Source organism: Pectinophora gossypiella, unplaced genomic scaffold (genome assembly GCF_024362695.1).
Source record: "Pectinophora gossypiella unplaced genomic scaffold, ilPecGoss1.1 Pgos_75, whole genome shotgun sequence".
Lineage (NCBI taxonomy): Eukaryota > Metazoa > Arthropoda > Insecta > Lepidoptera > Gelechiidae > Pectinophora > Pectinophora gossypiella.
The window spans coordinates 7816-138119 of NW_026063285.1; the positions used below are offsets into that span (position 1 = coordinate 7816).

Below are 130304 nucleotides of genomic sequence, written 5' to 3' on the forward strand. Positions count from 1 at the left end.
AGAACTCTAAACAAAATACTACCTCTCGAACCAGGCAAATGTATAAATATCTTTTTGATTCAGTTCCGAGCTAATTTTGTTAGTCTTGTAATACTTATAATAATATGCTTAAGTATATAAAAATAAACATTAATATGATAAACAAATTCGACGCCTGTCATACAGTCATTAGCAGAAGTTGATCATGAACAAAAAGCTATAATAAAATGATCAGGCGTACATTACGATAATATTATTTCATACAAAAGACTTCAACGCGTGTAGTTACCCAAATTGTTATGATTACATAATACATCATAATACATCATTTATGTACATAAATATTATGCTTGTAATCTTTTTGGGGTGAGCACAGTCATCCATAGCCCATAACATAATATGCTCTATAAATATTCTGAAATAGCTGGAGATAGTATACAAGGTGGCGCAAAGGGTTGACGTTCGAAACGAAAAATTAGATAGAGTTGGTTATTGGCTACCAGAAACACCTGTATGTTTAGCGATTAATGACAGTTTAGGAGATATTCTCGTATTTCTAAAATAGCATTAAAGCTTAGGACACCATCAAATTACGCGCGACTGTCGCTCGGCAACATACGTCATGGTAAATCGGCTCAGTCGCGCTGCGGATTTATCTTGCAGCGTAACTGTTGTACTACTGCAGCACTGCATCCGTGCGAATGTCGTTCAGCAAGATAAATCCGTCAAGATAAGTCCGCTCATTCACGCTGTGGCTGAGGATTTATCATGCAGCGCGACAGTCGCGCGGTTGCAGCGCTGCAGGCTGCAGCCTTATGCATGTACCACCGCTGGGCACTAACCTACCTTAATTCAATTAATGGAGTAGGTAAGAACCATACTCCACTATCCTTCTCGAGTCAAAGGTAGCTATTATACCACCGGTAATTATCTTGCAAAAATATAAATATTTAATCCTTATTACTTCCAATCGTACCTAGAAAATTAATCCAATAAAAATACATGTATTATATAACATTAAGAGGGAAAAACAACAGTTTGTCGCTTACAACCTATTGCTTTTAAACCTGTACGCCATAGAGCACGGAATAAAATTATTCCCAATCGCTACTAGAGGTGAATGTCGTAATAAATCCTGGCTATCACGAATGGCGCTTCGGTAACACAAAATACAAAATACTCGGTCCAGTGGTTGAACGTTGGGCTCACGATTCGTAGGGCCCGGGTTCAATTCCCGGTGTGGACATATCACAATAAATTAATTCATGGTCCCTAGTTTGGTTAGGACATTACAGACTGATCACCTGATTGTCCGAAAGTAAGATGATCCGTGCTTCGGAAGGCACATTAAGCCGTTGTTCCCGGTTACTACTTACTGATGTAAGTAAGTAGTCGTTACATGAGCCATGTTAAGGGCCTTTGGCGACTCAATAGTAACCTTGACACCAGTGTGGATGAGGTTGGTACTCCACCTCACAACCCACACGATAGAAGAAGAACACAAAATACTTACCTAGTTTTGTTTTATACAGGGTGGCCCAGAAGTTCAGGTTCAAAATGAAAAATTAGATAGAGGGGCTCATTAGCTACCAGAAACACCCCCATGTATGTTCAGCAATTATTTACGGTTTAGGAGATATGACCCATTTTGTACCTTTTTCTAGATTTTCTACCTTACTTCAGAAATAATCATTTTGTCGCTATCCCTTTCTTAATAATTATTTTATTTTACTTCATAACTATGCCTAAGTCTGTGTATCGCTCAATCAAAGATAATCCAAAGTGAAATCAAAGATAAAAAAAAATTATCGGAAGTCAAAGTGAGAATTCGACCAAAATTGTTACAGTTGTTAAAACTTCGCCGAAGAATAATAAACACATGAGATTGTCATGGACACTGAAAGTATTTCTAAAAACTGCTCCATTTAATAAGCTTTTAGAAACATTCAAAAAAAGTACCCTTAATACGGGCAAAAAACTAAGTAATTAGCCCTCAAAGATTGCAAGACAGACATATTTGAAGGAAAATTTGACATTCTCATACAATTTAGCTGCTACTTTCTAACGTTGTTAAAGGTGCTCAAAGACACATTTTCAATTAAAAGTAAATAAAAATCACGCTTATAATCGCTAACAGGGTAAACATAGCAACAATCCGAAGACAAAACTTGCAGTCACTTTTGGTATTCGTGGTTTAATGAAGGTACATAGATGTCAAGGAAAAAGTTGTTCCCAAACACTGTTGGTGATTCATACTATTGGATACTAAAATAAAATCTATCATTGAGCACCTTTAACAACGTTAGAAAGAAGCAGCTACATTGTATGAGAATGTCAAATTTTCCTTCAAATCTGTCTGTCTTGCAATCTTTGAGGGTTAATTACTTAGTTTTATGCCCTTATTAAGGGTACTTTTTTTGATGTTTCTAAAAGCCTATTAAATGGAGCAGTTTTTAGAAATACTTTCATGGTCCATGACAATCTCATGTGTTTATTATTCTTCGGCGAAGTATTAACAACTGTAACAATTTTGGTCGAATTCTCACTTTGACTTCCGATAACTTTTTTTTTATACTTGATTTGACTTTGATTTATCTTTGATTGAGCGGTACACATCCTTAGGCATAGTTCTGAAGTAAAATAAAATAATTATTAAGAAAGGGATAGCGACAAAATGATTATTTCTGAAGTAAGGTAGAAAATCTAGAAAAAGGTACAAAATGGGTCATATCTCCTAAACCGTAAATAATTGCTGAACATACATGGGGGTGTTTCTGGTAGCTAATGAGCCCCTGTATCTAATTTTTCATTTTGATCCTGAACTTCTGGGCCACCCTGTATATTGTGTCTATTTTTGGGTACCGTCCCTTAGCGGAATGTTATGCTATTATTTATAAGAGAAGCTGATACCGATAAAGGCACTTCTAAAACATTTAAGGTGGATTCCATGCTCTGTGGCAATTATAATTAAGGAGTGTAAGGACAAAAAGGTCGTAACAGCCACAGGAAAAGTCATTCTGGTTAACTAGCGGACAGGTAATACGAGTCACTAAGGCTCATTGACTCACAAACTGTGCTGGCTTGCGCGTGCGCACGAGTGCTAGTTTCATACTGATTTCACATTAATTAGGTAAGAAAATTTTTCTTTATTTAGTAAAATATTTTCATTTTGTTGGGGACATTCAGAATACGGACGTAGTTTGTGTATTTTTTTTTAAATGTTTATTTTATAAGATTGTTTAGATTTTTCTTCTGAATTACTTAGGTAGAATTCTAGACTCTAATCCAGAACATAGATAACATACGTATCTAGGTCATCATCATCATCAATTTAAGAGTCACGCTCTTGTCGGTGCAGCATTTTCCATGCTACTTTTTTAGGGAAAAATAGGGCAGTGGTTTCCCTCTTGCCTTCCGCCCCGCAGTACTCTGTCTGACGCTAGTGGGATGGCGTCCAGAGTACTCTATTACAGAGCCATACTAGGACTTCTGTCCTCCGCCACTGAATAGTACTGACAGTATCTAGGTATATTGTATAAAATCTTTTTCGAATCCTGTTCAATTGGAGACATATTGTGTCTATACTTAAAGCCGGAAAACAAACGCGTGCTTTCTAGAGTAGGTGACTCAGACACAAAGTATTTTTCAGCGTCCCCACCGAGAATCGAACTTGGAACCTCCAGATGGACCTACCGACTATTGTACAATTCGTAATTTGTCTGTAACCTTGGTGTTTTCCAAATTGATCGCAATAATTCACTTCTGTGACAATGGAAAGTTGACTACACCAATCACTTAAAATAACCAATCAATAATAACTTTGACTCCAGGGTTGATAAGGTTGCTAATCCATCTCACAACCCATAGAAGAAGATGAGAAGAATCACTTATTTACCCGACTACGGAAAAGAGTTAGTTTAAGAAGTATTTTGCACTTTTTTTTGCGTACCTTCTTATAGGTTGCCTAAGTTGGCATTAACTACTTGGCCGGAGACACAGTGTCACACACTCACATACTCCTAATGTGAGTATGCGACACTGTGTCTCATATGATCTGATCTTAATAAGGTATCAATCAATTTCCATTCCATTTTCATTTTCCTTTTCCCGGCATTTTCTTGATTGAAAAAGGATACGGGATCCCGGTATTCATCATCCCCTAACGTTATCCCGTTTTCACAGGGTGAGTTACTTAACCTGACGATTTGACAAATCCGGTTTTTACAGAAGCGACTGCCTGTCTGACCTTCCATACCTCGAAGGGAAAACCAGCCCAATACAGGTTAGGTCACATACCTCCGAAAATGTATTTCTATGTTTTCCTTTACCGCTGAGCACGTGATAATAATTTATGATCTAAACTTGAATTCGAAAACAAATTCGACAATTATGGGTTTAGGCCTGTGCTGGATTCGAACCTGCGATCCGAACCTGCGAACCTGGGCTACCACGGCTTTCCGGCTTCACGACTTTACGGGATTCCGGTATTGATAACTCTATTTTCTCTTCAATTAAGGTTGCGAGATAGGATATCGTGCGATATAGTCCGATATCGCTCGACATCTCCGGCGATAAACAACCGGTCGACAAAATGTACCTTAGCGAGTACAAGGCTTAATGTTTTAACTTTTAATAGGCAATGTGTGCTACTGAGTGTATAAAACAATAGGTAAGTAATTAATTAAAAAATCTTGTTTAAACTAGTTATTCCAGTATCAACAAAAAAGTATATCTATTTTATATTCAAAAAATGATTTAAATTTATTGTTTGCGCGAATGTAAATAATAATAATTTAAATAATTGTGGATAATTCTTTTGTTATTAGGTACAGTAATGTTGTGATTGTCAAATATGATATGATTTTAAATTACTTCCGTTTTTGCAAGGTCATAATTATGGTGGCAATTTATTTTTTAAATAAGATAAATATATTATATATGTACATATATTAATAATATAATTAAACACTTTGCATTTTTTGCATACAAATTTACAAAACAGTTACAGGATAAACTTATTCTAAGGTGGGCAAAGGTGGCACATATTCCTAACATAGTAGACAAGGCGCGCTGAGAAAAACTGCTTAGGTACTAAATATAATTTCGTGTTTATCATTCCAATTTTGACGGTGTGAGAGCGCTCGCCATTTTTCCAGCTAAGTAGTTAATGCCATTTGCGGCAAATCTGCAATCGGGCACGTCAAGAAAAAAAAAAAACGTAAATGGGTTATATAAAAAGTTTTGACTTTATTTTCCCTTACAATTATGTAGATTGAAATCTTTCTCCTACATACGTAAACACTGCAACTGCAGTTGCGTGCATTACGACCTTGATTTGAGTCAAGTTACATGTAATTCACTTATATCATTTGCTTCATGCATCAGCGAATGCACTGCTAACTTGATTCTTCATGGTAATATAACGTTTATTTTTCTTGGAATCTTAAGAATTATTTGTTTTCAAGAATTTCTTTTAAGTTTAAGTATATTTATTTATCCCGATGGGGACACTGTCGAAATCACTTTGTGAGAATGTCCTTTGTTTGGTAAGGACTTTTCAGGCTTGAATCACCTGATTGTTCGAAAAAGTAAGATGATTCCGTGCTTCGGAGGGCACGTTAAGCCGTTGGTCCCGGCTATTAGCCGTAAAAACACCTCCACCAACCCGCATTGGAGCAGCGTGGTGGAGTATGCTCCATACCCCCTCCGGTTGATTGAGGGGAGGCCTGTGCCCAGCAGTGGGACGTATATAGGCTGTTTATGTATGTATGTATGTATTTATTTATCAATGAATTCAACTTTATGAGTTTGAATTCATGTTTGGATCTACGTAATTGTTATCCGTGATAGCCCTGTTCACAGAACGCGTGAATTACTTTTTAGTGTCACGGGTTCGAATCTCGGCTCGTGCTTTAAACCACTGAATTCGATTATCTGAGTTTGAATTCGTGTTTGGATCATATAAGTCAATTAATATCACGTTATTTGCAGGATATATGTGCCCGATTAATAGTAATATGTTCGCCCCCTATTATATGGGATTTAAATATAACTGGCGAGGAGCGGGTGTAGGTATATACTCTATACACCTCTGCTTATGTTAAATATATAAATCGCGCTTATACATCATCTCGTGGAACGATAGTCCCGCTCATCAAGTCTCGTAATTAATGAATAACTTATTAAAGGAGCAAATAGCTGTACTTTATAGTGTTCAACAAGTTTCATATTAATTTAAAACTATGGTGACCGAGCCAATTGCTGTATTTTATTATATCTTATTGCCTCACCAACTATCACGTTGGTCTAACAGAAAGCTCGGTAAGATATAGGTACGGTCACGAGCATTAATATTTATACACTTTGGTACCATAATGTCACATTAAATTTCATTTATTTATTTAATGTTCGGAGAAACAACAGCTATAATTAATTTAGTAGCAACTTATGGTAAACACAGAAAGCCAATTATAGTTCCTCGCAGATAGCAAATTGAAAAAAAAAAAACAAAAAGGTTTGCACTAATGCACATTACACAACACGCATAATAACAAAGTCAGCAGTTAACCATTACTGTCTCAAAAGCACAAAATGTACAAAAAGGCTACACTCACAATGCATGTGTCGTGTCGTGTCGTGTGTTTTTTGACAAATTGAACTGTAAGTCTCACTAAATGTCAAATATGTCAGTGCGACAGAGTCCTAAAGTGGGTACATTATATTGCTCATGACTGTACTTAGATCAACTTGCGATGGATGTATACGCACGTCTGCCTACCACAATTGGGATATAGTCGTGAGTTAACGTTATGTTATTTATTATGTCAAAACGCTAGTTTAATTCGTTGCACATATATGTTTCAGAACCATGTCGTCTCCAGTCCTGGTGAAGGAGATCCCCCTAGAGAAGGAGTACAAGAAGGCGACCCTTATCACCCCCGCTGACATCAGCAAGCTCAGACAGTGGCTCGACACGCAGCCGCATCTGCCTGCCGATCTAATTACTGGTACTCCCCACTCTCTCTACTATTTTTTTTAATTTATTTATAACACTTAACTATAAATTACACATAGATTGTTTTACAAACATCGCTAAACCTAAACAGGTTTGTCTCGATGCCTTCTTCTTCGGCATACGCCACGCTTTCTCATTATTACATTTAAAGAACTTACACAAAACAAATCTTTACCATTCACCGAGGTGCTTACTTAATTATAATAGAAACAGGTAGGTAGCAAACAGTACATTGACTGTCAGTAGGCATTCGCTGCTACATGCAGTCGCTGATCATATTACCTGGCTTGGATGAAATTGCGGGATGAATATGTTCTTTATAAAATATCTGCATCTGAGATATTGGTGCTGATTCCTGTACAGACCATCAAATTTTATTTTAAGTTATACCTGTCATTTTCTTATCCACCGAAAAGGAAAGGGACGGATAATCGACAGGCATAAAAATCGAACACACGTCAATTTTACGCAGGAATTTTTAAATCCCTCCCAAATTTATATATTGGCCAATAACTCGACAGAATTTAATTGACAGCACACGTCAAACGGGTTGCATACCAGCGAGATGCCTATGTTATGAGGCCGGTGTAGGTATTCATTCCTTTTAAAATTAACAGTTGTCAATCATTCGTCCTTTTCCTTTTCGGCGGACAAGAAAATTACGGGTATAGCTTAAAATAAAAGTAAGAGGTGTCTGCAGGAATAGTGGCGAATAAGCAGTTAATTTCCACACTATAAGAAAGATTTAAAGGAAACTAAAGTTGTAATCCAAATTACATCACTGATTAAAACCGATTTCATACAATAAAACAATTAAAGTGGTTATTATGGTTACAAAGCGGAAAACCAGAGGCTGATCGCCTTGTCATTAGCAGGTTAAAGTGTACATTGACCAGTACTGTTATTAAGTCCTACGACATTTTCCTAGCAATTATTATGCTACAATGTAGAAACCTAGACTGATGTTTTTTATGCGTTGCGTCTACGCAACGCCATGGTATATGTATTACCAGCGTAGGTACCTCATTTTTGCACGAGACTTTGGTTTAATCCCATTTAATTTTTATACAATTTGGCCTCTTCTTTCACTTAATTATTTCAAAATTCGTTTTTAATTTACACGTTTTTATACAGGTTTAAATTTTAATACTAGTTTGATATCCCGACCAAAATAAAAAAAGTAAATGTTCCAAATGCTATTCGCATCGGGTTCGGGTTCACCTTAATACTGTAATAATTAGTTAGTAGTTACACATAAATAAGTCAAAACCTAAATAACACAAAATAACCGTTTTATTATTAAAGTTTTTTGGAGATTTGCCTCAGATAAATGGTCAAAATTAGGAGCGTTGAGGACTTGGAGTAGGTTATTTAGGACGACATTCGTAAGGGTCAGTATACAATATATAATTCAGGTCACAGATGGAGGTCACAAATCTGTGACCAATCTGTATGAATATAATTAATATTACTTATCTGATACGTGTTCAAGAGAGAAGGCATCATAATGATTTTTTCACTCGTTTTCACCGTCTGTGAACAGCGCGACATTAGAGCTCGTGGACTACTGAGTGTGTCATCTGGATATGGTTTGAGTATAGAATAAACAATAACACTTACTACTCTGCTTAGTTTAGTCTTAAATGGCAGTAAGCGCCTAAGGAGTAAGAGGGTGAGCTGGTGAACGCTTGACTTGCAACTCTTGCGGCACGCGATAAGAATATTTTTTTTTGTTATGGAGAACGACGAATTTATTAAAAATATCATAGAAGAGCAGCTACAAGGAAAGAGATGAAGGGGAAGACCAAGAAGAGCTTACATGGAACAGATTAAAGAGAAGACGAACGAACCTTTGATAGGCAAGAAAGGAGAATGCTACTGTGACAAGAGCGTGGCTCTTAAATTAATGATGATGATGGAGTGTCCGGGCTATGTTAGAGGGTAGTATCGTGGTAGTCATCATGAGATTGAAGTTGTAAAGGGTCTAATTGCCACCAGTAGGATATTATTTGGGATTCATTTCCCAGCAACAATTTGGTTGCGCAACCAGGTTACTCCGTATACAACCGGTTTGTGGCGATACAGGGTGTGCAGTTCATTCATTCATAAATATGCCCAAGAAAATGACTTCACATTAATCTGTACCATTTCCAGAGTTGGAACTGATCTTAACGTACCACTGCTGCGAGCGCAGCGCCGAAGTATCCAAACAAGTGTTGGACCTCCACTTCACGTTGAAGACACTCTTCACCAGCTTCTTCAAGGACCGCGCCGTTGATGCCACTGTCCTTAACGCGGCAAATACTGTGTGAGAAGTTCATATCATACATACCTAACCACACGCCTCATTTCGCGATTATCTGGGCACCCTCATGCCTGTTGTCTTAAATTTTGTACTGGATGAGAACCCTCAGCGCTCCCCATTTTTCCGGCCAAGTAGTTAATGCCATTTGCAGCAAATCTACAATCATCATCATCATCTCCTATTATTAACCTGTTTTTCACAGTATCTGCTTACCTAACCTGAAGACTTCACAGGTCCGGTTTTTTACAAAAGCGACTGTCTGTCTGACCTTCTAAGGGAAGGGAAAACCAATTCAAGTTAAGTAACATAGCTCCGAAAATTCTTTTTTCGGGAATGTGAATTTCCTCACTATGTTTTCCTTCACCACTGAGCACGTGATAATCATTCATGATCCAAACATGAATTCGAAAACAAATTCGGCAATCACTTTGTGATCCCTGGTTTGATTAGGACATTGCAGGCAGATCACCCGATCTCTCAGCAACACGAGAGAAGTTAACCTTATCGCCTACATAATGGTCTGTCATGTATGAGGACTCAAGCGGCTGAACACGTTCTGTGCTTAAAACGCTCCCATTCCAGCATCTAGAAGTGCTTCAGTATGTCATTTATTTTAATTAATTTCTTTATTATTATAATTCCAGGTTGGCATTGCCGTTAGACATGCGCACAGCAGAGGGCTATGCCGCTTTCTACGCCAGACTCCTGGACACGGATGTCAAGAAGTTTATCTTTTCCGATTCCCTCAGGTCAGATATATTCTTATGTACATAGCCAAGACATTCACTTTAACACCATCGCTCGTTGGCACTCGCTTCGCAGGTCGTTAACGCAGACCGCTGAAATAAAAATGTAATGACTTGTCTCCAGAATGGTGCTCATGTTGCTAGACCTGTGGCATCTAGAGGATGGCACGTGGCCGGGACTGGTCATCGTTATCGACCTGGATGGGCTCACGCTCGGACACCTGGCGCGCCTGGAGCTGCTCGCCGTGCAGCAGTTCCTATACTACTTGCAGGTCTGAAGTTATTGGTAAACTGATGCTGCTTCATCTGTGACCGGGGCTGACGAAACAGGTTTTACTCAAGCTCGTGTGCAAAACGGCACTTTGACCTTTTTGATACAGACAGATGGAATGGGATTTAAATATCCCATATTAAAGAGACATAATCACTAGTCAGACTTCACCGTAGCAACCACACACATGCAATTGTACGTTCCGCTGCATGTAGTCGTGACTTCAATTTGGCGTGATCGGCAACGGTAGTTGTACACGACTACAGCTGAATGCGATGCAGTCCTTTTTTTTTGACAGAATAACCACGCTGTCGGTGTTTACATCATGCCCGGTAAATGCGTTCTATGGCTTTACTTTACTCTTAATCCAGTTAACAAAATCGTATTAGTCGGCCCGTTTTACCAATTGCTAATAAACTGTTCTGATAGCTGCTGCCACATAAGTATCTGATAGCAGTACACCATCTGACAGATACAAAATGTATCAGCTAGATATCAGTAACAAATGGTGACACAAAAACTAGTAAGTAGTAGTAATTTATTACGTTGAATTCTGATAATCAGGAAGCGATGCTGGTGAAACTCAAAAGCGTGCACTTCTTAAACGCGCCCCCGTTCATGGACAAGCTGATGATGATCCTGCGGCCGTTCATGAAGAAGAAACTGATGGACATGATCAACATCCACCAGGTCGGAGCCACTACCATCGAGAAGTTCGTGCCGAGGGAAGCCATGCCAAAAGACATCGGGGGAGAGTTCAAGACATTCCAGCAGGCTAAAGGTTTGTTGATAAGATTGACGTAACTCAAGCTTGTGATCCTCAACGGATAGACTTCCAAGTCATTAGAATTGCAGCCACAATTGGCATTGAAATTCTAAGATGGACATTATGAAACATATGATTAGGTTATCCCAGAGTGCATTCTATTTTTTTCTTGACCCTCTTGACGTATGACCTAACCTGTAGTGGACTGGTTTTCCCTTTGCGGGTTGGAAGACGAGACAGTCAGTTACTTCTGTAAAAAACCAGACCTGTCATACCTTCAGGTCAGGTAAGCGGACCCCGTGAAAATGGGAAATGTTTGATATAATATATGCGGAGAAGTAAAGTAGGTGTTGCTTATAATGTAAACATAAACAGACTTATGATTTTTCTAGTCAAGAGTCGCGAATAACCTCGCCAAGACAACCTAACCAGAATTGAACTGAAATTCTTCGTCCCTAAGCACCTACAGGCATGACGAAATCTACATACATTAAATACGATCACGCGTTTTTTTTATTAGAGCAGGCAAAGACCACGGAATTCCAGTACAGAATACAAATACCACAATTTATTTTCCAGATGACATAATAACAAGACTAAAATTGAATGCGGACTTCTTCGCTATAGAGAACAAGAAGCGAGTGACGGAGTCCTTAAGGCCGGGCAAGCCGAAGACCATCACCGACATCTTCGGAGGGATCGAGGGGTCCTTCAAGAAACTGGATATTGATTGATATTGAGGGTTATAGAAGGATTAGAGGGAGTTACTGTGAAAAATGTTAGTTGCTCATTAAGTATAATTTGTGTGAATCAGCTATACAGAGTGTTAGTGACATCGTAACGAAAACTTTGACATGACATGATTCTGAGTTGATATCAAGTGGAATTTTCCGTCGCATAAGTAAAGAATTGAAAATAATTTAAAAACAACATGAATTATGCGACTAAAAATTCCACTTGATATCACTAAAAATTCCACTTGGAATCACCCTCTTCAGTATTCGTTACGATGTCACTAACACCTTTAACTCTCTGGTATACAAGCGCTCTCCACGCAAGGTATCTAGTTAATTTACGCGGGTTATACTTGTAAGATAGTTACTACTAAGTATGTATAATAATAGCATTTAGCTTATGGTGCTCCCACACTTGCCGTTAGAAAATGTTTGTAAACATTTTATAACACCAAAACATTTACTAACAAATGTTAACAATTGTTGCATTTTGTTAGAAACTGTTACATGTTAAATTGATGGAAAATGTTTAAACATTTTATAACATCTAGTATTGGCTCGCAGTTTGGTTTCGCCTTCTGAGGGCCGAGGACGTCTACACGAAAATGGAAGAAGATTTGCTCATTGGAATAGCTTTTATTTTTTGTTTAAAAAAGAAGAAAAAGCGCTCTTATTGGATGCGCCAAACGCTAAAAGCTAGAGGAAAATATAGTGCCACAGACTATCTCAAGGATTTGGGTATTGACGGTTGCTTAAAAGATTTTATAAGAATGAACAGTTCCGAATTTGAATATCTACAAAATTTAATTGGGGCAAAAATAGGCAAACGAGACACCAAATTTAGAAAATCTGTAAGTGTGACGGAAAGACTTGCGGTAACGTTAAGATTTTTGGCAACTGGTAGCAGTTATAAAAGTCTTGGAAATGTGTTCAAGTTGTCAGACCAAGTGATATCTATTATCGTACCAGAAGTGTGCGAATCTCTCAATGTTTACTAACATTACTAAACATTTTCTAACATGAAAATTTATTTTAACATTTGTGATTAAATGTTTGCTAACAAATGTTTACTAAAGTTATTAAACATTTTCTAACGGCAGTGTGGGAGGACCATTACTTACATCTTTTTCATTTGCTGGGAGGGCCTGTGTGTTAAATGAGTTCCTCTAGTTATTAAATAACTTGTAATGTACACCTACATAGATTTTATGTTTTACTATTGCAGTTTCTTGTCATTTCTTCTCCTCACATTTCTTCAGCTATAACACCTTTCGGATCAACGTGAAGTCAAATATGTTTAAATTGACTTTCAACAAGTTTATATAAATGGTAATTATGTTGAATAAATGATTTTGATATCTGAATCAGCGTGACGTAGGTATATTGCCCGTCTGTGGGATAATAATATTGAATATATTTTTAGGTTATGTTTTTTTCTACGGTATCTACAAGAGGCGGTGGATCTTCGAACCGTCCAACTTCCTAGCATTACCCCGTTCACAGGATCCGTCGTCCGCTTACCTAAGAGATTTGACAGGTCCGGTTTTTTACAGAAGCGACTGCCTGTCTGATCTTCCAACCCGCGAAAGGAAAACCAGCCCAATACAGGTTTGGTCACATACCTCCGAAAATGCATTTCTTGGGAATGTTGGTTTTCTCAAATGTGTTCCTTCACCGCTGAACACGTGATAATTATTTATGATCCAAACATGAATTCGAAAACAAATTCGACTATCATTGGTTTGGTTTGGTAGAAGATTGGTTTAGGCCTGCGACCTCAAAGTTAGAGGCAAGCGTTCTAGTGGTGAATCTTCGAACACCGGTCGTTCAAATTCAAATTCGTTTATTGTAAAAAAAATGTAGTAAGTACATATATGTTAGTAAAAGTAATAAAATAGCAGAGATGTGTGCTGGCTAGCCTTGCGAGCCTTGATTAAGTATTTTTTTTAATATGTAGTCGTTAAATTTGCTGTGTCAGGGAGGATTCAGCGGCTCAATAATAACCCTGACACCAGGTTTCATAAAGCTAGTCATTGACCTAACACCTCAAAAGGACGTGTGATCTTTTCACGTGCACTATGTACATGGTACGTACATTAACCTATATCGTCTTCAACTGAATTGGAGGTGGTGACCCCGCAACAGAGCATCACACAAAAGGACAGAAGAAGAGGAATCCAATGCCTGGGATAAAAAGCAGCTGAATAATGTCCGCCGAATCACCGGGAGACGATAGGACAATAGGAAGAAAAGGCCATTTCAAGGCGTTGTCTGCTCTCCTATTCAATACATACCTACTACAGGAGATGATTCAGATCATGATTTTGAGTTAATATCAAGTGGAATTTTCCGTCGCAAAATTCACGATTTTTTAAATTGTTTTCAATTCTATACTTCTTCGATGGAAAATTACACTTAATATTAACTCTAAATAATCAGCTGAATCACCCCTCTCAGTATTTATTACGATGTCACTTACACACCCCACACAAGTACATACACGTAGCCATACAAGCACGTATGGGTGTTAGTGACACTGTAACGAATACTAAAGGGGGTGTTTCAGACCATGCTTCTGAGTCGATATCAAGTAGAATTTCCTGTCGGAAAAATCATGAAAATTTTAGTATCTTTTTAAATTATTTTCAGTTCTATACTTTTGCGACGGAAAATTCCACTTGATATCAACTCAGAATCATGGTCTGTAGTTTTTCCCTGTCTAACATAGTGTGAAAGAGACAAAATAATCAGGACAACGTACTTTTGTGTCCCCGACTATTCCCGAATACATGTGCCAGCAAATCGGAGCAGTAGCTTGCATGCCAGCTACTGGCACAGATCACTGTACATTATGCAAGTTAAACTTGTAAACAGCATGACCGAAAACCAAATGTAGTGCAATTTACTTCCATACCAAGTACAGTCATGAGCAATAGTATAATGTACCCAGTTTAGGACTCTGTCACACTCACATTATTGACTTTTAGTGAGACTTACAATTCATTTTGTCAATAAAGTTAATGTGACATGGTACTAAACTGTATACATATTATTGCTCGTGACCGTACAGGCAAGCCAGTTAACATATATACACATGTAAAAAATAGCACTTGCATGAAAGGATCACTCGATATAATGAGCCACTTTACAGGTTACGTTCACCAAAAACCATATAGATGGCGTTGTTCAGTTTAAACGGGAGTAGTATGTTATTGGGCATTCTAGACCATCGAAGTGAAGGGATTCGCGAAAATGTTCTTGGGCATTCTAGACCATCTTCGTTCAGTCGGATCGCTCGAGCGCCAACGCGCTATCGCGCGCGCTCTCGCGGATCCCTTCACTTCGATGGTCTAGAATGCCCAAGAACATTTTCGCGAATCCCTTCACTTCGATGGTCTAGAAATACCCAATAACATCGAGTGTGGTTCTTAATATTACGATCAATCGGTTAGCAACTACAACACTCACCACTATAGCACGAGTCGATTTCATATCACATTTTTTTGAGTCTAGATTTTTGTCCTGGCTTTCTAGACCACTTTATCGTTAAAACACAAAACTTCACTTCGTTCGCTTGCGTTCACTCCGTTCCGTGTGGGGTTTTAACAACCGCGTTGCCCCGCACATATGCGCCTTCTGATGTTACCGCACGTGCACACTCAAGAATCCCTTCACTTCGATGGTCTAGAAATACCCAATAACATCGAGTGTGGTTCTTAATATTACGATCAATCGGTTAGTAACTACAACACTCACCAGTATAGCACGAGTCGATTTCATATCACAATTTTTTGAGTCTAGATTTTTGTCCTGGCTTTCTAGACCACTTTATCGTTAAAACACAAAACTTCACTTCGTTCGCTTGCGCTCACTTCGTTCCGTGTGGGGTTTTAACAACCGCGTTGCCCCGCACATATGCGCCTTCTGATGTTACCGCACGTGCACACTCAAAATCGCTTAGGTTTTCATTGTCGCGTTGTATTTCACGTTAACAAGTTTAAACATGAAAAATGGAGACTAGCGATTATAATTAAAGGAAGTATTTATCTAAGTACTTATTTCATCACACTAATGTTATAAATGCGAAACCCCTAAAGAGCTGAACGGATGAAATTTGGTAGTTAGATATATCACATAGCTACCGCATTAACGCATAGGCTACTTTTTATCCTATAAGTTTTGAATCTAGGGTGATTAATTTCAATGATTGTGCAAGACAATATAGTATACTTAGGTATCCAACATGTCGGTACTCGTTGAAACAGTAAGACCTTCGCCACACTTGGCGGAAATTCCGACGCCGAACTTCCGTTGCGGTAAATAACCTGCCTGTGTGTGCCTGCTATTTGTAATTTTTATAAGTACAAATATTTGTATCGGCGTTCCGTTGCGGAAGATCCACGACTTAATTTCCATCAAGTGTGACGAAGGCCTAAGTTACCTGTCTGGTGGTTTGGTAGGTATGAATAAATGAAACTATTATGTATATCATATTCTTATTTATTTTCTCCACTGCTGCTAACTTTTTATATAACAATCGTCATCATCTTGTATTATATTTTTATGTTTATAGGTACCTACTTACAACATAAAGTACACTAACCTAAGTATTTACAAACAAAGAGTTTTACGGATGATTCTTTCAGGGGTAATTGTTACATAGGTATTTTTACTTTTCTCTCTTAAAAACGAGCTTGCAATCTTCGAATAGATTATGAATCTGCTACATAAACGACTGCAATTCCTCCCACTGCGAAGAACAATTGACCTTGAAAGAATCACCTTAAGCAGTACAGCCAAAAATTGATTTATGACCCCAAGCAAGGGTAGTCACTTTGTCAGATTCTAACAATCGCTTATCATCGTTGCTAGAAAGAGCTATTTTATTTACTTTTTGAGTGAAAATTTCATGTTTAATTGATTTAAATAGAACATTTTTTTTGTAAACAACATCACCATTGTATAACACATGTTTATAGTCTGATACGCTCAAACCATTAATTACATTTTTTTTGGTACCCTTCGCCTTTTTTATTGTTTTGTTTAAGGTTTTAATACAGTAAAGCTTTGACCTTAATCCTACAAACTCTCTAATTATTTGTCCACCCATTTCGTCCTTGAATAAACCAGGAATCTTTTTATTAACAATAGGTAAACCAAATTCATTTTTTGGGTTGTAATTGCTTGTGTCAAAATATTTTAAGAAGTTAGTCTTCAAATCTTGGTAAATGTCATCTGTATGCACATTATATACGAAGCTATCAGTATCGGTATAGCACAACTTAATGCGGTTTCCATAAAATGGTTTTATTTTTGAGTAATGGAAATCGTACATATGACTTTTTGAGAGTTCAAGTACAGCAAAACCAATATAAATTGGTTTGTCAAGCACAATCTGTGAATGTTTCATCTGTATAGCTACCAAATTCTCAGAGAAAATTGAAGCACTATGGAAATTGGGACTTGCTATTAAGGTCTCTGCGCCAGTATATTTTTTAGTTAGATTATTTTTGTCTGACCACTTATTAACCAATCGTACATCTACTCGTTGTTCTGTGTTCTCCAAAGTTTTTCCAAATATGCTGTTGTTTAATAATTTAAAAAAATCTTGTTCAAAAGTAGACTGTGCTTTCTGGCGAAGTTGGGTGTTGAGATCTATGTATTTTTTTAAAAAGTTACTTTGATTAAATGTTATAGCTCTATGAATCTTTTTCAACACCAAGCCATGTTCTAAGCATTTTTTTAGATGTACGTAATGAATAACATAATTGTATTTATCATACAAATTAGGTATTAATTTTTTCGATTTTCCTCTGGGTGAAATAATTTTTTCAGGACAAAATGGAAAATCATTATGTTCATCATGTAAATGTGAAGGGTACGATAAGTCCACCTCAAGAATAAAACCATTTTCAGAGTCATCCATAATATTTAAAATATTCGACTCTAAAGTTTTTAATTCAGAATCGTTCACAAATCTGAAGTTTGAATGTGGTAATGTTTGGCACATACTGTATCCATATAAATTGTTACAGTCAAAGTAAACAATATATGAACTTGGGTGAGATGGATCAAATGTTTCCAGATATTTATGATTTGCTTTAACATGTCGTTTAGAACACATGCAAACGCCACCGCGTATACCTTGCTGTATCATACGGTAAATTTCTAAATCAGTTACAAGTTCTAAACGAACGCCTGTTTTAAGGAGCATTGCATCAAATGATAGACTCGGAGCCGTAAGATAGAATGCAGGATCGAGTTGGTAATATTGTTTACATGTAAGTCGAAAATTTTCATAGATATCTGTCAACAAAAGTACATCTGTTATCAAGTACAAATCAGTATATTCACCCATATTGGTTAATGAAAATTTTAACCACACTGATTGAGCGTGCTCATAATCCTCATCTGAGATCGGTTCATTGGTAAGAGAATTGTAAAAACAGTCTTTGGGAGGCAAACACTTTTCTTTATATCGTTCCCAGTTACACATATAATCGTAAGGGTATACGCCCTTTCGAGTAAGCAAATTAAAGTGTTTTTCATCGGGATAGTAAGATTTTAAGTATCTAAATTCATCGTTTTTTAAAGTCGGGGTTAGTTTTTCTAAGCTAGTTCCCAAAAACTTAAAGGAATCTACAAATCGTATCTGAAAGCTATCGGTATCGGATATAGACACAAATTTCGTGAAAGAAATATAATTTTCTTTGGTTTTAGGTATGACCTTGATGGGTCCAGGAACTTTAGCAAGCTCCTTAATAAAAAGATGACAGTCATAACCTGAAAGATTATGAAAGAAAACAGGTAAGAATTTGGGCACTTGAAAGTTCAAATTACATTGACTGTGAGCCGCACCGCGGTATTTACCAGTTATGTGACAATGGTCTCTAACTTTATCCATAACCAATAAACGCTCGCATATGTGACAAGTTTCGGCATTTTCAAAGTTTAACGCATCACTTTCTGTAAAAACTATAGGTACACTATTACTTAATACTGCGCTTATCCTTTTTGCATCGTTGCAAATTGAATCAACAAATTTGTCAACACAATCTTGTCCTCGGTACGATGTAATGTGATTATATCGTTCATCTACAGTACAAACAAGATGATAAGCAAAAGCTACGGGCACGTGCTGCTGATGAGTCACTGTGCTTGACTTGATAGGATCATTTTCACAAGTCTCGTAGGGTACGAGCATTGACTCAAAATCTGCATAAACAACAAAAGGAACATTTTGTTTTCTGTTATAATTTTTGAACTCTATAAATGACCCTTTTGGGGGTAATTTAGTAGCTACACCTCCACAACTATGAGAACTTAACTGATCGGTCGAGTTGAAAAATAACAAACAATGTTCGCAAAAATACAATTTACCATGATGTTTAGAAATTTGACTTCTAACTAGTCGCGGTAAATCCTTGATTAAACAGTAATGTGACATATTACCTTCCTGTAGGTACAGTAGATGAATTACTTTTTTATTTAATGGTTCAGATTTGTAAAGAGGGCCGATAACTGTATTATTATCTTTTAAACCGTAAACAAAAATACATATTTGAGGGTTGTTAATTTCAAATTTAGCTATGTCTGAAAAAGTAACTGGAAACGATATATCCTCTACATTTAAAACGTCTTTGAAATTAGGATATGACGATACTCTATCAGGATGAGATTTAACTGGGTATAAAGCAGCTGTAACTGACCACAAAAAGCAAAAACTGTCTTCGTTTTTTATGTTTACACACGCTTTTCTGGCTTTGATTGGTGCAGGCAAATCAATGTGACCTGACCCTCTTAATGGTTGATATTTATTAATATTTAATTCTAAATGGGAATTATGTAAGAAGGTCCAACCACTATCACGTTCTTGAAATTCTCATTTTTTTCTCATCAAACTAATTTTCACTTTGTTCATTAAACTATCAAAGTCATAATTTTTATAGAGAGTATAATTTTTAGTTCCAAAAGACTTTATTTCCTGAGAATCATTTTTTACTAAAAGAAAAACAGCAAAATGTTCAAAATTGAGTTTTATACAGTCATTTTCCTTGAGAGACAAATCAATTAATGTTTTGATTTTATTTTTTATATCATCAAGAAACCGATCTAAAGAATTATGACCATCCAAATCTGGTGATAATATTCTGTATGAAGCTATTCGGTTGCGAAATGCGGACTCAATTAATTCAATCCCGTCGCTAAAAGGAGAAATATTTTTATTTTTATGGTTAGTGCTTCGTAAATGCCCCATCCAATGAACACGATCTACAGAGACTTTACAAACTGTACAAAACACCATTTTTGATAAGTATACTTTAAATATACAAAGAAAATGCCTCGCCTTTCATACGCTAACGACATAAAATTGCAATATACACAATGAATGTATGATTTACAATTATAATTTCATAGGTATTTGGTTGAAAATGCAGTGGAAAGTATCTTAAAGTGAAGTTATATCAATGAACAGCAGCAGTAAGAGAAAAGGTTGTAATAAGTACCTGAGTAGTAGGTACTTATTACTATTCGCTTATGAAGACGGGCTCACAATCTTCAAATAAATTATGAATCCGCTGCATAAACGATTGCATTTTCTCCCACTGCGGAGTCCCCCGATCTAACTTTACTTTAAGAGTAACTTCAGCCTCTTTCCACCGCTGATCTGGTTTAGAGGCAACAGCTTTCTCGGTGTTATACACCCGGAACTCTATATAGTACTCGCCAGACTGGTTGACGAGCTCCCGGCGCACTCGACCGTTGGGGACGCGGCTGGTCAAATAAGTCTGCAGCACTGCAGACTTCGACGTCCCCGAAGTTGCTCCCGTCTCAAACCCGAAGAGTCCTCCTGGGCCAGTACTGGAAACCGAAAAATACGAATAAGTAATAATTTATATAGGTTTAAAGGAACAAAGGAATAGCTGCACAAACGTCTTCGTCACCTTATTTTGAACTATGTTCATCATAATAATATTGTTCGTAATGTGTATAATGAATTATGGAGTGTAATAAAGATATCTACACAATTATTGAACCAGCTGTCCGCCCCGGCGTCGCACGGGTGCTCGGGTGGACAAAATACATACGAGTAGGTATACGAGTAGCCTATGTTCATCAGAAATAATGTAAGATTCTAATGGTGAAAGAATTTTTCAAATCGATCCAGTAAGTTTCGGAGTCTATTCGATCCAAATACACAATTTGACAATCAAATCTTTCCTATTTATAAAATTAATAATGTAGACAAAATATGTAGAAAATTAGGTTTTGTTACATACCTCGATGAATACGTTGCGGTCGCGCCTGCCTCGTCGTTGGCGTTCGACCGCGACTTCTTTTTAGAACTGTAACAATAATGTTTATATTGAAACGATGCAAGTGTTACCGCCGTGCGCTACGATTTCCAATTAGAACGCTCATTATACCCATTACATTATTTTATATTACTTTTGTTACTATTAATCAAGATACATAACATAACATATAATTCTGCATGTATCTCAAAAGGGTAGAGATAGGGGATATGTAAGTTGTATTTGCAAATAGCGTAAAATTATCTCGAATAAAATAAAAGTAAAGTGATAGATATTAAAGTACCTATTTAATGTTCCACTGATGGGCACGACTGTCTCACTATTAACTTCTCTCAAAAGCACACAAGATTAAAGATAATCATGTTAATCTTACCTAGTAGGCGTTGGGGTCGACTCCGCCGGCTTCCTCTTGCTCGCAGGCTTCTTTTTCAACACTTTCGGCGCAGGCGTAGGCGCCAGCGGCAGTTGGGAGTCCGAACCGGATGAATATTCGTAGTTAGACCTGAAAATTAAGAAATCGGTTAGGTATATGGTATTTAAAATGTTGTGTAAATTTATTATGTAAAAAACTCCAACACAATACATGAACTAAAAGTAAATGTAAATACTTACTAACATTTTAACAAACTTTCTTGAAGAAAAGCACTGAAGATGAAAATAACACGGATGAGGATACCACAATTGTGGACAATTGGGAATCGATCAAAGGAATGAGTAAAGTTTAATGATTTTTCCTATTTTATAAAAAAACAATACAAATCCGTGCAAAACTGAATTATGCAAAATAAAACCTTAAATGCAAGACAATAACGGATTATGCATTGCATATTTCAAATTTTAGCATTTTGGACGCGTAGTCATCGCTAAAATGCTTAGTTGCTATTCTCACGAACAAACGAGTTAGTCGCAACACTTTGTAAAATGATACACCGCATATTCATATTAATTAGGTATTTATTACACAGACGTAAACTTACACCTATTTCCGATGACACAGTACGACGATGGCTCAGTGGTTAAGAGTTTGATGTTCAATGTAGGTATATGTTACAAGTTCGATTCTCTACATACATTTTTTTTTTCTGACTACATTATGTACATTGAATATAAACGATAATCTTACGAAGAGGAATATCATGAATATACCTGCATATTGGTTGTGATGATTATGTAATCACGATCTAGTTGTACATTAGGTAGGTACCTAAGTTGTACTGAACAAGGAGTGCAACGTTTCAATACTGATATTTTAAATAATATTAACCTTATTTCAACCTGCTTTGAATCGAACAGTAAGTCGAACGTTATAATCACCATCATCATTACAGTTGAACAAAAACATAACAATATTTGAGTAAACGCAAAGCATTGATTCTGCATGATGAATCAAAAGTGAAAACTTGTTCACCTTCTTCATAATGTACGTATTGTAGGTAAACCTGTACCCTGCAATAAAAATAATTTATCAAGCGAAGTCAGTAACTGAAACTAGTTGTTTATAAAAAAGTTTCCCACGAGTCAGAGGATACCTGATTGATATAATATATGGTATAGTATAGCCCACATTCCTCAATGCATACGAGGCACAATCTGTGCAATGTGTAATGTAATTCAGTATAGATTCTTGCCTTGACCGGGCATGACAAGTGAGCTAGAGAGTGATTTTGATTCTTTTATAAATAGTTAAATTAATTGATCACACTATTACGAAAAAGCTTCCGCTATGGGAATTATATCATGTAAGTCAAATTCATTATGTTATTACAATTTGCTGTCCTTGAATCTAATTACGACTCACGCCAATTTGGACAGAATTTCTGACACCCATGTGGTAATTTTTGGGTCACACATTGTATCATCACTTTTATGTCTAATTCTAGAGATCGTTGAGCCAATCTGGCATTGAATGACAGAATCGAAGCTGTTCTTGAATTTAATGACGACTCGCGCCAATCTGGATAGAATTTCTAACACCCATGTGGTAATTTTTGGGTCACACATTGTATCGTCATTTTTATATCTAATTCTAGAGATCGTTGAGCCAATATGGCATTGAATGACAGGACCGAAGCTGTTCTTGAATTCAATGACGACTCGCGCCAATCTGGATAGAATTTCTGACATCCTTGTGGTAATTTTTGGATCGTACATTGTATCGTCACTTTATATCATAATTCTAGAGATCGTTGAGCCAATCTGGTATTGAATGACAGGACTGAAGCTGTTCTTGAATTCAATGACGACTCGCGCCAATCTGGATAGAATTTCTGATATTTTCGTATGGTACTTTGTGGGTCTCAAATTATATTATCACTTTATATCATAATTCTAGAGATCGTTGAGCCAATCTGGTATTGAATGACAGGACCGAAGCTGTTCCTGAATTCAATGACGACTCGCGCCAATCTGGATAGAATTTCTGATATTTTCGTATGGCACTTTGTGAGTCTCAATTATATTATCACTTTATGTCATAATTCTAGAGATCGTTGAGCCAATCTGGTATTAAATGATAGGACCGAAGCTGTTCTTGAATTCAATGACGACTCGCGCCAATCTGGATAGAATTTCTGATATTTTCGTATGGTACTTTGTGAGTCTCAAATTATATTATCACTTTATGTCATAATTCTGGAGATCGTTGAGCCAATCTGGTATTGGATGACAGGACAGCAAATTGTATAGAGACATGAAGCAATCTGCTAATGAATTTGACTTACAGGAAAAAACTTGATTCGAACACGGACAGACCAAAATAAGTGAGAAGTATATACGGCGCGTATGATAAAGAAGATCGAGTGCTGGCATCCGCGCTGTACTCGTGTTACCTGATGTCAAAGGAGCTGGGTGAACAAGTTGAAACTTGTAGCGTAAATAAGTATGAACAGGTAATATTCGTTTATTGTGTTATTGTGTGCATAAACTACCTATTACTTTATTTTATATGTGTTGAGGGGTATAGTCTAATCTGTCATTGTATTTTCAGTTACTCGTGGAGAAAGACGTAGACACCGTTGACGGTTAAAAATCATCATCATAATTTTGAAGGTGTAGCACTAAAAGCGATGCCTGCTAAGTACTTTGGTAAGTACTGTGGTTTATTTTATAAATAAAATCAAATGTTTGTATTTTTATTTTATACATAAATTAATGTGATACGTTTTATTGTTTCAGAACATGTCGAATAATTTAACAAACGTTAACGAAGATGATTTATTCTACCCTTACGCGCAAGATCCGCTTGCTGACTTCGATGAAAGGTATCCTGTTCAAGCGACTACCACAAAATCGACGGCGCCTCATGATAACAAGAGTCAAAAGCTGAAAAGTGATAAGAAGAGGAAGATAATTAAATCTAAAGTTAAATGCGGAAAATGGAAGCAGTCATCTTCATTTGTGCAAAATCGGAACGCGGAGAAAGCCACCAAGTTAATTAAAATCAGCATAGTGGATTTAGGTGCTTCAAATACAAGTGAAAATCAAGAAAAAAGTGATGTTTTAGTGAAAGCCCAATATGTGGTAAAAGATAGTTATGATGATATATTGGGACAGACTGAAAAATTAATTAACAATATTTCAAAGACATTGTGTAATTACAGTACTTGTATTTATATGTAACATGCGATTATTTCATAAATATGTTGGAATCGCATTTTCGTGTATTCACAACACAGTAAATTCCATCGCAAATAAAGTCTCTGACTAATGTCAGAGTACTACAAGCTATGGAAACATTTAATGTATATAGTAGAAATAGTTAATATGGTAACTGTTATTTCAAAATATATTTTTTTTATCTATTGTACTTTAAACAGTTTTATGAACTTAATAAATAAAATGTGTTTTTCAAATTTCGTTGTTTTACTAGAAAACCGTTAAATGAAACAAAATCATAAATCAATAACGCTATCATACTTGAGATAGACAACATAATTTTCAGTTTAGTCAAAAACTATAAATGTATCAAACATCTTCCTGTACCCCCTTCATTTTTTCCACAATCTTTATTTATAACTACATAATTATAGTTGTTACTCCATACCTTTGAACACAATTCTCTAAATTGTGCCCACGACATGTCTGTGCCTACATGTTCATCGTATACATGTTTTAGATTGATATCGTCCTGTTTAAATAATACTATCAAATTTGAATTATCTCTAACAAGTTGTTTAGGAATCTTAGTATGTTAGTAGGTCTGATTTAAATAAAAGCTATCTATATTTCTATGTCTCCCCATAGCAAAATAATCCCGCATGTTGCTTTGATTTTCACAGGCCACGTCGTCGAATATAATTTTAGAATTCGAACGAGCCTCCTGCGGGCTTAGAACTTCATCTTTTTCATGAAATTTATAAAATGATACACCCGGTACCATTTTAACACATTTTCTAAATATTCATACTTTGGTTGGCAAAGAGACTTGGAATATACATATAAATTTCTATAACGAAGACCATTTTTATGCAATAAAAGTCCAATCATTAAATTAGTTTTGCCGCAATTAGATGGCCCACAAATAATGCACCTTATTGTATTCGGCAATAGTTTTCCATGACGTCGAGTGTCGGAGCTCGATATAGGACAGATTTCAGGTAGTTTCAAAGCATGTTTCTGTTTCACAAATTTCATTATAAGTATAAAGGGATGACAATTTGTCTATTGCGTGTTATAGCTTTTACAGCAATGAAATGTATTTCTTGACGCAATGTTATTTAAACTTAAATATTGATGTGATATGCCGTCCCGTAGGTTATGAGCATTCTAATTCGAAATTGTGACAACCACAAACGGTGGTAATACAAGGATTAATAAATACTGTTTTGCGTTGTTGATTAGATAAATATTTTAAAACAGTTTATTGTTGTGTAAATATACCTGGTCTACTTTCAATTTGTAAATTTAACATTCTAGACGAGTTTATTGTTAAAACCCCACACGGAACGGAGTGAGCGCAAGCGAACGAAGTGAAGTTTTGTGTTTTAACGATAAAGTGGTCTAGAAAGCCAGGACAAAAATCTAGACTCAAAAAATTGTGATATGAAATCGACTCGTGCTATACTGGTGAGTGTTGTAGTTGCTAACCGATTGATCGTAATATTAAGAACCACACTCGATGTTATTGGGTATTTCTAGACCATCGAAGTGAAGGGATTCTTGAGTGTGCACGTGCGGTAACATCAGAAGGCGCATATGTGCGGGGCAACGCGGTTGTTAAAACCCCACACGGAACGGAGTGAACGCAAGCGAACGAAGTGAAGTTTTGTGTTTTAACGATAAAGTGGTCTAGAAAGCCAGGACAAAAATCTAGACTCAAAAAAATGTGATATGAAATCGACTCGTGCTATACTGGTGAGTGTTGTAGTTGCTAACCGATTGATCGTAATATTAAGAACCACACTCGATGTTATTGGGTATTTCTAGACCATCGAAGTGAAGGGATTCGCGAAAATGTTCTTGGGCATTCTAGACCATCGAAGTGAAGGGATCCGTGAGAGCGCGCGCGATAGCGCGTTGGCGCTCGAGCGATCCGACTGAACGAAGATGGTCTAGAATGCCCAAGAACATTTTCGCGAATCCCTTCACTTCGATGGTCTAGAATGCCCAATAACATACTACTAACGGGATAATTACCTATTTTCTCATTACTCGGGTACATAATTATTTTAAAATGCAATGTAATGGCAGTATAAAAATAATTGCTGCTTGATATTCAGTACTCAGGCCTCACAGAATACCAGCGTCGCGGCTCACGCCGCGGCATAAGCTGAGTGAGGACCTTTTATACGGGACACCATCCACTACACATGGGTAAGCCGACATGACGTCACATTTTAATTTAGGTATAAGTTTCTGTGTTCGTTTTCCATGTTTCTATATAAAAAATATTTCGTGTGTGCGTTAACTTCTAATGTGATGTCATTATAATGTATATATATGTAATCCGTGTCTGTGGTGTCCTAAATAATAAATGTTTCTTTCTTTCTTTCTTTCTTTCTTTCTTTCTTTCTTTCTTATATTCGAATCACAATATAGAAAGAAAGAAAGAAAAGAAAAAATATTTCTTCGACATACTTACTTAATGTTTTCACATCATCATCAGCCGTACGACGCCCACTGCTGGGCATAGGCCTCCCCCAAGGATCTCCACGACGATCGGTCCCGCGCTGCCCGCATCCAGCGGCTTCCCGCGACCTTCACCAGAAGGGGTGTTTTGGGGTGTTGTTTTCACATATTAAAATAAAATAATACAATTATGAATGTATGCCGAAACGGTTCTATGCTTACCTATATAGCTTCTCTTTATTTTGATCAGAATAATAATCGGTGGAAGATGTAATTGTGCCTGGGTGTAATAAAAAAATCAACATTTATACCCAAAAACATTTTTTTTTTGTTTTGGTTTTCCCCGAAGGGTAAGGCAAAGGGAACTATGCCCATCCAGCCATGTCTTACGTATTTTTTTTCTTGATGATTGATGAAATGATGAAAGATGATGATGATGAAACCTAAGCCCCCACCCTCGGAGTAGACTCCTACTCCGAACCCCAAACGAATTAACTCAAAAATCCGCATAAACTTTCGAGTTATGAAGCGGCTTCCTGCCACGAAGCGAAAACAGGTAGATACACTTTGTTCATTGAATACTCCGATATAATAACACTCGCGAATGTCTTCCGACTAACTTAATGCGATCATTAACCACAAAACACCACTTCGTATTAATTATTTACATTATTCAATGAAGAAAGCAACAGTCCCGTTCCCGTTTCCCGCCAAAAAGCCTATACCCAAAAACAAAGATGAAAGATGCATATATCTGTTATCTATGAAAAAGTTTAAATGAGGAAAAAGCTGTACAGCGCCATCTATATCAATTTTAAGTAACGTACCCTGCTAAGGTCTGGCATGTCCCCGGCTTTAATGACGGACAATTAGGTTGAATGAGTAAGTATACAATGACACTTGTCCTTGTGTGCATGGAATGCATAATCATACACCCGCAGTGATGTAGGCTGTATATATGTTGAGTTATTGTTTATTCTGTAAACAAGTCTTGACCTACAAGGACGCATAAATACGTGGTTTAATAAGTGCAAAAGTATTTATTTTATTTTATTATAAGTTAGTAATATTGGCGTAGTGAAGTTGTTATTTATCTAAGTACTGTTTTAAAGTAAGTAAGTATTTAAATTTTATTTCGAAAAAATGTGTTTTAGTTGTTAATTATCTTGATATTGGTACTGATTCCTGCAGACTGCATCTAATTTTATTATAAGTTATACCTGTCATTTTCTTATCCGTTGAAAAAGAAAGGGACAGATAATCGACAGGCATAAACTTCATGGAATACACGTCAATTTTAAGCAGAAATCTAAAACAACCGTCTAAAAATTTTACATCAGCCAATAACCCGACAGAGTTAAGTAGACAGCACGTGAAACGGATTGCATACCAGCGAGATGCCTATTTAATTCGCCCGGGTTATTCATTTATTTACTCATTCTTTCTAAAATTAAGAGCTGTCAATCATCCGTCCCTTTCCTTTTCGGCGGATAAGAAAATGACAGGTATGACTTAAAGTAAAATTAGGAGGTGTCTGCAGAATCCGGGGCTGTTGTAAAAGTATTATGGACTTGCAAGCTCGTAATCCTTGATTAGTATTTGTGCCCCGTTAATGACGATAGGTTCGCCCCCTATTGCATGAAATCAAACATAGCTGGCGAGCCTACTTTCTCTACTCCTTCGGGCTTACAGGTGTGATGCTATGTTAAGTACATAACATAAACAGCCTATATACGTCCCACTGCTGGGCACTCTGCTGAATCAACCGAAAGGATGAGGATATTGTCAAAATCACTTTGTGAGACTGTCCTTGTTTGTACAAAAAAAAATAGCTTGTATTTATTAACACAATTATATTTTATTATTTTGCAATATAATTTCTTTATTTAATTAATAATTTTAGTAATGGAATTCTATAATAAAATTGTTTTGTTTACGCGGTTATTATCATAATTTAAACACATAATAACGGGTTTTTACCGCGTTTAAATCAGGGATATGAGACTTCCGATATTTCGACACTTTTTCAAGTGCCATGATCACGGGATGACGGGAGTCTGATTTAAACGCTGTAAGAACCCGTTATTATGTGTTTTGTCCTTGTTTGGTAAGGATATTGTAGGCTTGAAATATTAGCCGTAAAAACACCTCCACTAACCCACAGTGGAGCAGCGTGGTGGAATATGCACCTCCGGTTAATTGAGAGGAGATCTATGCGCAGTATTGGGACGTAGGTATATAGGATGTTTATGTTACGTCTGTAGGTATTGACCTAGGACAGCCCAAAGATGAGTTGCCAAGTGGCGAAGCAGTTCCCTCTAGAAGAAGAATACAAGAAGAACACCGGAATCTCTCCAGCAGACATCGCCAAGTTGCGTGGCTGGCTCAAGACGCAGCCGCATCTGCCAGAGGAGCATATTACTGGTGAGATATTTTTTATAGAGTAAGAACAAGATAGAAGTATGTCGACCAAATTGGGGATGTTCTTAAAAAAAGGTACTCTGAACCTGCACGCGTACATGAAACCATGATGAACGTGGAGTAAAGTAGACACGTAATGGCAACGGCCTCCGTGGTCCAGTGGCTGAGCGTTGGGCTCACGATCCGGAGGTCCCAGGTTCGAATCCCGGTGGGGATTTATCACAAAAATCACTTTGCGATCCCTAGTTTGGTTAGGACATTACAGGCTGATCACCTGATTGTCCAAAAAGTAAAATGATCCGTGCTTCGGAAGGTACGTTAAGATAGATAGATAGATAAAATACTTTATTGAGCACAATGGACACAAAATACAGAGATAAGGACAACATAAACAGAAAAGCACAACAGGCGGCCTAAGCCGCGCCGCGCCACGCGAGCGTACTGATGTAAGTAAGTAGTCGTTACATAAGCCATGTCAGGGGCATTTGGCGGCTCAATAATAGCCCTAACACCAGGGTTGATGAGGTTAGTAATTCACCTTACAACCCACACGATAGAAGAAGAACGTAGGACAGAAAAGTATGTCAAAATCGGAGCAAATGAAATTCCATGGGGTCTGCTTCCCCGGTGGGTTGTTTTTGGGAAACGTAGCCTGGAAATTAACTCGTTACGAACATTGTTATTACTCTAGCCATAGAGGCAGCCAATCAGCTCGCGACACCAAACACTTTAGGACCCCGATACCGATCCCGCCGGCGTGGTCGACGATATCCCTCATTCAACGCTTATCGCTATCGACCCCCTAGGGTCGATTAATTCATTCAAATATTTTTCCTCTCAGATGACGCCCTGAGCCGAGGTTGGCGCACAACTGGGCACCCTCAGGCTGTTGTCTTAAACGTTGTACCGGGTGAGAGCCTTCAGCGCTCCCCATTTGTACGGCCAAGTAGTTAATGCCATCTGCGGCAAATCTACGATAAGTCACGTCAAAAAAAAAGAACATTGTTTTTGAATTATATTATTGTAATGCGGTCGACAAAGAGTCTAACTTCCGCGTGACGCATCAATTATCCTCTACTTGTATAATAACAGCTAATGCATCATCAGACCATCTGTTTAATGTGTTCATAACAGAGTTGACACGAACTAGCTGTAACTGCCTACAATCTCGGCTACTCTAATTGAATGTAAATACTTAATAACACGTCTGAATAGACAATTTATTTCTCGATTATATTTTCATGTTTGTTAACCGACTGCTGAGGAGCAAAAAGGAGGTTTAACCTGAGGAGTCAATAGATAATACAACTTCCATCTACACTTGGCTCCAATACCCAAAGCTTTAAGTGATCTCTAAATATTTTTGAGATTCGGCTCTGCATCACCCAAATCTCAATACAATACAATACAATACAATACAATACAATACAATACAAATAAACTTTATTGCACCAAAATAAAAAGAAATAATTACAAAAAGACTCTTAACTAAGTACATGGCAAATGGCGGCCTTATCGCTTAAAGCGATTTCTTCCAGACAACCATAAGGTGAGGAAAATTTTTAACAAAAAGTTGAAAGATTGAAATCTCCTGATAGTTGTGGCCGAATACATCCCGTTTGGGTACTTTCCTGACGACTCGATTACGCTAGCCACAGAGGCGCAGGCGATCAATCAGCTCGCGACAACAAACACTTCAGACCGTCGATACCGACCGTAGGTATACAACTGCAGTTGACAACTCTTTGTGTTAGAAAGGACACAGCCTCTCTGTCGGTTTTTACTCTTCTATCGTGTGTGTTGTGAGGTGGATGACCAACTTCATCAACCCTGGTGTCAAGGTTATTATTGAGCCGCCAAAGGCCCCTGACGTAACTCAAGCAACGACTACGTATTTACATCAGTAAGTAATAACCGAGACCAACGGCTTAACGTGCCTTTCGAAGCGCAGGTTATTTATTTTCGGACAATCTAAATCAAACTAGGGATCCCAAGGTGATTTTTGTGATACATGTGTACCCACTGGGCTCCCAATCCACCATGGAAACAAAATAATCGAGCTTTATTCCTCTACTGTCCAGACCTGGACCTGATCCTAGTGTACCACTGCTGCGGACGCAGCTCGGAAGTCTCCAAGCAGCTGATAGACCTTCACTTCACTCTGAGGACGCTCTTCACCAGCTTCTTCAAGGACCGCTTCTACGATGACAAAATGAAGTTCGTACATCAACATGTCGCGTGAGTACTCTATACGTTCGCTATAGTAGTGGCATAACTCATAAACTGCCTATATACGTCCCACTGCTGGGCACAGGCCTCCCCTCAATCAACCGGAGGGGGTATGGAGCATACTCCACCACGCTGCTCCAGTGCGGGTTGGTGGAGGTGTTTTTACGGCGAATAGCCGGGACCAACAGCTTAACGTGTCCTCCGAAGTACGGAATCATCTTACTTTTTCGGACAATCAGGTGATTCAAGCCTGAAAAGTCCTTACCAAACAAAGGACAGTCTCACAAAGTGATTTCGACAATGTCCCCATCGGGAATCGAACCCGAACCTCCAGAACGTGGGCCTAACGCTCTAAGCACTAGACCACGGAGGCTGTTAAGTAGTGGCTTATACTATACATGCAATAAACAACCTATATACGTCCCACTGCTAGGCACAGGCCGCCCCTCAATCAACCGGAGGAGTAATGCACAATACACAATCACAGAAGTCACAACAACAAAATATTACAAGATGTAGGAAGGTGCAGGTGTACGCATGTCCCAGGAAGACAGATAAGCAGCAAAATACGGAGCGTTAGTGACATCATAACGAAAATTTTGAGGGATGATTCAGACTATGATTCTGAGTTGATATCAAGGGGTATTTTCCATCGCCAAAGTATCGAAATGAAAATAATAATAAAAGAAATAAAAATACTAATATTTTCATGACTTTTCCGACAGTAAATTCCACTTGAAATCGACTCAGAATCATGGTCTGAATTATCCCCTTCAGTATTCGTTACGGTGTCACTAACACTCACACGTACATGTATGGGGTAACAAATACTGAGAGGGGAACGAAACGAAACGAAAAATTCCACTTGATTTTAACTCTGAGTCATGGTCTGAATCATCCCCCTCAGTATTCGTTACGATGTCACTAACACCCCGTATATATACATACTTAACGAAAACTTCGAGGTATAATTCCTGGTCGGAATTGTACCTCGTGATTCTGGGTTTATATCAAGTGAAATTTTGCGTCGCAAAAGTATGGTGATTTGTGATATTCCCAGGTTGATGGCCCCACTGCCAACCCACACCTCTGAAGGATACACCGTGTTCTACGCCGGCTTTACGAGTAAGGACCCAAAGGTCTTCGTCTTGAATGACTGTTACAGGTAAAATACCCACCCTATAATACCCACCACGCAGTGTTGGCTGGAAGAAATCTCTTATAGAGGTAAAATCAAATCAAAAATCATACCAAATACACTTTATTGCATATAACTTAATTTATCTCACCTTTAGTTATAGGTACTTTTTCATTGTTTTTTTTTAATAACTCTAATTTTGACTTGTTATTTATGTAGGTACAATATAGATTTATATTAGAGGTAACCCCTTTGTAACATCTTGTATTTTTATGTTATTTTTTAAAATTCAATTAAATAATCATTTAATTTTATTAGCAAGGCATACACCAATAAAACATTTAGTTATATTTCAATGCAAATAATTTTGATTAAAATATTTTGATATGTAAATAAATACAAATCATAAATAATATTAAATTTTAAAGTGTAAAATAAAAATAAAATAAAGAATACAGGAAATAAATTAAATTAATAAAATAAAAATGATTATGTACCTATTAGATTTTCGAGAAATACATTTCGGAGGTACGTACGTAAGGTTACCTGTATTGGGCTGGTTTTCCCTTTGCGGGTTCGGACTTTGGAAGGTCAAACAGACAGTCGCTTTTGTATAAGAACTCGACCAGTCAAATCTTCAGGTTTGATAAGTGGACCCTGTGAGAAATGGGATTATAATGTTTTAGAAACAGCTACAGTTTATTTTTTCAAAAAACATCTCCTATGATCATTTACTTATAAAAAATATCTAAGTACGTAATTTTTATGTATTTAATTTTATAGTATTTTTAAGGTTAGGTTAGGTTAGATTAATGACGGTATTATCTTATAGATATTAAATGTCCGAAATAAAATATACCAAATACATTTTTTGCTATTTAATCTGCGCGTGCGCTTATTGTCTGTAGAGCAACGTTGATGCGGCTGGACCTGTGGCAGTATGAGGAGGGGTCGTGGCCGGGGTGGATGCTGGTGATTGACCTAGACGGCATGACGCTCGGTCACCTCGCCAAGATAGACGTGTATTCCGTGCAGCAGTTCTTGTACTATTTGCAGGTGAGACATTATTATTGGTGGTTTAGCGTAGGTAGGTTACTACCAAACCTACCTACTGTGTTCTTTGATTCTGTGGTTCACTCAAACGGAGAGCGCCTATTCGAACTCCGGTACTGGACTTGCACCAATGAGTTATGAATTTACTAACACACACGGTACATTATAGACGGCGATACGGCTCACCACCTATCACATTGGTCTAACAGAAAGCTTAATGAGGTGTGGGTACTTAGTTCATCGATGGATTTACCTCTGACTACCCCAATTGGGATATAATCCTGAGTTAATGTTATGTTATGTGGTAGGTAGTTCTTCTTCTTATCGGTATCTTGGCACCCGGACAGCGTTCTGAGCAGTATCCTTGAAGTCTTCAAATAACCAGGTGTCAAGACAACGACAAGACGTGGGCAAGACGTTAGGTGGTCTGGAGCGCCACATCACACTCGCAGCTCAGGTCCAATCAGGTTATCTACTTCGGCCAACCAGGGTTCGGAGTGTATTTAAAGATTCCATTTCAGCCTTGTCAGTTCTAGCGAGATCAATGACCAACTCCATCAACCCTGGTGTGATGTCAGGGTTATTATTGAGCTGCCAAAGGCCCTTGACAAGGCAGTAATCACTACATACTTATTACTTTTTAAAGTAAATAGTAACCAAGATCGACTGTTTTACGAGCCCTTCCAAAACTCGGTATCAACTTATTCTTATTAATTCAAAAAGAATTGTTTGCTGAAAAAAGTTTTAAACACTTATATGCAGAATGCTTTCTATACTTTTATACGGTTATCTATCATCAATTACAGGAAGCAATCCTGGTGAACCTCAAAGGTCTGCACTTCCTGAACGCTCCATCATTCATGGACAGACTGATGATGCTCATTCGACCTTTCATGAAGAAGTCTCTTATGGACATGATGGGCATCCACCAGGTCGGGTCCACCACCTTTGATAAGATCTATCCCATTGAGCAGTTGCCAAGTGGAGTATGTGGCGGGAATGGCATCAGTAAGGAGCAATTGTTGAGTAAGTCTTATTTTGCCCTTTTTTATAGGTGCTACAAATATCCTTTAGATGAGGCACAACTGGGACACTTCATACAAAAAACCTCGTTTGACACAGATACTACACATTGGTGTTATCGTACACGCGTGTGTGTGTGTGACGTCTGATGGCTGCCATGTGCAATACTCAATTTAACCTGCATTACTTAGGTTAGGTAGATTAAATTAGGTTACTTAGGCTGGTATCCGCATACGGAAATGACAGTGGATTGGTCATATCTTTAGAAGACCTCTAGAACACACGTCCGACGAGCTCTGACCTGGTGTGCGCGTGGAAACCGCAAAAGGGGGCGGCCCAAAGAGACCTGGCGACGCTCGTTTGACCGGGAATTAAACTCTCGGTATATCATGGGGGCAAGCTATAGATACTGCAAAAGATCGCAAGGAGTGGAAATCTGTTTCCGAAGGGGCAATTACTGTCACATCAAAAATTAGAATCAGACGAAAACGTCGGCGTCCAATTTCAAAATTCGAACATATAAACCGAACCGAAAACCGATAAAAAATTAACCTAGCTCAGACGCTGGTGGGGAGCAGAGAGTTGCCGTGCTATACGTAGTATTCCTTATTCTATGGATGAGGGAAAAGGCACAAGTGGCATTAACTATTTTCCCGGACAAAATAGCGCTGATGGCTGTCATCCGGTGTTTGTAGGACGTACAAGAAGTTATTTGCAAGTGTCATGTGAAAAATGAAAGAAGAATAAATAATAATGATTTATGAACGCCTCAATACAAACTTATAAACAACAAAAAGACACACATAAGTAACACCGAGTTATTCAACAATACACAAACACTTAACAGTAATATGTTGAAGGCGTCCAAAATAAAAAAGGTTCCCTCAGCATCATGCTTTGGCATGGAACGTGGCTCTGTTCTGCATGTATCTGCATTAAAACGTACCTATTCTTTTTGCAGATGAGAACCTGGCAAAACTGGAGGCTGGTAAAGACTACTTCGTCCAGGAGAACAAGAAGCGTGTGACGGAGTCCTTAAGGCCGGACAAGCCGAAGACCATCACCGACATCTTCGGAGGGATCGACGGGTCCTTTAAGAAGCTTGACATTGATTGAGAAGGAAGAGGGAAATTTACAAGTGTGACATTGAATTTGTTCAATAGTTGTAAGGTGCTGATTCGACCAATGTGGAGTTGTGCTGAGCTGTGTAAAATATAGAAATTCTACTAGTTACTAAGATGCGTGAGGAGCTCGGTGGCGCAGCGGTTAACGCGCTCGGTCTGCGATTGTTGAAGTTTAGCAACTTTCGCAAAAGCCGGTCATAGGATGGGTGACCACAAAAAAAAAAGTTTTCATCTCGAGCTCCTCCGTGCTTCGGAAGGCACGTTAAGCCGTTGGTCCCGGCTGCATTAGCAGTCGTTAATAACCACCGATCCGCACTGGGCCCGCGTGGTGGTTTAAGGCCCGATCTCCCTATCCATCCATAGGGAAGGCCCGTGCCCCAGCAGTGGGGACGTCAATGGGCTGGTGATGATGATGATGACTAAGATGCGTGGCAGTACCAAAAAGGAAAAAAATAATTTAAATACACACAGCTCATCATATATCCTTATTACAGGTGGAGTCTGGACGTAGCAGTCAGTCTGAGAGACTACTGGATATTTTTTTAGAAGTAAATAAATTTTCAATGTTGTGTTGTCCTGTGTACAATAAACTATTTTATAAATATAAATAATCGAAGTATTAGTCGCTATATCATCGTCTCTATTATAGAATACAGAACCAGCACATAGTGAACTCTTCAAAGGTGGAAATAAATGGACAACTGGGGGGTTAAAATGGCCCCATCGAAGCAATTCATCTAAGAAAGCCATGAGCCATGTCAGGGGCCTTTGGCGGCTCAATAATAACCCTGACACCAGGGTTGATGAGGTTGGTAATTAACCTCACAACCCACACGATAGAAGAAGAAGATCTAAGAAAGCAATATCGCAATTTGACATTTGCGTATATAAAAGTGTGCAATGCAAACATGGCCATTTTATCCCCCCTGTTCATTTGTTTTAATTGAGCTTTAGTTTTCATTCAAAAATAATTAGATTTTTGTCTAGTCTAGTAGTCATGACTTGTTATCGACACGACAGATGAAGACTAACAGAATGGTAGATATCAAACTTTAAAGTAACTAGTATTAGAAAACAGGAATTTCATAAGTAAAATCCTATTAATCTGTATGGCCTGAAGGATCATAATAATTATATACCGACTGCTGTCCTTACAAAACTCTTATAGCAATTAGCGGTATGGTAGTGCCAAAATTATTGCTATGAACTACAGAGTAGGCGCTTTAGAATACATAATTAATTCATTGTTGGTGATTGAGTCACTTAAGTTAGTTATTATAGCTATAAATAGAAATATGGTGATTTTATCTACAAATAGATATTCATCTGTAATCATTCCGTTGTATGTCAATAGGTAATAGTCGGCTCGGGTAAATTTGCAAGTCATATAGTATTTTTGATTTCTTTTACCTACATTTTCTTTGACTGGACCACAGTCTAGACACTCCATTCAAATATTTATTTTTTAACGTGTGCCGCCTGAAGTCTAAGTGTGAGCGAGACACAGCCCGCGCACTAAGGCGTGAAGAGGGAGACCCCTAACACTCGAGGACAGGGACGTGTCCCCGCTGGAATTCGAACCCAGGACCTCCGGAACGTGAACCCAACGCTCAACCACCGGCCTCCGTGGTCCAGTGGTTGAGCGTTGGGCTCACGATCCGGAGGTCCCGGGCTCGAATCCCGGTGGGGACATATCACAAAAATCACTTAGTGAACCCTAGTTTGGTTAGGACATTACAGGCTTATCACCTGATTGTCTAAAAGTAAGATGATCCGTGCTTCGGAAGGCACGTTAAGCCGTTGGTCCCGGTTACTACTTACTAAGTAGTCTTTTTCATGAACCATGTCAGGGGCCTTTGGCGGCCCAATAATGACACCAGGGTTGATGAGGATGGTAATCTACCTCACAACCCACACGATACAAGAAGACGGAAGCCTAGCTCGGGTACCTATCTTTAATATACCAATGTCGATATTACGTTTATTCAAATCAAATCTATAAATAAAATAATTTTCTTGTGGCAATCATTCCCTTCGCGTAAATTCCAATGTCACGTAAAGAACTTAAGCTCAATTCACATAGAAGCGGTACATTCAAGTGGCGTGGGAATTTCAGTAAGGTCCGGTTTTATATGAAATATGATTATTTTATTCTTTGTCTTGTCTTGTTTAGGTAGACTCTGCTGGGCTAAGGCCTCCCTCCATTTCTCTCTCCAGGTTTTGACTCTTCAGTGATTCCTTCGGCGAGTCTTGCAGGAAAACGTGTAAGTCATCGCGGCTCGATCTGCCCTACTGCGTTTGTCTCTCTTTTTATCTACACATTTTGTGGTGATATTAACCCACAGGTCATCAGGCATCTGACAGTTTTCCTTTCCCAAGGTCTCATTCTGTACCAAATTCCATCGAAATCGTTTTAGTAGTTTTGAAGCGCGTAATAGGCCGATTAGTTTCTTTATTATAAACATTGTGTTATTAAGGATCTGAGGGCGCAATGGAGTGGCGCGGTTTCATAAAACTCTCATAACGCATCTACAGCTTTTATTGTTTTGACATCATTTTGGATGACATTTGATGTAAAATTTTGTGGTTAACTCCAGGAACCCAAAGGTGCGAACCTAGATTCAGGGGCATAGATACTGTCAGGGATTCATCTGATATTATAGATCATATCTGACAAGATGATATCTGAGAGGATGATGCCTGAGAAGATGATGTCCGACAGGATGATATCTGAGAGGATGATGTGTGAGAGAAGCGGCCCGGGGCGGTGAATGAATAGTCAATCAATTGTATATCAATATTTTATGTTTATTTTTATTTTTTTAAAGAACGTCTAGGGCCCTGTGCCGAGGTTTTTCTTGCAGCTTCTTTTCCCCGGCTATACAGGTTGTGAGAAGCTGCAGTAGTTTTAGGCGGATGAGACGTTCGTTATGTAAAAATTGACGATTCAAAGTGTAACTATGTTACCTACTGAATAAAGATATTTTTGAATTTGAATTTGAATTTGAAAGTGATTAGAGCTGATAGAAGGCAAACATAGCAGTGGCATGCTGCGCGCCGGAGAGTTCGGTATCGGGGTCCTAAACTATTTGCTGTCGTTAATTACAATTAGCCTTTATGGTTTGAGTAATCGGTTCGTCAGAATCGCATATTCCGTGCTTCAGAACTGAGATAACGGTGATTATAATCGACCTTTACGTGTCTACGTTTACATATTTAATAAGATACTGATTGATAATTATCTTCACTTATCGGTTGCGCGACGTCCGGGCATAGAATAAGAAATAATACTATGTATAGAACGGCAACTCACCGATCCCAACAAGCGGTAGCTAGGTTTACCTCACTTCCCCTCGTTCTTACTTTAGTCTTCAATCGTATAGGCGTCCGACGTCACACAACAGATGCGCGTGTACGATAACGTCAATGTGTACTGTCTGTGTAAAACGAGGTGTTTTGTATGAAGTGTCCCGGGTGTGATCCGGCCGACAGCCGCGCTACAGATAATTTGAAATCGCCTTTACCTACTGATGATTATCAAGCAGACACGTGTGCCGAGAAAACAGGTTTTAGTAGATCTTGGTCAAGGACGCTGGCGGGGTTACATTGTTAGTGTATCCTGGCATCACTGTTTGTCTACACGGCTGAAGGGAAATAGATCATAACTTTAGTTGTCAATTTTATGGATGGATCACTTCCGATTTCACTTATTATTTAAATTCAATAAATTACTAATTATTATGTAAGTAGGTAGTATGAAATTTTCGTATCGCGAAGTTGAGTGGTTATAAATTTTGCGTAAATCGTGACAGGGTTGTGAATAGCGACAAATAGTGATATAGTATAGACAATGTGTTCTTCAAATTAAACTTGTTTTAGAAGAAAGAAGCAGTAGCTGTGTGACTGTTTTGTTTGTAAGTACTTTTATTATATTTGCTGGTACTTATACTGTCTTAGTTTATCCGGATCATTACGCAGCAGCGAAGGGTATATAGTTATAGAAATAAATAAAAAATAAAATAAGAATTGTTTATTTCAGAATGTTGTTAGTTTTACAATTTTACAAAGGTGCATTTTTCTGTAGTGTCAATACCTACCTGTATAGTTTAAATAAGGCTTTTGTTTGTCTTTATGTTTACGAATAATACCCTCCTGACGAAAATAACTGAGACTCATTTTCTGCAAATTTTACGAAAGTATGTATAATTTCTACATTAAGTATTAAAGTTTTAAGTCGTGAGGCATGCATGCAAATGTATATATTAAAAGTATTTATATTAAACACTTTATGTTAATTATTCTTGATGGAATTGCATTTTCACAATAGTATTAATGTAAAACACTTATTATTCTCAAATTCGACTAGGTATTTAATTGTCACAATTCAATTTGGACAACATTCGATTAAGTAACATTTTACTTTTTATTTACATAAATTCCACTAAGTATTTTGTTGTAGATTACACACGTAATCGTTACTTAATTGTCAAAATTCAATTTTGTCGGAAAAGACAATTCATTCATTCATTCATACTTCTAATTTTGTGCGATTTTTTTTTAAATAGTGGAGTTTGTTTTTACTGTAATATTATTGTAAGTATATAAACAAAATTTCAGATCAGAATGTCTTCAAGTATCACGGTGAAGCAGATACCTCTGGAGGAGGAGTATAAGAAGCCGAACGGCATTACCCCTGAGGACATCAGCAAACTGCGATCATGGCTGCAGACACAACCGCACCTGCCTGCTGACCACATCACAGGTAAATACTCTCGCCCGTATCACCTACCAGGGCGGGCAGATGTACATAGATAAAGTAGATTAAATTCATCTTTTTTGGGGTTAAAATACCAGATAATATTTTAAATTTGTCAGAGAATAAATTTAAAGCTCACGTGAAGCTAACTTTATGTAAAAAAGCTTATTATAAAATTAATGATTACCTAAATGATAAAAATGTCTGGTATTGAATGTGTTCCTCTAGTTATTAAATAACTTGTTATGTACCCTCATTGATTTAAAAGATGTGTTGCTGTTGCAGTATCTTGTCATTTCTTCTCCTCAGCCATAACGCCTTGCGAAATGACGTAAATTCAAAAATGTTACAAACTTGTTGAAGGTCAATACCTTCAACAAGTTTATCCATGATAATTACGTTGAATAAATGATTCTGATTCTGACAAATGTCTAAACACAGATGGTGCAGTCACTTTTGATATGAAGTCCTAAGATTATAAGTACAATAACATCTAAATGGCAGAAGAGATTTTATTCTAACATGTTAATTATGAATATTAACAACTGGTGGTATATTAATGACTAAAATTAAATAAATAAACCGACTTCATCATCCTTGAATTGGTTATATTAGGATAGATTTTTGAAATGTCTCCAAAGGATATCAAACCTAAGACATCGAAACCTCCTCATATAGATAGAAAGAGATAATGATAGTGAAATTTGTACTTATAATATTTCAGATCTGGATCTGATCCTGGCGTACAACTGCTGCGATCGGAGCGCGGAGGTGTCCAAACAACTGATAGACTTGCACTTCACGTTGAAGACACTCTTCACCAGCTACTTCCAGAACAGGGTCGTCGACGACAAGGTGGATAGGGCCTTGAACAGTTTGTGAGTATGCAGCTTTAATTGTGGACAGGAAGACCACCTGTTTAATATGAACGACACTTGCGACGGCGACACTCCGTGGGGTCTTCTAGTATTAGTGCTAAGTTAGTCTGTCTTGGGTTGTCTGGTCGGGTATTCGGTTTGGAGGAGTGCAGCCATGCTGGTCCACCATGTGACGGGCATCCTCTGCCCCTTTTAGTTTGTGGGAGGCGCAGTGCCTTTATGACTACACGGTGTTTTAGGGGGTTAAAAGGGCTAGATCGAAGCAATTCCCTATAGCAACAATAACCCTGACACCAGGGTTGATGAGATTGGTATTTCACCTCGCAACCCACACGATAAGAAGAAGAATACACACACGACTCGTAGCGAGAGCTACCAGGAGATTCGGGGCAGACTCCCGGTGGGGACATATGTTATGGCCAAAATCTCCAAAATCTTGATTGTGATTTCTGGCTGATGACCTCGGAGGGCACATGAAGCAGTCGGTTCCGGCTTCTATTTACTTAAGTAAATATGTAGTCGTTACATGAGTCATGTCAAGGGCTTTTAGCGGCACTATAGTTTTCTTGACATCAAGGTTGATGTACGAGTCATTAACTTTATAGCCCGTACGAGAAAAGAAGAAGTATAATAAATTTAAGCCTATTCCCCTGGGGTAAACACAGTGTATGAAATTATATTTCCTTCGATCCTAACATGCTTCTCTTGCCTCTTCCACGCTCGCCGGTTCAGAGTGGATCATAATAAATCTTTTCGCAGAAGTATGTGTTATGTGTTTCTTCAGGTTGGTAACACCTCTTCCAACTCGGACGAAAGAGGGCTATGCGGTGCTCTATGCGAACTTCTTAGAGAAGGATGCCAAGAACTTTCACCTGGGAGACGTTATCAAGTGAGTACTGGAACGGATATTTGGAGGTGATCTACTCAATCTGTCAAAGGTGTAAATTAACCTTATCCGTATACTCGTATAATTTGGGTCAACAACAATTTTCTAACATTAACAGTATTTTTTAACAAAATTAAACTTTGCAAATCCGTTTCTTGGTTGAGAGTATTGGTATCCATTTAATTTGGGAGAGTTATAGGTACGTTTACGCATATAAAACATTTGCAACTTGGTCAAGCACTTTTTTATTTATTTATTCAAAAATATACACTGCAGTTTTACAAAAAGTATGTTTCACCAAACTGCAAAACAGTTTGTTGGCCCTCAGGATATTAAATGATTATGTTTCACCAGGACAGTAGTGATGATCCTGGATGTCTGGCAGTACGAGGAGGGGTCGTGGCCGGGGTTCATCATCCTGTATGACCTGAAAAGCCTGACCTTAGGGCACATGGCCAAGTTTGATCTCAGCAACGTCAGCCAGTATTTGTACTATTTGCAGGTGAGTGTCGTTGGTCCTTTACTATGTAAGTATAATAATGTTAACGTGAAAAAAAAAGACGTGCAAGTGACGTCAAAAGCCCCTGACATGGCTCATGTCACAATTACATTTTTACGTAAATAGAAGCCAGAATCGACTGCTTCACGTACCCTAAGCAAGGATCATCTTACTTTCGAACGAAACCTCCTTCTTTCTTGAAGTCTTTTAAAAATCTACGGAAATCACGCGAAAGAAGAAAAGATCTTGCGATTTTTAGAGCAGAATTGACTGCCTGTGTGACCTTCCAACCTGTGAAGGAAAATCTAGCCAAATACAGACTAGCCTCATACTTACCTCCAAAACACATTTCTTGGGAATACGGGTTTCCTCACGATGTATTTTCTTCACCGCTGAGCATGTGATAAACATTTACGGACTCGAACCTGCGACTTTACGGTGGTGTGATTCAAGCGTTCTTCCAACGATGCTACCACGGCTCTTCGATATGTCGATATGTATATTTCTCATAATATTTTCCACAACACACACAGAGTAACAGCCTCCGTGGTCTAGTGGTTAGAGCGTTAGGCTCACGATCTGGAGGTCCGGGTTCGATTCCCGATGGGGATATTGTCGAAATCACTTTGTGAGACTGTCCTTTGTTTGGTAAGGACTTTTCAGGCTTGAATCACCTGATTGTCCGAAAAAGTAAGATGATTCTGTGCTTCGGAGGGCACGTTAAGCCGTTGGTCCCGGCTATTAGCCGTAAAAACACCTCCACCAACCCGCATTGGGGCAGCGTGGTGGAGTATGCTCCGTACCCCCTCCGGTTGATTGAGGGGAAGCCTGTGCCCAGCAGTGGGACGTATATAGGCTGTTTATGTATGTATGTATATATGTGTTTCCCAGAACGGTCTCCCAGCGAATCTCCGAGGGGTCCACTACCTGAACGCCCCCGCATACATGGACAGGTTCATGACGATCATCCGGCCGTTCTTGAAGGCCAGCCTGATGCAGCTGATACACATCCACCAGGCGGGGGCGACGACCTTGGACAGCTTCTTCCCTATAGAGAAGCTTCCTAAAGAGTCTGGAGGACAGTTTAAGGAGTGTAAGGAGTTGAAAGGTAAAAATAATTAAATAAAATAATACTTATTTCCAGTAACACTTTAGGTATAAATAAATTAACAAGGCGTGGAAGTTTCCCAGTAAGTGTCATCTCAGTCTCATTTTATAAGAAAAATACTTATCGACAGAAATAATACTATCTACGGAAATATGATTGGCCACCTGATACGACACGATTCATTTATAACAAACATTATAGAAGGAAAAATTGAAGGGAAGAGAGGAAGGGGTAGACCTAGGATAACATTTATGAAACAAATAAAAGAGAAGGTGCAGGTCGTGTCGTATCGGGAGGTGAAGGTTTTGGCGGGAAGAAGAGAGGAATGGCGATTACTCCACCGACAAGAGCGCAGCTCTTAAATAGAGAGAGATAATACTATCTACGTATTATGTTATTTCTTCTCTTCTTCTAATCCTTTTATCCCCTGTTGGGTTGTAGGGCTATTTCTCTCTCGTTATCTCTCCAAAGGCCCATGACATGACTCATGTAACTACTACTAACTTACATCAGTAAGTAGTAACCGGGACCAACGGCTTATCGTGCCTTCCGAATCACGGATCATCTTATTTTCTTCAAATTAGGTGATCAGCCTGTAATATCCTATAACCAAACTAGGGATCACAAAGTGATTTTCGTGATACGCCCCCCCACCGGGAGATGTGTTTGTGAAAGATTGGTATTTTCTTACGTTTGTACGGTCACGAGCATCGATATGCATAAATTTTGTTACCATGTCACATGAATATTTTTGACAAATTGCACTGTAAGTCTCACTAAACGTCAAATATGTTAGTGCAACAGAGTCCTAAAGTGGGTACATTCAATCGCCAGAGCCTTGCACACCGTCTTGGTTGCAGTATCGACAGTTAAATATGTTTCTCCATATTTTACTTATTCGTATGGACGCACCTTCCTGGCTGGGCGCTTGCTCATGACTGTACACACATGTAAACTCGTGTTAAAGCGGCACTTGAAAAATAGCGGCACTGACCAGTGGGGAAAACAAACCTAAGCATCTGCATGGAGAGCTTTGGTTGGCCATCCACCTGACACGATAGTAACATAAGTAACATAGTAATAGAAGGTATGTTAGTAACATCGTAACGCATACTGAGGGGGATGATTCACACCATGATTCCGAGTTAATATCAAGTGGATTTATCCTGTTGGAAATTAATGAAAGATTTAGTGTTAATTCTATTTCTCTTTTGTTTTGTATTTTGTTTTTTCCTGTTTGTGCAAGTATTTGTTATGTTATGTTATGTTATTTTTAAATTACGAGTATTTTCCGTTCCATTCTTTTGCGACGGAAAATTCCACTTGATATCAACTCAGAATCATGGTCACTAAAAATCTGTATATCATATCATTTTAGACGAAATGATAGCAAAGCTTCACGCGGCCCAGCCTTTCTTCGATGAGGAGACCAAGAAGCGTGTGACGGAGTCTTTAAGGCCGGGCAAGCCGAAGACCATTACCGACATCTTCGGAGGGGTCGAGGGGTCCTTCAAGAAGTTAGAAGTGGATTAACCATGAAGCTGGGCGAAAACGGACCACTTCAAATTAATACACACACACACCCACACGCAATGAGTAAAATTTTATAGGTACAGTCATGAGCAATATAATGTACCCACTTTAGGACTCTGTCGCACTAACATATTTGACATTTAGTGAGACTTACAGTTCAATTTGTCAAAAAAGTTAATGTGACATGGTACCAAAGTGTATACATGTTAATGCTCGTGACCGTACTTAATATTAATAAATAATTAAAGCTAGGTATACTTTTATAACATTATAGAAGGGAAGCTGCAGGGAAGTAGAGGAAGGAGAAGACCAAGACGAGCCTACATGGGACAGATTAAGGCAAAGGCAAATTCAAATTAAAAAATATCTTTATTCAGTAGGTAACTTTGAATCGTCAATTTTTATATAACGAACATCTCATCCGCCTAAAACTACTGCAGCTTCTCACAACCTGTATAGCCGGGGAAAAGAAGCTGCAAGAAAAACCTCGGCACAGGGCCCTAGACGTTCTTAAAAAATAAACATAAAATATTGTTATACAATTGAGTAATTTAGCTGCCTAATATCAGTTCTCAGACAGTTAATCCCATGCATTCATATCTTCTAAATAATCACTAACTTTGTCTTATAAGGAAGTGAAATAATTGGCTTTTGATAGACAAGAATGGAGAATGCTACACCGACAAGAGCGTGGCTCTGAAATTAGTGATGATACTTTTGCGAACATTTATTACTTTTAAGATTGTCGTGTTGTGTCCTTTTTTTAAATAAACGATTAAAGGCTTACAACTTAGTATCATTTCAACACTCCTTAATGTACCCTGTTTCTTTACACATACACATACGAACAAGGCGGCGTTCCTCAAAGACAATATAGATGGCGCTGTAAAGATTTTCCTTTGTTTTAGCTTCTAATTTCATGGATAACATACATTATAAGGTATAATGACTGCCCTTTTGACATTCAGGCACAATTACATCTTCCACCCATTATTTTTCTGATAAAAATAAAGAGAAGCAATAGGTATAGGTAGCAACATAATTATATACATAATGTGATCCGAATATCAAGCAACAATTATTACGTACTCACTTGTGTAAGTTTTTTTTTATTACGTGTTTTGATTATAAGTTATGTTATGTGTTATTCCGTATTTTGTTTTTTATCTGTTACTGTGGTGGCCATGATATTAAAGTCGGGACTTCAAGACAACGATGACTGGCTGGAAAACCTGAAGCAAAGAAGTCTTCGTCGTGCTTTACCACCTCCTGAGGAGACGCGTTTTGTGTGCGAACGATGTGGCAAGAAATGCCGCGCTGCTATAGGGCTCTATAGTCATCGGCGTCGCTGCGGGAACCCGTAGACTCACAAGTGATACAAAAATCATCTACGATAGATGCTGTGGCCAATGATGTGGTGTCCCTAATAATAAACGTTTCTTTAATTTTATATGCGGCAAATCTGATTAGTCACATCAAAAAATAAAATATAAGTGCTTATAACCGGTATCTATAATATTTTAACACTCCTTATCAAATATAGGTAGACAGATTAGTAGTTTACGTAGGTATTGTGGTTGTAAATAAAGAATTTATCTATTTATCTACTTATTTATATTATTTCATAACAATTAGGTATCTTATCTTAATTAAACAGTGTTCAGGTTTTTAAAGTTGGTGTTTATTGGTTCCGTAGTTGTAATTAAAATGGTTAACAATAAATTATCATAATTAAAACACATAATAACGGGTTCTTATCGCGTTTAAATGGGGATATGAGACTCCCCACGGGACTATGGGAGCCTCGTATCCCCATTTAAACGCGATAAGAACCCGTTATTATGTGTTTTAATTATGATAATAACCGCGTAAACTTAAAACAATGAATAAATTATCATTTCATTTCTTCAGATCATTTCGACAAACATCTGTCTTGCTTTTTTTGTAATTGTTTTAGTGGAAATTTGATATGATGTTGTTGTCTTTTTTTTGTGTGTGGCGCCCTTTTATAATAAACTATTTCTATTCTATTATATATTTTAATTATAGGTAGGTACTTAAGTGATTTTATATAAATAAGTAATTTTAATAAAACGAGGTTCTTTGTATGAGGTGTCTGGGGTGTGCTCACTCACAGTGTCATTTCCAAAATCGCCAACTATTACACAGGACTGGTAAGTAAGTACACTTCACACTACCTTTTTGTAATATAGTACTTATTTTAAAATTACTTTTCTCTTACGTATTGTTTTTTTATTTAATTTCTTTGTATTGCTCTATTGATAACATAATTAATGACCGTACCCCTGGAGGTGGAGGCCTGGAGACCAATAACACAGGGTATCCTAGTTTAGGCTCCAGTCTCTACAAATATTACTAATGTTCATGTTATAAAATTATTGTAAATTAGTATAATAATAATAATAATAATAATCATTTATTTTCAGATTTACAATCCATAGTTGTTAGTAAAAAATGCAGTCTTAACCTATTGTTAGTAGAAGACACAAAATAAATTAACGATATTGATACATTATTTTAACGATTGCTAGATGTGTGCAATCGCATCCACCGCGCGAACATAGGCGCGTCCCACCTGCCGACCAGCACACCCAGGATACTGTTCGAACTCGTACACATTCGATTTAGGGTCGAGGCGCCTCTCTTCCTCATTATTGTATAGAACATTAGAGAAGCGCTACAGAATCGCGGAAGTCCAAACAGTATCCTGAGCGCATCATTGTACTGCACACGTAGCGCGCTGTATGCCTTCTGCGTATAGTTGACCCATAGGCCGCACGTGTAGAAAGATTGGCAGTAAGCTTTGAAAAGCGTCGCAACATAAGAACAATGTTATTTGTAGAGGAAATAAATATTTTACTTACTTTACTTTATAGCCACCCTCCGGGGATATAGGTGCGTTGCTGAGTTAATTTATTTCAATGATTGGAACAATTATTGTTACAATAATAATTGCGATGACCCGATGACATTACAAACGTGTCAGGCATGCCTCATAGATGTTTAAATAATTTACTAGTTAGTTATGTACTGATAAGCGGTGGTGTGGTACATTAAAATGATGTTATTTAGATAAGTAAGTGTATTAGAATTTTCACAACAGCAGTCAATATTTTAAATTAAATTTTGAGGTATGTATTATCTTTGTTTCTTTTTTTTTTGACGTGGCTTATTGTAGATTTGCTGCAGATTGCATTAACTACTTGGCCGGATATTGGCCCCGATTCCGTCATTTTCTTATCCGCCGAAAAGGAAATACTGGGTGTTCACAAATTGATCGGAACAAAATCAGTTGGGAAAAGACAAAACATTGCAGTAAGTATAAAATATTTTTAAAGTTTTACCAAATTGTAAGCGGGACCCTAAACTGACACAACAACAATTTTGTTTGATCGCGTGTAGGTACATTGTGTTATACACATTAGTTACATTCCTATCCGGACGATGGATACAGTGAAGCAAATACCTCTAGAAGAAGAGTATAAGAAGAACACAGGAGTAACCCCGGAAGACGTCAGCAAGCTGCGAGAATGGATGGACACGCAGCCGCATCTACCTGGACAATATATAACGGGTAAACTATAGTAACGTACAGTCATGAGCACTATCATGTACCCACTTTAGAACCCTGTCGCACTATCATATTTGACATTTAATGAGACTTACGGTTTAATCTGTCAAAAAAGTTAATGTGACATGGTTTCAAAGTGTATCATATTAGTACTCGTGACCGTACAACAGCCTACACGGTCTAGTGGTTGAGCGTCGCCTTTGGGCTCACAATCTAGAGGTCCGGGTTCGATTCTCAATGGGGACATTGCCTTATATTGCATGAACATTGATATGCCTCCCAAATCTTGAATTTCGAAACACAATACTCATTTTTTTTAAACATTTACCTATATTTATTTCGTGAATTATTTTAGTAGCTAATTTGTATATACAGGGTGTTAGTAACATCGTAACGAAAACTTTGAGGGGTGGTTCAGGCCATGATTCTGAGTTGATATCAAATAGAAATTTCCGTCGCAAAAGTATGGATTGGAAAATAATTAAAAAGAAAAGAAAAATTTTCATGAATTTTTTGACACGAAATTCCACTTGATATCAACTCAGAATCATGGTCTGAACCATCCCCCTCAGTATTCGTTACGGTGTCACTAACACCCATACCTACTTATATGGCTACCGTATGTACTTGTACGGGGTGTAAGTGTCATCGTAACGAATACTGAGAGGGATGATTCATCTAATTATTCTGAGTTAATATCAAGTGGAATTTTCCATCGCAAAAGTATAGAATTGAAAATAATTTAAAAAAACTAAAAAAAAATCATGAATTTTGCGACGGAAAATTCCACTTGATTTTAACTCAGAATCATGGTCTGAATCAACCCCCTCGGTATTCGTTACGATGTCACTTACACCCAGTATATAACGTATTTGTATTGTTTTTTAGTTTATAATGTTTTATCACACTTTTATTTTATTTATTTATGCATTTTTGTCTTAACTGTTTGTCTGGATCAACAAACATCAACAATTTATAAAAGTGGGATTGTACTTATGATATCTCTCAGCTTACTTTTATTTAATATAAGAAAACAATATTATAATGTAACAATAATCTCGCAATCTCAACAATGTGGTGGTCATATCCATATTAACCACAAAATCAAGGGCCCAGTCTTAAAAAAACGAAAATAATTGTCTTAATTTTGCGGAGACTGCAGCCTTAAGGGTTATATATTTATGAATGAATAGACCTCGACCTGATCCTGGCCCACCACTGCTGTGACTGCGACCTGGAGGCGTCCAAGCGGCTGCTCGACACACACTTCACGCTCAAGACGGAGATGACTTCCTTGTTCAAGGATAGAGCCTTCGATGAGAGAATTGAACGAGCTCTGAACACTTCGTGAGTATTCTTAAGATCACGCCTATTTCCCATTAGGGTAGGCAGTAAGGAATTCCGCTTGCTATGATCATGAAGACACCATTTTCGCTTATTCCAATAAAAAAATAAATAAAATAAAATTGTACATCGAGGCCGAGAAGTCGTGAAACGTAATGGTCTTTATATAAGTATGTAATTTAATTTCTAGTTAGGTAATTAGATATAAGTAAGTACGTACTTATTGCAAGAAAATACACATATACGTACATAAACTCACGCATATTTCCCACCGGGCTAAGCAGACTATGAAATAGTTTGTTCGAAAATAATAACGAAAATAAATATTGTAGGTATGTGCTTGTTAATGTTTTAATATGTTATAGTAGTTGTATGGCATAGCTGACGAATAGTGAGTGTGTATACTATACACTCTGTCTACCCCCTCGGGCATACAGGCGTGATGCTATGTACGGTCACGAGCATTAATATGTATACACTTTGATACCATGTCACATTAACTTTTTTGACAAATTGAACTGTAAGTCTCATTAAATGTCGAATATGATAGTGCGACAGGGTTCTAAAGTGGGTACATGATATTGCTCATGACTGTATCTGTGCGTGTGTAAGAAAATGATCTATGTTGACTTGTGTCGATTATGTTTCAGGCTCCTGATACCGCTGCCTACCCCCAGTAAGGATGGGTACGCTGTCTTCTACACAAGGACTATCGACAGCGATCCGCAGAACTACTGCCTACAAGACTTATACAGGTTGGTTAATAGTAATCTCGTTAAGCAGGCATTTGAAATGAACCAAATATTATTAGTTGTTGATTGTTGGGGACCAACAGATTTTAGGCGCTTTCCTTTTTTTAAATCACTGTGGTCCTGTGGGTCACTGGCTTGCTTCTCAAACTGGAAGCACCGGTACGATTCCCAGAACCGGACTTGCACCATTGAGGTATTAAGCAGTTTTTATTACAGTTGGCTCGACCATTATAGATGGCGATACGGTACCTAGCACGATGGGTTGGTCTAGCAGAAAGCTCGGTGAGGTGCGGGTACTTAATTTATGTTGCGAACTCTGACTGTCGTGAGCTGTTGTTTTTTTTTTAGTAATATATGCTCGCGTTTGACCATAAATTCAAATTCAAAAATATCTTTATTCAGTAGGTAACATAGTTACACTTTGAATCGTCAATTTTTACATAACGAACATCTCATCCGCCTAAAACTACTACAGCTTCTCACAACCTGTATAGCCGGGGAAAAGAAGCTGCAAGAAAAACCTCGGCAAAGGGCCCTAGACCGTCTTTAAAAAAAACATAAAATTATATTATACAATTGAGCAATTTAGCTGCCTAATATCAGTAATTTTTAGCTGCCTAATATCTTCATATCTTCTAAATAATCACAATCTCACCTGATGCTAAGTGACGATGTGGTCTAGGGTGGATCACGTTTACCTAGCAAATGCCTATTCACTCTAGCCTTGAATACTCCCAGAAAAACTGACGAGGACAGACAGTTCCAGTCCAGCTTATGGTATTTATTTCTGTTTTTTCTCTCTAGCCTATTGTGTCCCACTGCTGAGCAAAGACCTCCCCTTTCCTCTTCCACAGTTCCTTATCCCATCCTATTTGAAAGTAGTAATTATGCATCTACTTAAATATGTTCTTTTGTCTTCTTCAGAGCAACAATAATGGGTTGGGAGCTCTGGCAGGTGGAGTCGGGCACGTGGCCGGGGTTCGTCATGGTCTTCGACCTCGCCGGCCTCGGTTTCCAGCACTTCCTCCGAATGCACCTCTCTAGCCTCCAGAACTTTACCAAGTATATGCAGGTTCGTTCGTAATTGTAAACTTCGTTGCGGCCCGGTTATTATACTATCAAATCCACTCAGCCCGATAAGTCTATCTTCACGGGCTGGCGCATCTTTTTTTGACGTTACATATTGTAGATTTGCTGCAGATGGCATTAACTATATCTATATCTATCCACAATAGTGCTGATTCCTGTACAGACCATCTAAATATCTAATTTTATTTTATGCAATACCTGTCATTTTCTTATACGCAGAAACGGAAAGGGACGGGTAATCGACAGCCATTAAATTTATGAAACACATATCAATTTTAGGTAGAAGTTTAAAATCCCGACCGAATTTAGTTGACAGCACACGTCAAACGGATTACATAATTATATTATTATTATGATCGAGATGCCTATTTTATTCGCCCGGCTTATTCATTCATTTTAATATTAATAGGCGGGTTAAAATGGCCACATCGAAGCAATTTATCTAAAAAAAGCAATATTTTGTTTTTTGACATTTGTTTTAATTGCGCATTTACTTTTATATGTGCAAATGTCAAATAGCAATATTGCTTTCTTAGATGAATTGCTTCGATGTGGCCATTTTAACCCCCCAGTTGTCAATCAGTCGTTCCATTCCTTTTGGACGGATAAGAAAACGACGGGTACTTATAACTTAAAATTAGGAGGTGTCTGCAGGAATCGGGGCCAGTAGGTATCTACTTAATTTACAGGAGGCTTTCCTAGGCAAGCTGAAGTACGTGCACATTCTGAACGCGCCGTCGTTCTTTGACAAGATCGTTATGCTATGCCGACCGTTCGTCAAGAGCTACTTGCTAGAGATGATACGAATTCACCACCACACTGACACCCTTGAAGAGTTCTATCCTGTGGAAGCCCTGCCTGTCGAATCTGGGGGCAGGTGGAAAAGAGTGCTGGAGTGTAGAGGTGGGTGTTAATGAGTACTTATTCTACATTGACATACACCATTACACGAATACGAATAAGTATGTGGTTCATCGGCTTGCTTCTCAAACTGATTCGATTCGAACCCCGGTATTGGACTTGCACCAATGAGTTACTAATTTACCTTAAGTGTAGTTTTCGCTTACACAGTTGGCTCGATCATTAGGTACATACGACTCACCACCTATCACGTTGGTCTAGCAGAAAGCTCTGTGAGGTGTGGGTACTTAGTTCGTCTTGCGATGACTACCCCATTGGGATACGGGAGCTTATTATTATTATTAAATTATTTATTCAAGTTACTAGGACTCATAATTTGTTAATAACAAAACTTATAATACTAGGTTAGTAGATCAAGGTAATCAAGAAAAATTAATGTTATGTTATGCATACGCCATTGATTTCACCAAAAACACTGACAATGATGTCTTGACAATGGTGATTAAAATTAGCTGCATCTTTCTTGCACATATTGTAAGTGAAGGACGGCACTAGTTTAAGGGCTGTCAAACTGAAAATAAGCGACCGAATTGGCACCAGTATGAATGACTGCGTCGCCTGCGTCGAATTTTATATGTAGGTACCTAAATATACTTATAGAATACAGTGCGCGCAGTAATCACAAATCTTCCTTATCACCGGACCTCAACGTCGTTTCCCACCATATCCCGGACGAATGTCCTTGCGAGTGCCGACTTTAGATGCCCGGATATTAATAATATCTATGGGAAGGGTATTAGAGAGTAGAGCCCTGAGGAATTAGAAGACAACTTGCAGCCACTTACCGAACCGTTGTTCCAGACCGCCGTTTCTAGTTTGACTATCGATTGATTCTGCAACACTACTGCCCGTCCCATTGAGGACTAAGGGGGTTCAGTTTATGTATGTTTCACTTACCTATTGCTTCCATTGTCCAGATGAGGTGATCGCCAAGTTCAGAGCGAATGCAAAGTTCTTCGACGCGGAAGCAAAGAAGCGCGTGGATGAGTCGAAACGACCGCGAAAGCCCAGCAGTCAAACGAGTTACGGATTCTTTGACAGGTTTAGAGGCGTTAGGAAAGTTGAAATAGATTGACTTGCGTTAAAACTGAATTGGCGTTTTATTTCGAAGTTTCCTTGCGTAGCGTCCAACTTGTCAGGATGCTTACTTGACATCTTGGAAAGAGAAAGCTCAAGATCGGGAGGAGTTGAAGGGAGACACCTTTGCCCTGCAATGTGGTGGTGTGGGATGGCGGTGGACGCGCCCATGCGTGCCACGTCACGTAGATTGATTGTATTATTGGAACTCTTCTGTCTATCACTGTTGGGTATTATAGGCCTTTTCTCTTTCCCAATTCTACCCGATACAATTTCATAAGATAGTCTATGTTTTATTGGAACTTTTGAACGGGGAGCGCTGGACCGAGCCCCGGTACCGAACTTACACGAATGAGATAGGTATTCATTTTAACACAGTTGGCACGACCATTATAGACGATGAAACGGTTCACCACCTATCACGCTGGTCTAACAGAAAGCTTGGTGACGCGCGATTACTTCATCTTGTAATGGTTGCACCTCTGACTACCCCAATTGGAATATAATGTACGTGGAACCCTTTTAACTTTCTACATATTAGTACGCTGATAGCGCCATCTATTGATATATTCACATAATTGTTACACCGCCATCTAGCGACTAATAACAGCAGATATGTTTTAGAGATTACGCGTATGACAGTTAGTACAGGTTGACATCAAGAGATGTCGCTTTCCTGTTATTTTATAGCATGCAAACAGAGTATAAAAAAAACCTTACATACTCAATAATTATGGTTCAGGGAAAGGTAAATAAAATGTTCATGTACGTTTTTGCAAATATATTTCATAGAAACATACTCGCTGACAAATTACGCTTACACCAATATTGGAATTCGACCGCGTACGCCGCCATTATCTGTGGGCAAATAAAAATAAATACTTGAAGCATCATGGTAATTTATACAGCTACAACTTAACAATATTTCAAGTGATTGAGAGCCTTACAATACTTAAGCATAGAATAATCACATCCCCTTCACATGAAGAGTTACAAAATAATCAACTGGAAATTCTTTACATTATTGTTTTTTAAGAAAATATTAATAACTCATCATCATCATCATCCAAGCCGTGTCCGGCGACGGCAACTCCTAAATGTCTATCCCAGGTCGAATTATTAGAGATGCACCAAATATTACATATTCTTCCGTTTTTGGCGAAATATTCCATTTTGGTCCCGCATATTCCGTATAATTTAAATAGATAGAATAGGTTGTTTTGATTACTTATCTAGTTTAGTTAATCGTCGCGCGAAACAGCGTAATTAATTACACCTAATATTCAGTATTCAGTTAAATCACTATTGGCACTCTAACAATTATTTATAGGTACTATTAAATGTCTTTCTCAGAAACTATACAAACTATTCCTCTGTCTTTATTTTCCTATGCAATAAAGTAGTTTGTATTGTACAACATTTAGAAACTTACCTTTAAAATGCATTTAGTCGAAGAGACCGAAGCCCATGTCGTCATCAGACTCTGAGTCCTCCTTCTCTGCCTTCTTCTCTTCTGCAAATTTATAAAATAAACAAATATTAGACGCGAAAATAACACTTATCAAAATTGTGAAGAATATATTTCAACTTCAGTTACAAAAGTTAACAGCACTGACGCTCAGTCGAAAGATGGTGTAATTTGAAATCATCATTTAGTAAAATAGTTATGAAAGAATACAATATAATTAATTTATGTTGTTCACAATGCTACTAGTAAATCTCTTAATTTATTGTTCAAAAAGAATATGATGTATTTTCTCTACAGTGGTGGTAGAGTACGCTTCATGTCCTGACTAGGGGGGTAAAAATGGCCACATCGAAGCAATTCATCTAAGAAAGCAATATTGCTATTTGACATTTGTTTGCATTGTGCACTTCCTTTTTATATGCACAAATGTTAAACTGCAATATTGCTTTTTTAGATGAATAACTTGATGTGGCCATTTTAACCCCTCTGGTGTTCCCACACCATATGACCATAGGCTAAAAAAACCATAACTATTTCCAGCCTGTCCCTTGCATATGGAAATTCACTCTATAAAGCCCGGTCTGCAACACTTTGATGTTTTACAAACACTAAACATGTTATTAGAGCCAAAATGGGTTGTTTGGTTGGTTTAGTACATCCATTCCAACTTACCCTTCTTCTCTTCAGCGGCGGCGGCGGCGGGCGCGGCAGCAGCGGCAGCGGCCGGGGCAGCGGCGCCAGACGGCATCGAAGACAGCTTCTCACGGCCTGAGGGAAGGGTTCACATTAACATGGTATTCATAATCATCTTGTGGTTGGAAGGATCATGGTGATCTCAGTTTAGATGTGAACAGCAATGTTATTCAGTCGAAAGATGGTGTTAGATTGTGGTTCATCATTTTCTTTTTGAAAAGATACAGGAAACATTTAAGCTACACTTGCTGTGTAGTTTGGAGTAGGTAGCAAGAGTGTGAACACTAAACTTGAATTCATCAATCGTCCCCCTCCAGTTGATTGAGGGGAGGCCTGTGCTCAGCAGTGGGACATAAGTATACTGTACTGTTTATTAATTGTATGCTCAAAGCCATACAGTTTCACATTTATTTACAGTTTTAATGGGACAATTGTTCCAAAAATTATAAGTTAATTAGACTATGACACATACCCTGGGCAATGAGGTCCTCGATGGTCTTGCCGCTGAGCTCAGAGATGACCTTCTTCAGCTTCTCAGCATCAGCCTCGATACCAACGGAGCTGAGAATCTTCTCAACGTCCGCCGCCGCGGGGGCTGCCTTGCCTCCTAGCACAGCCAATAGGTAAGCGGCCACGTAACGCATTCTGGAAAATCAATACACACAGTTTCAGAGATTATGCTTGTCAAAATCAATGCATTGTCAAAGATTATAAGTCACTCATCTTTATTAGTTAGACAGCTCATTCTAGTTCTGCCCGACGATTTGGTTGGATAAAATATGGATGTTTACCTAGCCATGGAGCATGGTAAAATATGTTAGAGGTCAATACCTCTAGCTATACTCAATAGTAAGATGGTAGACAGTTCAAATGAATACATTACATTTTAGGCAATTTGAAAACAATGAGGTTATGTGACACTAATGTATACCATGCTATGTTGTCTGTTTTGTATATTTGAGAAGTAGGTAAGCGAAACACGTGAAAGCATCAAACAAATATAGCGTGGTTGGTCACTTGTTGTGAATAATAGTTAAGGAACTCTGTTCCTCGTGCCAAAATTGTGTGAACATGATGCCAAACAATGATTACACTTTTTGAGGTTAAGACTTATGTTCTTTGGGCACTAAAATTGACATAAAACCCGCATGAAGAGATTACCATAGTAATTTTTAATCGTGTTAAGTGCTTTCTAAGAACAGTCAAGCAAAGGAAACTTAAGATATGAACACAACATTCGAAACTGAAGTTAGCGGGGCGGTACAACATCCAACTCAATCTTCGAGAATATTACACATTTTCACCAAATTATACTTTTCACAGATAAAAGGCACACTAAATTATTGTTTCACATAAATATTTTTAATAAAACACTTACTTTTAAGTCGCTATGACACGAAACGTGTATTGCCGATAATCAAACGTTCGTCTTGAACAAATGTCAAGAGGAAAGAGAAAAAAGTAAAAAGCGCTGTAGGGTTGCAAGTTTTAATTCGATGAATTGAATTGAATTTACCGGTTATGGAAAACTGAATCGATTCCAACTGTAGTAATAAAACAAGTGAACACTAATTTAAAATCTAAATCAGTATTCACATAAATATTTTTATATAAGATACCAGTACTAATGACTAATAGTGTAGAATCAAAATAAGCTTATTTTTTAAAAAACAAATATGTTGGTAATTGAAATAATATTACATAGATTGTTTAATAAATGTGAAATATTTTTGAGAATAAAATAATTAATTATACTTTTAATAACCGTGTTACAGTATCGATACGACGATCACCTATAAGCATGTAAGAATTTATTAAATAAATAAAGAAATAAGTATTATCAGTTCTTTTGGTTTATCAGAATAGAATTCGGTAGTAGTTTTATTTTCAAAATGACAACTTACCATAAATCGTAAGTTTATCGATTTGATATCGGTTGTCAATACCGATACAAAAGAGGCAGCGTACATCTCTAATACGCAATTGACAGCCCCGCCCGCCAGCCTGCTGTCATTGCACCTACGTTTCGTTTCACGTTTGCTTTTCTGTGATATTTCTTGTAAATTAGAAAATTAATTATTATTATTAATTATTAAAAAAAAGATACTTTGAGAAGTTGGAGAAATTACGATCTCACTGCCCTATTCTGTTTTTTAAATCAGAAGTGAATAAAAATAACATTTTCCAGATGACGGACAGATGTTATTCAATTGGATAGGTATCTAGGTACTTGACCGAACAAATGGGGAGCGCTGAAGCTGAGGTTGAGGATGCCTAGGTTTATCTGAATTTAGGCTTAGCGAGGGGATTGCCTCCGAAATTTGCCCGATATCGATAAGCGCTGAACAAATGGTTTCTTACACGTTAATGATTACCTATTGTATGCACAGATGCTTATATAGGTTCTATATCTATGTAGGTATGTATAGATAGGTATGTTCAAGACGTTGCGTTGGAGACGGACGAGTTTCTACCAGCAAAGCTTTCCCTAGCCTTATCAACGGTGACAACTGTAGGTACCTACTCTATACACGGGCAAACCATTGTTGTGTACCTAAAGGTTGAACAGCTGTTCCGAAGAGAAGTACCGTCTAACTTTAGAAAGGATGTTAGTTTTTGGCTACGGTTTTAGCGATTGACTCCATATAGCGTCTGATATTAAATTTATGTTGGATTGTTACCTGGATAATAGATTCAGGCTACTTTGCTCCGTAGTAGAGAAGTTGAAAGTGAGACGTTTAAAATAATCAATTCAGCCCTAACGCCCTGGTAAATATTCTGTTACTTATCTAAGAAATAAAAATAAAATAAATAATATAAATGTAGGCAATTAGGAGCGATGTTTTTTGAAATTCAGATTCGTTTGGGAGAGTAATTTGTGCACATTTATTACCGAGATAGCGGGAAACAAATTTATCAGGCTTTCTCAGGCTTTATCATCATTCTGCCTTTATCTCGAAGTTTGCCTGGATATGATTTATTTATTTTTCTTTTCAAAGGTCTTTTTTTATGAGTAATTGATTTATAATTGCGTATAGTCACAAGAGTGGGTAAAAATCTGTACATTTGGAAAATTACGTGAAGTTAGATGGGAATAGAGAATGAATAGAATGTTTCCAAAGTGGGCATGTTCCCGTTGTAAAAGCTCTTTTTTTTATGGCTTCGCTACGCATTTAGCCAAATACAAGGAGTTAAAGTTAAGGAAACGTGGAAATGGTAAGGAAAAGGAAAAGTAAATACTCGTTAATAGTAAGGACACTGGCAGCAAACAAACCAAACTCAAACCAAACTCTGGTCATAATATGTGCCTAAAGGAGTATTATTCCTCATTCTATGCTAAACTTCAAGTAATAACGCTTTTTTACATAAGGTTTGCTCACTGGAAGAAATGGGGGCAAGGACCAAGTATTAGTCTATACTTGGTCTTTGGAATGGGGGTGTAAACAGGGCGAACCTGGCTTGGCGCTTCGCTTCGTGCATCATCGCGCACAAGAAAGAATGTATGAGCCTACATCAAAATAATAGGAGATCTAATGTAGGTAGGTCAAATACATCCCATCAAATTATCATCACCAGAACATACCTATATAGCCAAGTTGATGCCATGGTGATTAAACTTTTCGATTTGACTGTCGAAGCGTATCAGGGGGGTTAAAAAGGCAACATTAAAGCATTTTTTCTGAAAAGCAATATTGCTATTTGACATGTTTCTATATATGCGCTAATGTCAAATTACAATAGGTATTTCTTTTTTACGATTTTGGCGGGAAGAAGAGAGGAATGGCGGTTACTCCACCGACAAGAGCGCAGCTCATAAATAGAGAGAGAGAGATTTCTTTTTTAATGAATTGCTTCGATGTGGCCATTTTACCCCCCATTTCTTTCTAACGCCTTCTATTTTACGCTTTATTTATAATCTTTCATCTATTTGCCAATTTATTACTTTATAGTGCATAAAAATCTGCACTTTTATAACGTCACTAAAAAAGTTGCAGCGTTACCATAGAATAAGGCATACTATTTTTTATTTTTTATTTATTTATTAGGCACATCAACAGTACAAACACACAACAATTAATAAAACTTTCTTAAGGCTAGTACTAGTGTTTGCACCAATTACAGACGTGCACAACTTATGTAATTAACATGTACTTATGTAGAATTTGTTTAAAAAAAAAAATAAAAAATAAATTAACGGAATAACAAAAGGTATGAATAGTTACAGCCAGGCAACACTACAACAACAAAAAAAAGAAGAATAGGTACAAGAAAAAAAATAACTGTTAAACTAACGGTCATGACTAGATGATTGCACAATAAGTTTCTTGAATTTAGGCAAACTGTTATGAAATATGTCAAGATCATACTCCTTCCAACATTGGTTATACGTTCTGAGCAGTCTTGGGAGAAAATGTTTACTGGCAAGATTAGTCCTACACCACGGCACCCTGAATGTGTCCGTATGCTCCCGACGACCACCAGCGCGACGAGGCACCGAGAGACCAACCAGTGACATTATATCCTCGCTGATAGCCTTACCATTCACAAGATTATGAAGGAAAGTCAGATCTAAAGTTTTCCGTCTATCACTCAGTCTCTTCATCTTAAAATAGGTTAAGCGAGCGTCATATGATTGTCGATGGCTTATACCTGGAGACCTGTATCCGAGGTGCCGAGTAAAAGATCTTTGGATGGACTCAATACGGTCTGAGTGTGTTTGGTAGACAGGATTCCAGACCTGACAGCCGAACTCCAGGATACTACGTACGAGAGCATAAAATAGGACAATTCTGGATCCGATCATTTTAAAATCTTTGGTTGTTGTGGTGCATACTACGCACGGAGCGTAAAGTAAGGCAAAGTATACATTCCGTAAAAAACTTTTTATTTTATTAACGCTACAAAAGAGATGGTAAAATATTTGCGAACAAAATCTTATTGTTGACCCTTGAGACCGTATTGTCCTCTGTCCCGGGAATAAATTAGTGTCCCGTAAGGTAACATCTGTCCAGCGGCCTATGTCCTTTTGTGGGCGCTTGTGATCGGTTTCATTATCAGAGTCAAGATAGCTATTGAATTATCGCACTGTGATAACATTTATAATTGTTAGTGTTATATTACTATAATTTAATAAATTGTTAATGCTTGTTTTATGAGAAATTAAATTTGTTATTTTATTGAATTGATGTGATATGATAATGCATGATATACATATTATTATATTTTAATTTGTATACATGAATTATAAGGTCGAATATGGCGGACATCCTAGCTATAAGATCATTTTGTACCTACCTTTCTTACAAATAAAGAACTTTGACTTTGACTTTTTAGGCGCGAAGTTATTTGCTTTGATTTTTGAACGCTTTTATTTGAGTTTGAGGTTTGGGTTTTGGCCCCGTTTGGCCCCGTTAATGGCAATAGGCTTGTGGTTTCCACTACAGGGTGATGAAATGGATTTTATACAGGGTGTTAGTGACATTGTAACGAATACTGAGGGAGATGATTCAGATCAAGATCAAGTGGAATTTTCCGTCGAAAAAACCAGTTTCCTTTTCTTCTCTGATCTTGAATTTATGGTTATTGTACCTACTAAATGCCATAGCAATTGAGGGACCCTTAGACCCGTGTTAGTAATGAATATGAGGCAATTTCTATTATAAATTGAAATTTGATTGCAATCGATATTGTACGGACCCCAAAGGGTTGTCCATAAATAACTGTTTTATAGGATTTAATTAAAATTGTCAAGCCAACGAGTTGTGTGTCTTTGTTATTATTGAGATCAGAATTTTAATTCAGAATTACATTGAAAGGAAAAGGTACACTAATAAATAATTATTACCTACCATACAGGGTGTTAGTGACATCGTAACGAAAACTTTGAGGAGTGTTTCAGATCATGATTCTGAGTTGATATCAAGTGGAATTTTCCGTCGCACAAGTATGGAACTGAAAATAATTAAATAAATAAAAAAACACTAAAATTGTCATGAATTTTCCGACAGGAAATTCCACTTGATATCAACTCAGAATCATGGTCTGAATCAACCCGCTCGGTATTCGTTACGGTGTCACTAACACCCATACCTACTTGTATGGCTGTATAGTGTATAAGTTGGTCGCCAACTTACAAAAGTTCCAACTGGATATTTTCAAAAAGACCCAAAGGTTGTAGGATATTTTTGCGTTAACGGTAATGAAGTTGACCACTGGTGTTCGAAGAACTACCAAGCTGCTGCTAATTCATCACCATCAGACTCGGGATTTCTAAGATTTGTGCCATTTGTGTGTGTGGCAATGGACTCGCCCCCTTTTACATGGGATTTAAAGTCTACATAGTGAATCCTGTAATGCTGTGTTATGTGACTCCAGTACCGAGTCCAATTTGTAACTCTTTCGACGATTCGACAAGTATACTCGTATCTTTCCTCTATTTTTCTGCGGCATACCCTGAATTATAAATAACATGTATTTGTAACTTACTAAGTATATTCGTTTTTTTACCATATTCGTACGCGTTGCAAAAAGCGCAAAATATGCGCAAACATTGTTGTATAGAATGACAAATGTACTGCGAGATAGTATCGGTTTGTTTGTGTAACATCTGCCAGGGAGGGATTCACTTTCTCCTTTTCACTGCTCCACTAGGAGTGAAGGAACAACATAGGACTTTTACCAGGGCAGTTCTAGACGTCCCAGCTTCGAATCCCGAAAGGACATATCACAAAAACCACTTTGCGATCCCTAGTTTATTAGCACGTTAGGATTTTTTGGAGAAGTTAGGATTTATTACAGGTTGATCACCAGATTGTCCGAAAGAAAGATGATCTTTGCTTGGAAAGGTGTGATAAGCCGTTGGTAACGGTTACTATCTACTTACTGATGTATGTACGTAGTCGATGTATGAGTCATGTCAGGAGTCTTTGGAGGCTCAGTAATAACCCTGACACCAGGGTTGATGAGGTTGGTAATCCACCTCACAAAACAGCTGACACGATAGATGAAGAAGGAAATACTAACAGTGTAGCTGCTAATTATAATATTACACAACATAACATAACCTCATGACTATAATCCAATTGGGGTAGTCAGAGATCAACTAAGTATCCACACCTCATCAAGCTTTCTGATAGGTCAACGTGATAGGTGGCGGCCGTGTCGCCGTCTACCTCTATAATGGCCGAGTCAACTGTGTTAGTGAAAAGCGCACTTAAGATAAATGATGCAAATTATTGGTGCAAATTCGGAACCAACCAAACTGGTGAAACAAGATGGGCGGATCTGGTCAAAAAAAAGCTGTGCTTGTGCAATGTCACTGAAAACGACACGTCCGATAGAGCGAAGTGGAAGAGAAATACGAAGAAGACAAACCCCACACAGACAGAGGGATTGCGTTCTCTAACATGATGGACTAATGTTATGGGCGATAGGCTGATCCCTTATCACCATAACGTTCATCATATCCATCTTAGGACTTCGTATCAACAGTGGCTGCAAGTTGTCTTTGATTACTTGTGGCTCTGCCCACCCCATTTGGGATTACGGGCGTGAGTTTATGTATGTATGTATGTACAAACCCCACCGTCAGATAGCAATAATAAATGCCAAGGAGAGAGAAAGAGAGAGAGAGAGAGAGAGAGAGAGAGAGAGAGAGAGAGAGAGAGAGAGAGGAGAGATAGAGAGTGCAAGTCCGGTATCGGCAGTGGCGGCCGCTAATTATCATGTTCAATGCTCAATTCAACAAACTCACTGCACTGTTTTATATAAAGCTGCGCATTTTTTTTACGGTCTCCGTAAATTTCTGCTATGTGTGCAATAAACAGTATAATAAGATTTAATTTTCAATAAAGAATTAAATAAAGACTTCCGTAATAAAGAATTAAATAAGTTTCAAATAATAATTCTGACTCCAGCCCAGAGTCGTAAGGAAATAGGATTTTTGTGGAGTGCGCGCGATCGGATGCCGTGTGTGATTTATGTGGAGTAGAACGAGGTGCTTGTGGCCCCTTGATGGGGTTTATGGCCCCCGTCTGATTGGTGGGCCCTTTACCAGCCTGGGTGAGTGCCTGCGCGAATGAGGTACAAGTGATTTATTTATTTATGGCCCTAGAAGCGATATAATGCAGGAGCAGATTGAAAGAAGTAGATAGATAAATAATCTTAGATACTTTCTGGAGTTATCAAGAGTTGTATTATTGATTTTTAGGAGGAAGATATATGGTTTTCTAGATTGACTTACATTATATTACTTACAGGACGGAACATACACATAAGCGCCTTTACGTAAAATCACATTTTGATGGGATTTTATGAACAATATCTCGATTTCTTTTAACTAAAATAATTCTGGATGTAAATTGAGACCACGTTTTTTACCTGGATTGAAACTAGTGTGTCTATTGCGAATATTGCGAGGTTTTGCTAACAAAAATCACATCCAAATGTGATTTTTCAAAGAAGCACTTACATGGTTTTCACTATTTAGCCGAGATAAGTAAATTCTCATGTATAGGGACTGAGGTATTTACTTACTACAATTACGTCAATCGTCATAAATCAATAGGGGTACAAAATACTATTAATATACTATTAGGACTTTTAATAGTACATACAAATAGGTAAGTATTGGCCAGTAAGCTTTATTTATGAAAAAATTGCGAAACCAAATGTCAAAAACGTGTAACATTTCTCAAATAACAGTTTCCAAACATCTCGTTTTTAAAACGAATGATATCATTGGCAACTTTAACACTTTTAAGACTTTAAAGAAAACAATTCCTACCCGACTATTCTCGTCTCGTTCGAATCACATAAAACAGTTTATAGGTTGCTCTGTTTGTTCCTCTGACATCTGTCGTCAACTCGTCTGGTCTCCTGGTGACGAGGACGAGAAGCCGTCATATCGATGGTTTGGGGACCATTCGTCCAGAAATACACCGGACGCCGTCGTACAATAAAAACCAAAACTGATACGCAGCAACCACGGCGTCGCACGCGCATTCTAATATTAGATGAGACGCGCAAAGAGTAGATAGGCGGGTGGTGATGATGGTTATACTGGGAAGTTACGAAAATCTGCGGAACAGGTAGATTTGAATAAAAAAAAGAACATCCTTTTTTATTAGAGAATGCCACAGTAATAATATAAAAAATAGCATACTTAATTATATATAACGACTGCTGCGGTGGTCTGTTTATCCATCCCGTTATAATCTGTCTGTCTTCAAGGCTAGAGTTAATAGGCATTTGCTATGTCCACCCTAGACCACATCGTCATTTACCATCATGTGAGATGGTGGTCAAACGCGTGTCTATATTACTTATTTAAAAAAAAAAAAAGCATAAGCTCACGACGTGATAGGTGGTGAGCCGGAACACATTAACATAAAAAAAAAAATAGTATTACAAAACTTACACAAATAATAAAGACAGAAACAAAACTGATGTTGGTCGAAATAATCATGGCGTTGGTTAACGTCCTCAATAAAAAATAGACCTCACTCAGCATAAGTCGCATTGGTTCGATGAATGAGAGACTTTCCCCGCTCAAATTATAGATGGCGCTGTCCGACGTCTTTCACCTTCTAATTTCATGGATTTCAGCTAACTGGACCTTTTATCTTTGTTTCTCATTAAATAAAAAAAAAATTGAGAGTTGAGTTTTTAAAATCAAGTCGTTCTCCATGTCCAATTTAAAAATCGAACAGCTGTAGTTCACCATTGACTTACATACGGTCACGAGCTTTAATATGTATACACTATGGTACCATGTCACATTAACTTCTCTGACAAATTGAACTGTAAGTCTCACTAAATGTCAAATATGTTAGGTCGACAGAGTCCTAAAGTGGGTACATTATATTGCTCATGACTGTACACTTACACACTTGGCGTTGTATCCTCTCTATGTGTTGACACACAGACTTCAGACATTTTGACTACTTATGTCGTTAGGCGATGGCTGGTGACTTTACCTATTAGTATGATTCATGTTATTTGTCTCAGGTTTAATACTTCTGGGTCTGTCAGAGGCATGTGAAGTTTTGGTATATATATACAAAAAAAAAGAATTAAATGTCATTCTATTATGTATTTGAGATCATTTCATGGATTTCTACCACAAGAACGATGCTACGAAATAATAGGTAACTAATGCGTTTCATGAATTTAAAACCGTGTCGACTCTCCCTCACTGATCTATGATTTCATATAAACCGACTTCAGTTCACTTGTTAGTGGGCGCAGAGGCAAACAAAATACCTGATTTCCAAGCAATAGTTTGTTCGAACTAGATCACTTCCAGACATTATGTGCAGTGCTGTCGGATTGGTCGAAATAAATAAGTAAAAACTGAATACGGAAACTGACAAAAATCGGAGCATGTGAGGTGTCTGTTTGTGTGAATATTCTGTGATAAATTAAAATTACATTGTGATGAAATAGTACTACCAATAAATATCTACATGTAAGTATTTACTTATTCGCATTCTGGCTTGTGACAATCGGAATATTTAATTATTGTAGCAAATTACACTGGTTGATTAAATGAAACGCGAATGTTTTGTCGAATTCCAATTTGCAACTTCTTCTCTTTGTTGGGAGTTTTAACAAGTAAGATTTCATTTAGCTGTAAAATGTGAGTGTGAACGCTGTCTGTAACGGTCGAGCCAATGTGTTGGTGAGAACTGTACTGAAGATAAATTAATAAGTCATGGTGCATGGTGCTAATTTTTGGTGCAAATCCAGTACCAGGGTTGGAACCGGCCTTCCTTCAGCAAGCCCCTGACACAGGACCACAGTGATTGATGAAAAATATTAAGTACAGAAATATTTTCTGAAAAATGTAAAATTGAAATACCATTACGGTTATTTTTAACTTCTAAACACTTTTAGATGTTCGTTTAGTCTTGGGTTCAATGCATTTTCTCCCGACTCTACCATAAAGACAAATAACTGCGTTACGTTAGGCTCATTATTCAGAGGTCCTGGGTTCGTTTTCCGGACACGTCTGACAAAAAATTAATGAATACTTTTAATTCAAAAATAGTAGTATAATTTTCAATAACAATAAGTAACTTTTTTAAACGAACCAATTTTTATTTTTTTATTTGTACGCCCGCATGCAGGCCGAACACATCAAAACCCTGTTATGTAAATTATTTTACTACCTTTTTATATTTTTATGTGTTCGCAAATAATTTGATTTAAGAAAATACTTTAAGAGGCTGTCCCTTGTTTGGATAGGACATTGCATGCTGATCATCCGATTATCCGATGATTCCGTGCTTCAGAAGGCATGTTAAGCCGTGTGACCCGGCTGTAGCCCGTTGCATGAGCTAAGTGTCGGCCACGGAATAGAAGAAAGAGGTTGGAAGGGCCAAGTGAGCGCAATACGCGCCCCATATTTGTATGAGCAAATAGTTCCCCGACGACCCGATTACTCTAGCCATAGAGGCAGCCAATCAGCTCGCGACACCAAACACTTCAGGGCCCCGATACCGACCCCGCCGGCGTGGTCGACGATTTCCCTCATTCAGCGCTTATCGCTATCGACCCACAAGGGTCGATTAATTCTTTCAAATATTTTTCCTCTCAGACGACGCCCTGAGCCGAGGTTCGCGCCCAACTGGGCACCCTCATGCCTGTTGTCTTAAACGTTGTACCGGGTGAGAGCCCTCAGCGCTCCCCATTTGTCCGGCCAAGTAATTAATGCCATCTGCGGCAAATCTACAATAAGTCACGTCAAAAAAAAAGCAAATAGTTCTCACTACAACTTTGCACTCTACCCGTCTAAAAACTTTACGACGCACAAAGCTTCACGATAGTACCTGTAATAACGTTGCAGGGCAAAAAATCTAATATCGACTATCAAGCAAGGAGAAAAATCTTAGTATGATCGGCTATGGAATTTGAGAAGCAGTAGAGCTATCGTACCTAGCTATCTGTTTGCAGGAGTAGTAGTAAAAGGTTCGTATAAAAAATGCGCGTTAGGACCTTTGCTTTCTTTTTTCTATTCCATGGTCTCGGGTACTAAACTTACTGACACGAAAGAAAAAGATTAGGTAATATAAATGACAAATATACTAATATTATAAATGGGAAAGTGTAGGTCTGTTTGTTGGTCCGTCTTTCACGGCAAAACGGAGAAACAAATTGACGTGATTTTTTAAGTGGAGATAGTCGAAGGGATAAAAAGTGACATAGGTTACTTTTTGTTTCTTTCTAACCAGCCCCCCCTACTTCCCCAAAATGTAGGGTGGAAGTTGGTATGGAGCATTCCGCAATTTTGAAGGTAAAAAGCTATAAATTGGTATGCGGAATATTTGTGACTAATAAAAAATCGTGCATAATTATTTTTTTGGTTTGCCACCAACCCTTTATTTGGGACTTTTCTCAGATTTCAAGTTAGGACGATAAAAATTGGTACATTAGGAAAGGTGAACTGTGTTACCCAGAATTTAACGCGAGCAAAGCTGCGGGCAAAAGCTAGTTATAAATATATTTGTGCCAATGTCCTCCATAACAATGTACAATATTTATATTATTATGCTTTATTAGTATCGCTTGGTTATCAATTATCTTTACGACAGTAGGTACTTGTATTCTTGCCAAGTAGTTTAAGTACTTTATGTCTCTTAAATGTCCACAAATCATGTTATATTACAGAAGTAAATATCTAATTACCTATGGTATTGTGTACCGAGCGGTTTAGCTTTAGAGGTGGCCTATTAGCTCGCGACAGCAAACACTTCAGGACCCCGAAACCGACCTCGCCACTAGGGTCGATTAATTCTTTAGGTAAACTAAGCGAAGGTTCGCGCCTATCTGCCACCTTCAGGTCTGTTATCTTAAATTCCCCTAGGGTGAGATCCCTCAGCACTCCCTATTTGTCCGGCCAAGTAGTTAATGTCATATGTGGCAAATTTACAAGTATCATCATCATTATCAGCCGTACGTCCACTGCTGGGCATAGGCCTCCCCTAAGGATCTCCACGACGATCGGTTCCCGCGACCTTCATCAGATCATCGGTCCACCTTCTAGCGGGCCTACCCATGAGCGTCGTCCGACGACATTGATCGTGGTCGCCATTCGAGAACCTTTCCGACCCAGGGGCTATCGGTTCTCCTCGCTGTGTCCTGCCCACTGCCACTTCAGCTTGGCAATTCTCTGAGCTATGTCGGTGACTTAAGTAGTAAATTTACAATAATAAATAAATAAATAAAATTAAATTAAAATTTCTTTATTTCAGATAACAATGATCCATAATTTACATAATAAAACATTCATTCAAATAACTTAAAATAATAAATAAAATAAAATAGAATCAGATAAAACAATTAAAATCAATTAAAATATAAAACAACAATGACCACAGAATATTAACAATACCTTCTCACCGGCATCGATACAGGCACATGTCTGTCGCAGCAATGCCGGAGATAAGGACAGTCCAGCCTATCGCCGATCATTTGCAGGATGACATTGGAGCTGGCCCGCACTCTGCGCACCAGGGACATGCCGCGGGCGCGCATCGTCAATACAATAAGTAACGTCAAAAAGCATTAGGTATTCGTCTTGTTTGATCACAAAGTGATTTTTGTGATATGTCCCCATTCAATCGAACCTGGGTCCTCCGGATCATGTCACCGAAGCTGTTATGTACAGAACGTGAGGTAACGTAACTTGTCGAGTATGTTGTTCTATCGGAGGGGTTGTGGCTTGTCTGATCATAATGGACAATTATACAGGGTGTTAGTGACACCGTACCGAATACTGCGGGGGTGATTCAGATCATGATTCTTTTTTTAATTTACTGTTAAATTGGTAAGTACAATTTTATTTCTTACAATTTTAACCCGCCAAACAGTTACGTTTGATGGCGAGATGCGCTTATCTAATAAACATATTTCAATCAATAATACTTTCAATCAATAATACTTTATTGCACAACGACATATACAAAGGACATAAACATACGAATAAAAACATAAGTACAATAGGCGGCCTTATTGCTAAATAGCAATTTCTGCCAGGCAACCTTAGGGTGAAAGAAGTTAATGCATTGGAGCACGGGCTGGTGCAATAAACATATAATGACACGAACAATAATAAAAAGAAAAATAAAATAAGAAAATAGTAATAATAAATAATATATATATAATAAATATATATATATTATTATACATACATACACACATATACATACATACATATTTCTACTCGCCTAAATAAATAACAAAATAGAAAAACCATAACAATCAAGGTAACTTACAACATATAAGGTCTAAGAAACCCCTCGCTCAGCTGAGATGCCATTCTACATACATACATACTCACGCCCGTAATCCCAAATGGGGTGGGCAGAGCCACAAGTAATCAAAGACAACTTGCAGCCACTACATACGAAGCATACGAAGTCCTAAGATGGATATGATGAACCTTATGGTGGTGGTGGCCTATCGCCCATAACATTAGTCCATCATGTTAGAGGACGCAATCCCTCTGTCGGTTTCTACATTTTACATACGTAGTTCGAACATAACCCAACAAGAACGTTAGGTACTAAATTCGATAAGTTCTCCGCTAAGCAGTGTGTCCCTTAGCCTCGACTTGAGTTAATTCGTTAGTCCCGGTTACTATTTAGCGATGTGAGTAATCGCTATATAAGCCTTTGGCGACTTAATAGTTTTGACACCAAGGTTATGAGGTTGATAATTCACCTCACAACCCACACGATAGAAGATTAAATTTGCGACGAAAAATTCTGCTTGATGTCAATTTAGAATCATGGTCGGAATTCCTGTATAAGTAGGTGATGATCTGACAAGCTGTCGCATGCGAGTTGTTCATTAAGTTCATCATATCCATGTTTATTTATTATTCAGGTATCCAACAGCTTAATGGTGCCAATTCCTGTAAACATCATCTAATTTTATTTTAAGTTATGTGTCATTTTCTTATCTGCCGAAAAGGAAAGGGAAGGGTAATCGACAAGTATAAAATGTATGGAACTCGCGTCAATTTTAAGCACAAATCTAAAACAACCGTCTAAAAATTTTACACTGGCCAATAAACCGACAGAATTATGTTGACAGCACACGTCAAACGGTTTGCATACCAGCGAGATACCTTTTTGATTCCCCCGGGTTATCCATTCATTTACTCATTCTTCCTAAAATTACGGGCGGTCAATTATCCGTCCCTTTCCTTTTCGGTGGATAAGAAAATGACAGGTATAACTTAAAGTAAAATTAGGAGGTGTCTACAGGAATCGGGGCCATTGTGTATTCAATGATGTTGTTACAATCTTATTTCTAAACGCTAAGGAATTAACAGGTTACCCCATACGTATTTTTTAAATTACAAAGTGTTATCATGTTACGATGAATGTACTTAAGTAATATAGATCTGCAGGTTGCTTCGATAACTTGTTGCTATGTGCACTCCTATAGGAATTCTATCCTGAGTTTGTGGTACTTACGTGTTATAGTGTTCTCATAAACCTTGATTACTACGGTACTTCGTAAAGGGTTACTATTCGTAACCGACGTAATTAAATTGAGTGTGCATTAGACCGGCAATGTCGGCAAAAGTTGGCAAGTGTTTGCCAAACGTAGATTCTTAATTCCAGCAATCGCTTAAGGCTTGCGTACTAGTGACGATTCTACCTGAATTTACATAATTTTTAAACATACATACTCTTAGATAGAAAAGAGTCGATCGACCTAATATCGACTGATACATCACTATGCTCATAAATGTCACAACACTAGCTTACGTACTTTGACAGATCTAATTCTTACCGCGCATTGAGACGAATTGTATAATGTTATCTTATTGAAATATAATCAATAAATGTACTGAACTTTTCGTTCTGTTTAATAAATTTACGCCTATTTCCCACCGGGGTAAGCAGAGGCTATGGAATTGCATTTGCTTCGAACCTGACTTATTTCTCTAGCTTCCTCCACATTCATCAATCGTTTCATACTCGCACGCCGGTTCAGAGTAGACGTACTGAACCTTTTCTAAGGACATCTCCAATAAAATATTTTTTTGCAAGGCACCTGCCTAACATTTGGCCTATTTGGTCTTCTTCGTGGAGGTGGAGGAGGGGATTTTATTTTCATATCATCTATAAATATTTAACCACATTATACCGTAGGCCTATTTGACACCTATTAAACATTTCGCTTAGATCGTCAAAATATTTCGGAACAGCGAAATAAATAAAAAGAAGTATTTTTTTATAAAATTTACGGTCGGAGCGGCCATATTTCATCTGGCATAGCTATTAGGTGTCTAACAAATCAAATTAACCGGAGCGATTATGAAACTCATTCGGGCGGAGCTGATGGTGAACCGACTTCGATGAGGATTAATGTACCTAGTGGGTAGATATCATCACGTCATCAATTTAAGAGCCACGCTCTTGTCGGCTGGGTCTTGTCTTGTTGGTTGAGTGGTTGTTGTTGTTGTAGTGGGTAGATATAATATACACAAACAACAACCGCCGTGATCTAGTGGTCAAAGCTTCGGGCTAACGATTTGTAGATCCAGCTTCGATTCCCGATTGTGTCCCCACACTGTTCTTCTTCTCTTCTATCGTGTGGGTTGTGAAATGGATTATCAACCCCATCAACTCTAGTGTCAGGGTTACTTTTGAGCCGCCAAAGGCCCCTGACATGACTCATGTAACGACTACTTACTTACATCAGTAAGTAGTGACCGGAGCTTAAAGTGCCTTCCGAAGCACGGATGATGATGATTTGTCATCTTTATTAAATTTATTGTCATAGTTAATTCTGTCCAATGTAATTTTTTTATTGGGTTGTTTTAGATTTGTGCTTAAAATTGACGTGTGTTCCATGAATTTTATGCTTGTCGATTACCCGTCCCTTTCCTTTTCGGCGGATAAGAAAATGACAGGTATAACTTAAAATAAAATAAGATTGTGTGTACTGGAGCCAGCACCACTTTCCATTTCAAATGAAGAGAAAAAATAAAAGGATTTCGTACTTTCTTATGGTCCTAAGTTTTGCGTAACTTATCGTAGATGTGCCGCAAATGGCATTAACTATTTGGCCGGACAAATGGAGCTCAAGAGCGCTGAACGGGCTCTCACCCGTTTAAACCGGATCGACAACTTAAATCATTAAATCATTTTACATTTTCGGACAATCAGGTGATCAGCCTGTAATGTTCTAACCAAACTAGGGAACACATAGTGATTTTTGTGATATGTCCCCACCGGGATGTGAACCCGGGACCTCTGAGCTTAACACTCAAACCACTGGACTCAGACACTGTTGAAAATCACTTTGTGAAGCTGTCCTTTGTTTGGCTAGAACATTGCATGCTGAATCACCTGATTTGTCCGAATATGTAAAATGATTTAATGATTTAAGTTGTCGATCCGGTTTAAACGGGTGAGAGCCCGTTCAGCGCTCTTGAGCTCCATTTGTCCGGCCAAATAGTTAATGCCATTTGCGGCACATCTACGATAAGTTACGCAAAACTTAGGACCATAAGAAAGTACGAAATCCTTTTATTTTTTCTCTTCATTTGAAATGGAAAGTGGTGCTGGCTCCAGTACACACAATCTTATTTTATTTTAAGTTATACCTGTCATTTTCTTATCCGCCGAAAAGGAAAGGGACGGGGAATCGACAAGCATAAAATTCATGGAACACACGTCAATTTTAAGCACAAATCTAAAACAACCCAATAAAAAAATTACATTGGACAGAATTAACTATGACAATAAATTTAATAAAGATGACAAAGCTATTATTAATTAATGTCACAACACTATTAGTTGGGGGTATCGGTTGATTTTTAAAGACCCACGATACCACCAGAGGTATCGCCAGGGTACCGTGGGTCCGAAACGGACAGCCATTTAGCAGACGTCAAACGGTTTGCATACCAGCGAGATACCTTTTTGATTCGTCCGGCTTATTCATTCATTTACTCATTCTTGCTAAAATTAAGAGCTGTCAATCATCCGTCCCTTTCGTTTTCAGTGGATAAGAAAATGACAGGTAGGTATAACTTAAAGTAAAATTAGGAGGTGTCTGCAGAATCGGAGCCATTGCCGTTTTAAACTAAAAAATATATTGATCCTACAATTCGCAGTGCTGTCAAGATGACGTATATGCGTACACGCAGTGGCAAGATCTGTTCTCCCCTAGCGAGTCTGTTTAGTCTATCACTCCTCGTGTTTATTAAGGGAACGAGTGCCGATTGCAGTTCTACAGATATGTTAATGTTAAACATGTTTAGTGGCACTAAACACTGTTTATTCGCCTATTGCCGGGTTATTTACAACGAAATGTTTCAAATGACTTGAAAAGAATTTCAGTTTTATATCGCAATTAAGTTTTACAGTTTCTGTTTGTAATGGCTGGCTTTAAAATAATTTCAAATACATTAAGTGTAAACTTCTGGGTGTAAAACTGGATACATACATACATACATACATAAACTCACGCCCGTAATCCCTAATGGGGTGGGCAGAGCCACAAGTAATCATCACTTATGGTGATAAGGGATCAGCATATCGCCTATAACATTAGTCCATCGTGTAAGAGGACACAACTGGATGTAGAGAAAAAACATAAAAGTAAAGCTGTCTACCAACTGGGGTCGGCGTCGTCCTATCCTTAGGCAGCGTTTCCACTAAATATGTGCGAAGCTGCGTAGCAAGGGATGAGTTTGCTAAGAACCAATATAATCGCTTCCTTATCCTTAACCTCCCTAAGCGCAGCTCTAGGATGTTACACACACACACACTATAATTTTCTAATAGGAGTAGTCAAAGGTACATCCATCGCAAGATGAACTAAGTACCCGCACCTCACCGAGCTTTCTGTTAGACCAACGTGATACGTGGTGAGCCGTATCGCCGACTATAATGATCGAGCTAACTGTGTTAGTGAAAAATGCATTTCTTCTTCTTCTATCGTGTGGGTTGCTGAGATTGGTAATCCACCTGCACCTGGTGTCAGGGTTCTTATTGAGCCGCCAAACGCACCTGACATGACTCATGGAACGAACGATACATCAGTAAATAGTAACCGGGACCAACGGCTTAACGTGCCTTCCGAAGCACGGATCATCTTAGTTTCGGACAATCAGGTGATCACCCTGTAATGTCCTAACGAAACTAGGGATCACAAAATGATTTTTATGATATGTCCCCACCGGGATTTGAACCCGGGACCTCGTGATCGTGAGCCCAACGCACACTGGACCACAGAGGCCGCTAGTGAAAAATGTACTTAAGATAAATGAATAACTCATTGGCGCAAGTCTGGTACCGGCGTTAGAACTGGTGCTCCCCGTTTGAGAAGCAAGTCGGTGTAGCATAGTGACTACAAACAGCGTAGTTAAAAGTATAATACACGATTTCCGTGCCTCATTTAGCAGGGTCCACAGAATACCAGCGTCGTGGCTCGCGCCGCAGCTTATGCTGAGGCCGTTTTATAAAGGACATCACCATTGTTGACCAGTCCATACACTCTTTTACAATTTGTCTTAATGTTTGTTGTCTAATTATTTGTACTATTTTGTGTAAGTTGTTTTTTCTTGCGTGTTTTGATGGTCAGTTTTGTTTCCGTGTTTTGTTTTATCTTTTTTAAGGGAAACACTGAGAACTAGTATATACTTAGTTTATTTTAAATAACTTAAGAATTCACACAAAACATCAATAGGTCGCGCGGTAGCGCCGCTAGGCGTTTCGGAACTGAACACTGTAGGCTGAACCCTGCCGCCCACGCAGGGAAGTAAGGACCTCGTTGTTTAGGGTGTACTGTGGTCGCTCTTATACTTTATTACGTTTCTTTTATTCATTTTCAAACATTCCCCATTCCATATAGTAGCGTTTTTCTTATAATTTTCTTATAAACCAGTTGTTACCAGACAGGCACCAGGTGTGTTTGGCATGAGACCAATGCTGTATTCCCCAGCTTAATGACATGTATTTAATGTGTAATGAACACGAGGACCTTGGTCGGAGAATAAATCTTATATTACATCGTTATACGTTGCGACGACGCGTCATCTATGATGGCAGGTGTGTGGCTAGAAAAGTGGCGGGAATTGAAAATTTCAAATACTTTCTTTGTTGTTTTAAATCTTTCCGGTGGGTTTTGAGGTCGATGGCCGACCTCACGCCATCAGGGTAATTAAGATAAGACAATACAGGATGTTAGTGACATCGTAACGAATACTGAGGGGGATGATTTAGACCATGATTCTGAGTTCATATCAAGTGGAATTTTCCTTCGAAAAATTCATGATGTTTTTTAGTTTTTTCTAATTATTTTAAATACTATACTTTTGCGATGGAAAATTCCACTTGATATGAACTCATTACACAAAATAATGAGCTGAATCATCCCTCTCAGTATTCGTTACGATGTCAGTTACACCTCGTACAAGTACATACTAGTAGCCATACAAGTAGGTATGGGTGTTAGTGACACCGTAACGTAAACTGAGGGGTTTCATATGGATTTCATATGATTCAGACCATGATTCTGAGTTGATATCAAGTGGAATTTCATGTCGGAAAATTCAAAAAATTATGTTTTTTTTTTAAACTATTTTCAGACCATGATTCTGAGTTGATATCAAGTGGAATTTCATGTCGGAAAATTCAAAAAAATTATGTGTTTTTTTAAACTATTTTCACTTGATATCAACTCAGAATCATGGTCTGAATTATCCCTCAAAGTTTTCGTTACGATGTCACTAACACCATGTATACTTTATTGATTGATACAGAAATAAAGACAAACAAATACATCTCTGTATTTACACTACAGGCGTTATTATTGAGCACACAAAGGCCACAAATTATGTATTATACCGTGAACTATTTGTTTTGGGTGTTGAATTATCATCAAGCCGCTCCACCAATTAAAGCCAAACCAAAATGTCAGTAACATGCAAATATATCATCGCGAATTTCATGTAGTAATATCAGCACAATGCGTGGGCGCAAGTGACGTCACTCATCAAAGTCACACGTAACGCCGGCTTTATGTTCAGTCGTGTCTGATCTCCGCGCTGTGATTTTAACGTCATCTGAGTAGGTACATCGTGCGCATGAGTTGATAAGCGTGCGAGTTGGATGAGATGGTTAGGTGTTTATAATAGACTGTAGGTGTCTTGGGGCCACTCTTTGTCAGGTAGCCATACAAGTTCCGATGGGTGTTAGTGACAACGTAACGAATATTGAGCGGGATGATTCAGACCATGATTCTGAGTTGATATCAAGTGGAATTTCCTGTCGGAAAATTCATGAATATTTTAGTGTTTGTTACCCTGTTTATTTTAATTATACCTAAACAAAATTGGAAGAGCAGAATTTATCACAGCTTGGCAACTTACTGCCAAGACACATAAACTAAATACGTTATATAAATAAGTGCTTCGTAGTACTTACTTACTTAGTAACTAAAATCTAATTTAAAACTAATAATTATTAAAATTTAGTGCTTAGGCTTAGGCATTTTAATGTTCACTTGAAAACTAATTTACATAAAAAAATATAATATTAAGATAAAGTTTTCTTGAATAAAATAGCTATTTCAGAAGAATAAAGTTGAGTAAGTATTCTTAGTAAAATGGGTAGGTTCATTCATATCTTCTTCTATCGTGTGGGTTGTGATGTGAATTACCAACCTCATCAACCCTGGTGCCAGGGTTATTATGGGTGTCATCCCGGTGGGGACATATTACAAAAATCAGTTTGTGATCTCTAGTTTGGTTAGGACAATTCAGGTTGATCACCTGATTGTCCGAAAGTAAGATGATCCGTGATTAGAAGGCACGTTAAGCCGGTCGTCCCGATTACTACTTACTGGTGTAAGTGAGTAATCGTTACATGAGCCACGTCAGGGGCCTTTCGTGGATCAATAATAACCTTGACACCAGGGTTGATGAGATTGGTAATTGACCTCACAACCCACACGATAAAAGAAGATCATCACATTAAGAGCCACGCTCTCGTCGGCGTAGCATTCTCCATTCTAGTCTATCAAAGGCCCATTCTTTCACTTCCTTATCAAATCCGAAGTTCGCCTTCTTTTAAATCTGTTCCACGTAAGCTCTTCTTGGTCTTCCCCTTCCTTTTTTTCCTTGTAGCTTCACTTCTATGATGTTTTAGTGAGAAGTGGTACTTAATTTTTTAAATCATATATAGAAATGACATAAAAATAACGTATTTTTTTAAATTAGAATCTTTGTTATTCAAACATCGCGTAACAAATTGATATTAGCCTCTAAATGTGACGTTCAAAGTAAAGATAAAACAGCAACATAATTTATTTTGAAATAAAAGCTTTCAACTAAAGTCTCATATCATAACATTCCTTTATGAATTCACTAGCTGGTCAACCGTGACTTCGTCTGTGTTATAGTAGTTTTTTTTGTAACCGACTCTGGGATGTTCTTACCTATGAAAAATTGTACCTTATTATCGGTTGACTCGACCTATTAGGCTTTTTTTATGTGTCTTGTTGTATATTTGCCGAATACCGTCGCTTTATAAGTAGAGAAAATCATGTAAACGACTTTTTGAAAAACCAAATTAAGATGTGATTCTTTTTAACAGAACCACGCAATAGACAAGTTAGTCTTAATCCAAGCAAACATTTGTGGATTCAATTTTTACTGGGAATGAAATTCATTGAAAAAATCAAGGTTTTTGTTGAATCAATACAAAAACTCTTTATTGAATTTAAAAGAAACATTAAAAATAAACAATTACAATTAGTTAGGTAGTAAATTAAGTGAGCGACAGACGGAGGGTGAAGAAGAGAAACTAGAATCACTTAGAATGAAATTATATTTTAAATTTACAGCTAAACCTAACTAACCTAGGTGCGAATGAGTCCGAAGTTAGGACTACACTGAATTTTACTTAAAAACTATTTTACATTATGGCTAAATCGAGGTCACAATTTGGTGGCGTGATTGACGTCAGCGCATCGCGTTCGGGCGCTGGCTCAGCAGGCTGGCTGTTCCATTAATTACGCTGACTTGAACTCGTGGAACGACGCTGGTCACGGCGTATGGGTGTGAGCAGGCGGGCGAAGGTACCGGTTACGTAACAAGTACAACAGGCGCCCTTATTGCTAAGGTAGCAATGTCTTCCAGGCAACCTTTAGGTATAGGAAATAAAAAGCGTAGCGGGATAGACTGTGAAAATTAAAGTTAAAAAAAATAAGTATGTACCCTTAAACAACGGCACAATCACCGCTCTACACCAATCTCTTGGCACAAGACCGGACGCCCAGCATTTATTGAAGAGCAAGTACAGCATGCTCACCACCGTGCCCCCGCCGTATTTCAGCATCTCCGGTGAAATCCTATCATATCCTGCAGCCTTTCTAACCTTCATACTTTTTAAACCTTTCATGATTTCTTTCTTCCACACTAATGACACTTTCATTCGCATTTCTGTCATTTACATTTAAATCAAATTATGATGTACATACATACATACATACATAAACTCACGCCCGTAATCCCTAATGGGGTGGGCAGAGCCACAAGTAATCAAAGACAACTTGCAGCCACTGTTGATACGAAGTCCAAAGATGGATATGATGAACCTTATGGTGATAAGGGATCAGCCTATCGCCCATAACATTAGTCCATCATGTTAGAGGACACAATCCCTCTGTCGGTTTTTACGACATGCCCGGGAAGAGAAGCAGCTGAACGTGTTCTATGTTTTTTATTTGCTCCCAGAACAGCATAGAAGAAATTATGATGAAAATTATGATGTAATTTTTCATAAAGGGACGGTTTTCACAATAAGTCGACGGTATTTGGCCGGATATGGCCACTCACTTTCAGATTTATATTATTAGTAAGTAATACATGTGATAAAAATAAAATGTTATAAACACATCAATTTTCCTAATTTTGGCCTACACCCGCCCGCTTAACGAGTATAATTTAATTACGTAAAATGCTTTCTAGGGATCACGTTAAGGAGATAAAAAGAATAACCAAAGCTTTTTACGTTTAAAAGCTTCATGAAGATTTTTTTAGAAGACTGATTAAGGAAATAAAAAATTGACAAAATGTAATTTGTATCTATCTTATTCGGCCTAAGTTTTTTAAGGACCGCCCACAGTTTGGGCACATTACCCTAACAAAATGACAATATTTAAATTTTAATACAAACTAAGCTAAGGCAAAGACGGATTTATAAATTACTTATAATATTTGTTTGACGGAATTATTAATTAGAAAATTGGAAAGCAAAATCTCTGCACACAGAACAGAAGAGAGGATCATATGCGGAACACAGAACCGAAATGCTGCTCATATCGTGGCTGACTTTGCGAACTGACGTATCGGCATTTTTTTGCTAAAATATTTCGTGTCTTATTGAGACTAGCGACCCGCCCCGGCTTGGGTCGGGTGCAATGCTGAGGAAAAAAATGAAATTATTTACGACATCACATTAAAAACCTCAAAAATAACAGTATTTCTCCAACAGTATTTAATGGATGTTATTATACACATAAACCTTCCTCTTGGATCACTCTATCTATTAAAAGAAAATGCTTCAAAATCCGTTGCTTAATTTTAAAGAGTTAAGCGTACGTAGGGATATAGGGACAGACAAAGCGACTTTGTTTTATACTATGTAGTGATAGCAAAAGGTACAAATTAGATTCGGCAAAAAATTCTGATACGTCGACGATGTAGGCCGAAACGCAGAATTTTGTCTGACCGGTTTGTTCTTGCGTCAAGTTTAACAGGTATATCTCTTATTTATCTGCAAGGGCTGGTAACAGCATCCCGGGCACATACAGAAAACTCATTCTTATCGTGTGTCGCCTTACCGTGTGTGTGTGAGCGAGACTCCTTAACGATTTACGACTAAATAACATAACATAAACAGCCTATAGGTATACGTCCCACAGCTGGGCACAGGCCTCCTCTCAATTAACCGGAGGGGGTATGGAGCATACTCCACCAGGTCCACGCTGCTCCACTGCGGCTTGGTGGAGGTGTTTGAGCTAGAAACCCGGGACCAACAGCTTAGCATGCCTTCCCAAGCACGGAATCATCTTAATTTTTCGGACAATCAGGTGATTCAAGCCTGCAATGTCCTTACCAAGCAAAGGACAGTCTCACAAAGTGATTTCGACAAAGTCCCTATCGGGAATCGAACCCGGACATAAATCGTGAGCCGAACGGTTTAACCACCAGACGACGGAGGCAGTTGGTTGAGTTAGCGGAGGCGGTAGGTTGGTTGGTTGCTATGGCTAAATAGATTAAACTTAAGGCTCCCATTAGCGGTGAGGTAAATCTAGCTCCGATACGAATTGGTTCGGTGCGGAGAGTGTCCGTTCTATACGTAGTATTATTCTTTATTCTATGCTGAGACATAATCTTTTATCATACTGTTCACCTTTTGATATTAGAACATCAATATTTAATAGCGATTGCGCATCGTGTGAAAGAATTATGAGAAATAAATCATTTAATGCTTTAGCTTATGTATACCTGTCTAACTGTCTGAATATAACTGTACCAAATGCTATTATTAGGTTCGGATTCCGTGTTAGCATTCCAGTGCGGCATATCTATGGCGGTGTAAAGTTCCGAGCTCCCGAGTCATTAGCCAACAGACATCCAGTGACAGATGAAGATCTATGTCAGTCATTGATTTCTGACGGTTGGAATCATTGGATTACCAACGGATTATAGAGTTGAATCGTGATTGTAATCAATCAGTTTTCAATTCTGAGGTGATTGATACTTAGGCTATGATTTAGGGAAGATGTGTCTTTTGATTTCATCGAAATAGGTCGTCTTTTTTAAACATCTGGAACTTACGAGGTTAATGCTTATCTTCCAGGGCGTGTCGTAGAAACCTAGAGAGGGATTGCATAGTTCGGTGTCCATAATTGCAAAGGTCATTGTCCTTATATAAAAATATCGGCGCCCGAAGGACTTAATATGATCTTGACTACCCGATTACTCTAGTCATGGAGGCGGCTAATCAGCTGGCGACTAGAAAGATTTCAAGACCCCGATAACGATCCCGCCGGCGTAGTTGTCGTTTTCTCTCATTCAGCGCTTATTGGTCCACTATGGTTCCAAATAGGATCCTCCCTCTCACATAACAACGTCTTACGCCGAGACTGGCGCCCAACTGGACACCTTCAGGCAATTCTACAATTATTAGATACATAAAATCACGCCTATTTCCCGTTGGGGTAGGCAGAGATCACGGAATTCTATTTATTACGATCCTAATGTGTGACTGGCTTCTTCCACTCTCATAAAAGACGCAAATAATTAAAATTAGTCACGCCAAAAAATCCTTTATACAAGTGTCACACATTAGGATCGTAATAAATAGAATTCCGTGATCTCTGCCTACCCCAACGGGAAATAGGCGTGATTTTATGTATCTAATAATATATTATACATTAAATTTTATGTCTGTGGTAAGTACCACAGACGCATATTTATATATCACTACATAGTATAAAACAAAATCGCTTTTTCTGTCCCTATATCCCTATGTACGCTTAAATCTTTAAAACTAATTAAAAGACATAATAACGGGTTCTTACCGCGTTTAAAATGGGGATATGAGACTCCCGATATTTCGACACTGTTGCAAGTGCCATGATCGCGGGATGACTGATGAGATTGGAGTGGAGTAGGTAGATCCATAGTTTTAAAACTACGCAGCGGATTTTGATGCGTTTTTAATAGATAGAGTGATCCAAGAAGAAGGTTTATATGTATAATAACATCCATTAAATAGTGGAGAAATACTCTTATTGTTGAGGTTTTTAATGTGATGTCGTAAATAATTTCATTTTTTCCTCAGCATTGTACCAAAGCGAAGCCGGGGCGGGTCGCTAGTTCATGATAAATAAATATGATTAATGATACATTAGTATACTTAGTAACTCAATTTCCACATTTCCGCAATGATAAACCGCCTCAAGCGTTACTTTGATGTTTCAAACGAGTTCATTTTACAGCTACTTCGTACTGTAACATCTTATTTCCGATCATGAGCATAACGGTTTACTCAGAAATGATTGAAAACTAGAACTACGATTTATATAAACACGCGCAAACTCTAATGAGGTAGGCATAGTACCTCTAGCATGGGTATACCTACAGGTTGTGAGCTGCAGTAGTTTTAAGCGGATGAGGCGTTCGTGAATGTGTAACTATGTTACCAATTAAATTATATTCTTTTATATTCGGTTTGACTATTCCTGATATAACCGTGAACGAAGGATGGAATAGTAAGTTATTATTTGTAAGTAATATTTATGCAAACATTTTTTTATCATACGGCTACTGTTATACAGGGGAAATCCTAGTGTAGGGCCCGCTATTAACTTGTGTTAATTTTACTTTATTAAGGTAAATATTTTTTACTTTTACTTTACATATATATAAACAGCCTATATACGTCCCACTGCTGGGCACAGGCCTCCCCTCAATCAACCGGAGGGGGTATGGGGCATACTACACCACGCTGCTCCAATGCGGATTGGTGGAGGTGTTTTTATGGCTAATAGCCGGGACCAACGGCTACTTACTTCGACTACGACTTCGATTCCGGGCGACTTTTACTTTACTTTACTTTAACATACATAAACTCACGCTTATTTCCCACCGGAGTAAGCAGAGACTATAGAATTCCATTTGCTTCGATCCTGACACACTTCTCTTGCTTCCTCCACATTCGTCAATCGCTTCATACACGCACGCCGGTTCAGAGTAGATCGTATTGAACCGGTCGTATTGATCGTACTTTACTTTAAATAAAGATAATTTGCAGTACATAAACTCACGCCTATTTGCTAGCGGGGTAAGCGGAGACTAATGGAATTATATTTGCTTCCAAAGATGAATGAATATGATCTTCTTCTTCTTCTATCGTGTGGGTTGTGAGGTGGAATACCGACCTCATCAACCCTGGTGTCAGGGTTATTACTGAGCCGCCAAAGGCCCCTGACATGGCTCATGTAACGACTACATACTTACATCAGCAAGTAGTAACCGGGACCAACGGCTTAACGTGCCTTCCGAAGCACGGATCATCTTACTTTCGGACAATCTGGTGATCAGCCAGTAATGTGTAACGACTCCCGTGGTCTAGTGGTTGAGCGTTGGGCTCACGATCTGGAGGTCCTGGGTTCGATTCTCGGTGGGGACATATCACAAAAATCACTTTGTGGTCCCTAGTTTGGTTAGGACATTACTGGCTGATGAATATGATGAGTCCCCGATATCGCTGTTCGGAGCACGCGAGAGTTACGTCGTGGTTGTGGTGTCGCGGGTTCGAATCACGTGTAAGCAAAAAACATAATGAGCTGATTTTTATATTGAACAAAAACTGACATTTTAAAAAACAATAGAATATACTGAAAAAAATCGTGGCTGACTTTTCTGACATATCTGTAATTTTTCGCTAAAGTGTTTTGTGTCTTATTGACAATTGCAAAAGGTGCAAAATAGTTTCGCCAAAGATTGCAGATACGTCAGTTCGCGAAATCAGCGACGAAATGACAAGTACTTATATTATATAAAAAAAAAAACTTAGGACGACCAAGGAGGCTGTCATTAACACACGGCTAGGCTTCTAAACCACTGAATTCTCATGTGGGGTCCAGGAATTATGCCGCTGGTGAGGAGTGGGTATATTTCATGATAAAGAACCATCTTCATGTACGTAACTATTATACAATCTGTTTGTTTCTTTAACTCGTTTCGTTTACTATACCTAAACGAAACGTTTTCTTGTTTACTATTCTGTCTACCCCTTCGGGGTTACAGGTGGGAAGCTTTTTTCGTTGTTATATTTAAGATGAAGAATATGACGCACCTTAAGGTGACTTCGTAATTTAAAAATTCCCATCACTGCACTGTATTTATAACTTTAAACGTCCCATCTTGATATAAACTCCAAATTAAATTACATTAAATTTAAGTGATGGTAGGTTTAGAGTTATTTAGATATAATTTAATTTAATTTGACGTTCAAAAACTTATAAGTCTGTTAAGTAATTTAATTTTAAAATAAATAGCTTTGAATTTATAATTTTCGAATTTTAAAATCTCGAAACTTTTTCAGATTAATTTTGCTTAAAAAGTATGAAGCTTTTAGGTAGGTTACTGCTAAAATTAATGAGTAATACCCGCGGCGAGCGAAAGTGCAATAATAATTTTAATAACGATATGAAACAGTAATGAAGAAAAATTGGCTTTTGTTAGGGTTCCGTAGTCAAATGCGAAAATACGGAACCCTTATACACTCATCATGTCTGTCTGTCTGTCCGTCCGTATGTCACAGCCACTTTTTTCTGAAACTATATTGTTGAAACTTTAGTGGCATCGTAACGAAAACTTTGATGATGATTCAGACCATGATTCTGAGTTGACATAAAGTGGAATTTTCCGTCGCAAAAGTATGGAACAGAAAATAATGTAAAAAATACTCTAAATTTTCATGATTTTCCTGACCGGAAATTCCACTTGATATCAAATCAAAATCATCCCCATGATTATTTGTTACGGCGTCACTACATCCTGTATAATAAAGGCGTTTATTTGAAAAATAATGCAGTTATTTTGTATTGTAGTTTAAAATGGACGAAACATTTCGAGTTTAAAATTAAAATCTTTTCAGTGGCAACTCTTTAATTTTAACGAGATGCAATATCCAATTGCGTAGTTTTTATTTCCATAATAGATTTTACTAACGACAGCTAGAATTCAATTCGTATCTGAGAATTTTCTCATTTGCATACTTGTTATATTCTATTCATTCGCTGACTTTGAACTTTGAAGTGAAACTGTTTAGGACTGAGGCAGTTTTTGGAAAATCAACCTCCTTACCTCCATCATCTTTCGAGCGTTAGGTATTCCTTTGCCACAGTGTCCGCTTTCCTAACCTGAAGATATGAAAGATCATGTTCCAACCCGCCAAAGGAAAACTGGCCCTATACAGAATAGGTTACATACAGACGCAAAATTTACAGAGTAGACATTTCATTAAGTCTTCTGGCCCTGCTGCGGAATGTAAAATTCGCCCAACAAATAAATAGAATGTTATTTTAACATTTCGTTCTGGAATTCTAACAAATTAATGTTCATAATTCCGTCAATCCGACGTTGTATTCCAGCGATCTCATTCCTCGAATTGCTGGAACATCCGCAGAAGTCAGCCATTATTAAAGTTTGAAATGTTTATACATCCGAGAGCAATATTTTATTTGATCAAATTAATAAAATCTCGTTAGAAAATTTGAGACAAGGTTTATTTTAAAAAAAAAAAAAAAAGTAAAAATTCATTTATTTATAAAAGATATTTGCACAAAACTAAACAATTACAAACTTCAATTTTATAGTAATTTATACTCTAGATTAGTATTTGCACAAACTAATTTTTAGACTCCAATCTCCAAACTAGGCAATGCCTGTATTTTGGAAATTGGCGTTCGACCACAATTGGTGATTTGCTAATAAGAGTAAAATTGTCACGTAAGTAATTTACAAAATTATAGTAACATAGAAGGTTTAGTGCTGTGCAGTGAGAAAGGAAAAGGGAAGTTTCGTAGTGGGGTTGGGGTTGTTATTGTGCAAGTGTTGTGTGTGTGTGGTTTTAGGATGTCGTATGAGGTCTCGGGTCGTACGGTTTCGTGTCGTTGCCCAACATAACATAAGCTCACGACTATATTCACAATTGGGCTGCTCAGAGGTCCATGGCAAGATGACCTGAGTAGGTTACTAAACCTGCCGTTATCCCTTAGGTATAGGTGTTGATTTCGGTGGCCATATTTTATTTTATTCTGACGGCTGTAAAAATGTTGTCGTCCTCTTCTTACGATACGTGCAAGAACGAGACAGCTAGCTTCGAACTGTCAAATTCAGTTAGTGTCTGAAAAAACAAGCACAATTTCACTAGGCCCACACATTCATTGACAGTGTTCGGCTCTTGTTTGTGTGGACTAAATGGTGGATGGTAGTAGTAGATGGTGAGAGGTCGAGGGTTCTACTTCCAAGTGCAAAACACCAGTTTGTTCCTTGTCACTATTTATTTATATTTTTATAATTGTTAAATACAAAATATGTTTATTTTACGTTATCGAATGTTAGTAGGCCGCTCGATTCTATTATTGTAAAAAATAAGGAATTGGACCTCACGGATACTGCTGTATTTTTGGGAATTACTTTGGACGCTAAGTTGCAATGGAGTCCTCATATTGATAAGTTGTCCAAAAGGCTCAGCTCAGCAGCATTCGCGGTCAAAAAAATTCGTTTAATAACCGATGTAGAAACCGCGCGATTAGTTTATTTTGCCTACTTCCACAGTCTAATGTCGTACGGCATCTTGCTGTGGGGTCATGCTGCAGATGTGAACAGCATTTTTGTTCTGCAAAAGCGGGCCATTCGGGCGATTTACAAATTGGGACCCAAGATGTCACTTAGAAATAAATTTAAAGAAATTAATATTTTAACTATGGCATCACAATATATCTTTGAAAACTTAATATATGAAAAAAAAACATATAGGATTATTTGCAAAAAATAGCGATCGGCACATTGTTAATACCCGGAATAAAAATAAACTTGCTTTACAAGTCAGTCGATTACATAAGATTACTAAATCTTTTAAGGGGCAATGTATACGTTTTTACAATAAGATTCCCATTGACATTCAGAATTTGCCTTTCAACTGCTTTAAGAAAGTAGTTAAACAAAAACTTTACAAAAAAGGTTATTATAAAGTTAGTGATTATTTAGAAGATATGAATGCATGGGATTAACTGTCTGAGAACTGATATTAGGCAGCTAAATTACTCAATTGTATATCAATATTTTATGTTTATTTTTATTTTTTTTAAAAGAACGTCTAGGGCCCTGTGCCGAGGTTTTTCTTGCAGCTTCTTTTCCCCGGCTATACAGGTTGTGAGAAGCTGCAGTAGTTTTAGGCGGATGAGACGTTCGTTATGTAAAAATTGACGATTCAAAGTGTAACTATGTTACCTACTGAATAAAGATATTTTTGAATTTGAATTTGAATTTGAATACACTTTCACGAGAGTCGTCGGCTATTCAATTCGGTGCAATATTGCCATGTAAAAATATTCTTATAAATATTTTATACTTGTGTTGCCAGCAACAGATTGGATTGGTTTCAAAGCATTAATTATCCGACCGAGGCGTAACAAAAATTAGGGTTATGAGTTTGATTTATACTTCTTAGATAGATGAGTAGATATGATGCATGAGATTGCTGTGTCCAGTAGTGCGACGTATTAAACACGGCTATTTATGATTTTATATACTTAAGTATAGTATAATTTATACTAGTTTCTGAACGTATTAAGACTTTTAATTTATATCGTTACTAAATAGTTTATGGTTCGAATACCTATAGTGCGATAATAACAATATTTACATCATCAATTTAAAGTTAGCAATAATTTGCGGTTCAAATAAATATTTGTGCAACGCATTCGAGATCTGGATAATGTAGTGGTGGTAGAAATTATTAAGTCTCTTTTGTTCTTAGAGTGCAGTATTTCGAAATAATTATCTTTGTCAAAATGAGTTCCCCCAGGATTTTAGAATATACATAGTCTTGGCTAAGAATCTTCTTCTATCGTGTGCATGATGATGTTGATTATAAAACTGGTGGCAGGGTAATTATTATGCCGCCATAGGCCCCTGACATGACTCATGTAGCGACTACGTACTTAAATCAGCAAGTAGTAACCGGGACCAACGGCTTAACGTGCCTTCCGAATCACGGATCATCTTACTTTCGGACAATCTGGTGATCAGCCTGTAATTTCCTAACCAAACTAAGGATCACAAAGTGATTTTTGTGATATGTCCCCACCGGGATTCGAACCCGGGGCCTCCGGATCGTGAGCCCAATGTTCAACAACTGGACCACGGAGGCCGTGTATATTCTAATGATATTGCGTATCTAGATAATCATGAAGCGCGGATGATATTACTTTCGGACAATCGGGTGATCGGCCTGGGCCCGGGTTCAGAGTTAGATCGTGGGCCTAACGCTCAACCACTGAAGCAGTTTTGGCTAAGAGTGCCTTACGATGCATTGTGCGTCCGTTACGACTCCCGAGCGGTAAAGGTGACGTTTTGTATGATAAATCACAACCATATGACACATACAAATCATTGCTTTGTTCAAAAGATTAATTAAATTGTGTGCTCACATGCCCGGTGGGTGCGAAGATCTTTTCCAATAAGATTGGCTATATAAGCATGAAAGTCGGAGTTGAAGCAGTCGCCACAGCCTAAATCGGCTGGATTACATCATCATCATCATCATCAGTTCAAAAGATAGTCCATTGCGATGACGTAACTTCGCGGTGACGATCGTATATCTTCTCTCTTCAACGTGTCACGCCATTTTATTTTTTATATTTTTTTATCTCATTATTTTGACTTCACATTTGTCACAATATTCACCACCACCGGCATTTTAATGAGAGCTACAGACGTGGGTTCAAGCGTATTGGAATATTATTTTTTTAGTGAAAACAGCATCTGATCTTCTATCGTGTGGGTTGTGAGGCGGATTACCAACATCATCAACCCTGGTCTCAGGGTTACTATTGACCCGCCAAAGCTGGCATGGCTTATGTAACGACTACATACATACATCAGTAAGTAGTAACCGGGACTAACGGCTTAACGTGCCTTCTGTAGCACGGATCGTCTTACTTTCGGACAATCAGGTGATCAGCCTGTAATGTCCTAACCAAACGTCCTGACCGACATTCGAACCCAGGACCTTCGGATATTTGACATGAGTCATGTCAGGGGCCTTTGGCGGCTCAGTAATAACCCTGACACCAGGGTTGATGGGGTTGGTATTCCACTTCACAACCCACACAATAAGAAGGATAGTTTCTTCTTGCTCCGATTAGGTAGTATTTTTAACCTGAACTCCACATAAATAGAAGAGCGTTGTTATATTCTGAGCGGATTGTTTGTCAGTCCGTCTGTTAATATACTAACGAATTGACGTGCCTTCGTCTTTGAGAATTATTGTCTTGGTTTGGTTTAACCTTCGAAGATGGTTATAGTTTTGGATGGCGAAACAATGATTTTTTATCATCATCATCATAAATGATTATAAATTCGTTAAATTTTTATTTAGTTATATCAATAAGACTATGGTATTTAATTTACATCAATTCGTACTTTATACAAGATAAAAATATAAATTTATAAACTTAAACCCGACTATGGAAAACGACTCAGAATTCGTTACGATGTCAATAACAATCTGTATACATAGCGGTCAAACACATAACCCTTCTTTTTGCTTCGCCTCAGTCGGGTGAAAAGACGAACATAATACATAACATAAACAGCGTTATGAATCCCACTGCTGGGCACAGGCCTCCCCAACCAACCGGAGAGGGTATGGAACATAAAAGCATAATCCACCACGTTGCTACTTCTCTTACTTCCTCCACATTCATTAATCGTTTCATAGCTTTTATAAGGTCATCTCCAATTTGAGCAATTCTCTGTAAGCATTCCTTCCACCTATGACAATTGAAAACGTAACTCATAACTTCTTGTTGCAGCCCAATAACCAGAGCATGAGGTAACACAACGTCGATGCGTTCAAGGACGCTGCGCGGGCGGCTGCGGCGGCGGCCCGGCGGCTGACATGCGTCGCTCGCGTCCTGCGTGGAGCCATGCCGCGGCGCAAGCGGCGCGTGGCGTCGCGCCTGCGCGCCTGTCTGCGGCAGCTGGGAGCCTTCCTGTTCAGCAACGTCGGCGTCGTCGTGCTCGTCGTCGGGTATACCATCGCTGGTGAGACAGCCTCAAAAAATCATCACTAATTGAAGAGTCACGCTCTTGTCGGTATAGCATTTTCCATTCTTGTCTCATCATCAGCCCATTAACGTCCCCACTTCTGGGGCACGGGCCTTGCCTATGGATGGATAGGGAGATCGGGCCTTAAACCACCACGCGGGCCAGTGCGGATTGGCGGTTATTAACGATTACTAATGCAGCCGGGACCAACGGCTTAACGTGCCTTCCAAAGCACGGAGGAGCTCGAGATGAACTTATATATATTTTTTGTGGTCACCCATCCTATGATCATTTGCGAAAGTTGCTTAACTTCAACAATCGCAGACCGAGCGCGTTTACCGCTGCGCCACCGAGCTCCTCCATTCTTGTCTATCAAAGACCAATTCCTTCACTTCCTTATAAGACACGACGTTCACCTTCTCTTTAATATGCAAGCTCTTCTTGGTCTCCCCTTCCTCTCTTTCCTTGTAGCTTCTCTTCTCTTGCCTTCTATGATGCTTTTTTATGAGCCTACTCACAAAAAAATGTCTTTAAAATACATTACATACGATGTGATGATAATGTGAGTTGTTACTGTGTGTGGCGTCCTTTTATAATAATCAATTGGGGTAGTCGGTACATCCATCTCAAGATGAACTAAGTACCCATGCCTCAGATTTCTATTAGACCAACGTGATAGGTGGCTAGTCGTATCGCCGTCTATAATGGTCGAGCCAACTGTGTGATTGCACATAAGATAAATAAATAACTCATTGGTGTATGTCGAATTATATTCGAATGATATTACTTATCTACCCTGACACCAGGGTAGATGAGGTTGGTCGTTCACCTCACAACCCACACGATAGAAGAAAATTACGTAAGTATCTAGATAATCATGAATACCAAATCTTTCCAGGGTAAGGGCATAAAAGAACTTTCTTTTTGACGTGACTTGGGTTATTTCAAAGATGTCAAAGTCATGACAAAAATAAATAAGTACGATATTCTGAAAAATAGATCTGAAGGTGACAAAAAACGTTTCCTTTTCCTATTCAACTTATTTATGAATTTCAATAAACAAAAATGTATAATACCTGCGACATTTTACACGATTTTCTATGACGTCTCAGGTTGCTTTTTCATACAAATTCCATAGTAATGACGTTTAGTATAAAGTAACTGATTTGGCTAGTTGGAAACTACCCTACTGTAGATTTACCCGAGGAGCGCGAACCTAGTCTGAGTCGATTACTTATATTTGGAAACATTGGATTATGATAGCTGTGTATAAGGCGACAGAAGTCCTAGTATGGCTTTGTAATAGACTACTCTAGACTACTTGCGTCAGACAGAGTACTGCGGGGCGGAAGGCAAGAGGGAAACCACTGCCCTAATTTTCCATAAAAAAGTAGCATGGAAAATGCTGCACCGACAAGAGCGTGGCTCTTAAATTGATGATGATAAGGCGAAGGTTGTAGGTAGGACTGGCAGAGGGAGACCTAAAAGAACGTACATTGACTAAAAGGTTAAGTACGGTCTACTATGAACCGGCGCGCGTGTTAAAACGATTGATGAATGTGGAGGAAGCAAGAGCAGTATGTAACGATTAAAGCAAATGGAATTCCATGATCTCTTTTATCCCAGTGGGAAATAGGCATGAGTTTATGTGTGTATTAACAATATCATTATATTTTAAAAAAATAGTGATTTTATTTAAAATAATAAATATAATAAATAAAAAATATAATAATGTAAAATTGTATGGTTAATAAATAAATAAATAAAATCATTTTATATTTTTTTTTTATTTGTACTTAAATAAATAAAATCATTAACCATTAAATTTCAAGAGTTATTTATTTATTATATTTATTTATATACATTAATTTATTTATAAATAAATAAATAAAATATAATTTACGTGTTGGAAATTGATCAAATATCATTAATACATTTCAAAACTTAATCGCAGCTCCGGTTCATTTTAGTAAGTACATTGCAATATTCAGCTATAATTTCTAACAGGGTATTAATTTAACATTCGCATCGTCGATTCGGATATCGATAGCTATCCGCGTTATCTGAACTAGTTTCCCGAAATAGCGCTTAGATTCAATTTGTATCACGTGAATATTCTATTGTGAATTCATTGAAATCGAATTTAACCTGCTTTTTATTCAAAAGGATTAGTAAAACCTCTCTCGCTCGCACGGTATGATAGTTTTTTTTAAATTGATTCTATTTTAATACGTGATTGTAATAATTTAAATTAGCACTTAGCTAGCTATGAGGAGCTCGGTGGCGCAGCGGTAAACGCGCTCGGTCTGCGATTATTGAAGTTAAGCAACTTTCGCAAAGGGCCGGTCATAGGATGGGTGACCACAAAAAAAAAAAAAGTTTTCATCTCGTGCTCCTCCGTGCTTCGGAAGGCACGTTAAGCCGTTGGTCCCGGCTGCATTAGCAGTCGTTAATAACCACCAATCCGCACTGGGCCCGCGTGGTGGTTTTAGGCCCGATCTCCCTATCCATCCATAGGGATGGCCCGTGCCCCAGCAGTGGGGACGTTAATGGACTGGTGATGGTGATGACTTAGCTAACAAATAAAGAACATCCCTTTTGAGGTTATCAACATCTCTCTAGCATTATCCCGTTTTTCACAGGGTCCGCTTACCTAACCTTCCGATTTCATCCAATTTGACAGGTCGAGTTTTTTTTTACTGAAGCGTCTGTCTGGCCTTCCAACCCACGAAGGGAAAACCAGCCCAAAACAGGTTAGGTCACAAAATGCATTTCTCGGGAATGTGGGTTTCCTCACGATGTTTTCCTTCACCGCTGAGCACGTGATAAAAATTTATGATCCAAATATGAATTCGAAAGTTTAGACAATCATTGGTTTAGGCCTGTGCTGGATGCGAACCTGCGACCTCAAAGTGAGAGGCAAGCGTTTTGCCAACTGGGCTACCATGTCTCCAATCCTTTTTTAGAGGCTATCAATATTGTCTTTTCTTATTCAACAATAGAAAGAACAAGAAAGAAAGATACGTTATTCGAGATGTTTCCGGAACGTTCCACTCGATCGAGTCTTTTCATTTACTTGGTCTTTTTTTCCCCAATGACCTCAAAACCGAAATTGGGGCCACAGTGAATACATCAAAAGACCTCCAAAACCTGTCATTAGAAATGTAATTTAAAGTTATATTTTGTTGACGATTATAATTGTGGCACGATTAATTTATGTTTTGGCTCTTCATATATATGTCGGTCATTTAAATGTTAAGTGAAATGAATTATTGTAACGCCTTCTTATTTAATGTTTCTTTTGATTTAGATCGGTTTGAAAATAGAATGGGTGATATGAATAGTAGGAATATTGGAACGGCAGAGTGTTTGAAAATATTTAGGTTAAAAGAGTTCAATTTTCACGAGCTATGTATACACTTTGGTACCTTTTTTTTTTTTTTTTTTTGACGTGACTTATTGTAGATTTGCCGCAGATGGCATTAACTACTTGGCCGGACAAATGGGGAGCGCTGAAGGCTCTCACCCGGTACAACGTTTAAGACAACAGGCCTGAGGGTGCCCAGTTGGGCGCGAACCTCGGCTCAGGGCGTCGTCTGAGAGGAAAAATATTTGAAAGAATTAATCGACCCTAGTGGGTCGATAGCGATAAGCGCTGAATGAGGGAAATCGTCGACCACGCCGGCGGGGTCGGTATCGGGGTCCTGAAGTGTTTGGTGTCGCGAGCTGATTGGCTGCCTCTATGGCTAGGGTAATCGGGTCGTCGGGATCGTATATTACGTCCTTCGGACGCCGATACTTTTCAGTACCGTCCCTAAGCGGGATGTATTCGGAAGCCGCAACTACCAGGGGATTTGGGTGGTGCGGAGCAGAATCGAAAAACGTTTGGAAGCTAATTTGAGCCATTGGGCAATGGTTGGCAGACCTAGGTCAATGTGCAGATTTTCATTGCGAAGGAACCACGGAGCTCCCGTGGCTTTCCGCATGAAACGATTTTGTATTACCTGTAGACGGTGAATTTGAGAGGGGCTCGCGTGAGCGAAAACTACCCCTGCATAGGTCATGATCGGACGGATGAATTTGGTACCATGTCACATTATTTTTTTGACAAATTGAACTGTAAGTCTCACTAAATGCCAAATATGTTAGTGCGACAGAGTCCTAAAGTGGGTACATTATATTATTGCTCATGACTGTACTTAGTTAATTTTGCGATGGATGTTCCTCTGACTAGCCCGATTGGGAATGTAGTCGTGAATTTAGGTTATGGTTGGAAGAAGTGCTTACGTGGTATGATGGAAGGTGATCGGACTTGATAAATAATCCCTCACTATAGGTGACAGGATAAATAAACCAATCCTATTGGTTACTGCTACAGTCTTCGAAAAAAAAATCTATTTTCTCTATTTCAGGTGCATTCATGTTCCAAGCGATAGAAGGTGCGAGCGAGATGGAGCGAGTGAACAACATGGCGCGAGAAAGAGACAACACTGTTCAGTACTTGTGGCAGAATGTCACGCTTTTGTTTAATCCGCTCAATGAAACTGCTATGAAAGATAGGTGAGGGAATTTACATACATTTTACGTATCTAATCACATAATATAACTCCTAAGCTGCTAAGATCGGTTATGTCAGCCATATAAGAGCGCATCTTAGCCGCGGTAGATTGGAGACCTGGCGTCATGTCCGAATACGGCTGGAATGGATAATAATAGGAGGATAATATAACTCCTAAGCACACTAAGTATACAGGGTGTTAGTGACATCGTAACGAAAACTTTGAGGGATGAGTCAGACCATGATTCTGAGTCGATATCAAGTGGATTTTTCCGTCGCAAAAATCATGTATTTTTTTTAGTTTTTTAAAATTATTTTCAATTCTATACTTTTTCGACGGAAAATTCCACTTGATATTAACTCAGAATAATCAGGTGAATCATCCCTTAAAGTTTTCGTTACGATGTCACTAACACGATGTGCCGAGAGTAAACCAGTGGCACTACCAGTGGAATACGTCTATCACGCATTATTTAAATGGAATAAAAAAAACTATTTCATATGAAACAAAAAACAAAACAGCTTCCGTGGTCTAGATCTTAGAGCGTTAGGCTCGCGATTTGGAGGTCCGGGTTCGATTCCCGATGGGGACATTGTCAAAATCACTTTGTGAGACTATCCTTTGTTTGGTAAGGACTTTTCAGGCTTGAATCACCTGTTTGTAGTAAGCAAGATGATTCCGTGCTTCGGAGGTCACGTTAAGCCATTGGTCCCGGCTATTAGCCGTAAATACACCTCCACCAACCCGTATTGGAACAGCGTGGTTGAGTATGCTCCATACCCCCTCCGGTTGATTGAGGAGAGGCCTGTGCCCAGCAGTGGGACGTATATAGGCTATTTATGTTATGTTTATGTTTATATGAAACAAAAAAAGATCTGACGGTACCCGACTATTTTTTGCTAACTGTACGTACAATTAAATACATTTCGTCCACTGGGATCCCCTAACCCGATCCCCCAGGGGATCCCCGTGAACTCATCTGTTCATCAGTATCCCCTTTAAACAAAAGTACATAAAGTTAAATATGCAGAAAGTACTTATACATGAAACATCAAAAATATAGGACAAAATATCCGAAAAATTAAAATAAGAACTGTGATGGGCGACCAATACGTACAACATAATATTATTATTTATATTCATGATTCAATAAATTCACTTTCATATCTCTACATTACATGCGTACTCAACACATATAAACGTCGCCCGAAGTCCTTGTACTGAAAATAATATCGTAAATACGTTGCAACGGTGTATTGGCAATAATTTTCCATACAAACGATCAGATATGGGATATTTGTTATTTATTGCCCAATCCGGGTAGGACAAAAGGCATCTCGCGTGTTTGAAGCAGTTTTAGTGATGTAAATAGGAGATTTTTCGTCGCTTTTTGTTTTTACACTCGAATAATAGTTGCAAGTTCTGGTCCAATAGTCGTTCAATTCGTATTGTATTTAAGTAGCACATAAATCCACTTTTTTCTTGCTATTATTCTCATGTTTCGCAGAAAAATAAGTTACATAACGCTTGTTTCGTAAGTTTTATAATTTATATTTTACTAGTTAGTCTATGTAGCTAAAATAAAAAAAAAATAAACTTGCTAATTACGAACTTAACTAAAATCTAGAGATTTTTTTGTTACACTTGAACGATCTTGACTCATCGTCTGTACCTTTAAGTTTGAGGTAATTATAGTTTCTAATTTCATTTCTAATATAGGGTAGGGTAACTAAATGAACCCCACACGAGATAATTGAATTAAACGCGACTCGAATTTATAAATTAACAACGCGAGTTGACACTAGTCTAATGTCCTAAACGCGAAAAGTTCCTAACGTGAAATATCCTTAACGCTAAATGTCCTAAACAGGAAATGTTCTCAATACATTATGTCCTGAATATGAAACGTCCCAATAAAACAAAAAATCAAGTGTGGGTAAACCGGTGTAGCTCGAGTTCCTTACAGATTTTTTTTTCTTTTTTACCTTTGATGGGTTTGCTCTTGGCCCCAGACTTGCCCGAAGGCATTGACGAAGCCTTAGATGGAGTTCGCCCAGAAGGTGCCTGTTCACTCTGGCCTTGAAAGCACCCGGGTTATATGCATTCGGAAATACAGAAGATGGCACTTCTTAGTAAATAAAGATTCTCATGAATTTGATTTAGGTTAGGGTCTTATTAGTCACTATGGTTCTGTAGTACATCGGCTTGGTTCTCAAACGGGAAACGCCGCCGGTTCAAACCGGACTTGCACCACCGAGTTATTAATTTATTTTAAGCGCAATTTTCACTTACACAGTTGGCTCGACCGTTATAGACGGCGATACGACTCACCACCTGTCACGTTGGTCTAACAGAAAGCTCGGTCAGGTGTGGGTACTTAGTTCATCTTGTCATAGATTACCTTATGTGATTTAAGTTAAAATATTGGTTTTAGGCATTAATAGTTTTAGGTCATTTGGCGTCGAGAGAGTTACATCACTACGTTCTGTTTGGCAAACAATGTTCGTTTGCCGATGGATCCTGTAATGTCTCCGCTTATTTGCCGACATTTCGATGTATATTCCGAAGACTTTGATCCCGAATGTCGCGACATTTTGTAATTTTGCTACGTATTGACGTTTACTGACTAATGTACCGTTCATGCGTTACTCATCGTGGAAGTCTTCCTTTCTTTCAAATGTAGTTTTTAGAAGTTACCTGGTTATTGTTTTTTATTTATTGAAAAACAAATAAGGGGCGTTTTAGTGTGGAATCCTGAGGGCTCTGTAAGATTCTCCCATTTTGATACGACGACTGAAGCTACACATCTCTGCTACCCGTTTCATCCAATAACATATGGGTATATTGTATTTATTTGCAATATAAAAGTTTGTAATTAATACTTGATATGCTACAGGGTGTTAGTGACACCGTAAGGAATATTGAGGGGGATGATTCAGACCATGATCCTGAGTTGATATCAAGTGGAATTATTTTCAGTTCCATGCTTTTGCGACGAAAAATTTCACTTAATATTAACTCAGAATCCGTTACGATGTCACTTACACCCCGTATAATTTGATGTAACGTAATTTGATTGAATGCAATGTAATTGTGATTTTTAAATTTGTATTTGAAAAGTAATTTTTGTTTTATCATTGTTTGTTTAAGGATAAGTAAAGAGCTCCACGTGTACCAAAGCAAGATCGTGTTCGCTGTCCGGCACGGTTGGGACGGAGGCCGCTCCAGCCGGCAATGGAGCTTCTCCTCCGCCTTCCTCTACTCCCTCACTGTCATCACTACTATAGGTTGCTATATCTTTTATTCTTGTACATACATGTTATGTTACTGTAAAATCCCGAACATCACTGGTCCTGTGTCACATCGGACCCCGGCACTGAACTTGCACCAATGAGTTATTAATATATCTTAAGTGCAGTTTCACAGTCTGCGTGTGTTTATTCCTGTATTCCAGAATAGTTTTTTTGAAGCTGTTAATACACCAGAAAAGCTTCGTCCGAAGGACGTAATATACAATCCTGACGACTCTAGCCATAGAGGAGGCCAAAAAGTCGCGACACCAAACACTTCAGGACCCCGATACCGACCCCGCCGGTCGACGATTTCCTTCAACCAGCCCTTATCGTTATGGACCCTCTAGGGTCGATTAATTCTTTCAAATATTTTTCCTCTCAGACCTGTTGTCTCAAACGTTGTACCGGGTGAGAGCCTTCAGCGCTCCCCATTTGTCGGGCTAAGTAGTTAATGCCATCTGCGGCAAATCTACAATAAGTCACGTCAAAAAAAAAAACAGCCTAGTTGAAACCTTGTCGTGGTGCCCCACTGCAGCGCAAAGGTTTCGCTTCTTCTCTCCCACTCTTCCTTATTCCCTCCTGTTATAATATGACATTGTAAAGCCATTTTGCTTTTGCTTCCAGGTTACGGTCATCTGTCTCCGCGGACGAGTTGGGGCAAAATCTCCACCATCTTCTACGCACTCCTCGGGATGCCGTTGTTTCTGCTCTACCTCACTAATGTTGGTAAGATTTTTAATTTACCTTACTTGTGATATTTATTATCTTCCAACTTCGATCATAATATTGGTACATGCATTGTTGCCGCCTAAAAGAGGCGTTATAGCAGCAATGCGTCGCGTTTTTATAGTTATCTTAGATTAAACAGACGACATTTTTTCGAAATACTTGAAGTGACAGTATACTTTAATGTTTTCTCATTGACACATATATAAACTAAACTAACTAAGCAGAGACTAAGGAATTCCATTTACTTCGACCATGATATACTTCTCTTGCTTCCTACACATTCATCAATCGTTTCATAATGATGATAATGATAATTTATTTGATAACATTCGTAACAGGTCATATTAGTTCACAACCTATCATAAGTAGGTATTTATTACAATTATTCTATTACCTATTCCAACGTCAACGTAATAAACCATTACAAGTAATAATTTATTTGAAACGCTAAAATAAATTGTATTTTATATATTTATTTTATATTTATTTTATATATTAAAATAATTACGTTAATTCTTTAGTAAAAAAATAAAAATAATAAATTGTATAATTATGTAATATGTAAAATACACGCACGCCGGTTTTCTCATTGAGTTGCAAGTTGACATTCTGGGTTGAGTTACGTCCCCCTACTCGGAACAGGCCGTCCATCGGACGAGATACAGCGTATTTCATAAACGTTCTACTGCGGTTTAGTAGTAAAAAAATAAAAATAAAAATTGTATTTTCGTAGGTGAGCTGTTGGCGCGGTGGTTCAAATGTATCTATGCACTAGTATGCCTCTGTAGAGGGTGCCCTGGATTCTCAAGAAGAAGGATTGCCAGACTTCGTACTCAGGTATGCTCTTCCTTAGTTGAAACCAATATCGAAACCCATTACCAATTTACTGTCGGGTTGCATTTGATCACTATCCACCTTATTTATATTACAAAACGAAGATTAGAATTAGAATTAGTACCAGGTTTAAAAAATAGGCGGAAGTAGGAAAATGTCCCGCGGTTGCAGCGCTAGTGTCGCAAATTCGACATATAATTATTATGACTGGCCTTGACATTGACAAATGAAACTATTCATTACAACTGAAGGACTTCTTTCGTGGCGCAGACTATACTTTAAACATGGTATTATTTACAAGACATATACTTGGTTACTTCTTGGCTTACTTCTTACTTCATCTTGTACTTATGTTTTTTTAGATCCAAGGCATGTGTGGGCTGTTAAGAATGCTGTAACTTGTTTATTTATAGTCTCTGAACAAGATATTGCTGAACAAAAATCATACAAAACTTTTGCATAGAATTAGTTTGTCGATATGATAAAAAAAATGTATTTTGGTTTCAGTTAGATATTAGTGAAGCAGAGAGCATAGAGCGGCCGGAACATTGGAGGGAGCGGCATGACTGGGACACGTTCTGCAGACATCCAGACTTGAGGCATATGGACTATTATCCAGAGTTCTACGCTCCAGGCAGATTCCCATCAAGGCCGAGATTCCCCACAGAAAGAATTCCCTTGGAAAGAATCCCGGAGAGGGCAGAAAGAATACCCGACTTCGAATCTGCGGGTACCCCACCACACAGATATTTTCAAAGGTAATTTTCCTTCAACTCATTTACTGAGCAATCTATCATTCTCGTGATTGATGGAGGGCCCGAGATTGTGAAGAAAAGAGTATTATTTCAAAGTGACATGGGTAAGTCAATGAAATGTGTTTTATTCATTCCCCTCAAAATTTTTGTTGGATGGAAATTCAGCTCCAAGCAGGAAGAATTAATTTCACGCCCGTCTGTGTAAAAATGGAATTCATTTTCATTTAGAGTACTTTACGGGATTGGTAACATGACGTAAAACAAGCAGCCTTTTATGACGTCACAGCTGGGCACAGCTCCTCTAAGCAATAGATGGGGGTAGGTGCGGAGCATATTGGGTAGTTTCCTAGGTCAAAAATAAATTCTGATTACTAAATAAAGATAGATCTAAAGGTTGTTATAAGTTTACGCGGTTATTATCATAATTAAAACACATAATAACGGGTTCTTACCGCGTTTAAATGGGGATATGAGACTCCCGATATTTCGAAAAGAGGCTATTGAAATCAGAAAACATAATAATTTTAACAAGGAAGACGGGTTCAAATTATCGACCATGTGGAATCCAGTAGTAGGTGTTGTAAAAAGCTTAAAACGGCCTAATGTGGTGAAAAAACGTGAGGACACAGTGAGTGCGGTTTGTCGTAGTGAGTTTGGTGCGAGTTCAGATGGTTCCGAACATTCCGATTTGAAAAACATAAACAAGCGGCAAAGAAAGAGGGTAGACAGATATGTCTGCCCGTAGAAAAAAAAAATAGGGATCTACCTACTCCACTCCAATCTCATCAGTCATCCCGTGATCATGGCACTTGCAACAGTGTCGAAATATCGGGAGTCTCATATCCCCATTTAAACGCGGTAAGAACCCGTTATTATGTGTTTTAATTAAGATCTAAAGGTGACAAAAAACGTTTTCTTTTTTCTATTTAACTTATTTATGAATTTTAATAACGAATAATGTAATAATAAGTGCGACAATTTGTTACGTTTATCTATGACGCCACATGCTGCTTTTTCATACAAATTCCATAGTAACTGATTTGACTAGACAGCCATCTATTCTTCGTGCCGTGGTCGAGTTATGATGACCGGAATTCTCCAACGCGCGGCCAATGCCTTGGGCAAGTGGTTTCGCAAATGGAGAATCGAGGTAAACCCGGAGCAAAGTGCAGCGGTGTACTTTTCAAAGGGCTATTATAACACGCCACGGTCACGCCGTCAACTTAAAGTCATCACGATGTTCGGCAAGCCGATCCCTTGGGAGGAGCAAGTCAAATATCTTGGCGTAGTTTTAGATATATGTCTTACTTTGAAGGCCCATAACAAACGTGACCGCGCCGGCGGTGTCGGTATCGGGGTTCTAATGTTTCCGTTAGTAAAAAAGCGCAAAACTTGTGTAAAAAGAGCTTTTCCTAGCCTTTAGGCAGATAACACTAGACTACAATAAAGAACAATTAAATAAAAGAATAGCAGGCAGTATATGTAATCCGTGTCTGTGGTGTCCTAAAAAATAAATGATTCTTTCTTTCATTCAGTGTCCTTACTATTAAAGAGTATTTAGTACAACGGGAATACTTCCGGTACCTACATGACCTACTATAATTCATCATCATCATCATCAGCCCATTAACGTCCCCACTGCTGGGGCACGGGCCTTCCTTATGGATGGATAGGGAGATTGGGCCTTAAACCATCACGCGGGCCCAGTGCGGATTGATGGTTATTAACGACTGCTAATGCAGCCGGGACCAACGGCTTAACGTGCCTTTCGAAGCACGCATGCACCCATCCTATGTCCGGCCTTAGCGAAAGTTGCTTAACTTCAACAATCGCAGACCGAACGCGTTTACCGAGCTCCTCATCCTCCTGTACTACTATAATTAATCCTCATGTATTTACAGTCTATATAATTAATAAAGTAATTAGTTTAGCCGCATCCTATTAAGTAATAATATGTTATTACTTCCACATAATTAATCTCAAGTAGATGAAATTAATGGTCCGCTAAGATTAATTTTAATTATGTCTAGACCAATATCTTTACCTGTTGCTGTGGTCTAGATAATTATTTCGTGACCCTAGGTAATACAGTTTTTTTTCTACGTAAGTGTGGAGTACCTAAATACGTTTTATAATTGAAAGATGTCCTGTCGCCTGTATTACCTAGAGCTACTTCTCATATATACATTCATTCAAACACATACACGCAAACAAACCCTACAAATACGCTCACGCACGGGCGCACACACACGCACACACTTGAAAAAACACACTCAAGAATAAAACAAACCCTACAAAGACGCTCACACAGGGGCACACACACACACACACACACACACACACACACACACACACGCACAGTCAAGAGTACCTACCTATAATTTTATTTGATTGTCATTTGATTTTATTGTTTTTTACCTAAAGCTGCTATATATTTCTATTCAATGTCCTCTAGCCCTCAATTACTTACGCACAATATCCCAGGATGAGGAAACGGCTGAAAACCAGCGCTAGATGGCGCCATAGCATGGCTCCATCACAGCACAAGCTGAGCCATTTCCTTTTGCCCGTATTCGTAATATAATTACCTAGTTCTTATAGATAAATGTACACTGTTACTGGCAATAAATTTAGTCTTAATATTCAATTATTTCGTGTTAGTTAATTTTATCGTAACCGACGACGAGTTGCTATGTCTCTCAATAACGACTAAGAACATGAATTTATGTAAGTCCTACTACATATTTTTAGTTGAATCAGAATCAGAATCAGAATCATTTATTCAACGTAATTATCATGGATAAACTTGTTGAAGGTCAATGTAACATTTTGAATTTACGTCATTTCGCAAGGTGTTATGGCTGAGGAGAAGAAATGACAAGAAACTGCAACAGCAACACATCTTTTAAATCAATGAGGGTACATTACAAGTTATTTAATAACTAGAGGAACACATTTAATACCAGACATTTTTATCATTTAGGTACTCATTAATCTTATAATAAGCTTTTTTACATAAAGTAAGCTTCACGTGAGCTTTAAATTTATTCTCTGACAAATTTAAAATATTATCTGGTATTTTATTGTAAAAACGTATACATAACCCCAAAAAAGATGAATTTAATTTACTTAATCTAGAATTTTGAACAACAATTTTATTTGTTTTTAGTTGCTTAGAGAATACAAAATCATATAAGTCGTGTAGTTGCTTATCGATCTGGGATCAGAAATACCCGAAGGACAATACACCTACGATTCTGATGACCGGACTACACTATCCATAGAGACGGCCTACCAGCCGGCGGCCATCTGTCACTTTCACTGTCCATAACATTGTAGGGTATATAGGGGGTGAGATTTTTTAAGTGATATTGGGTTTGCCCTTGACACCATTCTGCCTCTTAATTAGAAATAACGAGCTTAAGAAGGCCTCCTTATATGACTCAAGTTTGAAGGGAACGAAGATGACGGTTAGTGCATTCTTCTCCTGTAGTTTTTGTGATCATCACCTCATGTACCAGGCAAACAGGCTACTCAAGGAGCTAGTTGATGCCGCAGCAGTACGCCGCTGCGCGCCCCGCATCTAGTGCGAACCGACGCGGGTGGAGGAAGTTTTACATAGCTTCATGCTTTTACCCCTAAAAGGGGTAGGCAGAGGTGTATAAATATAATAAACGCCACTCCTTTCCGCTAAGTATAAGTCTCATGTAATAAGTAAATCTTATTGCCATTAAACATTATTTCAAGTACCCGTATGTCATGTCTATGTACCAGGCGAGCAGACTACACAAGGAGTGCTTCGATGCCGCAACCGTACGCGAGTGCGCCCCCCCGCGCGCCCCGCGGCTGGTCGGAACCGGCACGGATGGACCAGGAAAGCAGCGAGTTCAGCTACGTCACCTTCGACGCTCAGACAATCACAGTGCCTATTAGCGTCTGCGTCGCTATTATGGTTGGGTAAGTTAATGGCATTAACTACTTGGCCAGACATATGGGGAGCTCTCTCAGCTGGGGGTAGGTGGGAGTACCTATGGCTGATGTGTTAAGAAGACAGAAGGCCTGGCCAAATAAAATAGTACATTGTTCAAGTTTCCGATTACTAACGAGGGTGTAGTTTGAGGTCCGAGGCATAGCTGAGGCCTTAATACACCCGATCTGTGAATCGAACTTTATCCTAACTGACACGTGGTGCATTAAACTGTAGTTTCCTACAGGGTAAATACCTAGCTAAAATTGTGTTTAGCGGAATAGAAATAAAAGGAAATAAAAATATGGGGGTATTAAATGGGGGTATTAAATTTATCGCTCAGCATTTTCAGCCATGTTCTGACATCAATATAGGTACATAATATTATAAATTCTCCTCAAAATCTAAATCTAAATAAAATTCTAAATTATTATTAAATTGTATAAATTATATTACTTACTTTAAAACATATCTTATTACTTACAGAACAAAACACTTATTAGTATTTTAACTTACTCGTATTTTAGAAAGCTTTACGCAATAGGTACTACTTAAAAAGATTTTTTTGAAATAATGAGTTTCTTTTACTCATGACTGAGCATAGTCAAAATAGAACGAAGGAAGTTTTTTCCTTTGCTAGAACATAAGCTTTTTTAAAAACCCTGTTCAGACAAGAAACGAGCTTTTGAAATTGCCTCTACATGAAGGAAATTACTTTGAGTCTTATGTGAAATCGATGCGATATAATATTGCGTCCTGAATTTATCTTTCGTTAAAATTCAGCCGTCGTCTTAAACCATTCGATATTTTGTTGATATACGTTATTTCATTTTTTTCTTCTTCTATCGTGTGGATTGTGAGATGGATTACCAACCCCATCAACCCTGGTGTTAGGGTTACTATTGAGCCGCCAAAGGCCCCTGACATCTGGCTCATGTAATGACTACTTACTTACGTCAGTAAGTAGTAACCGGGACCAACGCCTTAACGTGCCTTCCGAAGCACGGATCATCTTACTTTCATTCATTCATTCGTTCATTTTTGTTATTCGAGTACCTATAATATTTTATTTCGCTGTTACAACGATGCGACTTTTTAAGCTAAGAAAACGCTCAATGCAATCGGTCAATCTGGTAATTTCAGTCTGCAAGTCTTGCCAAACTGGGGATAGTCTCACAACTGTTTTCTTTTTAGACGAGTCTAAACTGGACCCGAAAACTGGGTCGTGAGCCCAAAGGTCAACTACTGGACTAAAGAGGCTGTTAATCATAATGACACTGTTAACCTATACAGACTAAGAGCACAAGTTGCCCGTCTGTCTGTCGAAAGAAATTAATGCAAGAGAGAAATCATTTTCTCTAAAGCAGGATACACGACTACCTACCTATAGAGGTACTTCTTCAGAAATTTTTGTCAGATAATTTTATTAATTTAGTATAAAAATACTTTACTTACTTCGGCCTTAAATTGACTCAGCATCCACGTTTCAGCACCGGGTAGGAGCCTTCAGCGCTCCCCATTTGTCCGGCCAAATATCGCGGCTCGACTTGGATCGAAGGCTTTGAACAATAGCCATATGATAGTTAAAAATAAAAGTCAATAAGGAATTTAAACTTCAGCATGACGCCCAGAGCCGAGGTTCGCGCCCAACTGGGCACCCTCAGGCCTGTTGTCTTTAAATGTGGAACCGGGTGAGAGCCTTCAGCGCTCCCCATTTGTCCGGCCAAGTAGTTAATGCCATCTGCGGCAAATTTACAATAAGTCATGTCAAAAGAAAAAAAAACTTCAGCTAGGTATTTGTGTAGGTAAATAATGATCATTTTTGTCATCAGGTATTTAATATTCGGGTCGATGATATTCGGGCTATGGGAGAAGTGGGACCAGCTGGACGGCGCGTACTTCTGCTTCATATCGCTAAGCAGGTAACTTCTTCTTATCGTGTCGATGGCAAACTAAATAGTATCGGCCAAAAACTTGGCAACAAGTATGGCGCTATCTGCAGCGCTCATCAGATCCTCCTGCGAGCAGGTGTTCGGGCACGCAGGACACGATGTAAGATGTTCCATCGTTTGGGGAATAGTGCCGCACTTGCACTTTAAGTCCGAGCCATCCAAGAAACCCCACCTGAACAAATTGTCCTTACAGGTAACTAACGATTACCTACTCGATTCGTAGAGGCGGTCTATTAGCTCTCGACAGCAAAGACTGAAACTTTGTCGAAGTCTTTTTACGCTGTCAGAGCCTTTGGAATGCTTATATCCGATTTCAAATAATATTAATAATGTTCTTTCCAACAATGATCGACTATTTATCTAATGAGTGACAGCTGACAACCACACGATTCATCTGAAATCCATCTTAGGACTACAAAAGGTTGCATTGATTTTTTCAAACTATGTGTCCCTAACATATACATATAAACATAAATTTAATAAAGTACAAACATATTATATTAGGACTATTCGCTATGTTTTTATGTATACATATATATAAGCTATATACATAGAAATATAGCGTTTCCGAGGCTATAGTCATATATGTCTGCACTTTATTAAATTTATGTTTTAAATGTATATGTCACCGTAAAATTGTAAATAACGTTAGATTATAATCTATCTCGCGAGATTGTGAACTGTCGAAAAATTGTGAATCGTATCATATTGCTTACAATTTAACGTATTATTTTTCGGTGGATTATAATTTATCGAAGTGAAACCGTCAAATTGTGATACGAAACGCACCTCGCGTGCTATACCATAGAGTTACAAAACTATTAGAGTGAGCATAATGTTAATTTGGGATTCTCTTAAAATGCATAAATGTTTTTGTCATAATTTTAATTATCGATAGATTATAATCTAACGTTATTTACAATTTTACGGTGACATATACTTACGATGGTAGTTATTTAAGTTTCCCTTTGAAATGCAAGTGGTTCACTCCACGATCGGAACACTTATCTTGATCGATGTGTGTGACGTCACTCTGTTATTTCCCGGGAGACGGGAACCCGGATCGAATGTCGACTTGAAATGTTCACCAAATTAGTTTACTTTGAAATAAAATACCGAAAATGTAAGTAAAAAATTTAACAAAATAGTAGTCTTTGCTCAGACGTCTTTTGTGTTATAATTGTTAGATGCCTTTACAACCAAACCAGGTTCTGTATTAGAATTAGGGAAAGAAATCCCAATCCGGGATCCCGATCTCGGGAGATCTCATGTAATTTTTTGGGATCAATTATAGTGTACCTACTACTTATATGTTATTGTGTATCTTATTGTTCCATATATACTCTTGGTTATTCATTAATAAATCAGTATTGATTCGGACTCCAGGCTTTCAATTGCTCTTTCCCTATATGGCGACCCTGCCTCGCCGTTGCGGGGAGTGTCATGTTACGCGAACTCGCGACGGATAGAATCGTTTATTGAAATATAGCGCAATAATATTTTAGAACTTTTACCTGCTGTGGATCAAGGATATAACATCATAATGGGAAAAGAACAGTCAAAACCGGTGCAGAGCAATTCTGATGGCAGGAGCAACACGTTCGCGACCCAGGTGGGCTACGAGAACAAGATGGAGGTCAACAGCACTTTAGTCTTGGGACATCTCGGCCAAATCAACATCTCTGTCATGATCTTCGTAACAATCATTGGAATAGCATTTCTACTCGTCTTCATCCGGTACCTCAACGCTTGTCTGAATAAGCGTATAGAGCAGAGAGCGCAAGCAATCACTTTCAGACGGAGGAACATCGAGGCAGAAAACGTGTAAGCGGAGTTGGATGTTACAACAGCAGGGGAGAGTCCAGTTGGAGTCCAGGAGGTGTCGATGTCCATAAGGAGAGACATTATGCGGAACTATAAATGTGTGAAATATAAGTGTGGTAAATAAAAATAATAAAGGACAAGTGCGCGTAAATTATAGAAGTGAAGTGCCGTATCCATTGAGCAGAGTTGGACACGTTGCGCGGGGACATCGATGCGTTAAAACGATGAGCGGATATTAGAGGTATATTAAGATCATGATAAAATTACAGTTTAAAAGTATAACCAGTGCTAGGAGAAAATAAACAAAGTTAATGCCTATATATAGTTTATATCAAAATAAGTAAGAAGATAGCTATCTATATATCATACCGTTATTATTAATATGCATCTTAGTTATTAATGGCGCTAGAATTGCGTACAATATATAAGGAGTTAAAAGGAATTAGAGAATATTTAATAAAAGAAGGAAAACGTAGATACATTAAAGGAAAAGCTGAGGCTAAGTTAAATGAAGCAAATTTAATTATAGAAAAATTAAGTAAATCAGTGGAAATATTCTCTAGTTTCATAACTGAAGGTAAATTAAGTAACGAAGATATATCTAAGGGTCAGGCTCTTATAGATAAGATAAATGCATTATATAATGAAATAAGGAATTTGTGTGTGAAACCTAGCACTAGTGATACTTCGGATAACGAGTCAGGAAGTGAGGGAACTGCAAATATGGCGTCATTTGATTTAAAAACTGCGGCAAACATGCTGCCAGTAATGAATGATGACGAACTCGTCACATTACAATTATTAGATGCCATTGAATTATATGATACTATGTTAAAGAACGAGGATAAAACCCATTTAATCAATTTTGTATTAAAAACAAGGTTATCTTATGGTGCTAAGTTGAGATTAAATGGAAATTACACGTCTGTAGAATCGTTACTGTGTGACATGCGGAGACATCTTTTGACTAAAAAGTCCGATACAGCTTTGCAAACACGTCTTCAAAGTGTCAGGCAGAATAATCGCTCAATTACCGATTTCGGAGCGGAGGTAGAGCGATTATTCGCCGATTTAACGATTTCTCAGGCAGATGGCAACTCGGAGAACTACAAAGTCCTAAAACCAATTAATGAGAGGAATGCTATAAAAAGGTTTTCAGACGGGCTACGCGATCAAAGGTTAAGCACCATTATAGCGGCCCGCAACTTCACGTCCTTGAAGGATGCCATCCGCACGGCGCAGGACGAGGAGATGTCTTCTCCGGCGCCAGCCGTGATGCACTACCGGAGAGGTAGGTCACAAGGACGAGGCCGCGGCGCGCGACCCTGCCGTGGGAATTACCAACGTGGACGTGGTTACCAACATAAACCAGGTAATTATCAACATCATAATAATTATAATTCGTCCCGAGGGAATTCGTTTCGTGGAAGCCATGCTCGTGGCAGAGGACAGCCTTATATGAATCGCAGGTCAAATCAGGTCAACGTCATAGATGAGCAACGTGAATCATTCACAGTAGACGTCGAAGATAGAAACCTGAATCAGTTTTTTCGAGCATGACCAATTATGTTATTGCAACAACATCAACTCAGTTCAGTTCAGCATATCTAATGTTACATTTAATTGGCTAATTGACACGGGTGCAACGCTCTCAGTTGTTAAGTATGAAACATTGCAACAAATGAGTCAATCGTATTACGAAGAGCGTATAGACATAAAAGGAATAGGTGGCAACTTGACATCGGAAGGCTACGTTTATTTAAAACTAAATTACAATGGCAGAGAATTTTTGCACAAATTTTATGTGTTCAAAAATTTGAGTTGTAACGGAAACGGTATTATAGGTCAGGATTTTTTGAGCAAATATAAATGCTTATTAGATTTTGAATTAAATACACTAACTTTGAATCATGGACAGCCAATAGTAATACCTTTGCGAATGGGTCGAGTTGGTTATAATAATTATTTATCAGTACCGCCAAGATGCGAAAAGATATATTACGTAAAAACTTTAGAAGAGGGAGATTGTGTGATGGAAAGCAGAGAGTTATGTGAGGGTGTGTTTCTAGCTGGAATGGTAGTATCAGTGCGAGATGGATTGATACCTATTAAAATTCTAAACACACGGGAAGAAGAAGTGAAATTAAGTTATTTTAATATTGATTTGGAATGTTTGGATAAGTATGAGTTGTGTACTTTTAAAAAAGATATCGTGAATGCGGAAAGAGTGAAAAAGTTGTTTTCGTTACTGGAACTAGGTCATTTGCAGGATTATGAAAGAAGCGAAATTGAGAAAATTTGCGCAAAATTTCCAGATGTATTTTATATTCCGGGCGATAAGTTAGGCTTTACTAATGTAGGTGTACAAAAAATACATCTGAAAGAAAATGCAACTCCTGTTTATTCCAAACCATATAGGTTACCACACTCGCAAAAAGCTGAAATAGACAGACAGATAAAAAAGATGCTGGAAGACGATATAATAGAAGAAGCGGAGAGTGAATGGAATAGTCCACTTCTGCTAGTGCCTAAAAAGTCGGATGATGAGGAAACAAAGAAATGGCGCGTGGTGATTGATTATAGGAAGGCGAATGAACGAATAAAAGATGATAAATTTCCTTTACCCAATATTACGGAAATTTTGGATTCATTATCTGGTTCGATGTATTTTACGCATTTAGATATGAATCAAGGCTATTATCAAGTTCAATTAGATCCCGAAAGCAGAAAATACACAGCTTTTACTACCAACAAACAATACCAATTAAAAAGATTACCAATGGGTTTAAAAATTAGTCCGAATGCGTTTAGTAGAATCATGACCGTTGCCTTATCTGGATTGAATTATGAGAAGTGTTTTGTTTATCTTGATGATTTGATTTGCTTCGGTCGAAATTTAGATCAACATAACAAAAACTTAATTGATATTTTAAATAGATTGCGAAAAGTCAATTTAAAATTAAACCCGGCCAAATGTCAGTTTCTAAAAAAAGAGCTGCTGTATTTGGGACACGTAATATCTGAAAAAGGAGTTTTGCCAGACCCGAACAAGATAAAAGCCTTGACAAATTATCCTAAACCTACAAATTCGGATGAAGTTCGTCGCTTTGTAGCGTTTGCGAACTATTATAGAAAATTTATGCCTAAATTTGCGGAAATTTGTATACCATTAAACAAATTATTGCGTAAAGGAACTTTATTCGAATGGACGGAAGAATGTGAGCGAGCTTTTGAAAAACTGAAAGAGATGTTAGTTAAACCACCAATATTGCAATACCCTAATTTGGACTCTGATAATACTTTTATTTTACACACTGACGCCTCTGGGGTAGCGATCGGTTCCATGTTGTGTAACAGTGATGACATGCCTATCGCATACGCAAGCCGAGCTCTAAATAAGGCAGAATTAAATTACCCCACCATCGAAAAAGAGCTTCTGGCTATCGTATGGTCAATAAAGTATTTCAGGCCATATTTATATGGTCGGAAATTCAGAATAAAGACGGATCATCGGCCACTAGTTTATTTGTTTAATATGGCAAATCCGTCCAGCCGGCTAATGAAATTTCGTTTGAGTTTAGAAGAATACGATTACAGTATAGAATATGTGAAAGGGGCGAGTAATGTGGCTGCAGACGCATTATCTCGCATCGTATTGACGTCAGAGGATTTGAAAGATATGAATAGACATATAGCATGTGTGATGACTCGAAGTCTGAGGAAGAAAGAGAGAGAGCGAAGGGACACCAGTTCTTTGGATGATATGCAATTGACCGATGATTGGACTGATCACCCAAAAATCGTCGATATGCTTAAAAAACCAAATAACTGTGTGGAGTTAACTGTAGAATCAAAAGTGGAATTAGAAAAATTAAGAAAAAGTGGGAAAATGCAGATAGAAACAAAATCATTGTCATACGTGCCTAGTAGGTCAGTACTTTATGTGAACCCAACGTCTCGAGCATTAGTCACGCGAGCCGAGCTAGTGAGGGAGTTGAGTTACATTTGTACCCAAATTGGTATCGCAGAAGTCTACATTAGTAAAGATAAAAATAATTATAAATTTATAGAAGAGTTAACTCAAGAAATTAGGAACACTCCTAACTGGAAGGGGCCCCGGTTATGTATTGTTAGAGGAGTGCAAAAGGTTGACAATGTAGACGATATTCGAGTAATTTTGAACGACTTTCATCTATTACCCACGAGTGGCCACGCGGGTATTAGACGAATGTTGAACAATATAAAAAGATATTACTTTTGGCCATCCATGCATAAGGATGTCGAAAATTTTGTCAAAAGCTGTGACAAGTGTCAAACGCAAAAGCATATGGTAAAAACTAAACAACCAATGGTAATTACTTCAACAGCCACTTCGTCGTTTGAGAAAATATACTTGGACATTGTAGGCCCAATAGCTAAAGATTATAGTAATTACAATTACATTTTAACATTACAGTGCGAGTTGACAAAATTTACAGAAGCCTATCCATTGCAAACGAAGGACACAGTATCGGTGGCAAGATGTTTTGTTGATAATTTTATTCTTAGATACGGGATACCGAAGGAGATAGCGACAGATCGCGGAAGTGAGTTTATAAGCAGCACCATGTCTGAGGTATGTAAGCTTTTGAACATTACTCAGATATCCTCCACCGCCTACCATCATGAGAGCATCGGTGCGCTCGAGAACTCACATAAGGCTCTGGGTGCGTATTTAAGAATAGTTACTAACAACCATCAAACGTCGTGGAGCAGCTGGTTGCCGTACTGGTGTTTTTCCTACAATAATACAGTTCATACTGAAACAAAGTATACCCCTCATGAATTGGTTTTCGGAAAAACATGTAACGTTCCAAGTAATTTCACTAAAGAAGAAGTTGATCCACTGTATAACATCGATAATTACCCTTTAGAATTTAAGTATCGCTTGCAGATGTCACAGAAAGACGCAAGGGACAATTTATTGAAAAGTAAAGTGATTCGCAAACAAAAATATGATAAAACTATTTACCCTGTATATTATGATAAAGGTAATTTAATATTGATAAGAAACCCATCTAGTGATAAGAAAGAAAGTATCTATTTAGGTCCTTATCCTGTATTAGAAGATAAGGATCCAAATGTTATTATTTTAAAGAACGGGAAAGAGGATATTGTTCATAAAAACAGAACTAAATTATACCATTCTCGTTAATTTTTAAAATAAAATGAATTATTAATTTAATTCATTTTATTTTCTCCCTCTCCCCGTTGATATAGTGTACCTACTACTTATATGTTATTGTGTATCTTATTGTTCCATATATACTCTTGGTTATTCATTAATAAATCAGTATTGATTCGGACTCCAGGCTTTCAATTGCTCTTTCCCTATACAATCCCGATCAGATCTCGTATGTGATCAAATCACATACGAGATTGGCGGGATTGGGCGAACCTACTTGATTCTCCTTTTTTCAAAATTCAATTCAAAAATATCTTTATTCAGTAGGTAACATAGTTACACTTTGAATCGTCAATTTTACATAACGAACGTCTTATCCGCCTAAAACTACTGCAGCTTCTCACAACCTGTATAGCCGGGGAAAAGTTTTATTTTGATGATGCTGATTGCCAAAGAAAACTTAATTACTTAGTTAGTAATATTGTAGAATAAAGGTTTTTATTTACTTTCAAAAAATATTTTGTTTTAATTAAACTCACTAGTACAAACAAGAAATTTTCATCGTTTTCAGCCATCCTAACTTTATATTTTTTGATGAACTAGACGAGATCCCGAAAATTGCGGGATCTCGCGGGATAGATATTTACAATCCCGCGGGATCTAGAATTTGCGATCTCGAGTCGGGATTGCATTTCCTAGTCAGAATCTACTTCGGGTCTATTTAAGAAACGTACTTCAATGAAGTCATTGAAGTACTTTTTTTAAATACCACTATTCACTTTTATTCGCTTATAGAACAGCATAGAAGGAATGTTTAAAGTTCACGTTTACTGCACCGGGTCCGGACCAGCTCCAACAGTCTCTTAAACGTGGTGGCGGACAGAATTGACTGTCCCGTTGTGAGGCATTGGATTGACATCCATATATTATGACACTAGGTTTTTTTCATGTTAATTTAATAAGTGCTTACTAACATAGTATAAGTCCCTTACTAACCATTATGGATGTACAAAAGTCCGAAATAAAGTTTTTTTTTTATGTCAGTATTGGTTTCGGTGACTTCGTCCCGGGCGAGAGGATATACACTCCCCGGATCGAGACGTCCTTCATCGTGTGCTCCATGTACCTGATGCTGGGCATGGCCCTCGTCGCCATGTGTTTTAACCTCATGCAGGTTGGTATGCTGATTTGGAAGAGAGAATATTTTCTTCTTCTCGTCATCATCAGGCCTCAATCAGTCAATCAATAATACTTTATTGCACAACGACATAATGAATAGGACATAAGCACAATAGGCGGCCTTATTGCTAAACAGCAATTTCTGCCAGGCAACCTTAGGGTGAAAGAAGTCCTCATACATCTTTGCACTGTTTTCTTTGTTCTGTTCTCATATATCTTCTTCTCTTCTCTTCATCATCATGCGTCATACATCGTTTCTAGATGATTTATACAGCGTCCAGGAGGCACTGTTTACTCTTCTTCTATTATTACTAACCTTATCAATTCTGGTGTCAAGGTAATTACTATGCCGCCAAAGGCCCCTGACATGGCTCATGTAACGACTACATATCAGAAAATAGTAACCGGGACCAACGGATTAACGTGCCTTCCGGAGCAGGGATCATCTTAGTTTTGGACAGTCGGGTGATCAGCCTGTAATGTCCTAACCAAAACAGGGCTCACAAAGTGATTGTTGTAATATGTGCCCACCGGTATTCGAACCTGAGACCTCCCGATCGTAAGCCCGACGCTCTAATACTGAACCACGGGGGCCGTGTGAAGAATGACTCATACATTTTTTTTTATTATTGTTTATGCCTGTTCCCCCATTATTTTATTACTCCTTATCACAATTTAACAAATGATAATAATAATAATATAATAATTTATTTATTATCAAAGAAATTTGTACAGATGTGCAATTAAGTTAAGTGCCTATATAGAAGGTGTACAAATTATTTGTTGAACTCTGATCTCCAAACTAAGCTTATAGGCCTGTGTCTTGGGGATCAGCGTTCGGCCAGGCAGAGATTGAACTGGTTGAGCTGTTAGTTAGGGCAACACATCCTATGCAAAAGGTATCAAAAATATAAAGATATATAAGGGGCTAGAAGACCAACTTTTAAATAATAAAAATTCTAGAAAATCTCGGAGGTGATAAAGAAATTTACGGTGGAAAAGCAGGTAGGATAAATCTTGGTTCTTGGACCAGTAATGAGGTGTCACTAGAAGCCGTTATAGGCTAAATCCGCTGGTTATAATCTATATGACGTCACACTAAATTCAATATGGCGCCCTCTAAGGAGATAGAACTGTAAAAAATACTATTTTCTGGTAACGACATATAGGCGCCTCCGAAATCCATTTTTCAGGTATGTGGGTTTCCTCACGATATTTTCCTTCACCGTTAAGTACGAGTGGGTCTTATAGTAATCCTTATACGGAACCCTGTGCGATCCATAATACACGAGATGTAATAGAAAGGATAACGCAAAACTGTCGTAATATATATTTTCATTGTGTTCACATCGTGTTCACATTCGTCCGATATGGCTGGGAATAGATGGAATAGTATCGATGGTACTTTATTATGGAAGGGCCTCTGTGGTCCAGTGGTTGAGCGTTGGACTCACGATCCAGAGGCCCCGGGTTCGAATCCCGGTGGGGGCATATCACAAAAATCACTTTGTGATCCCTAGTTTGGTTAGGACATTACAGGCTGATCACCTGATCGTCCGAAAGTAAGATGATCCGTGCTTCGGAAGGCACGTTAAGCCGTTGGTCCCGGTTACTATTTACTGACGTAAGTGAGTAATCGTTACATGAGCCATGTCAGGGGCCGTTGGCGGCTCAATTATAACCCTGACACCAGGGTTAATGAGGTTGGTATTCTACCTCACAACCCACACGATAAGAAGAAGAAGATTATGGAATAGCATGAGGTTTCCGGTTAGAGTTGGTCTGTGAAAAAGACAGAGATGGACAAAAAAACGTTAAAAAACACTACTTATAGGTACAGTCATGAGCAATATCATGTACCCACTTTAGAACCCTGTCGCATTATCATATATGACATTTAATGAGACTTACGGTTTAATTTGTAAAGAAGTTAATGTGACGTGGTTTCAAAGTGTATACATATTAGTACTTGTAACCGTACCTCTATTTAGAAAAATGAAATACAGTAAACGCTTATTATATCTAAACATTTGGAGTTATTTAGATAAGCTATTTTGAACAGATACAATTTGTTATGTGGCTTACAAGATAAATAAGCTGACAAATAAAACAAAAAATAAAACACAAACTAAATTTGCAAAAGTAAGCGAACTTTTTGTTTTAAAAGTACGTAAATGTTTGTCGTAATTATTATTTAAGTACCCCAGACACTGTTTCAATCGTCTTTAGTAGACTTTTGTTCTATAAAAACAAATATAATGATTGGATAACATAAGACGTTGGTGCTAATTCATGTAAACACCATCTAATTTTCCTTTTCGGCGGATAAGAAAATGACAAGTATAACTTAAAGTAAAATTAAGAGGTGTCTGCAGGAATCGGGGTCATTACCTCAATAAAGCTCAAATAAGCAAAAAAAAAAAGCATTATACTCAAAGTATTTTATGTATCTATATCAACAAGAAAATACTATCATCTTCACTCCACACATTTATCTCCCTTCGTATTTTACAACAATTTTATCGATAGTACAAATTATCGATGCTTAGCTTATCGACGTCATCTGCTCACTATTTGCCATTATATTTCAGGAGCAGGTGATACATTACGCCGCTGGACTGAAGCGTGCCGTGAAACGAATATGCCGCTGTAAGAGATGACAACGTCGTATATACCTTGGAATTGTAGGTTATACTTCATAATAATATAGTTACGTTATTACAGGAAGCGCATATAAGAGCGCAACTAAGCCGCTCCTACGGGCTTAGCACCGTAAGCGCGCGACTCTTTCTCTTTCTCGCCTCGACACACGTCACCCGTCACTCTCTCACAGAACTGCATAGAAAGAGACAGATGATCTCTGTTTGAGGAGCTCGGTGGCGCAGCGTTAAAACGCGCTCGGTCTGCGATCTGTGATGGGGGACCACTAAAAAAAAAAAAAGTTTTCATCTCGAGCTCCTCCGTGCTTCGGAAGGCACGTTAAGCCGTTGGTCCCGGCCTCATTAGCAGTCGTTAATAACCATCAATCCGCACTGGGCCCGCGTGATGGTTTAAGGCCCGATCTCCCCTATCCATCCATAGGGAAGGCCCGTGCCCCAGCAGTGGGGAATCTCCGTTGCGGCGAGAAAGAGTCGCGTGCTTAAGGTGCTAAGCCCGCTAGTTTGGAGACTTGTCGACATGGCCGAATACGGCTGGAGGAATATTATACAGGAAGCCTTCTAGTACCCATACATAGACAAACATAATATCACGCATCTTCCCAGTTGGGGAACGCAGGGACCACGGAATTCCATTGACTACGATGCTGACTTTCGCTTGCTCCACTCTCATCAAAGTCTTCATGTATGCTCGCCGGTTTAGGGTGGTATTAATAAACTAATCTCAGCTGAGACTGCCCTCAAGATCATGCTAAAGTCCCTATCTAAATATTTATAAAAGGAGAAACTGACTGACTGACATATCAACGCACAGCCTAAACGGCTAAACGTAGGCACTTGAAATTTGGAAGCGACGTAGCGTAAGTACCGTAGAGGTGGACTAAGAAAGGAATTCCCGGAATTCCCATAGGAACGGGAATTAGCGGGAAAATCTTTTGTATGAAAAATCTAAACCGCTTAAGTTAGACGCTTGAAATTTGGCATGCAGGTACCTTAGTAAACTTAAAGCTTAGTTGCAACAGGATATTGCAAAATTCCCACGGGAACGGGAGTTAGCGGGAAAAAACTTTTGTATGGAAAAATGTAAACTGCATAAGTTAGATGTTTGACATGCACTCCCCAAACACAAAGATCTCTCTTTTATAATACGCCACGCGGACGAAGTCGCGGGCAAAAGCTAGTTTTTATATAAGAACTGTCACATTTACATGATCTTGAGAGCAGTCTCGAAGCTGAGATTAGTTTATCAATACCACCCTTACATACTCTTGACCTGGGCGTCTAGAAACACCACATCGTTGCAATTCATCATCATCAATATTGCTATTTGACATTTGTTTGCATATGCGCTAGATATACAGGGTGTTAGTGACATCGTAACGAAAACTTTGAGAGATGATTCAGACCATGATTTTGAGTTGATATCAAGTGGAATTTTCCGTCGCAAAAGTATGGATAGGAAAATAATTAAAAAAACACACAAAAAAACTCATGAATTTTTTGACAGGAAATTCCACTTGATATCAACTCAGAATCATGGTCTGAACTATCCCCCTCAGTATTCGTTACGGTGTCACTAACACCCATACTTACTTGTATGGCTACCGTATGTACTTGTACGGGGTGTAAGTGACATCGTAACGAATACTGAGAGGGATGATTCAGCTGATTATTCTGAGTTAATATCAAGTGGAATTTTCCAACGCAAAAGTATAGAATTGAAAAAAAAATAAACATACTAAAAAAAAATACATGATTTTTGCGACGGAAAAATCCGCTTGATATCGACTCAGAATCATGGTTTGATTCATCCCTCAAAGTTTTCGTTACGATGTCACTAACAGCCTGTATACTAGCTCTATTGATTAATCATATATCCAAATTGAATAGAGCTTTCTGGAATAATTGTATTACAATTCGGTATTTGCGTTACAACCTAATTAGTTAGGATGTTAGTGAGAAAACCTTGTATAATAGCGTGTTTACCTATAGATAGACTAGTTAGAGTAGATAGTATAGGATATAAGGCTGGGATAATTATAAATAATTTTTATTTTAGTTTTTTTTTTCTTTATTAATGAAATAAACATCTTGCAATAATCAGTTATACAAAAAAACATTTGTAGATATTTAAAAAAATAGTAAAATAGTACCATTCTTATATACTTACTGCAGTTTTTACTAACACTGTTGGCTCGACCATTATAGACAGCGATACGGCTATCTCTTATCACGTTGGTCCAACAGACAGCTCGGTGAGGTGTGCGTAATTAGTTCAACTCGCGAGTGATGTCCGGGTCTTGCAATCTGGAGATTCCCGATGGGGACATTGTCGAAATCACTTTGTGAGACTGTCCTTTATTTGGTAACGACTTTTCATGATTGAATCATCTGATTGTCCGAAAAAATCTGATTCCGTGCTTCGGAGGGCACGTTAAGTCGTTGGTACCGGCTATTAGCCGTAAAAGCACCTCCACCAACCCGCAGTGGAGCAGCGTGGTGGAGTATGCTCCATACCCCCTCCGGTTGATTGAGGGGAGGCGTAGCAGTGGGAGGTATATAGGCTATTTATGTATGTTATGTATGCGAGTAATGTACCTCTGTCTACCCCAATAGGAACTTAGTCGTGAGCTTATGTTATGTTGTTTAATATTATAGTATATCAGACAGGAATGGTGTGTTTAACAATGAGATCGGGTGGCCCTACTGCTGGGCAAAGGCCTATCCTTGATTTCTCCACTCCTTGCACACCATTGTTCAAGAAAATAATAATCCTTTTGGCAGACTCATCAGAAGGGCTCTTCAGTTAAGGCATTGTCTATAAGAAGGGCTCTCTATATAGCCTTTTAATTAACATAATTATCTCGGCCTATAATACGGTGTTGTATAGATTTATGATTTAGAATAAATGTAGTATTATCTGTATCATTAATGTGTATACGACGTGTTCAAATAGACTTTTGATTTAAATCAATTAATAAAGACTTTAGTTATGGATTTGTGTTTTTGTGTACTCTCTACATTAAGCATAGAATAAGGAATAATAATGACAGGAGCTCGGTGGCGCAGCGGTTAACGCGCTTGGTCTGAGATTGTTGAAGTTAAGCAACTTTCGCAAAGGCCGGTCATAGGATGGGTGACCACAAAAAAAATATCTTCATCTCGAGCACCTCCGTGCTTCGGAAGGCACGTTAAGCCGTTGGCCCCGGCTGCATTAGCAGTCGTTAATAACCATCAATCCGCACTGGGCCCGCGTGATGGTTTAAGGCCCGATCTCCCTATCCATCCATAGGGAAGGCCCGTGCCCCAGCAGTGAGGACGTTAATGGGCTGATGATGATGAAGGAATAATGCTACGTGTAGAACGGCAACTCTCCGCTCCCGACCAACGACTGAGCTACGTTTACCATATCTTCACTTGCCTTTAGGAGAGATTGCGGCCAAGGAAAAAAAAATTAGCACTAGATCGGTAACTATCCGCTTGCACCAACTCGTTACGGGCGCACCAAATCTCCACCAACCCGCACTGGAGCAGCGTGGTGGAGTATTCTCCATACCCCTTCCAGTTGATTGAGGGGAGGTCTGTGCTAAGCAGTGGGACGTATATACGCTGTTTCAAAAAGGCTATTCCTTTTTTGAAAAACACTCAATCAACAATCTCGACTCGGCCGCCGACTTTCTCTTTATGAACTCACGAGAATAAATTATAAAGAATTATAGAGTTAGGAAACTAAAACTGGACTATTTAAACTTCGGAGCAGCAATAACTGCAGCTATTCCCCACAACTGTTTCATAAGTTCTGCAACTGCAACTGCACTTCTAATGCAGTCAGGTCAGGCCGCACTTCTTAATTGAGAAAAAATCTGCCAAGTGCCAGTTGGTGTCGCGTATAGAGGGTTTCGTAAAGAAATCGAATCAAATATTCTTAGATAATTGTAGACAAAATAATCTAAATATACACAAACAGGAATGCAATTAAATTGATCATTACACACACCTGTGAGTAGTTACGTAAATATTTGGTAAACTGATTTAGGATACATTATTTGCAATTAAAATAACTAACTAATAACTAATTCAGGGTTTCAATGTGTAAACTTGTAATTCATTTAAATTATTTGTTTTAAATAACAGTAAATTTGACTTTTTTGCTGTCCCCAATTTATGTATGGGACATACCTAATAGTCTACCCAGCGCGTCTCAATGTTTGGACCTTGTAATTTAATATAATATCCTAAGTAATACAGTTCATTCAATTATTTCTGTGGGGTTTTATTATAATTACCAGCGCACCCTACAAAAATACCTATTATAAAATGGCGAAAATTGTTTTTTTTAGGTTTGTAGGATCGTAGGTATTTTTTATAGATGTTGGATTTTTTGAATTTACTTTCAATGTAATTTCTCGTCGTGTTCCCGAGAAAAAGAGTCCCGATAGGCATACAGGTAGATAACAAAGTGAACCTAAAAATGATCCTTCTCTTGAGGTGCGCAACTCTTAAAAAGTAAAAGGTGTATTAAAATAAAGTTTATTAGAGAAGTACGGCTCCGTGGGTCTTTAAGGTAATTTTACTCGCGAGTCGGTTTTGTTCGAGCTTATTAAAAACTTGTTCTGGTAAGGAGCAACTCATTCTTTACTCTTTGGTTATTATGAGAAATGATCTTTTGCATTTATTTAAATACTTAACTATATTTTTGCAGCATATAAAGCGAATGTTGGTTGATTGAGTGGAGGCCTGTGCCCAGCCGTGGGACTTATATAGGCTGTTTATGATTATGATGCAACCCTATTTGTATAATAAACAAAAAACTACAAAAGCAAAAATGAAAATAAGGAAAAATAAATAGCCCGCAGGGGGAGGTATTTACATTTACTAGTAGTGTTAATAATTATGAGTTAGTTCACGGGTAAATAATATGTATGAGTGTAATTAGCAAATGAGAAAAAAAAATCTATCATGACTCCACTGATAGTGCCAACCAAAGGAAATGTTAATTTTCCTGGGCATTAAACTTGTAAACACAAAACAATTGTGTGACCCTAACCCTGAATTCGGTGCGTGGTTTACCAAACAATAATTATGAAACTGCTGTTATCTTAACCCTCGGACACGTGGACACTATCACTATTAGTGGTCGTCGTGGGAAGAGGGTCCGTCGTGATTTCTATGAGTGTTTTTAGTTGGACAGTTTCAATTATGGTTATTTGGGACTTGCAAACGGTCTGTGTTTGCATGTACGGTCTTTGGCGAGAGATAAAACGAAATTAATTATTTTGTGCGCGTATGAAGCAATTGATGAATGTAGACGAAGCAAGAGAAGTGTGTCAGGATCGAAGCAAATGGAATTCTATAGTCTCTGCTTACCTAGACAGACCTTAGGCTACTATACATTATCCTATGTAATATGAAGATATGATATTATGTTATACTGTTACTTATAAATAAATTTCAGAACTGACCATTGAACTTGGCACTCATTTAGATCTCACTTCTTTTGTCGTTCAAGTCAACAACCAAGGCATTAATCATAATATTGAACTTGGCTCACACTTCACATTTATGTTTTTGATTGGATATCATTACTTTTTGTAGGTACTTACCTACTAAAACGGAAATACCTAAGTAGGTACCTAAATGAATGAAAAAAAAAAATGGGTAGTAGATAGCTATTAAACTCGTTTTAGATTCACGTAAAGTTAAAAAAAAAAAAAAAAAACCAGTAAAATGGACGAGAGTTGTGTTGTATGGTGGGCGAAAAGCTGACAACCTATCACTGCTAAACACATGTTCCAACTTGCTTACCTACCCTCACAGTACTTGTCGAATGTGGCATCAAGTGGTTCTATGATCACTTAGTGCTCTGCCTACCCCGATAAAGCATATAGGCGTGATTATATGTTATGTTGTATGAAGGGTTCGAAGGATAATTATCTAAATATATAAAAGGAGAAACTGACTGACTGACGTATCAACGCACAGCCTAAACGGCTAAACTTAGGCACTTGAAATTTGAAAGAGACGTAGCTTAGGTACAGTAGAGGTGCACTAAGAAAGGAATTCCCGGAAATTCCACGGGAACGGGAATAAGCGGGAAAATCCTTTTGTATGAAAAAACTAAACCACTCAAGTTAGACGTTTGAAATTTGGCACGCAGGTACCTTAGGTACCGTAGAGCTGCACTAAGAAAGGAATTCCCGAAATTCCCACGGGAACGAGAATTAGCGGGAAAATAATTTTGTATGAAAAATCTAAAACACTCAAATTAGACGTTTGAAATTTGGCATGCAGGTACCTTAGTAAACTTAAAGCTTAGGTGCAACAAGATATTGCAAAATTCCCACGGGAACGGGTGTTATTGGGAAAAAACATTTGTATGAAAAAATCTAAACCGCGTAAGATACGAGTAGATGTTTTTAATCTAGCATGCATGCATACCTAAGTTAAGTAATGGCTGTTTTTTACAAAAATGGGAGTTAGCGGGGAAAAAATATTGTATGAAAAAATCTAAACTGCATAAGTTATGCTTGGAATTTGACATGCACTCCCACACACAGAAAGATCTCTCTTTCATAACACGCTACGCGGACGAAGTCGCGGGCAAAAGCTAGTTAATACATAAATAACTCCATAATAAATTTCACCTAACTGAACCTATAATCAAATTATATAAATGAACATATTTATTTTCATCATTAATATTTATTTTCATCATCATTTCTACTCCTAAGTAGTAAGTTTGGCCTTAAAATGCTGTCGACTCCTTCCAACATCCTTCATAAATCGATCAAAAATACAGTTTTCTAAGCGTTGCCACTCATAGTCAACACATTTGCATAAATTTTACCTCTAAGTAGTAAATTTGACCTAAGAATGCCGTCGACTCCTTCCAACATCAAAAATACAGTTTTCCAAGCGTTGCCACTCAAAGTTACTACGTTTGCATCAATTTTATCCCCAAAAAATAAGTTTGGCCTAAGAATGCTGTCGACTGCTTCCAACAACCTTCATGAAGCGATCAAATATACAGTTTTTTAAGTGTTGCCCCTCAAAGTCTATACATTTGCATACATTTTATCGCCAAGTAGTAAGTTTGGCCTAAGAATGCTGTCGACTTCTTCTACCAACCTTCATGAATCGATCAAATATACAGTTTTCTTAGCATTGCTACTCAAAGTCAAAACATTTGCATAAATTTTATCCCCAAGTAGTAAGTTTGGCCTAAGAATGCTGTCGACTTTTTCCACCAACCTTCATGAATCTTTGAAATATACAGTTTTCTAAGCGTTGCCACTCAAAGTCAATACGTTGGCATAAATTTTATCCCCAAGTAGTAAGATTGGCCTAAGAATGCTGTCGACTCCTTCCAACAACCTTCATGAAGCGATCAAATATACAGTTTTCTAAGCGTTGCCACTCATAGTCAACACATTTGCATAAATTTTACCTCTAAGTAGTAAGTTTGACCTAAGAATGCTGTCGACTCCTTCCAACATCAAAAATACAGTTTTCCAAGCGTTGCCACTCAAAGTTAATACGTTTGCATCAATTTTATCCCCAAAAAATAAGTTTGGCCTAAAAATGCTGTCGACTCCTTCCAACAACCTTCATGAATCGATCAAATAAACGTTTTCTTAAGAGTTGCCCCTCAAAAAAAATACACTTGCATAAATTTTATCGCCAAGTAGTAAGTTTGGCCTAAGAATGCTGTCGACTTCTTCCACCAACCTTCATGAATCTTTAAAATATACAGTTTTCTAAGAGTTGCTACTCAAAGTCAATACATTTGCATAAATTTTTCCCCTAAGTAGTAAGTTTGGCCTAAGAATGCTGTCGACTTCTTCCACCAACCTTCATGAATCGATCGAATGTACAGTTATTTAAGAGTTGCCACTCAAAGTCAATATGTTTGCGTAAATTTTACCCCCAAGTAGTAAGTTTGGCCTAAGAATGCTGTCGACTTCTTCCACCAACCTTCATGAATCGATCAAAAATACAGTTTTCTTGGCGTTGCCACTCATAGTCGACACATTTACATAAATTTTTCCCCTAAGTAGTAAGTTTGGCCTAAGAATGCTGTCGACTTCTTCCACCAACCTTCATGAATCTTTGAAATATACAGTTTTCTAAGAGTTGCTACTCAAAGTCAATACATTTGCATAATTTTTTTCCCTAAGTAGTAAGTTTGGCCTAAGAATGCTGTCGACTTCTTCCACCAACCTTCATGAATCTTTGAAATATACAGTTTTCTAAGAGTTGCTACTCAAAGTCAATACATTTGCATAAATTTTTCCCCTAAGTAGTAAGTTTGGCCTAAGAATGCTGTCGATTTCTTCCACCAACCTTCATGAATCTTTGTAATATACAGTTTTCTAAGAGTTGCTACTCAAAGTCAATACATTTGCATAAATTTTTCCCCTAAGTAGTAAGTTTGGCCTAAGAATGCTGTCGACTTCTTGCACCAACCTTCATGAATCGATCAAATATACAGTTATTTAAGAGTTGCCACTCAAAGTCAATACGTTTGCATAAATTTTATCCCCAAGTGATAAGTTTGGCCTAAGAATGCTGTCGACTTCTTCCACCAACCTTCATGAATCGATCAAATATACAGTTTTATTAGCGTTGCCTTTCATAGTCGACACATTTACATAAATTTTATCCCCAAGTAGTAAGTTTGGCCTAAGAATGCTGTCGACTTCTTCCACCAACCTTCATGAATCGATCAAAAATACAGCTTTCTTAGCGTTGCCACTCATAGTCGACACATTTACATAAATTTTTCCCCTAAGTAGTAAGTTTGGCCTAAGAATGCTGTCGACTTCTTCCACCAACCTTCATGAATCTTTGAAATATACAGTTTTCTAAGAGTTGCTACTCAAAGTCAATACATTTGCATAAATTTTTCCCCTATGTAGTAAGTTTGGCCTAAGAATGCTGTCGACTTCTTCCACCAACCTTCATGAATCTTTGAAATATACAGTTTTCTAAGAGTTGCTACTCAAAGTCAATACATTTGCATAAATTTTTCCCCTAAGTAGTAAGTTTGGCCTAAGAATGCTGTCGACTTCTTGCACCAACCTTCATGAATCGATCAAATATATAGTTTTCTAAGATTTGCCACTCAAAGTCAATACGTTTGCATAAATTTTATCCCCAAGTGATAAGTTTGGCCTAAGAATGCTGTCGACTTCTTCCACCAACCTTCATGAATCTTTGAAATATACAGTTTTCTAAGAGCTGCTACTCAAAGTAAATACATTTGCATAAATTTTATCCCCAAGTAGTAAGTTTGGCCTAAGAATGCTGTCGACTTCTTCCACCAACCTTCATGAATCGATCGAATGTACAGTTATTTAAGAGTTGCCACTCAAAGTCAATATGTTTGCGTAAATTTTATCCCCAAGTAGTAAGTTTGGCCTAAGAATGCTGTCGACTTCTTCCACCAACCTTCATGAATCGATCAAAAATACAGTTTTCTTAGCGTTGCCACTCATAGTCGACACATTTACATAAATTTTTCCCCTAAGTAGTAAGTTTGGCCTAAGAATGCTGTCGACTTCTTCCACCAACCTTCATGAATCTTTGAAATAAACAGTTTTCTAAGAGTTGCTACTCAAAGTCAATACATTTGCATAAATTTTATCCCCACGTAGTAAGTTTGGCCTAAGAATGCTGTCGACTTCTTCCACCAACCTTCATGAATCTTTGAAATATACAGTTTTCTTAGCGTTGCTACTCTAAGTCAATACATTTGCATAAATTTTACCCCTAAGTAGTAAGTTTGGCCTAAGAATGCTGTCGACTCCTTCCACTAACCTTCATGGAACGATCATTTATACAGTTTTCTAAGAGTTGCTTCTCAAAGTCAATACATTTGCATAAATTTTATCCCCAAGTAGTAAGTTTGGCCTAAGAATGCTGTCGACTTCTTCCACCAACCTTCATGAATCTTTGAAATATACAGTTTTCTTAGCGTTGCTACTCAAAGTCAATACATTTGCATAAATTTTACCCCTAATTAGTAAGTTTGGCCTAAGAATGCTGTCGACTCCTTCCACTAACCTTCATGAAACGATCATTTATACAGTTTTCTAAGAGTTGCTTCTCAAAGTCAATACATTTGCATAAATTTTATCCCCAAGTAGTAAGTTTGGCCTAAGAATGCTGTCGACTTCTTCCACCAACCTTCATGAATCTTTGAAATATACAGTTTTCTTAGCGTTGCTACTCAAAGTCAATACATTTGCATAAATTTTATCCCCAAGTAGTAAGTTTGGCCTAAAAATGCTGTCGACTTCTTCCACCAACCTTCATGAATCGATCAAAAATACAGTTTTCTTAGCGTTGTCACTCATAGTCGACACATTTACATAAATTTTTCCCCTAAGTAGTAAGTTTGGCCTAAGAATGCTGTCGACTTCTTCCACCAACCTTCATGAATCTTTGAAATAAACAGTTTTCTAAGAGTTGCTACTCAAAGTCAATACATTTGCATAAATTTTATCCCCAAGTAGTAAGTTTGGCCTAAGAATGCTGTCGACTTCTTCCACCAACCTTCATGAATCTTTGAAATATACAGTTTTCTTAGCGTTGCTACTCTAAGTCAATACATTTGCATAAATTTTACCCCTAAGTAGTAAGTTTGGCCTAAGAATGCTGTCGACTCCTTCCACTAACCTTCATGGAACGATCATTTATACAGTTTTCTAAGAGTTGCTTCTCAAAGTCAATACATTTGCATAAATTTTATCCCCAAGTAGTAAGTTTGGCCTAAGAATGCTGTCGACTTCTTCCACCAACCTTCATGAATCTTTGAAATATACAGTTTTCTTAGCGTTGCTACTCAAAGTCAATACACCTGCATAAATTTTATCCCCAAGTAGTAAGTTTGGCCTAAGAATGCTGTCGACTTCTTCCACCAACCTTCATGAGTCTTTGAAATATACAGTTTTCTTAGCGTTGCTACTCAAAGTCAATACATTTGCATAAATTTTATCCCCAAGTAGTAAGTTTTGCCTAAGAATGCTGTCGACTTCTTCCACCAACCTTCATGAATCGATCAAATATACAGTTTTCTAAGAGTTGCTACTCAAAGTCAATACATTTGCATAAATTTTATCCCCAAGTAGTAAGTTTGGCCTAAGAATGCTGTCGACTTCTTCCACCAACCTTCATGAGTCTTTGAAATATACAGTTTTCTAAGAGTTGCTACTCAAAGTAAATACATTTGCATAATTTTTTTCCATAAGTAGTAAGTTTGGCCTAAGAATGCTGTCGACTTCTTCCACCAACCTTCATGAATCTTTGAAATATACAGTTTTCTAAGAGTTGCTACTCAAAGTAAATACATTTGCATAAATTTTATCCCCAAGTAGTAAGTTTGGCCTAAGAATGCTGTCGACTTCTTCCACCAACCTTCATGAATCGATCGAATGTACAGTTATTTAAGAGTTGCCACTCAAAGTCAATATGTTTGCGTAAAATTTATCCCCAAGTAGTAAGTTTGGCCTAAGAATGCTGTCGACTTCTTCCACCAACCTTCATGAATCGATCAAAAATACAGCTTTCTTAGCGTTGCCACTCATAGTCGACACATTTACATAAATTTTTCCCCTAAGTAGTAAGTTTGGCCTAAGAATGCTGTCGACTTCTTCCACCAACCTTCATGAATCTTTGAAATAAACAGTTTTCTAAGAGTTGCTACTCAAAGT

The 130304-nt window shown here is 38.1% G+C and overlaps 6 protein-coding genes and 1 non-coding gene across 11 annotated transcripts; 6 read left to right on the top strand and 1 right to left on the bottom strand.

The window, feature by feature from the left end:
• The first annotated feature begins 3007 nt into the window (after window positions 1-3007).
• LOC126381659 (alpha-tocopherol transfer protein-like) lies at window positions 3008-11928 on the top strand. The gene is made up of 7 exons (XM_050031117.1): window positions 3008-3109; window positions 6844-6986; window positions 9149-9302; window positions 9944-10048; window positions 10170-10317; window positions 10881-11097; window positions 11662-11928. Exons 2-7 carry the CDS (start codon window positions 6848-6850, stop codon window positions 11814-11816), a joined length of 918 nt encoding a protein of 305 aa, XP_049887074.1. The 5' UTR covers window positions 3008-3109; window positions 6844-6847; the 3' UTR covers window positions 11817-11928.
• Window positions 11929-28156: 16228 nt separating this feature from the next.
• LOC126381654 (alpha-tocopherol transfer protein-like) lies at window positions 28157-36738 on the top strand. 3 transcript variants are annotated; one of them, XM_050031112.1, is made up of 8 exons: window positions 28157-28310; window positions 29464-29623; window positions 31702-31858; window positions 32910-33014; window positions 33896-34043; window positions 34847-35066; window positions 36025-36201; window positions 36682-36738. In XM_050031112.1, exons 2-7 carry the CDS (start codon window positions 29488-29490, stop codon window positions 36177-36179), a joined length of 921 nt encoding a protein of 306 aa, XP_049887069.1. In that variant the 5' UTR covers window positions 28157-28310; window positions 29464-29487; the 3' UTR covers window positions 36180-36201; window positions 36682-36738. The 3 variants fall into 3 exon arrangements, with proteins under 3 accessions (XP_049887069.1, XP_049887068.1, XP_049887067.1); XM_050031111.1 differs by lacking the exon at window positions 36682-36738 and having other exon boundaries at window positions 28157-28314; window positions 36025-36266; XM_050031110.1 differs by lacking the exon at window positions 36682-36738 and having other exon boundaries at window positions 36025-36266.
• A 3066-nt stretch (window positions 36739-39804) lies between these two features.
• On the top strand, window positions 39805-46627 carry LOC126381655 (clavesin-1-like). Its single transcript, XM_050031113.1, has 7 exons — window positions 39805-40101; window positions 40805-40949; window positions 41668-41821; window positions 42606-42710; window positions 43062-43209; window positions 44098-44314; window positions 45693-46627. Exons 2-7 carry the CDS (start codon window positions 40811-40813, stop codon window positions 45845-45847), a joined length of 918 nt encoding a protein of 305 aa, XP_049887070.1. The 5' UTR covers window positions 39805-40101; window positions 40805-40810; the 3' UTR covers window positions 45848-46627.
• Window positions 46628-48860: 2233 nt separating this feature from the next.
• Window positions 48861-54637, top strand: LOC126381657 (alpha-tocopherol transfer protein-like). 2 transcript variants are annotated; one of them, XM_050031115.1, is made up of 8 exons: window positions 48861-48944; window positions 49047-49183; window positions 49271-49442; window positions 50633-50786; window positions 51434-51538; window positions 52460-52607; window positions 53314-53527; window positions 54463-54637. In XM_050031115.1, exons 3-8 carry the CDS (start codon window positions 49313-49315, stop codon window positions 54618-54620), a joined length of 909 nt encoding a protein of 302 aa, XP_049887072.1. In that variant the 5' UTR covers window positions 48861-48944; window positions 49047-49183; window positions 49271-49312; the 3' UTR covers window positions 54621-54637. The 2 variants fall into 2 exon arrangements, with proteins under 2 accessions (XP_049887072.1, XP_049887071.1); XM_050031114.1 differs by lacking the exon at window positions 49047-49183 and having other exon boundaries at window positions 48892-48999.
• Window positions 54638-55388: 751 nt separating this feature from the next.
• Window positions 55389-58262, bottom strand: LOC126381658 (60S acidic ribosomal protein P2-like). Its single transcript, XM_050031116.1, has 5 exons — window positions 58162-58262; window positions 57256-57428; window positions 56763-56858; window positions 56055-56135; window positions 55389-55480 (listed from the first exon to the last, which is right to left on the bottom strand). The coding sequence occupies exons 2-4, from the start codon at window positions 57425-57427 to the stop codon at window positions 56068-56070; spliced, it is 336 nt and encodes a 111-aa protein (XP_049887073.1). The 5' UTR covers window position 57428; window positions 58162-58262; the 3' UTR covers window positions 55389-55480; window positions 56055-56067.
• An 8744-nt stretch (window positions 58263-67006) lies between these two features.
• On the top strand, window positions 67007-118994 carry LOC126381653 (potassium channel subfamily K member 15-like). Of its 2 annotated transcripts, none has more exons than XM_050031109.1 (10): window positions 67007-67251; window positions 91443-91674; window positions 99387-99523; window positions 100154-100255; window positions 100992-101095; window positions 101600-101850; window positions 105622-105804; window positions 107647-107736; window positions 115799-115928; window positions 118525-118994. In XM_050031109.1, the coding sequence occupies exons 2-10, from the start codon at window positions 91529-91531 to the stop codon at window positions 118591-118593; spliced, it is 1212 nt and encodes a 403-aa protein (XP_049887066.1). In that variant the 5' UTR covers window positions 67007-67251; window positions 91443-91528; the 3' UTR covers window positions 118594-118994. The 2 variants fall into 2 exon arrangements, with proteins under 2 accessions (XP_049887066.1, XP_049887065.1); XM_050031108.1 differs by lacking the exon at window positions 67007-67251 and adding an exon at window positions 96090-96237 and having other exon boundaries at window positions 91446-91674; window positions 118525-118993.
• Trnav-cac (transfer RNA valine (anticodon CAC)) lies at window positions 117353-117424 on the top strand. The gene has a single exon. It is a non-coding gene; the product is annotated as a tRNA-Val (tRNA).
• Window positions 118995-130304: the final 11310 nt, after the last annotated feature.

What these genes read in the sequence shown, in the direction of transcription:
- LOC126381659 (XM_050031117.1), top strand. Translation starts at nt 6,848, where the DNA reads ATGTCGTCTCCAGTCCTGGTGAAGGAGATCCCCCTAGAGAAGGAGTAC. An exon ending in CTTAACGCGGCAAATACTGT is followed by an intron (nt 9,303 to 9,943) that starts GTGAGAAGTTCA and finishes TTATAATTCCAG; the next exon opens with GTTGGCATTGCCGTTAGACA. An exon ending in ATCTTTTCCGATTCCCTCAG is followed by an intron (nt 10,049 to 10,169) that starts GTCAGATATATT and finishes ACTTGTCTCCAG; the next exon opens with AATGGTGCTCATGTTGCTAG.
- LOC126381654 (XM_050031112.1), top strand. Translation starts at nt 29,488, where the DNA reads ATGAGTTGCCAAGTGGCGAAGCAGTTCCCTCTAGAAGAAGAATACAAG. An exon ending in GTCTTGAATGACTGTTACAG is followed by an intron (nt 33,015 to 33,895) that starts GTAAAATACCCA and finishes TATTGTCTGTAG; the next exon opens with AGCAACGTTGATGCGGCTGG. An exon ending in AGTTCTTGTACTATTTGCAG is followed by an intron (nt 34,044 to 34,846) that starts GTGAGACATTAT and finishes CATCAATTACAG; the next exon opens with GAAGCAATCCTGGTGAACCT.
- LOC126381655 (XM_050031113.1), top strand. Translation starts at nt 40,811, where the DNA reads ATGTCTTCAAGTATCACGGTGAAGCAGATACCTCTGGAGGAGGAGTAT. An exon ending in CACCTGGGAGACGTTATCAA is followed by an intron (nt 42,711 to 43,061) that starts GTGAGTACTGGA and finishes ATGTTTCACCAG; the next exon opens with GACAGTAGTGATGATCCTGG. An exon ending in GGAGTGTAAGGAGTTGAAAG is followed by an intron (nt 44,315 to 45,692) that starts GTAAAAATAATT and finishes ATATCATTTTAG; the next exon opens with ACGAAATGATAGCAAAGCTT.
- LOC126381657 (XM_050031115.1), top strand. Translation starts at nt 49,313, where the DNA reads ATGGATACAGTGAAGCAAATACCTCTAGAAGAAGAGTATAAGAAGAAC. An exon ending in ACCTGGACAATATATAACGG is followed by an intron (nt 49,443 to 50,632) that starts GTAAACTATAGT and finishes ATGAATGAATAG; the next exon opens with ACCTCGACCTGATCCTGGCC. An exon ending in TGCCTACAAGACTTATACAG is followed by an intron (nt 51,539 to 52,459) that starts GTTGGTTAATAG and finishes TGTCTTCTTCAG; the next exon opens with AGCAACAATAATGGGTTGGG.
- LOC126381658 (XM_050031116.1), bottom strand. Translation starts at nt 57,427, where the DNA reads ATGCGTTACGTGGCCGCTTACCTATTGGCTGTGCTAGGAGGCAAGGCA. An exon ending in CGAGGACCTCATTGCCCAGG is followed by an intron (nt 56,859 to 57,255) that starts GTATGTGTCATA and finishes CCCTTCCCTCAG; the next exon opens with GCCGTGAGAAGCTGTCTTCG. An exon ending in CGCCGCTGAAGAGAAGAAGG is followed by an intron (nt 56,136 to 56,762) that starts GTAAGTTGGAAT and finishes ATAAATTTGCAG; the next exon opens with AAGAGAAGAAGGCAGAGAAG.
- LOC126381653 (XM_050031108.1), top strand. Translation starts at nt 91,557, where the DNA reads ATGCCGCGGCGCAAGCGGCGCGTGGCGTCGCGCCTGCGCGCCTGTCTG. An exon ending in GAAACTGCTATGAAAGATAG is followed by an intron (nt 96,238 to 99,386) that starts GTGAGGGAATTT and finishes TGTTTGTTTAAG; the next exon opens with GATAAGTAAAGAGCTCCACG. An exon ending in TGCGTCGCTATTATGGTTGG is followed by an intron (nt 105,805 to 107,646) that starts GTAAGTTAATGG and finishes TTTTGTCATCAG; the next exon opens with GTATTTAATATTCGGGTCGA.